This window comes from Lipophrys pholis, assembly GCF_963383615.2.
Source record: "Lipophrys pholis genome assembly, chromosome: 11".
Taxonomy (NCBI): domain Eukaryota; kingdom Metazoa; phylum Chordata; class Actinopteri; order Blenniiformes; family Blenniidae; genus Lipophrys; species Lipophrys pholis.
In genome coordinates this window covers 21441214-21561139 of record NC_137631.1, presented here as the reverse complement: position 1 = coordinate 21561139, position 119926 = coordinate 21441214, and the positions used below count along the sequence as shown (strand labels likewise).

At 40.8% G+C, this 119926-nt stretch overlaps 6 protein-coding genes across 7 annotated transcripts; 2 read left to right on the top strand and 4 right to left on the bottom strand.

Annotated features, from left to right (window-relative positions):
• Positions 1-3157: 3157 nt before the first annotated feature.
• ano3 (anoctamin 3) lies at positions 3158-29011 on the bottom strand (the record flags this gene model as incomplete). The annotated part of the gene is made up of 24 exons (XM_080475935.1): positions 3158-7075; positions 7584-7773; positions 7859-8009; positions 8870-9022; positions 9145-9299; positions 9559-9656; positions 9958-10015; positions 10251-10362; positions 10453-10489; positions 10648-10812; positions 11177-11317; positions 11464-11546; positions 13758-13818; positions 14445-14541; positions 14678-14812; positions 16427-16548; positions 16688-16743; positions 19658-19764; positions 20351-20485; positions 24369-24413; positions 24520-24620; positions 24720-24875; positions 25027-25157; positions 28807-29011. The coding sequence occupies 24 exons, from the start codon at positions 29009-29011 to the stop codon at positions 6893-6895; spliced, it is 2877 nt and encodes a 958-aa protein (XP_080332061.1). The 3' UTR covers positions 3158-6892.
• A 20538-nt stretch (positions 29012-49549) lies between these two features.
• svip (small VCP interacting protein) lies at positions 49550-55142 on the top strand. The gene is made up of 4 exons (XM_080475934.1): positions 49550-49997; positions 50249-50299; positions 52717-52830; positions 53659-55142. Exons 1-4 carry the CDS (start codon positions 49935-49937, stop codon positions 53671-53673), a joined length of 243 nt encoding a protein of 80 aa, XP_080332060.1. The 5' UTR covers positions 49550-49934; the 3' UTR covers positions 53674-55142.
• A 551-nt stretch (positions 55143-55693) lies between these two features.
• On the bottom strand, positions 55694-75817 carry gas2a (growth arrest-specific 2a). Its single transcript, XM_080475933.1, has 8 exons — positions 75701-75817; positions 71243-71404; positions 68403-68533; positions 63770-63914; positions 62594-62657; positions 61831-62041; positions 61630-61737; positions 55694-57383 (listed from the first exon to the last, which is right to left on the bottom strand). The coding sequence occupies exons 2-8, from the start codon at positions 71385-71387 to the stop codon at positions 57174-57176; spliced, it is 1014 nt and encodes a 337-aa protein (XP_080332059.1). The 5' UTR covers positions 71388-71404; positions 75701-75817; the 3' UTR covers positions 55694-57173.
• Positions 75818-76684: 867 nt separating this feature from the next.
• Positions 76685-79371, top strand: fancf (FA complementation group F). 2 transcript variants are annotated; one of them, XM_080475931.1, is made up of 2 exons: positions 76685-76757; positions 76853-79371. In XM_080475931.1, exon 2 carries the CDS (start codon positions 77025-77027, stop codon positions 78054-78056), a length of 1032 nt encoding a protein of 343 aa, XP_080332057.1. In that variant the 5' UTR covers positions 76685-76757; positions 76853-77024; the 3' UTR covers positions 78057-79371. The 2 variants fall into 2 exon arrangements, with proteins under 2 accessions (XP_080332057.1, XP_080332058.1); XM_080475932.1 differs by having other exon boundaries at positions 76963-79349.
• A 7693-nt stretch (positions 79372-87064) lies between these two features.
• LOC308117208 (vesicular glutamate transporter 2.1-like) lies at positions 87065-96615 on the bottom strand (the record flags this gene model as incomplete). The annotated part of the gene is made up of 12 exons (XM_080475930.1): positions 87065-87394; positions 88147-88274; positions 88369-88479; positions 88565-88697; positions 89991-90140; positions 90233-90375; positions 91421-91507; positions 91638-91725; positions 92754-92868; positions 93798-93916; positions 95019-95274; positions 96530-96615. 12 exons carry the CDS (start codon positions 96613-96615, stop codon positions 87065-87067), a joined length of 1746 nt encoding a protein of 581 aa, XP_080332056.1.
• A 2457-nt stretch (positions 96616-99072) lies between these two features.
• ano5a (anoctamin 5a) lies at positions 99073-116683 on the bottom strand. Its single transcript, XM_080475929.1, has 20 exons — positions 116507-116683; positions 113315-113382; positions 109389-109496; positions 107592-107660; positions 107224-107508; positions 106929-107048; positions 106630-106745; positions 106402-106536; positions 106217-106322; positions 106069-106129; positions 105703-105854; positions 104864-104938; positions 104128-104356; positions 103850-104022; positions 103647-103744; positions 102715-102845; positions 102215-102420; positions 101932-102131; positions 101223-101328; positions 99073-101050 (listed from the first exon to the last, which is right to left on the bottom strand). The coding sequence occupies exons 1-20, from the start codon at positions 116574-116576 to the stop codon at positions 100820-100822; spliced, it is 2739 nt and encodes a 912-aa protein (XP_080332055.1). The 5' UTR covers positions 116577-116683; the 3' UTR covers positions 99073-100819.
• Positions 116684-119926: the final 3243 nt, after the last annotated feature.

The window sequence follows — 119926 nt, the reverse complement described above, 5'->3', positions numbered from 1 at the left end:
TCTACAATTAAAGAAGTGTTGGAACACATTCTGTTACCAAACACTTGGGAGCATCAGTTGAATACTATTGTACTGCAGAAAGTAATGAATCTCCATAAAGATGTTGAGAAAAAGGCAATTGACAATGTAAGAGAGACAGATCATTACAACACGTTGTATTCTACAATGTTTGTATTTCCTACAAAGAAATTGTAAATTAAGTCACGATGTCAGTGAGAAGAGTTTCCTTCACCGTCAAATGGCTCTCAGAAACTGAAAGTCTGACCATAGAGGTCTGGCAGACCCAAAGCCACAACAGAATTCTGACAGTGAACTGCTGGCATTGCTTTGATGAGTCAAAAGTTTATAATGCATTTTGGTTCATAAAATGATGGCCTTACATATTTTATAAGTACTCAAATTGTTAATTTGTTCTATGCTTTTATTTCAGAGTGCAATGAGACATTAAAACGAATAATTGTCAATTAAATAAACTGGGGGACAAATGGTTGAAACTCTGTCAAACTGACAAATCACCCTGTTGGCGCCAAAGTAAATGTGTTTTATTTGTAAGGAAAGGTCTTTTCCAACAAATCCCATTCAATACACATGATGGGGCTCAAGCGTGGGCAACAATTCCCTGTGTGTGCATGGCTGCTCTCTGGATCTGTGGGCAGTGGTGTTGTGACTCCTTTGTCCCCCACTGGCCATCCTTGGGCTCTGTGTTCTGTTTACACATCAGTGCTGTTGGATTTATGGCCAGTCTCAGCAGACACACTGATTACCTTCCTAAGCTGCACAGTAAATCTGTGCTGCATGAATAACAGTCACATGGAGGTGCTTGCAGAGAGACTCAGGGCTACTGTCTGCGGTCTGTACCTATAGGAAGGTGGTTAAAGTCTCTGATATACGAGGCTGTGCTTGGACTTATGTCCGATCTGTAAAACCGCTCTGCAAAGAATGTGGACGGCCCTGCTTCTGTTTCAGTGGTTGTCAAACCCAGAGGGTTTACTTTACTACCCCTGCAGAATACCACCTACTGGCGCTGCTACATGGAGCTGAGCAGGAGGATAAATTGTGTGTTGAACCTGAGCTTCTAGCTTGGAGCAGATATGTAAAAACACTTCTCCGCCCATCCCCCTCTGGTTAACATTCTGCTCCCCCTTCCCCGTTAACATGGAGAGTGCTGCGAAAGAGCTTTTTTTTTTTTTCAACTTTATTTTGTTCGCCTGGTCTTCCTGAATCCCCTAGAATCTGAGGGGAGCCCTTTCTGAATACTGATAAATCACACTGTATTGATTGGTTGCTCCTACAGAATCCCACTCTTAAAGGGTAGCACATCTTAAAAAGGAACTAATCACCTACAAGCCACATTAGCATGTCATGTCACATCTTTGCAGGGTGTGATCCGTGAAGAAAGTGGAGTTAAAAACATATCTACAGATTATTGAATTATATTTTTAAAAACAAATGTCACGATTGACGTTGTTAAAACTACTAATTAAGCTATAAAGCAAAACATGAGTCGAACAGGTGTGACAGATGCAAATAAATCTATAGGGATCGACCGACTTGGCACAGTTTTAAAGGAAAAGCCTCTAATATTGCTTTTCTTTGCAGCATTGAACAAAATAATCTTTAATGTGGGATTAATTATTGTGTCATACATCAACCAAAATTAGTAGCTTAATATGAGACAAAGCTTGTGCTCCATGTGGTCTTAGTTAATCACAAGACTCTCACACTGTTCTTAACCATTTTAGCAATTTTATTTCAGTTTCACTGTCCCATCTCTTTGACTTAACAATAAAAATGAAATCAACCACGTGCAGTCTTGATGCTATCCCTGAACATTTCTAAAAGATGTCTTTAACTCGGTTGGGCCCAGTATTTTACTAATTAATCAAATGCTCACTTTGCACTGGTCATTTTCCCTCTGCTTTTAAACATACTATGATCCAACCTCTTTTAGACCGATTTCCAAACTTCCAGTTTGATCTAAATATTTAGAAAATGTGGCTTCAAATCAGATTTTAGCTTTTATGTGTTAACATAACATCTTTGAGAAATTCCAGTCTGGTGTGAGAGCTCTACATAGCACAGAAACTATTTCTATTTATTCAATCCCTTTCGGTTCTTTAATTTGACAACATGATGTGAGTGAATAACCGGACAGAAGAAAGTGTTTGCTGCAGCAAATGCCTTCCTTTTGATAAATTACACAATGTAAAGTGTCCCATGTGCAACACAATATCATACACTGGTCATATGATTCAATATGATATATATGACCAGTGTATGATAGTGTTGCACATGGGACAATGTAAAGTGTCCCATGTGCAACACAATATCATACACTAGTCATATATATCATATTGAATCATATAAAAAATAACATAACATTATCATGTTTTTATCTCAACAGAATCAGTCCAATTGGATGCTCTTATGAAACTTTTGATGCTATTTTGCAAACAAACCTGTATTTCAGCTATTTAGCTTTATTGTAAAACTGCATCTATCACACCATATGGCGAGGACAAGCACTGTATGATGGAAAACGAAGCGAAATCCACTCCCGAGATCCTATTTTCTTAATTAGACTGAATACTGGTGAGAACGTGAAACCGCAAGTTTTTATGCTGGTATGTGACGTCTGAGACGTGAAAGGAAATATCCATGTGGGTGTCAGGACAGAACAGAGGAAATGATTAAAGTATAGAACATCTGTCATCAGCATAAACCAAACCTTTGCATTCCTCTTCTCAAGTGTTTGGACTTCACCGTAAAAAATGAAGGTTTAAGTCAACCAACCTGACATTAATGGAAAAGTGGTTAGCAGTGAGAGCAGAGCAGCAGCGGCACCAAACAGCAACAATATGGTGGGAAAATCCTGCATGCTCAAATAGCAGGTCTGCTATAGAAACACGGCCTCTTTAACAATGTGTTATGTGAACACTTTCTGGCAAGAAGATTTGTGGTTTCTAATAATACCGAGGGAGAAAATAAAGAAAACAGTCTCGGAGTTGGAGCGAGCTCCAGTCTGTTCCGTAAGCAGATTTAAAGCGCTTAAATGTGAAGACTTGGTGAAGATGACATCAACGCGGCTCAGAGGCCTCATTTCTCCGCTGGCGTACTGTGCAAGGGAGAGCAAAACGAAGAGGGCAGGTTTGATTTAAAAGATACAATCCATGATTTATTACAGAAAAGAGTGATATCCAAATTATTTTATGTTACATCATTTTTATACAGTTCAGTATGTTTTTACATGTAAACAGGAACGAAGTAAACAATGCTATTGGTACACTCCATGTCACGACTGATATCATCGTATTGTACAGGTAAATCTATGAGCTAACGTCACTGTGCTTCCACGTCAAGTACATCATTGCTCAAGCACATTCCTACTGAGAAGCATAGCACAGAACAGAAAGCTTAATCCCCTTTTTCTACTGCAATTTTTTTTTTCAAAGATGTGCAAGGTCACGCCATTATTACTCATTATACAATACCTATATTGTGCTATTGCCAACGGTTTGAAGGCATGAGACACACACACACACACACACACCTCCCCACCGCTGTGCAGCATTGTATCAGTGAGAAGGTGAACGAATGAGGAGCTGTTCAGAAATGATTAGTAGCTGGGCGAGTGAAACGTCCAAGATCACACGGTTATTCATCCATAAAATTACTCCTCCCTCCTAAGGTTCAACACCTCAGCTGTCAAGGGTGAAACATAATTGTGACACCCAACTGAGTGCTCTCTGGAGATTCACGTTGTTATCGGGCTCTCCATTAATCACACTGTGTTAATCTGTCTGGAGTTCAACGCTCTTGTTTTGAAAATACGCTCTCTGCATAAAGCTCCTGCCACACATATCCTCAACCAGGGGTTTCCAAAGTGTGGGGGAGGATTCTCAAACACGTTGTCCCTATTTTGACTCACACTAATCAGTATTTTTGGTTGAGTACTAGACTGTTAATCCTTTATCACACGGTATTATTGTTAACTGCTGCTTGGATCCAATAAAAAACCTTTAGAAAAGTAGAAACTTTCTTTCTACGTACGGTAGATGTTTTTTTTAATTGAAATATATTTCTATATAGAGACTGCAGCTGTTGCAACTGTTACATTTACCTTGCTTTATCATTTTAAGTAACTTAAGTTACACACACACTTAAGTATGTTAGAACTCTACACTTTGTCAGGATTTTTTAGTTTTGAGAATAAATCCTGACAGAGGAATGGCGTCCCCATGAACCCCACATTTTTTTTTCCCTGCACCGTACCCCTCCCAAAGTTCTTCAGTGTCTCTCTGGCGGTAGGCCCCACACTTTGAAGACCACTCCCCTAAGCATACAGTAGGCCGTGCCTGGTCAACACACACAAAAAGGGGATGTGATATGTTTAAGACGCTGTTAACAACTTTGCAGAAGTCAGCACAACTCAATGCACGTGTCAAGTCATGCATACTCCACAGTACAGTACATTTATGTCTGCATCTGTTTAAATTAAAGTAGTACTCAAAGATACTAACATGCATAGATTTTCAGTGTTCACATAGCAGGGAAGATAGTCTGAAAACCTGGACTAGTTCTCTAAGTACTGATTCTCTCCCTCTTTCTTTCTTTCTCAAGCTCTCTGTCATTACACAGTATGTCTCACTAACGACACTTGGGGATGCATGATTTGTTTGATACTTCACCATTGATTATTCAAAACGAAACCAAACAAAAACACAACAAAGTGCACATTTTCCGCTGTGGATGTGCAGGACAGTCAAGCAAAACACTGCAGTGCAAAAACATCTGTCTAAAACAGCAGGACATCTTTGACCACGTCTTAGAAAATATAATAAAAAGTTGATCGTCTGCAAACATTCAGAGGACACCTGAGAAATGTGGACATAGATTTGTCTGTGGGAGGATGAGAGCGGGTGAGCTGATGATGTGAAATAAAGTATAAAAATGCATTAAGTGTTGAAATGTATGTACAAAAGTAGCAAAAGAACAAATAGATGAGAGCAAATAATGTACAAATCCTGGAAAATGTTTTTTTTTTCTTTCTGTGGTGCAATGCATTCAGGGTAGGATGTAGTGTCCTGCTGCATAATATGTTTACATTTACCTTCCTTTGATCAATATGACCTGTACTGAAGTGTTTATGAGTCTCCATTACCCGCCAAGCCATAAGCTGCCACATCACGGCTTATCCATGCGCTCCAGAACCATTCATCTCGGCATGAATGAAACAGGAAAAAAATCCTGATTCTGACTCAGCCTCACAGATGGATGCATCAGTCATAGTGCCTATTTTCCTGAGTTCATCGGGCAAAAAACATGCTGCTCTAATCCACCACATCAGAAATGACCACAACAAAAAGGCAATGCCATGAGTGAGCATCGGACAAATCCCAACTTCTCAGTTTCCCCTTGAGAAGGTCAGAAAGGAGCTAAAACTTCGTCTGACCGTGTGTTTATTGAAAGACTGGAACAGAAGCAGGGATGTGTTGTGAACGAGGAACAGTGGATGGATGTTCTTGCAAGCTGAGCATCCAAGCCACAGCTATTTCTAAGTGATCCAAGTTTCAACCACGCTTTAGGGCTTCCAACAGCAAATGAAAAACAGACCGCAAGGGCAGAACGGAAGAGCAGATTTGTGGATCCTGCATGCGAGTATATACATTGTTCATGACTGGAGTCTCATTCCAACGTCCACCGTCGATGTTTGCCGAGACCTGGGTAGGGTCTGTGGTTGGGACTCGTATCCAAAACAAATCCTTGCAAGAGCGTTCAGAAGGTTTGCAGTAAGTCAGACAATAAAAACAGGGAGAAAGAATATTCCTTGCATTTCAAATAGAAAGCACGTGCTGCACAAACAGGCACACGTGATGTTGGTGAAACAATTGTGGTGCGTAATCGTATTGTTACACTGTAGGCACAGTCAAATTGCACTAAGTTCACATTTCCTCAACTCAGGACAGTCAAGCTCAGCAGTAGCACAGAGATCAACACACAGCTCACACTGAGTACAGACACACGTGAACCAGGCATCAAGACAGGGACTTGGTCTATCAAAAGGTACAAAACAGTATTATCATGCACTTTATATGACTTTAGAGAGGATTCCTCACCATGGTTGGATGCTCACATCCTCCATGTTTGTTGTTTTAATAATCTTTTTTGTTTTTAGTTCATGAAATGTCTGCAGATATTATTCAGCATGCTTCAACAGCAATATACAGTCACTTTGCAGGGACAGTGTCCACAGATTTTATTTGGTAGCCACATCACCAGAATCACTATTGCAACGAGAAAAAAATCGAAATGAAAGGTGAGGTGCCACTGCAGCTCCATCACTTGGACAGAAGAGGTTCGCTGATGCTCGTGGACAGAAACAACATGGTCATGCTGCCAGCTGCACCCGACTGCAGAGTCAAAGCGACGTTCTAGCTGCCACACAGAGAGAAGATTGCAGGATGGGTGCTGGAAAAGTGAACAGTGGTGATCTGCAGCCCTTGATCTGCATAGTAAACATTACAATTGCAAAGGTTTTCCCACTGAAGCCATGACACAGCACAAGGGCGAGCTGCTGGATGACACCAGGTGAGGGAGGGAGGGAGGATTTAGGGTGGGGCAGGAAGGGTTTGGGGCCAAAACCCAGGGCGTGTAGCAGATGGTGTGGAAGGGGCTGTGGTCAGAAGCTTGGGCTGAAGCCAGGAAGGTTTTAGGTCAATAGGGAAGAGCATAAGAGGGTGTCTTTGGTGTACAGAATTAGTCGAGTGAGGATAGACTCCCAAAGCTAAAACACATCAACAAGCAGGCAGACGAGGTTGTGCCTGTGAGCTGAGGGCTGCGCGGCGTGTAGTGGAGACACGGGGAGGTATGGGAGGGTGGTGAAGTGGTGAAGCTAAGGCCATTCGTGGTGATATCGCCTTCCATTCTTCTTTCTTTCCTTCTGTAGGTGTTCCAGTTCTGCTTCGTACATCATCTCCTGCATCAGGTACTTCTCCCTCCTCATGCGATCACAGAGATCCTTCGGCATGTCCGGTATGAGGTACGCTATAAAGGACTTGATCCCAAACACCAGGTGCTGGAGGAAGCGTGAATCTTTCATCAGTTATCATTCAGAGAACTTGCATGCTTTAGCTGCCAGTATGTGCTGAATAATTCATCGTGCATGCAAAGGAAAATATACAGACAGCAGTACAACAAACTTTGTATGGCCCATATCGTTTTCTATGCTCAGTCTGTTTCTATCTATCCACATGGCAGAGTTGGGAGGAAAATCCTTGCTAAGAAATAAGAAAATTCTGTGTTTGTTGGTGCAAGTCATTTACATTTAAAATCTTTGTTGTTTAAAAAGTCTGAATTTCTCAGGTTTATTTTTTAAAAACATGATTTAATTAAACCGCTACATAGCAGGCTGTCAGACTTATATTTTTAGCACATGACAGCACAGGAATTATTAAAACGGGAAAAACACAAAGTGTCAAATAATATTGAGACTGACTTAAAGTGGAAAAACTGTAAGTGGATTAAGTTTGAGCTGCTTGCTATGCTTGTAAACACAGAGAAAGAAGTGGGGAGTGAAGACAGACCTCAAACACGATGATGAATGCCAGCCTGGCAGCCAGGACGTGCCAGAACTGCAGAGTGAACTCGTACGGCACCGAACTCCACGGCGGCGCTCTGTAGTCTCTGTACCTGCAGTATCTGGACAGGCTGCTGTTCACCAGCTCACCCATGTCGAACACGGACAGGCTGCTGTTCATGTAACCTCGCAAACACCTGATAACAAAGGCGAGGCCGTCACACAACGAGCGACCAACCCAACGCAATCATTTAAAGCTTCCACATTATTTTTGATGCTCACTCATCCGCATGGTGGTGTCCTTTGTCCACACAGGGGCCGTATTTGAAGGCGTAAACGAAGCGAGGGATGTAGTCTGAGGTTATGGCGATGACGAAGGCATTGGTGATGACTGCCAGCACTCCGATGCCTTCGAGAATCCCATGCCAGATACCTGTAATCCAGGAAATCCACAGGAAAGTGAGACAGTTTAGAAAGTGTCCGTTTCATTGTTAAAAGCCACTTGTTTTTAATGACAATGCATGCTTAAGCTCTATAACCCTCCACTAATTAAGAGATGTATCTGTTCTAAGCAAAATTTTAGTTGACAACAATAATTTACGGCCCTTTCATACATTTTTAGTGTCCAAAAGCTGATTTGTGCTGCTTAGCACATCTCAGGACTCACTTTGGGATCAATATTTGTAATTTAGGCTTGTGAATAGAGTAGTTCTCCCTGTTCTCCCTCACTGTGCTCCATTTACTTCTTTCCAGTAAATTATTTACCAGAATAAGACATAACAGCATTGGTAAAAAGGACTAAAAGCTTTAGCATGCACATAAATAGCCATGCAAGGAGGTAGTGTGTGAACTTAGCACATAACATCTTTGTTGCCAGCATTAAGAATATCTATGTAGAAAAGTCATCCTTTTCGGTAATCTCTTTTACTTGTAATTGTTTTGAAAATTCCATCTTAAACCAACAAAGAATCTTTGCCCTTTGATTCTGTTAAACTGACACCAAATGTGTTCATTTCAGCTGAAGCGTTTCAGGATGAATTCTTCCTTTAATTACAGGGGAATGAGCCACATGAAGCATTTGGGCATACATCACATGGCAACTTGGTGTTTGTGATCATATGGGAAGGAGGGCTGGTCGGGGAAGCACAACATATGGCAGTACAGAAGGGTTGGATATGCCAACATATACATCTCCGCAGGATGAGCTTAGCGACATGTTACTGCTAGAAAAAAGTGTCCCTGATCTAAAAATAAAAGTGACAGTGTGTGAGTTACACAGTGTGACACAGAGACCTATATCGGTGGCTCGGGCGGGCATGGGTCTCCTCCACTGAGTGACAAACTTGTAGGCATCAAGACGAATCTCAATGATGTTGTTGAGCAGAGCGAGGAGGGGGGCGAGTGGGAACGCTGCTACAAAGATGGTGGTGAAGCCAAACTGGAGAACTGCAAAGTAAAATACAGTGTGGACCTCAACACGGGTAAAAACACAACCACAAACTCGCATGAATAATTCCCTTCTTTGGAAAGGATCAAAAACAGCACTTGAAAGCAGTGTGAAGATTTACCCATTTCAAGGTATTCGTCCACCAGTCCGTGAGCGTTCATCGGCTGTAGATTCCAGTCTTTGTCCCACTGTGGAAGCTGGGTTTTATTCTCTACGTTCTGTCCTCCGCCACCGCTCTTCTTCATCTTCCTACGAGACCACCAGTTCTGCAGCAAGCTGAAAATTTTAAAAGAGGACTGTCAACTCAAGGCAATTATTTTTGACAATGCAATGAGCCCTGTAGGAAGTCAGGAAGATGATTGGGTGTGTTTTTGCAAGAGAAAAGTCTTTTCATATGCAGATGAGCTACGAAACTATAGAAAGAAACTGCTCACGGTATGTAAAATGCCAGTCACTCCAATCCAAAGCATTAGGAATTAAAAAAGTTAAAAAAAATTAAGAAAGAACCGCATGATTATCATAACCTATTACGTACGGATAACCGAGCTCCATGAAGTTGTTCCAAATCTGTTTGAAGAACATGATGACCCCCATTTGCAGGCAGAGATCAATCAAACAGCCGCTTGGGTGACACTGGAAAAAACAATCAAAACAACAGTAAATGAAACACCAGTGTAACATTAATATTTAACGCCTGCTCATTTGAAGCTAAGATAAAGCCAAATGTGATTCCATTCTGTTATTTGTTCATGAAAATCCGAAAATCCCAGTAATTATGAAGGAGATTAATGGTTCACACGCTAACATACACACGCACATCAATAGAAAAATTAATTACGTGAAATTTGTAAATATATCCTCAAGCACAAAGCAGTAATGAGCCCAATCATTGCTACAATAATCATCTGCTACATTGACAGCTAATTGAACTCACCTCTTCCAGCCTCCATCGATTAAACAGTTTATTATATTTTCCAGGCCTGCCAGCAAACCTGAACCAATTGAGAATGGAAACATTAGTCGCGAAATTCAATCAGAGAAATACTAATAAACTCAAAGCAGGACAAAAAAGGTGCTTAAACTGCGGCTTCATGACACTTCTATATGAAATAATATTTTGCAAGTGGAAAGGAAGGGGACCACATTCTTGACAGGAGAGCTTTAAACACGGTCCCTCATTAGATTACTTGCAAACAGGAACAACAAAGTTTCTGGAAGCCGGCATACCTTCCAAGGAAGAAAGCGATGTAAAAAGTGGAACTGTTTAGATTAACAAACTGGAAGAGGAACATCTTCAGAGCGAAGCTGTTTTCCCACTCTGACTCTGTCCGCGGGTGCTCTAAAGGAGGAGGGGAAAGGGCGAGAAAGTAAATGCAGAGGAATCATTTGGGAATCAAGACATAAAAACAGAAACGCATGTGACACTCACCTAAATTTGTGAGCAAATAGGCCACCTTTTCATACACCTGACAGAAGGAAACAGAGGGTAACGATCACGAGAAAGAGGTGTAAAAAAGACACACAACTCTGTGCGTGGTATAAATAAATTTTAAATAACTGATTCTGGAAACATTTGTTGGACATTAATGTGAAAGGGCCAGATGATACTTGTTCAGACACCTACCACGTTGAGGGACATGATGATCATAAAGTTGATGCAGACGCCCGTGCCAGAGGTGGCGAACTGCCAGTTCTTCTTCACAAAATGCCAGTTGAAGGAAGCAAACTTTTCCATCGCAATGAGACGGAACACCACAACGGCAAACACGGCCGTCAGAACGAGGGAAATCTGACAGGGGATAAAGGAAGCAGGAAAGATATGAAAATGAATTTACAAGTCTTCTGCTCAGTAACAGATAAACACTTCAGTTTCAACAGAAATGATTGTATTTTTAACCAATAATTATCGAGCAGCAAAATTGTTAAACTTATAGATTATGGTATCATGAAACATAAGGGGAAAACTGTTTATGTATATTATATGTGAGCCAGAGTGATTGGGCCATCAGATGGATAAAACCCGTCATTTACATTCATTGTCCAGTAGAGGGCAGTGTTACACCGCTGCTAACACATCTTGACGCTACAAAGGTGACCATTCTGTGATTCTGGTTCCCAAAGGGGCAGCTTATTCAACGATGAAAGGGGTTTACCATGAAGAAGATTCCGGACACAGACACCATGAGCCGGCTCAGTTTGTCTGAGAAGGGCTGGAAAGGCTCGGGCTTGCCAGAGATGGGGTTGACCCTCTCCACACGAGAGTACTTGGCTTCAAACTGCGGCCTCAGCTCCTCCTGGTCAACAACACAGATTCCAGTATGAGCCATTAAACTGAAGCCGATGAAGTAGTGTCAGATACAGAGGGGCGGCTGCACGAACAACATGAAACTGTGGGTTAATCAAATGATATGACAGCCATTTGAGGATATTGCTGACGTACCTCTTCCTCCTCCCAATCGATGAGATCCCAGTCATAAGTCAGCTCTGCTCGTCTCCTTTTCCAGAACTCCAGGAATACTGTGGCTGCAGAGGAATCAGGGATCAATCATGTTATTGATCAACTTTGATATGTCCCACGCCGTTTGAGCGACTGCACAGGGAGCGGCTCAGTGGAGTGAACAAACCTCACGGTCAGATATGCTGTGTGAAACATAGGTGGCAGGGATTTTCAACGACCATTAGAGAAAATGATTACAGCTATCAGTCCACACACTTCACTGCTTTCAAGGCAAAGGTAAAGAAAAGTGGCACCAGAAGAGAGATTTTACACGTATAATGCTCATTCTGCAATGGCGCAATGGAGTGTAATGAGCATTGAGTAATGTGTCTGTGCACTGTGCGGGCGCGTCTATTGACTGACATTAAGTTCTGATTAAGCTATGTCAGCAAAAATCAAATTTTGGCTGTTTGATTTAATAAGTCATTATCAAAATTGAATACTTCGCAGCACGTGCTCCTTATAGGAGGGACACTGTTGTCGACAGTTATTGAAGAAAATGCAATGAGAAGATGAAACAGCTGCAATAAACTACTGATGTGCAGTTTGTTCTCATGAAGGTCATCTAGTGTTTATTGAGCGGCTGCAAATACATCTTTGGCATAACAGTAAGTAGGTAAGAGTAACATATTACTTCAATTGTGTTATCATTGAAATTATAGATAAGGCTTTTACAAAGGTTGTGGTACACACACATTCGCAAGCAATGTTTGTGTTGTAGAATGTGTGAAAGAAAGTGTCACTGAAAGCTACTTATAAATACTGTGTGTAATCATGTACAATCTGCCATGGACAGAACTAAATAACCTTATAATACTGATTCAGTCTGACAGTCTGATTTTTTTTTTTTAGGCATACACATCATGCATCTTGTTCTTCAGCTGGAAACACTTGAAAATTCACATGAGTATTTAGAGCTGTGCAGCCTCATAATAGATCAGATTTGAAGGTTTTCCACATATGAACACGTTTAAGTAAACAATTCTTTGGATTACTTCGAGAGAATGTTTGCCAACTATTTCAATAACAGAGTCATTTTCCAGAAAAAAATAAAAAAAATATGAGGCTGTTCCAATAATTTGTTATAGGCAAAGTAATTGTCTCTCTTCATGATATTTGTTTAAAAAATTTCACATTTTAGGATTTTGGACAGTTGGTCAGACAAAACCAGGCAGATCCAAGACATCATCTCAGGCTGTCAGGAATTGTAACAAACAATTTCACAGTTTTCTGGCAACGTTTAAGACCAAATGTTTAATCACGTATATTATCTGCAGCTGAATAATAGATGAATGAATCCTTTGTTGGGCTGGTCCTGTGATGTTTTGTGATCTAACTGAAGGCAGACAGAGGCAATAGAGAGACACTCAGGATGCACAAAGGAGCGGTGTCCTTAAAAAGCAGAACAAAACCGACTCGTCACTCAGAACAACTTTGACTACTGTTAAAAATGTGAACATTTTATTATAGCTTGACCCACTTTTGTTGAAATGCAGCTTTTTCAGATGCCTACATTCATTCCCCTGGGCCAACCAATTTTCTATGTCTATCTCACACTCACACGAGACCTCAAGTGCACTCGCTCAGTGGTGCAGTGCTCCTACTTTGTCCCACATTGCCAAAAGCCCTCACGCAGGATTCAGAGCTTCAAACCTCAGTCAGTGGAGCTGGCTGGACCTTCTTTGGCTTTCTCGCGTCTCTTGGCCTTCATTTAGCCCAAACCCAGCGCACAGTGTGCCAAGTGCTCCCTCTGGCACAGGTGATTATTTCTCATGCTGGCAGTGAGATGGATCCGAGCCAAAACGCTGCACAGTGATGTTCACTCTCTACATTACAAGGATATTATTGCTGTGGGAGCCATAGCTGTAATATACCAATATCATGGTGCAATTCCACGAACCTGACAGCCGCATGATAACTCCCCTTTTGGGGAAAAGCTTAATTATCTGGCTAATTACTTCAGGACCGCACGGGAAGTGTGAGTGCAGATGTTCAATCAGGGAGAGGTGACCATGATTTACAAAGTACACTAGACTGCAGAGTGAAGACCTGTGTAACTTGCACTGCGGACTGTTTACTGCTCTAAATTCCCCATTGAAAAGCCTAATATGTTCAGGCGAGAGAGAATTGAAGCTTGAAACTGTTGCACCGAGTCATATTCCGGGAGTGTTTGCACTGAGCAGAGAACAAATCTTACACTATCAGACAAGGTCCACAAAGAAAGATGTCGTGCCTACCCCAGATAGCCATGAAGATTGCAAAGAAGACCGTGCCGCCGTTGTCAAACAGATGGGTCACCTATAGATACAAACACACGAGATTAGGACTTTATTCAACTGGCAGTTTCAGCAGCTGGAATTAAAACATGTCGGAGCTCCGTGACGATCAACAGGTCTTCACAGGTAACCGCTCATAAAATGGCAGCTGGAAATGTAATAAAACATCCAGCAGGAGTGAGATAACAACATTGATGCACCTGTTCAGAAATCATGAGCTGCAGACATCTGCTGAGTAGTTTAGTTGAGGAGAAGTTGGAAGCAGGTGGGTTAGAGGCTGGTTCTGTTTACTGGTGACAAATATGTCAAAAACCCACAAAACTCATATATTTACTTTATTGAGCACACTGTATGTAAAAATCCAAAAAATACAGATTTTGTACAGATATATTTCTGAAAAGATCAGGACGATGTGTAAGGTGTCAATTACAACTTGATGCACATTTTTGATGCTCTCAAAAGAAAAAGGATCTTATAAACAATATACCACAACATTAACATTAAAGAGAAGACTCATTTTCTTACTACATTTGAATCTTGTGGAACAAAACTCATCAAAATAGAACTTTCTTAATTCTGTAACTTTAACAAGGCTGCAGCATAACTTCAAGTTAGAAGCAGTTGAACGAGCCCGAGAGCCACACTGACCTTAGCGTAAACACAGCTGTCACTCAGTGTCCACGGCTCACAGGTCTCCTCACACATTGGACACATGATGGTGGTGTTGGCTTCACAAATCTCTTTACTAGTGAGACAAAACATCAGAAGGTCACACTAACAATCAATAACACAAGATCATTTTAAATCACTCTCTCTGCACTCCCACAGCCAGCATATCAAAGAAAATACACCGCTCAATCCCTTTGTTAGTGCGAGCTGACCTGACTTGACTGGAGTCCATAGTGAAGAGACCATAGAGGAAGACAAACACACCGACCAGAGCAGCGGGGATCAGCATGCCAGTGTACCAGCCCAGCCACGCAAAGTAAAGACCGATTTTCTCACCAAAGTATCGCCTGAGAGAGACAAAGAGACAAGGCGGTAAAAATTCACCAATAAACTGTGTTGACAGTAATTATAGGTCCAGAGCACAGTGAGGTGGTCATGGAGGCCGGATAGATTGGAAAGCCGCTGGATTTAAAGGTCACGCAGTTTAATGCCGCGGTCGCAAATCAATCTATAACTGTCTTTCTCTGAAACCACAGCTGTCAAGCTGCCCCGTTGAGCAAAACACTTGTTTCAAAGCTGTTCTAGTGAAGCTGCTCTGTTTCAGGTGAGGCGCTGGTGTGTTAAGAAATATCTAAGTAATAAGCCTGGTTTATAAAAAACTGGATAATGACTAATACACATCAAGACATTCCATTACACGGTTAGTAATTTTCTGCGGCGAGGGATCGCACACAGCCCAAATCATCTCATACTGGTACAGTAAAGTGAGTCCACAAATACAGCAAGTACAAAAACAACTGCAGTGCTTTTTTTCCTTCAGAGACACAAAGGTCCAATTAAATTATTATTTTTTTAACATTCTGGTTTTGACAACCATATCTGAATTTCACTTAACAGTATTCGTAATTAGCCTCCTGGTATTGCACTTTCATAATTTTTAGCCGACAATTTATGTATCTTTACTGTTTAGGAAGAAATGTTGTCATCCTAAATAATGGATACATATTCTATTCAAAGATATATTTAAATATTTAAACCACAATTCCAAAAGTCCATCTATTCATACAGAAAACTGAAAATCCATCAGGATAACATTGTATGCTGGTAGATGGAAATAAACTTCTATTATATCCCTTCTACTGTATTTCATACAATGAACAATAGCAGAGGTGGTGTGAAGTGAGAGGACAGAATCTCTTGGTGGGTTTTACGGTTGTTGTCTTGTGTTATCATCATATCACACACCTAACAACACTACAACTGCCTGCTCGGCCATGAATATACTGACGGGGATCACGTGCATATCAGGTCAGTCATGTCTGAGTGAGGAGCTTTTGAGACACGATTTACAATAAGTAGGAGTAGAAGGGTTTCACTGTGACAAGTCTGATACGTTACATGAAGTCCTGGGTCAGTTGAACCTTTTTTCATTTGAATCTATTTTTTATCCCTCCTGGTGGTGGATTGGATGAAGAGCTAAAGACACAGCAAGAAGGGCATCCAATATATGATTAGCCCAGAATAGAGTGAACTAACATGAATGGCTGCGGCTACCAAAGTCAAAATATTTCAACAAAACCTTGAACAAAATCTTTTACCTCACATTTGTGAAATGAGGGGAAAGAGAAGTGTGACAGAAACAGAAATACGGAGGTACCAAAGCAGCAGCACACTAAAGTGAGTTCAGTCTCAGCTCCTAAAATAGCTCAATCAGTTCAGAAATAACAGATGCAGTCAGTGGGGAGCTGAGAAGTGATAGACGAGCCAGCTTCTCATCAGAGGCCGGCAATCACGAAGCGCATGCAGCCACAGAAATAACTGGGTTACTCTGTGCTCCATTTAAACAAACCTCACAATTATAATTAAAGCAAGAATCAGGATCATAATCAGGACACAGTGTTGTATGAATGTTAATAAAAACCAGCTTGTGAGATTATAAAACAGGCTTCAAAGCTGATTACCTGATGAGGTCCAGAGGCTGATATTTGTACCAGATCCCCCAGCGGGCCCAGCGCTCATACAGAAGATGCCTGTGGTTCTGGGCACCGTGCGTCTTAATAGGATGCCTGCTTTTGTAACCACCCTGATCACACAAAAGACTCATCAAGCTCACATTATAAGAGACATTTGCAGATGTTGTTGCTCTTGAAAAGCATTTTATGAATAATTTAAATCTGCGCAGCTTCTCAGCACATTTACAAAAAGAATTTAAGAAATCTCACCTCGTGTGGAGGAAAGGCAGCCTCATATGTGTTGTTGCCCAATAACCGGTTGATACCTGCCGCAGAACAAAACAGGTCACATTAGAAGACGAACACATAAAACAGCCCAGACACATTAAAAATTCAGTCGCGTCGTCATTGACAGTAATTCAAAGAGAGCACGGTGGGGCAGCAGGTCGCACCTGGTTTAACCATGTGGGTGCTTTTCTGTGTGGCGTTTGCATTTTCCCCCCTGTGCGGGTATTTGCTGGTACTCCTTTCCTAACTCAATCCAGAGAGATGATCGTGAGCTGAACTGGTGAGTCAGATTGTCTCTCTGTGCTGTCTGTGATGGAGCAGCTGCTTGTCCAGAGCGTCTCTTCATTCCAGCCCTCTGTGACCCTTGTCTGGATAAAGTGGGCGGTGAAAATGTGCGAATGGATGGATGGATGGAACCGACAAGCTTAAAACACTCAGGGTAAGACTTCAAATAGCGACAAGGACTTGAAAATACTTTTTTTTTTTAATTTAAAAGGACCATATCAGCATTAAACTGGTTTTCAAAACTTGTCCCAGTGAACATAAATGGAGTGAATTGGCTGTAATTACTATGTAGTGTGGGATTCGCCATGATTAACCCTCTGGTCCTCGTATCACTACAGGGGATAAAATCCCTCCTCCTTCCACAGTGATTAAAGTGTCTTCACCAGCAGACCCGAAGAGATACATCACATAAAATATTCTGATCCATGCCAAACATCCAAAGGATTTTCACATTGAAACATTTTGTTGTGAACAGCTGTTGGGAATCACAGGTAATAAAAAGAATGGTTTTTACTTCATAGGAAACTAAGGTCCCCACATAAACCTGCAACTGTCATAACTTTTATCCCCAGGATTTCTTCGTCACAGCTTATTTTATTATTTGTATTTGTCTTCAGTATATTTACATTAAATTTACATTTCATAATGTGTGTCTTTAAATTCAATATTAATTCACATTTTAGCATTCTTTCTTGTAAAAATTAACAAGTAAAGGAGCATGTTAGAAAAGCAACCATCGTAAAAGCCCCCAATCTAGATGTTTCCTAAACTGCAGCCTGGGCACTGGAGAGTGAACATGACAATTATCATTTCCACTCCCTATAAATTCAGTTTACATCAGTTTAATTTAAATAATCTATAAAGCATACTTTGTATCATATATTCATCTTCTGAGACCTAACTATCTCAAAAAGGTAGAAGAGACCCCCCCACCCCCCCAAACAACAAAAAGAGTATTGAACAAGCATAAAATACAAGAACACAGTCAAGAAACAATCACCTGTATTACTTTTGTCTTTCTCAGCACAATAACCAGTTTATAACCTGGTGTCATTTGCCTGTTTGAGCCCATGGGGCAAGAAACCGCTTTACTTTATTGGCATTTCCTATTATTTTCACCTTCACTCCTCATTCAGAACGAGGTATTATTGTCACAGGTTTAATCTGAATCTCTCAATTACCTTACCACACTGTAGGAAAACTGCATGATAACAGTGCAGTCTTGTACTTAGTCATCCTTTCACTGAAACTGTAGATAGGGAGAGCTGGAGCCAGAAAAAGATGGATTTGGAAAGGATTTTTCCTCTCTTGTGACTGAGCTGATCTTATTTGTTGGAAAGCAAAATGGTCAACAGTATTAAAATATTAATACGGAATCCGATCCAGCACTTCCAGCCCAAACTTCAACCAGCAAAACATGTTGGCAGCAGTCAGACGAGACAGCAGAGTGGGAGTGAATGGATGGTTTAGCGACACTGACGATACGACAAACAGAACAAAATAACATCGCCCATAAGGAGAGGAAAGGTCAACCTCGGGTTGGACAATAGCAGCCACTCGGTGGCAGTTCATGTTTTAATCATAGCACAGACAACCATCAAACATTATTCCTCCCACCATCCTGCCACCACTCTGGTTTCTAATTCAATAAAAAATAAAATATGAAGGACTTCGAGTTCAGCTGTCAACTCTGCAGCTTTCTCACTGATTACATTCTCCTAAACTCCATCCACCTACTTTCCTTAATGCTTTATCAAACCAAAGCTTCCAAAAGAAGCGATCTCAGTTCACTCGGGGTGAAAGTCGTGTTTCACTCTAGACAAGAAGTGCTGGGAATAACACCTTATAGGCACTTCATTATTGTCACAAATGGGCAAGAATGCAATAGTAACTCAACACCTTTATGAAATAAGGTGGTTCGGCTTGTTACTTGTTCCTTTTAAAGTTATAAACAGAGAACAGGTGTTCTGCTGAAACGTGATATCTCCTTCGCCTGAGCAGGTGTAGCAGAGCGCTTGTGGTTGAAAACACTGGACTTGAACAACAACTGATTATTAGTGGCTGGAAATAGTGAGTGAATCATTAAAGGGCAGACAGCTCGGTGAATTTGTAACAGCAATATGTGCAGACTATTAAGACATTCTAAGTAACTGAAAAACAGTAAAACACACGTCACTTTCTCAAGTAACTATTTTTTTTTATGTCTCTTCTAAAGTAACCCCGGTTTTCAGTGAGGAACACTGCCTGTAGCCGAGAGATCAGTGATGCAGCAGTGACCGCTTGAAATAGCTTTAGCATGGAAGTGACATCGTGAGGGGAGTTTGTGGAAACATGCATGGTAAAGTCCGCAGTCACTGTGTTACAAGTAAGATTTCAAATTGTGATTTTTACCTTCAGATAATTTCAGCTTGTTAAGATTTAGTTAAAAAAAAAAAAAAGAAAAAAGGCTTCAAATGTGATTATTTCTAGATGCTCTTGTAATTTATTGCAAGAACATTTAGAGTAAACTTTGTTGTTATCTGTATTCATAAGTTGTTATGCTGTCATTCTACTAATGTGAGTTTGACACATGCATCATAAGAAATACCATCACTGATGTGATGCTGCTGGAAATCTCGTTCAGTATGTGAGGAATGAGGAGAGGAGGAATCAAACACGGCGCTTTACCCATCTTTGACTTTCCGTCCTCGTACTTGGTCCGCTGCAGGACGTGATGGACTATTCTGCTTCTGGTGGAGTTGGAAAAGAACGTCTCTCGGTTGTTGATCGTGAAACTGAGAGAAAAAAAAAACCCCAAAACAAAATCCTTTAGTTATTCTACAATAACATGACTGTCATCCAGTCAGGGTGTGCAATGAGATCTGAATCAATAACAATGGCAAGTTCATTAAAACCCAATTCACTGCGTTAAGTTTGTGTTTATCCCAGCATCATTATATTCTCTAAAGCTGTCCAGGCTGAGACGAGAAGGACGAGGGAAAATGATTCACTGACAATTGAGATTAAGGTGATGCCTTTTATCACACAGAAGCACAAAAAATGGACAAGAATGAGAAGGAAGTCAATTATTTCATGCGCTATTTTTATATCTTATTTATGACAAAATCGTCTTCATTATTCTGCTGCGTGAGTTCAGGCTTCGAGCCATAAAATATACAAAACCTCACGTCACAAAATCCATCTCCCTGTTTCTACACTGAAGGGCTCTAGACAAGAATGGATGTCGTGGATGAAAGGCGAACTAGGAATACGGATCAGGACACATATCACTAACACTGCTGGTGCAGACATCTTTATTATGCAACACTACATTCATGGTTTCTGTCACATCACGCTTGAGTGTGCACCGAGCCGTCTTACTGATGCATGCGAGCTCTGCTGAAAGGGGCCGTGTAGCAGTCGCTTTCCTCCAAGTCGGGCAGGGCCTCTTTGTCCAGCTTCATGGGATTTCTGGGAAGCCAGCTTTTTATCTGGCGACATCTCAGATGAAACCTGCTGCACAGGCGCACAGAGAGACGGGATTAACGCTACAGATTAACATGAAGATTGTTTTCCTTATGTGAGACGGTGGATTTCAACCTTTTGTCCCCTCTAGCATAACCATGATGGAGGCAAACCACCAGTGAAAGCACGTCTACACATGCACACATCGTTTCTTATTTTCATGCTTATGAGTCATAAACCTCAGATTAAGTGATCCTATTTAAAAGCTCATGTCAAATCTCATCTGATTAATGATTTGGGATATTCTAATTTGTGTTGCCTTTGAAATTACAAAACTAAAACCCATTTAAACAACCCTGATAGCCTTGGCGAGGCTGTGTGAAGTCACAGCTGTGCTTCGACTTTAACAATAACACCCAAGTGTCAGGGGCAATATACTACCAGATTACTATTCTTGCCATCTTCATTTGTTTTCATACATCCTAATTTCAGACACCAAACGTTTCTGAATTGCCTTCGAATTTGGATGAAATGTTGAAGGAAATAAGCAACATTATGTCTGCGACTCTGCGAACACATTTCTCATGTGGTGTCTGATAACTGTGGGCGAGGTTAATGTGGAAGATTGAACACATACACTCATTCTTCCATCACCTTCCAGGAGGTTTGCACTTGAATTTATGGTGAAGTATCAAATGACCTGAGCAGAACTAACTTTGTTCTTGTCACCTTGAGAGAACAAACAAATCAAGTCTGTTTCCATCCTGAATATTTATCCACTTTTATGGTGGCAGCGTGTTAGGATTCATAGACAGCTTTAACAAATTCACAGTGGTAAGAGGTTTTTAATTTGAAGTGCATGGAGGCTCCACATCAATTGTAAAAGCTCTTACAACCATGTTTTATAAATGTCTCTATTGTTTCCCTGATTGTTAAATGTCTCCTATCCAATTTCGGTATGAATCTTTCATGAGTTGGCTAAAAACCATGGACCCAGTTTCTGAACAGCTCCAACCACTGATAAAAACAGATACGGTATTAAAATGAGCTTGAGCACTAACTTCTGTGTGACTCATCCTCTAAGGACCTTGAATCTTTGAAAAGAAAAATGTCATGGCTATCCGTTCGATGTTTATTGAGCTATTTTTTTTATCTGGATACATATTTGATCAGATAACAAGCGGTCACTCCTTTCTCAGATCTATATCACTAAATGAAGAAGTGGAATTGGCAATGCATGCTCTGCTTCTGCTGAATGTCTGAAGGGGCCTCAGACTAATACGTGGGGCTGTGGCTCTGATGTGGACTGAACAAATATAAATAGGGCTTTTGGGGGGAATGGTATTGTTTTCAGGGAGCATTGAATGAATGTTGTTATGAAGAAGCACAGGTACCGCATGGAAAGAAATGACATCGGAGCAGTGTGCTGTCACAAACCTGCGCACGGCTCATTTGTTCAGCTCTGGGGGAATGGCAGTTAGTGACAAACTATTAGTAAACACATAAAGCCTATTTACTGGTCTGATATATTTTTCATTTAAGAACAACAGCTTGATGAAATACTGCTCTGCAGAAAAGATAATGGTTCTCCTTCACAGTGATTCAGATCATTCTCACACATGATTTAGAAGTGCTGTGAAGTGCTTTGTTCTTTGCCGGACAGGTGGGCGAGCGGTTGTGTCTGTCTGTGGGGTTTTGTACTACATGCGCTGTGTGTTACAGTGTGGTTATTATTACGCATTATTACGAGTATCTAGGTGTGAAATAATGCAATAAGTTTTTACTTTCCTCTACTTCAATTCTTGAAATATTTTACTTACTACAATGTGTCCTCCCACCTATGACTGAATGTTCATTAATCTGGATGCTGAAAGACCAAAAACATTTTTCCAGCAGTTTGTGTATCAGACACATTTTATCCAATTTGACTTTGTCAATATACTCTGATAAAAATACGACCTGATCGTCGCACATCTGGATAGATGGCATACATTAGGTATCAAGTGAACTTTCAGTCCTGTGTTGAGCAGAAAATGTGGCAAATTGTGTTGGCAAGACAAATGGGTCTGATAATCTTTAAAACTGGAGCCTGTGGTGGAGTATTTCTTGTTTGTATTGACCAGTATTTATCAGAGTGGTTTAATGAAAGAAGAGGAGCAAAGGTGGCCAAGGCTCATTCATGCACATGTGCAGTGGAAGCCGTCCAACAGCTGAAACTGATGCAGCACGAACAGTGGTATTGGTGGAAATGTCACAGAATACAAAGTAAATCACAGTTTGTTACATATTGGCCTGATAAATCTGCACCTGCACAATGTTATAGAGGTGGCCTTCATTTTATGACTGGGTCTGATACTCGGCAGTGAGACTCACAACATGCTTGCAGTTCAATAGATAAAAGCTAAATGATTATCATAACGGACAATGAGATAGTGTAGATGCTGCTGTTATATGTAAAGCTGAAAAGAAGTCCATTCAAAGCCAAAAAAACCCTGCTGACCTCTATCATTTTCGCTGATGTTTAAATGTCCCATCATGAATTTGCAGGCTTAAGGTCCCTGACTCTCGAGGTTATGATTTGTATGTAGTTCTCCATAAAAGAAGTGAAAATATATGACTGCCTAAAAATGCAACTAATTCAAAAGCGTGTGAATGCCGACTTCTCAAATCCAGTCCAATCCGCTTTAAACCAATGTCCAAGTGAAATTACAAATGCAGCAAATTCTTATGGGAAATATATATCTGGCTCACAGACGTCATGTGAACATGTGGTTGTTAAAGCTTAAGTTGTTGTGCTTAAGCATAAAAGAAATTACATTTCTATACAAATGAAGTGGAGGAAGAGAGGCAGTGTTGCAGGATGATAATGCCACCAGTGATTACAGTGAGGTTTGTCCAGGCGGGTCGAAACAGCCATGATCTACATGTGCATGCATGCCTTGGTTTTTTCCCCAGGATAAAAAAGATTTGTTTCTGTGTCATCTGTGATTGGCTCCTGCCCCTGTTACTCTAACTTGATTAAAGCAGGTAAACAAGAGGCATGACTGGATTAACTGAAGGAACATGTACACTTTGAAAGCAGCATAATTACACACAGATTGTGGTTTCCAATATTTAATGAGGAAACGCGATTTCCTACCCTGAGTGATTTACATTTGATCAAAACAGATGCTTGCAAACCCGAATCTGATTACCATCCACTCAAAAACCCCTTCTGCCAAGGCTAAAGCAGTCATATGCAGTGGCTCAGTAAATAAATAAAAAATAAACACGCCTCAGAGCATAATCCAGCTGCCGTTTCACCTTAACATAATTGGCAAAACAATTTAGGTTGCACGGGAAAATAATTTAGTGAAAACAAGATTTATTCTTTGGAGCAAATAAAGACGCTTTAGTCTTTGAAAATGTTGGTGTGACTTTTTGACAGACTCTTTCTATTTGCATTTCCAGTGAGATGAAGAAATAATTTGATTTGGAGTCCTGCACGGGGCCTGGACAACACTTCAACATCACATCAAAGAAAAGTGCGTCGCTCTAAAAATAGTATGCAAATAAGCCTGTGCAGCACCACTTATTAGAGTTTATTGAAACGCAAAATGAACGGAACGGTAGAATCATATTTCAGGGAAGTTGTGTGACGTGATTTCTTCGCAATTGAGAATATAATTCAAGTTTACGTTTCCTCATTGATTTTGAAATAGTTAAATCGCATTGTGTTGTATCGAGACTGTGCAGAGGCCAATAATGGGTTGTCTAAGGCTTCCCCTTTGTCTCTTTTTCTCGCTGAAGTGACTGATAACTTCAATTATAAAACACCATCAACATCTCTCCTGCTGCTGGGCCCCCATTGTTTTGCTCACAAATTTAGTTAGAGACACTGAAACATCGTACTTCACCAGCAAAATAAGTAATCCTAAACCTTAAATCCGCTTACCTGCCCAAGGTTTTGCTCTTCCAGTCTGTGAAGTAGCATTTTTTTCTGAAATAAAGAAGAAGAAAAAAAACGAGGATGTTGGAGAGGCTGACTGACTTTATTAGCAACACACTTTATTGAAGTTTGTATTTTTCTCTAACTGCTGTTTTACCTGAAAGGCATCCGGATGTTCATCTGCTCAGCGCATTTGCAGAGTGATTCCCAGGGAGCGTGGACCTTCACAAACATGATGTCATTGTTTGTCAGAGAGGGCTTTTAAGTAAAAGAGAAAACCGAATGTTAAGTTCGTAGGAAAAGTTAGGAATTGAACAAAACTGAAAGTCTCTATGCTTTCACACCAAACATTTTTACCTCCTTCTCCAGCATCAGGCCCTCAGCTCGTAGATTCTTCTCAAACGTGCACCTTTTCTCCACCTGTGGACTGGATTTCTTATACACCAGGATGTAGTCGATACGCTTCTTCCCATCTCGGAAAAACAGTCCTGATGGATTGACTGGATTCTTCCCCTGCAGCAACAATGAGTGAACTCTGCATTTAAAATGAAGTGGAGCTGAACAACCCAGTGCTAAGTTCTATTTCCCCCCAAACCCCAAAGCCTCTTTCAAATAAAAAATTAAGGGGGTGATCTGAGATCTGTTATTACTGTGAGTCTAGTACCTGAAGTGAATCTGTGCGTGCCTCTAATTTAGCACGGGTGACAGGCTTCTGCAGCAGAAAAGGCTCATCTGTTTGTGTTTCACACGTGCTCACTTCAGTCTCCTCCACGTAGTGATCCTTGCTATCCTCTGCTGAACACAGACACAAGAGCGATCAGTGACTTAGTTATCGGACTGGGGAGCAACCACTCAAAGTATTCTATCTGCATCATGTCCCAGTTGTTATTTTCCTTACCTCACTGCCAGCCATGAAAGCAGACCTGAGCTGAGTAAAAACTAAAGTCATTCAAAAGTAGGTGCCAGCTTCAGACATCATTTACCAGCGTTGTGTTGAAAGAGTGAGACTTTCTCTGTCTTCCTTTCTCAATCAGAACTTCTCCACTTGATGTGCACAAACAAAAATTGTGTGAGGAAAAACAAACAGCCGACCAGGAAGTCATTTTTTCCTGACAGTGTTGTGAAAGATCAAACTTCAGATATGAGTGTGCCCCTGACAAACAATGACTCCTTCACGACACAACATTTGAAAGCTTTTGCCATTTTTCAGTGACGTGTGGAGTTTCTTGTTTTTAAAAGAGGAAAATGAGAATTATGGTGTAAAACAATGAATCTGTGGGGCCAGAAGACGACTTATTATGACATCCTCTTAGTCCCATTCTGCACTCTAATTACATGACATGGGTTTTCTCAGTGCAGCACAAATTACATCCACTCCGGGATACGTGGGGCAAATTAGCTAATTTCTGCACTCAGATGTGTCATACGTCACCACCATAAGAGCTCCATGTAACTCGAGACTGAACTTTCAATACTGCTGTGCTGAAAGAAGGCGTAAGAGGTTAAAATTAGATTGCCTCAACATTAGCTGTGATGCAGTTGCAGCACCTACATAAACATCAACATGCCTTACAAAAAACAAAAAAAATACTCCATTTAATCTCAGTTGTGTTGCTGCTAGTTCTTCTAAATCAAATTTGTTTATCAGTCAGCTCCTCTTAAGAAAATGAAAAGCACTTCAAAATACCAGACTTTAATGATGAATAATTTACTCAAATATACCAAAATAAAATATGTGTGTCACAATCTGACTTCCAATGAACTGATGTAATATCAGCTGAACTTAAGTGATTCCGTCATTGAACTGACCACCACAGCTAACAACTCAGCCACAGCAATGCAACGGCACGTATAAAAAATATTAAGACATTATAGATAAGAGACAATTAAAAGTAAAGTAACTACAGCATTTTTACAGTTACAAAGTATACATTCTTTTTGTAATTTGTACAGTGCTCATTGCAAACTTTACTGTTTCTATCATCAAACTTTGGCCACAGATATTGTTTTCAAAAGTAGATAAAAAAAAAAGAAAAAAGCAAGAGTGTGTTGATTAATATTTGCTATCCAAACATAGATGGCATGATAACATCAGGAGTAATAGAGATCACAAAAAGACACTCAGCTCTGACAATTCAAAAACAATGAAACAACACTGAACCACATTAAAGTGTTGAGTTTAGTGCTCCAACCACTAGTTCACAAATCTAATCCGGCCAGTCTAGGAAAACGTATGGAATTGATGTTAGTGATACATCTTCTTTACAAACATCAGTGTGAATTTTCTCTACACAGAAAGTCAATATAGCCCCTTTTGAGTTGGAGATAAAAGTGTCAACTGTGCTGAAGAATGAGTCAGAAGTCTGAGCAACATGTGGTGCTGAAACATCTCCAAAGAGACTGCGTGTCAGATCACGCTGTGTTTTTGCTCAGAGACACACTTACAACTCACAGAGGAAACAAGGCACTGAAAAATCTAAAATAATTGAAATGATTTCAAATGTTCGAAATGAACGTATCAACTGTACTGTACCTAGGAAAGTCTACACGAGTTACAGGGAGTGGATAATGAGGAAACATCTATATCATGATTAGAACGTCAGAGAGTGCAGAGAGATTTTATGCAAATGCTCACAATGTCATATCAGATTATCCTAATTTACCTATTTATGGATTATCAGGTTACAGAGCAGCGCTTTCTCATCAATCAAATGCTTTGTTTGTGAAAATTGATGGGTTGTTTTTTTTTAATGCATAATTCACACATTCAGCACAGCTAATATCTGTTGAAAGATGCTACACAATCTATATAACAATGATAAAACACAGACATCTGTTACATTTGGTTGCTTTTCATCCGCCCTGGCAAACACACCTGTGGTGGAAAACTCCTGCTGGGTCGTCCTACTTCCTATATTAGCAACTCCTGCTAGATGTTTTATCCTCACTTTCTCCTCTTGTCTGCTTCCGCCTCGGGCAAGAAAAGAGCACTGCCTGTGCTGTGTCATTTGCATGAAAATCCCATATGTATATTTCTGTTCCCCATTTTGTACTCGACAACAAAAGAAAAGGATCGAAGGGTATTTGAAGTTCAGAAAGGCGGCAAAACATAAAAGTGCTGCTGCATAAAAGTGTTAAGTGATGAGACCAAAAGGAAGCTTTTATTGTGATAAACCCCTGATTGCCTTTGATGATACAATAATTCTGAATAATCTCTCGCTTTTAAAAAGCCTCTTTATGTCCCTACGGTGTTGTTTTTTTTACTCTTTCAGCAGGTCTGAGCCTCTAAAAGTGCAACAGACAGGTGTGACTTTACACGTCGTCTTCTAAGTCAAACACAATCTGCTCAATCAATATTAGACTCGGGCCTTAAATTTCAGCAGGATTAGGACAATCTGTGCAGGAATGAGCTTTGCTTCTGCAAAAACAAACACTTAATAATTATTACAACGTGTGAGCAAGATAATTATATGCATGATTAAGGCAGTGGTTTAAAACTCTATTTGGGTCAAAAGTGCAACGTATTCTTGATAAAATGTCAACATAATAGATGATCTCTGTCGTGTAAAAAGGTTCCTCCTCTGTTTCGAGAAGAATTTGAATATTTTGAATACATGGTGGAAAGAAATCTAAAAATGTCCCACACCATCACAAGGAATCACACAAAGTAATTTGTTATGAATGTTTAGAGTTTTGTTGACAGAGTCTGTGCTGTTCTGTACATAAATATACTAAAATTAGCAGGCTAACCAGCCATCCTTCAATCTTATAAACTCAGTATCCCATCTGTCTTCAGTCCTATAAAAAAAATGGCAGATGAAATGATAAACCGAACAGAAGCTGGAGATATTGGATATTGGAGATATTCTTCAAAAAGAATGCCACAAATCATCTTTTGATCAAAAGAGATGTAAAAAAAACTAAAAATAGCCAACAATATAATTATGATTTTAAGTGTCCTTTATTGTTGAAATGACCTTATTTGACCATGGTAATATATATTTTTTTGCGCTGGAGAAGAGGAGCCAGTGAAAACGAGGCCACTGCGTGACACGTGGGCCTTACAATTCTCAAACAGCATTATGTTTTCCCTCTATGTCTTTTTAAAATAAGATTCTTCCATCCAGTGTACCTGACTAAAACATTTAACTTCAACGCACGTAGAGTAAAAAACCAAGTCGTACTTACTCTAGATGGATTGTTCTTGTTCAGCTGTTTCATGAAACTCGTGCAGACAGAGTACGCACAATTTTAAACATATTCCCAGTGCAGCTGCCAAATAGATTTAAAATTACACAGAAATCCAGAGACAATGTGTCCTTTTAAGAACTGTCTAAAGCCATAAAACTTGCATATCTTTGGTATTAAGGTGAACATCCGAAGTGAAGCGTCTGAGCCACTGATGGATACAGAAAGTCCTCCAAGTCTGTACCAGAGGACTCACCTGAATGTGGAGGGAGGAGGCTGCAGGACGTGCTGATGCTCTGACTCAGACCCTCCACCTCTGGTTTGGGCTCTGGGCTCAGAGGCACAGAGAGGAAGTGGTTGAGGTTGATTGGATGAGTCTGACTCTGGGCCAGGCAGGGCAGGCTGCGGCGAGACGGCTTCAGGCTCTTCTCCTTCAGGATCTCGCTGATGCTGGTGTGCATGCCTGAAAAAAACAAAAGCATCTCATTTGACTTAAAATAGACTGAGCTTTATCCATCCATCCATCAATTTAAAGGGATACGGCACAACACACGGTGAGCAATGCTCAGTTTAGTGAGCGGTATGATGCAGCGCTGTGGCTGTGAAAAAAACCCCACCAACCCTGATAATCTTGTTTAGGTTAATGCAGCTTGAAGTAGAACTTTACATAAGAAAAAATAAACAAAACTACTGCAAATGAGACCACTGTGAGTTAATAATCCTGCACAAAAAAAAACCATAATTTAAATGATCTTATCTGTTTGGTATATGATGAATACCTGAAAATAAACGTCTAGTCAGAGCATGTCCGTCTCCTCTACACTGGTTCTGATGACTTGATTTTATATCTAACGTTTGTCATTCACCCAATGTTCTGGACGTTGAGAAAATAAATCACTGACCTCGCCCTTGAAGAAAACGTTATTGTACGAATGAAAATGCGATTTCAGCACTTTTGTGCAACACTTGATTATTCAGTAGCTTTATCATATTATATATTTGTAGAAAAACACATTCAAGCAACAGGACTGGGATGTCACCGCAATAACCACACACAAAAAACATCCATAACTGTGGATCTCTTTCTTTTGGTAATAGTCACATTTGGGCTTTATAAGATTGGCTTGAGGTGATAATGTAGCAGCGTGTTTATACAAAACAATTTATTTTTTATTGTCTGTTTGGTCATCTCTGTCGGCTCTTTGATGACATTTCTTTTGCATCTCATTGTCTCCATATTGCAAACCAACGCATACTGCAAATGAAAGTCACGATTTGAAAATATCATGAATATGTAATGAAAATGAGAGAATGCACGCAAAAAGGGGGGAAATAAACCCGATAAACCCGTTTCCAGAACCAATCCATTCCAAGTGTAGGTGGAAGACAGCGAGGGAGAAATCCCTTCAATCATCAACAAGCCGATCCAGTTACAGGCTACAGTGCTGGTGATAATATCTGTCCTTCGTAGAGGAGTGCATTAAAACCACCAGCACTCCCACTTCATCACATTACAGTCCCCTCAAGGCGTGCAGCACGATGGTGCATCACACAATTACACTGCACACATGCACTGGATAGCTCTACCACCAATATCACCAAGATGCACGCTCATTAGCATGTCAGTTTTTATTAATGCTATTAGAGGTCGTTTTAAGGTTCTTACACATGAGAGAGATGACAGATAATGGGAACAATACTGGGATGATGAGCTGTAAAGAGGGTCTCAGAGGTTAATCACGATGATGAACATCCGGCAGTCATAGCGGGACGTCGTCCCTGACCTTCAGACCAGGCAGCTGCTTCACTGCCGCAGCATCTTCTGACATATTTATTCGTAAAATGGAGACGCTCCCCTTTAAATGGGAACGTGACTTACTTTCTTCTCCACCGAGGAATTCTCTCAGTGACCTTCCTGAAACATTGGGATCAAACATGAATTGATAATTCACTCGGCCCCCCCGAGGTCCCCCGCACTGCCAGCCAAGCAATAACTCATTTTTCTGACATTGATCTCAGCGGGTTTTCCCACTGCTGTTGGGTGAGAATTGAGCCACTTGAAGAGCCGGGCTTCAAGAACCAAGGGAACCACCAAGCATTCTATTTATTTCCTGTATTACCCCACAAGTATGAAATGAATGAAGCTGTGAGATTCTGCTCGCATAAGTCATAAATATTCGTGAGCACAAAAAAAAAATCTGTAGGATTTGATGTGTATTATTTATAAGCCTGAAGATCAAATTGTCTCTTCGGAGACAAATGTCTTCACATAAAATTCTTTCACATATGACGATCTGGTTAGTCAGCAGTTTGAACAACATGAGCAAAGTGTAAATAGATCTAGTTATTTATGTCCTCTATTTTTTTCCCCCCAGTGCTTTAACACAACACAAATATTCATTCACTCCTCGTTTCTTAAATTTCAATAAATCCAATAATTCATATGAGCGATGAGCTGCAGGTTGTTTTACTTTGAAAAAAATATTGCGCTTGTTACATCTGCAATGGCATTTCAGACAACACAAATTTTATGGTCCACCGAGCAAGAGGGTTTGTTTCTCTCAGCTTTGAAATGAAGCCTCGGCAACATGCTTTGCTTTATGACTGAGTAAATCAGTGTGAGCTGGGAGCTGCCACTAAAGTGGCCAGAGGCCCTAAAGTGCCATCATTTCATAGTCTCTGTGGATTAACCTAAAAAGCCAAAGAAGCCAAAGAAGCCTTGATGCATGCTTATCTAATACAACCATCCAGTAAGAAAAACTCAACCCTTGTCTCTGTTATATTTATCGATGCACAGAGAATGTCTCCTGACATATATTTGATCAAAAAAAGCACATTTAATGCTCCAGATATTCTCAGCAGATGTTGGCAAATCTCAACATGCCTGATATGATACATAGGAGGTCTACTGGGACGCTGCGTGGTGTTCCCAAAGGACTCAGCGGTTAAGATAAAGCCACACGTTGGGAGACGTATGTAGATGCTGTGTGAAAAACACTTAAATGAAAATGTTTTCAAACATGCAGACGGAAAGAAATTTTATTTTTTCCAAGTATCACAGACTTTCTGGATACCAGCGACATGATAACAGTTATCTGACGATCACAGGCCTGCTTCTAAGTGTCCTGGCCTCATTCTCCCAGGCAGGCAGGCAGGCTCATTGAACCGTGTCCCAGTGCCGGAGCAGTGGTGCGGGTACCTCCTGAAGACGATGCATTGTGTAAGTCTATATAAATATATAAAGGGTTTCTCTAATGTCAAATCCCTTGTTTAATCCCGCTGTGTACTGGCTAAAACTGGTTTATGAGGAGAAAGTTAATCCTGTGTGTGTGCCTGTGCTGCATGTGCATGTGTGCAAGTCAGTATAGGAGTCACTGTGTATCCACGGAGAGGTGTGAGGCGATGCTGTTAAAAACACCTTCAAACTTTCCTCTGCACCAGCGTGGCGCAGAGCTGTGATGACGATCCTGCGTGAGCGCTCACTAACACCCACTCGTGTGACGCGGTGCTGGACGAGTTTCAGGGAAGGTCGTGATCTGGGATTTGGATTTCTCCTGTGCAGCCTGTCCATGACGTTCGACCGATGCTGGATTAATGGATTTTTGTTGGTCTGTGCATGTGTGTGGGTATGATAATGTACACACTGTTGGGATTGTACACTGTGTACTTTATTCCCGCCTGCAAATATTTGTCGAACAAATCAAGAATGGAGGTGGTTCATCAGTTTGTCATGCTTCTCCTGATTATTTCAGTCCTTATGTGATTCGTCTGGCGTATTTGCTGGCAGAGCCACGGCTCCATCACTCTGTGTGAAATCGACTTGGAGCCAGCTGGAAGAACAAACATTTAATTCTATAATTGCCATGGGTTTTAAAATATAATCACTTCTAAAGCTGTCAGATATCTGAAAAAGTACAGCAGCATGGCTGAATAGAGCCGCAACTATCGATGGTGTGTCATATATCATTTTGGGTCAAATTTGTCCACAAACACAGTGAAAGACCTGAAGTATACAGAGTTTTCTGCAAAGATGTTGCGCAAAGAGAATTCAGGTCAGTGGGTTGTTTCCCATCAAGACTCCATGTTTCCCCATTCTAAAACTTCAATTATTCATCCATGTTCAGCACATAGCACTTCGATTATCACAGCTTTCAGCTGAGGAGCCTTCTGCTTGGAGTCATTTTTAAACACGGTACACATTATTATTTTCATCTTCAGGTAGAAACCATTTGAGGGAAGCGCACTGCAGTCTCAGGGAAGCACGCCTGCAACACCGCTATGGTACATTCATAAAAATTATTGCACAAAGACAGAAAGGATGGTTCGTGCAAGACCTACTTATTCAGGAATGCGGCTATTAATAAAATATACTAAATTATACTAAAATATTAGGCTTAGAGTCAATCCATCGTCTATAAGTATATCATCCAAATTGGGATCGCAGTGACAATGGATGAGAAGCAGAGTACACGCACTTTAAGTCAAGACATATAACCACACAGCCACACTAGAGTCACTAACCTTACGAGAGTCTTTGGACTGTTACTGTAAGCCAAAGCAACCGGAGAAATCCATGAATATACAGGTGGAACATGCAAACCGCACACAGAAAGACCACAACCCAAAACACAAAGTCTTCCTGCATTGAGGCCAGAGTGCTAAATGCTGCACTGCCATGTGGCCATTATTTTAAAAAAATAAAAAAAAATAAAAAATTGTTAGTTAATATGAATATTGTTTAAAAGTCTGTATTATATCTGAATCTGCATTGCAGTGAAATTTTATGTTACAATATTGAAGTTTGCCTTTATTTCAGATTTCAGTTTTTTTTTTTGCAACTATAGCAACAAACAGCAATCTTCAATGTTCCTCCTCTTTATTGATGTTGTGTTTCTTTACTTCAGCCTCACTTCAGGCGATATTGCCACCAACAGACGGGATGCTGCCTGGACACATTGTTCTCCCTGCACCTTATCCCGCAGAGTGAAGCCATTAGACTCAAGGGGCAAAACTTTAAACAGGGGCCCTCTCTGTAGTTTTCTGGTTTGTCTGTTCTGATAGAAACCCTATTGTATAAAAACAAACCCTGATTAGAGTTTTCTGTGAAAGGTGCTGATGCTCAGTGTTTTATTTTTCTTGCAGAAGGCTCTTGGCTCATGCATCATCAGATTTGACATTTGCTGTTAAATGCTTCAGAGGCAAAATGGGAATGAAGAGCTACACCTCCTCCAGGGAGCAACACAGAGAGTGAAAATCTGCAGTTTCACAACAAGTATTACCAAGCTGGTCAAATGAAAGTACATTCACTCCATGATGAGGAGCTTTGATAATGTCAGAGAGAGGGTGGAGTTCAGAGAGTCCTTAAGACCAGGTTTCAAGGGAAATCATGTCCGTCGACACGGCTTTTGAGTATTTACTCAGAATCTGAAACATCCTGTACATGTTCACCTAAAAGCCAAGGAGTTTGTGCTGAGAGTCCAGTGGGCTTCACTCAAGCGTTTGTTCAAAAAGTGCCTGACAAAGCATCGTGCCACCGCCGAGCTCATCCTGAAATCCTTTCAGTGTCATGATGTGTTGAAAGCCAAGCATCACTGCCAGAGAGAAAAAAAACAAAACACCTAGGGACAGAAATATATAGTCTCATGAGAACAACATCTAAGCCCAGCTTTAGATATCCATTTTTAAATCAGATATTGAAGTAAAGATACCAAACTGAGCCTTCAAACGCCTGCCCTCGCTTTGAACATTGCACATTCAATCTCTACACACGAAAGACGGCTCAAAGAGAAGTCAGAGCAGACGGAGGACACCGAAGGACTCCAGAGAAGGTGAAAGTGTTCTGAAAACAAACACCTGGACCAAAAAACCAAATCCATTGCCTAACTCGACCTGTCCGGGGGTAAAGTTTCCATGGTGGCACAGGCACCTGCTGCCCCCTTTAATCTGATCGACCCCCAAATGTCATTGAGTCGAAGTCATGTCATTCATTTTATAAAGCTGCTACACATCTTTGTATTATAAAAACAACAGAAAACTCAAACGTAGAAGTAACTCCAATTATTTCATTTTACAGTGGAGTGCCTCATTGTTAGTCTGTACCGGGGGCAGAGGGGCAAACAGACTGAAATCACACAGCATATATCAAATGTACTGCCACGCCACCTCCCTCCCAGACACACTTGCAGATTGAGAAAAATGGAAGTTTAAAGCGCTCCTCATTATTCCTCAGTGTTTAATGTTGCCCTAACCTGAGGGCTCTTCGCATAATGTGAGCAGTCGCTTTCTACTTCACAGAGCACTGAAAAAATAAGTCAGTGTTACACCCTCCAAAAGCTCATTCAGATGGACTTTAAGAATGACCAAAATAATAGAAATATACAAGAAAAAGACAGTCAGCAGAGTTTATTCACTGCAACAGCTTCCAGTTCACTAAGTTCATACTAATTTCTGTCCTCTTTAGTTGTATCCCTGAACACTTTACAGCTTCTAGATGGTTAAACGTAGTGCTGTGGTTTGTTTGAATGAATACTTCTACCGATACCCAGCAACAGATCCTGTAAGCCTCATTAGATGCATAACACTGGACCCAGGGCTTTTTAGTACAACATTGCAATTTGAACAAAGTTGTTATTCTCTAACTTTTGTACAGTGTGTGTATGAACTCATACCCAAGTACAACTACTGTTACATTGCATTTCTTAGATGATTAAGTATATGAAATTACACATTGGCAGTTTCTCAATTAAACAAATGTAGACATAAGGCAGGAATTTTCCAGTCTCTCGCTTTGGAAACAAATTAAACAATTTGTTTTTAACTGCTATTTGACATAGTGGGCATTATTATTGGCCAATTTTTATTTAATAGTAGGAATATAGAATACATGTTATAAATCATAAAAATACAGAGACAAAAAGTTCTCAAGAAAGCACCCAAAAATATGATTTCTTGGCAGTAATTTGAGTATTTTAGTCAATTCCACCCCAGGTAAGCTTCAACTAAAGAAAAGTACAAGAATTCATCATGCATTCATTCCGATTGCCACAATTATAATGATGTTAAGTCAGTTGACAAAGATTATACTTATTAAGTTGTATTTTCATTACAGTGTCACTACAGTTTTGAAGCAACAAAACAGCAAACTGATGTTGCGTTAATGAGAAAATAAAAATATTGAGATTTCAAATGCGTGACTTAGAAAATAGAAATCTGTGCTGATTAGGTTCTTCGTTCCTGTGGACAACACAACAGCAGGACGGAGGAGATGCCTCTCCTGTAGAAACAGTTTCCAGGCACTCCGAGCGTGTCTCATCCTCCGCCTGGCAGCATATCAAACAACATTTACACATTGCCGAGTTCACATGGAGTATAAAGAACGGTATTTAGCAAGCACTGAAGAAGCAGCTCCGATGGCGAGCACTTGAGATGCACCGGTAACAAAACTGCAGTGTTTTGTAGGGACCGCATGAGCAAGCTGCAGAAAATGTCTGGATTGTTGCTTTCTTTCATTCATCTGAAATTTTGTGTTGGGTTCATGTGACTGAATCGAACTCAGACGCCAAGCTGACACATAATGCACATTTAAAATGTTGCCGGCTTCCCAGAAACTAATTAAATTTTATTTATTTTTACAGAAGAGAGGAATTCTTAAACTACAGGGGCTAACAATAAAAACAAAAATCATAGGAAGAGTGAATATAGTCACTCATCCCATGACCACAGGTTTCAGCTTTAATTTATTCTAAAGAAAATTTAGAGGATTTGATGATTTATAACTGAGGAAAAATGAAGCGCTGCTGCTCCTGAGATTGGTCCTACATTGTTCCCACAGTACCTTCAAATAAAAAACATCACATTATAGTTGAAAAGTTCAGATTTTTAAATGACCACTTGTCATATAAAAGGAAACTGTCAGAGGGGCACATCAGAATGAGAATATTTTAATAATCCCAGGAGAGAATAAAGCACAGCTGATGGCCGCATATAAAGTCACCTTAGATTGTTTGTTTTCCACATCAATCTCTAAATAACATTGGTAAACTAAATTAGTCATTATTAATCAATATGCATTTTAATGAGTGAAAACATACTGTATGTAATATATGTTAATGTGATTATGTGATCATTTTAATTGTGACATGGTAATCAGTGGTAATTCAGTTCATTCAGTGAGAATAAATAAGAGTATGTTTTAAAGTGTGACATTTTCTATTGATTTTTTTATGACAGAGCAAAGTGGAAAATGTAATCATTTATATATATAAGTGAAAGTGCTGTTGTTAAAAGATATTCAAGTAACGATGCAAAACACCCTTCTGAAAAACTACTCAAAGTTATAGTTATTCTTTATAACATATAAAGCTATATTAAGGAATAAACTCTGTTTAAGTGTAATAAATGTTTAGCGAGCAGTACGCATATTAAGCCAATAAAATTACACTGTTGTCATTTGTTTTGTATAGAAATATAAATCATTGCAAGAATTTTCTCATTTAAAAGAATCAACTTATTCCCAACCCAAAATAAACAGGTAAGAAATGCACCAATATGAAACACAAAAACATCTCAAAAGTGAGCAGCTTCACGCTCGTGTGCCACGTGCAGCTGAGCCGGACGGTCTGTCCGTGAACACACCGCAGGGCAGATGGCACTTTTTACCCGCGGTTCAGGGCGACTACTATTCAATCCTGGCGCAACCGCTGGGGTTGCGTCATTTGAGGAGATTAAGCATCTTACTCCGTTTTAAATCTGTATATTCCGCCGTTGTTGTAACGCCACACTATCTTCTTATGTGCACTGATTGTGTTTGTGTTTTGTGCGACGCCACAGGATTTTCTGCAAAGCCTGAGCTGCATCGATGCTTGCCCACCTCGTGAGGCGAGGCCTACGGACAGCGCTGTGCTCAGTGTGCAGAGCAAACTTCAGAGAGGCTTTCGTACAATATCAACAGGCGATGTGGTAAAAGTGATTAAATATCTCCGAGCTTCAGGAGAGCTGCTTGCATTGTTCATATAGCCTAGCAAACAAAGCAACCACAGACTATTTAAAGACTGTAAGTGTGTAAAAGCTGAGGACTGCCAGACTTTACTCACACCTGCAGAACAAAGGAGGCTGTTTGGTCATTTTCTAAACAAGTTCTCTCATAAGGCCACCTTCTAAACGTCACGATAAACTCGATCTGATGTCAGCCTCAAATCCTACAAGCGGCCTGTTTAGATGCCTGATATGTGGACTGCACTGTATGTCTGTTCTCTCCAAATCGGTCCCAAAATTAATGTCTGTATCTATAAAACCATCTGCCTGCTTGCATAAGAGGACAGGTGGCCTGCCGCGGACTGTGCAAGCAAAAGGTTCACACACACAAGCACGCACGCACGCATGCATGCACACACACACACACACACACACAGCAGTCGAACAGAGGATAGTCTCAGCCCTGCAGAAGCCACCCACCAACAAGCACAGAAACATCTAAAGGCGCTTGTTTCTGAGCTACTGAGGGATACAGAGTTTAAAAAAACTAACAAAAATAAATAAATCACTAAATCCACAGGGAGGATCAGCTTAACATAAAATATCGACTCCCCGAAAAACTATAACACGGGTTGTTTTGACTAAATGGTGCACAACAAAGTACATAATAACATCTGTAAAAGCACACGGCTTTGCTGAAGGCTGCAAAAGTGGGTTACATACACATTGAAAACGTGTCACGCTTGGCGTAAACTTTCTGCAGAGCATTCAGTGTCAATAGGTTTCAACAACATGTAGCGTCATTAAACTGAGTTTATGATCCGTCTGCCAGAGAACATTTGAGATTCACTAAAAGCTCAGGAACTATTATTTTTTGGGGGTTTTAAATTCCAAGTGTAGCGGCATGTTGCTGCTTCTGACAACTGGTGGTGAATTATTTTAAGACAAAGGAGGGAGCAAAATGATTTTCACCACCATCTTATGTTCAGTCTCAAAATCTGCCCATTTTCTGAGTCTCTTTGTTCTGTTAAGTAAGAAAGTTGAGAGAAAGCTGCAGTTCAACCATTTAGAAAAACTTACATTAAAAGATTTATCTATAAAATATCTTCTGATTGGCTTCACGTTGCTAATGGCTTGGAGACGCCAGACACAAATCTCTATCGCTCTCAAATGGCGAAACAAGCATTTCCAGCTCAAAGTCATTAAATACTGGTTGTGTTTGAGAAAGTGCTGCATAACATCTGAATTTTTTGTTTGCTTCAGCAGGACTTTAAGAGCCAGAACTCACCCCACTTTTCTTTTTTTCAATTTAACGCTGCACTTAGCACTCACTAAAATATGAAGTAGGCCCTCAAGCTTGTTGTTGTATAAATCAGACATCGTCTTCTGCTGCACACATCCAATTGACTGAAATGAAGTGGTTTATCTTTGAGTTATTCTGATTTATGAAATCAAAAGGTATGTGCATTTTAGGATGATTGTGAGAATTTAATGTGGGTTCATATGAATGTGGGTCAAAGCAGAAGATTGAGAATTATCTTTTTAAACAGATTTTTATTTGTTTCTATGCTCAAATGGAAGTGCACGGTCAAAGCCACAGATAAGCTCAGAACCTCCTCCTGAGTCTTTTGAGCGGCTCAGTTCAGCATCCTCTCATCAGAAGCCAGAGGATAGACCTTCTCTCTCCCCTCCTCCAAGTACCTGAACACAAAGAGGTGACTGCTCCCTGTTTATGAGTCTGAGTCAGTCTGAAAAACAACACCTTCCTTCACCAGGCTTCTAAATTTAGACCACCAGAAACACAAAGGATGAAAGAGAGACTAATTTTCTCTGAGGAGCCCCGCCTCGGCTCCAAAATAAACGCTGGCCAGACAGTGGAGTGTCACACCACTTTGAAACAGTCGATTTGTTTGAAGTTGTGAATAAATACAGGTGAAGAGGCAGACTACTTTTAAAAGTACCCCCTACCCTACGCACACGCACACACACACACACACACACACACACACACACACACACACACACACACACACACACACACACACACACACACACACACACACACACACACACACACACACACACACACACACACGATGTAAGGTGGATGCTGATCAAGACTTTTGCAATATGCCGCAGAGAGGAAAGGTATTTTCCATTTCACTGCTTTACAGGAACTTTTAACAGGCTCAGATCATTTATTTATTTTCTGTTACAGTCAGGACCTTAAAGGCTGAGTGCTGCTGTCCCTGACAGGTTGCAGAGCAGGGAGAAGCGACTTTACCTTCAGCACAAACTGTTTCACATCGTGCCGCTGACAGCTTTGTATGGAGCAGCTTGTTTCCCCCCTCAAAGCACAACATAATGCCAATGATCTCAGCCTCTTTAAGCAGATCGTTGAAAGCTCATGCACAGAGGCAATGCAACTTCAAACACTTCTCTGTAGCTTTGCTTTACATGCAAAGACAGATAATGCTTCCTCCTCTGTGCACCATTAGATTTCCACTTTGGTAAATCATTTTAAAAGAGCTTGTGGTTTTTTAATTTTTTAGATTTAAGCGATTTGTGATGATTAGAATTAGAAAACAGCCCATGCACCTTGGATTATACACGCTACTTTGGTTTAATTGGACCTTAATTGCAACATAAAGTAGCAAATCCTTGCGGACAAGGTTCACATTCAGTCTCCATCCCAGGAGGCTGCGAAGCCCCCAACTCTGCGTCACACCACGTCCGCGGAGCTTCACCTTCAACACGCAAACTCCTCCACAAGACACCGAGAAGTCCCCACACACGTCCCCGGCCACAACAAACCACCGCCGGCGGCTGAACCTCCACCAACCTTTCTGCTGCTTGAAGGACTGGATGGAGCCCGAGTGGTGCACCATGGCGGCGGTTGGTCGGTTCCGAGCTGGTTCTGGTTTAAATCCCCGGTTCGGAGGAGCAGAGTGGGACAGGACGGGGGGAAGTGTGGTGGGCTTGTGTCGGCGCTCCCTCTGCTCCCATCCTGCCAGGCGAACTGACGGGCGCTGCGCAAACACCAGCAGCAACACCTGTCTCAGCTCCGCATGCCCCCCCTCCTCCTCCCCCCTCCGCCATCCACGGCTGTTGTCATGGTGACGGACGGGAGGGGAGGTCCGGAGATGGACACGTCCTCCTCCGTCCTTATTTACTGGCTCCAAATAAGCTGTGGGAAATCACCCGGGCTGTGGACCGACAAGGACGCACGCGGAACCGGCCGTCAGTCCCCACAGTGTGTGCGTGTGTGTGTGTGTGTGTGTTGGGGGGCAATAAGCAAGAGGAGGGGTTTAGATAATGTAACTTAAAATTATTATTTTTTTTACATTTTATCAATTTATTCCACTTGTTTTGCTTATGTTGTTTCATTAGATCAGGGATATGAAACATAAGGCCCGAGGACCAAAACCAGCTCACAAAAGGCTCCAATCCGGTCTGCCACACCAAATGTTTTCTTTTCTGAACAAATTCAACAAAAGAGGAGCAGACACAACACAACACTGAGACCCGAGCTTTTACCTTTTACTATGTTTTTGTATTGTTTGTGTTTTTCTTATGTATTCTACATCTTTTGCCTATTTTGCCATTTTTGTCATGTTCATAGAGTCTGGTGGACAGTCGCTGTATTACATTGCCATACTTGTATGTGACAAATAAAAAATATAATCTAATGTATCATTGAAATTTTCTTCATGGTGAAATTGCAGTAATTTTTGGCAATAATTGTTTGGTTTTGCAAAAGTACAGACATTTTCGTATACTCTGCGCCACCACAAAGAAAAACCTTAAAGTTTAAATTAAAAGGTTATTATAGCACTATTTTACAGGTCCGGCCCACTCAAGATGAAATCGTGAGAGAGAGAGAGAGACCCCGAGGTAATCTCATGTCAAACTGTTTGAAATGTATCATGACCAAAGCTTGATTCACTGACTGATTAAATTCTTTAAATGAAGCCGTTAACACAGCTGATCTCTCAATGTAAAGCTGCACCAGTGAGGATGTTAGTTTTGAAAAAAGTACAATAACCAAAAAGCAACTTGTATCCCTGTTTAAGCCGTTACACACTTAGTTTTGAATTTGAGATTGAAAATCATTCCAAAAGTCAGACAGAGACTTGATGTTTCCAGTCTTCCCCTCTTAATCTCAATATTAATTGCTGTAATTACTACAGCTAACAGAAGCTATCAGTCTGACCTAAGTTTCACATTCACATGCTAAAATAATATTAATCACAAATAACTATGGACTAAAATGCCAATATAAGTATAATGGTTCACGTGACTTGTTCTGGGTGGAACCGTTGGCTTTGGCAGGCGTGTTAATACTGTGAGCTCGTGAGGAAAACTCCAAACAATCAATACTATCACTCACTACTACAGAACTCACAGCACAGCTGCTGACACAGTGCTGCTGGAGAAGCACAGGGATGCCTTGTTTGACAGGAAGGGTTATATCAGTCCTGAAAACACAAGCTGAGCAGGACGGGGAAATTACTGCTGTCATTAACACTAGTTGACTATTTGTCAAGAAGACATTAATGCAGCAAATGTGTTTGGTTGTAGTCGATTTAGAGAAAGAAAAATGCTGAATCCAAACAGTTTTATGAGAAAATAAATACACTTCTCTCTCTGGTTTACCACTTTGCTTTCTTATAACCCACATGTTTTATGGTTTCTTTATTTTTAGTTATTTAATGCTTGGCCAGGCATTCACCAGCACATTTCATTGCAGGTTTTTTTTTGTTTGTTTTTTGACAGGGTGTAACATTTATTTGTGACCTGGAAAGGAATTAAACATGGTGCACGGTGTTGTTAAAGTCACAGAAGAGACATGTTTATGAAAGAGATAAACCTGCATCGTTCTTATGTCCCCAGTTGCACACAGTATTAACCAAGCGGAGAGCTTATGGTGGTTTATCTGCAAGGTCGCTGATCTTGTGTCAATGTCAACCACACAGTGCAGCAAACCTCTAATCAGGAGATCAAACCAATGAAAGAGAAAGCTCGCTTTCCCTCGCTCTTTTTAAAAAAAAAATTTAAGCAGAGAGACCAAGCAGACCACTCATCTGGTCAGTCTTCATCACAGCACAATAACACAGTTTGCTCCATGGCGTCCAGTTTTCTATATCATTCACTGTCTGTGTGGGTACTCTGAGAAGCTGTCTGGCATCTGTCAGAGATGCAAATACCATCTGCTTTCTTTCAGCTCAGCACGCCTCATCCCCTCCCACTGTTGGAGTGTTTACTGAGGACTGGTATTAGGCCTGTGAGTGCAGGTCTCCATAATACGTCAGTGAACTCAGAGAATCCGTTTTTCCTCAACTGAGCTGGCTAATAAATAAATTAGGAGCTCTGATAAGGTCAGTTCCTTTTAGGAATGCTCCTCATCCTTTGAAGGAAGAAAAAATAAATAAATAAATGAAATGAAATGAAATTACACCTCTTCCTTCCCTGCCTGCTAGTTTAGAGATGTAGGTCAGAAAGCTGAGCAGCAAAGGAGTTTTAAGATAAATAAACTACTGCCACCTTGTGGAAGTACCGAGCTGCACCTCACCCGTCCATCCATCCTGTGAAGGCAGGGTACGCCTGCCCATCACAGGACAACAACCACACGCATTCACACACAGAATCCCCAATCGATCTCAAACACATGTCGATTGGCTGAGCGAGCAAACTCATAGAATTATACACGCGCATGAAGAAAAAACAGAAAGGCTCCAAGTTTCACATTGGACTCGAACTGGGGATACTCTCATTGTGCATTGAGAGTGCTAACCACTGTCTCCACACAGCCTCACTGCCCCTCACCCTTTGCAGTAAAATGTCACTGTATCAATAATAATGACAACTGCTGCTGCATGATGCATTCTAGCAAGCAAACTCAAGTATTTGCACCCGAGCAGCAACAGCTAATTATCCATTAAAAATAATGCAGGAATCAAGAGTCACATATCCCAGTCAAGAGAAAGGTCAAAAGCAAGCATGGAGAGCTTTACTCACATGCAGAGACAATCAAAGTCACCTTCTCGAATATTCAGCACAGCTCCTGCTGCATAAACAGGCTCTGTATTTGGAGGCTGGTCAAACAATCAAGGAAGTTGCTCCTGAACGACAAAACACCCGATGTCAACTACATGAAATGTTTTTAAAAGTTTAACCGAAGGTCCAAACTTTACTATACTTTACTTTACAATTACTTTACAATTCAAACACTCCGTAATTTGTTGCTAAGCATCAAATTAATGGCTTCTTAGTGTATAAGTTTAGTTTACATTTAATGTAAAAACAGACAACAAAATGGACAAAACATGAAAAAGTGAAATATAAAAGAGAAATTTAAATGTCGCTAAAGGTTTGTGAGGTAACCCCTGCTATTAAAACATTAAGCAACAGAAAAGAAAACCCAAAGTACTCAGCAAGGCAATAATAATTACCGTATAAAATAATGAAGAAAGAAAAGAAAGAAATAATCTCCAGATGGCATGTTTTATTCAAAGAAGAAAGTTTGCGGGGTATTCAAATATTGTCAACCCAGCAGTAAAGATGACATTTGATGAGTAGTGTTAAGAGAAATATCTTTAAAATGGCGGCTGTTGTCAGTTCATGTTGATGATATCTAACTTCCTGCATGACGTCATGGCTTTACTGTGTCTGCATGATGAGGAACACAGTCATCAAGTCCTAATTATTATTATCAGAACAACAAAAATAGTTTGAAATGTCACAGAAACACCTATTAATATCGTTCTGAGAATGAGGGCAAAACCTATTCTTCAATCACTCCGGGCTCGGGCCCCACAAGAATAAACATGTGGGCTGAACTCACCCGACTGCCGGTCGCTGTCTGTGACTCCAGAGTGGGAACTGTTGGCGAGTGACGAGCCCCATGATGCTGAGTGACTGATGGTGGGATTGATGGAAGCAACATTGGCTCCGGAGGAGTTGGAGGCCTGATTCTCCAGCAGGGGCAACGACAAAGAGTTGTCCTGATGACATGATCCTGCAAAACACACACACACAAACACCGGAGAGCAGAGTCTTTCATGTGTTGAACCAAGTGTTGGCTCTGTTTGCATATGACCTCAGTCTAGATATAATTAAAATAAATGCTAACATGTAAAAACTAAAAGCATAATCGACTAATTGATATACAGTAAAACAGTAAATATAATGTGGAGGATGTTTCGTGGCTGAGACCAGTTGCAGGAACTTGTCAGTGAGTAAATGTAGTTGTATGTTCAGATCAGTACATTTTGAGGGTGATCACAGCAGACCAGGCTGCTACTGATCCTCTCGTCTTACTGCACTCATGCATTTTTAACTCCTCTTTCAAATTCCTTTTTGTCCCCGGCACTTGACACCAATGAGGACCAGTAAAGCCCGTGGCTTTTCCAAACCCAGCCGTGCATCACTTACTCTCACAGACGCAGCAACAGCACTTGACAATAACAAGGGACATCAGTTTGCAAGAGGAATAATATTGACCTATTTCTAAGTTGTCTCGTGGAAAGTAGCAATTCTTGAGTTGAGAGTGAAAAGGAAATACACATTTGCAAAATACACTCCCACCCTCCAACCGTTCCTGCTCCTTCTCTCTCCTTTATGCCTCCCTGACGCACCTCTAGGAAGATCTATAGTCCAAATTATAACTCTATAAACTCAGAACAAGAGGTTAACAACTTTGATATCAACAGTAAAATGGTTAGTAAACACTTTACTGATCATAAATACAAACGTGCTTTGAACGTAAAGACCTTTTCAGGCACCTTGTTGATGTTACAGACTTTATTAATAATAGATCTATTCTTGACGTGATCTCTAAACAGGAGCAACTGTTAGAACATTTTAGTGCGCTGGATCATGTGACCATGTGGCTGTTTAGAACAAGAATGCTGAGCACATTTTGAGTCTAAATAGCTAAAGGCACGTCATAATTTTAATTCATAAATATTTACCCATTTTGCATGCGAGTTGTAGTAATTGCATGGTTATGTAATGCTGCAGCCGCCATCCTGAACCCTGTACAAGTCACTGCCGGGGTTAAACAAGTCAGTGAACAATAATGTGTGGAATAGGAAAACATCACATCCACAGCCTGAGATTTTTTACTGAGCGTATGCTGATGTGTACACCCTTTGCCTCATGTGTGCATTCACCCTCGTTAAAACCAAGAGGAAGAGCCACAGGCCAGCGCTCAGAGTCCAAACAAGATGAGTCGCCAGCGTTCAGAGTTTAATCTCACAGACGATTCTCCACAGGTTCATGAGCAACATTCCCCCCGTAGCGTCTCTGCTCAACACGGCTCACGAAAAAAAAAGCTTACTGTGTTTATTTTATTTTTCTGAATTCCAAAATTGCCTTCAGGCAAATACATATATAGGTTGTCTGTGATGGATAAAAATTTTAAAAGGAAATTTGAGGTTGTGTGAATGTTGCAAAAAAAACAACAACCACCCATTTGAGAAGGGAAAGTGATACCTGAAAGACTGATGCCTTTCAATGTGTGAATTCACTTGTTTTTACATTTGTATGTAAGTGATGTGCCACTTTTTCTGCCTTTCATCGAGTTTTATAATTATTGTCTTGGCGCCACTGTACACTGCGTGTGTGGTGTCTGTGTGAGGGTTCTAATAAAAGCTATTATTTTGGAATTTGGGATTTCCTTTATGTCTTCATATCTTGTCATTTCAGTGTGTTAAAGGCTCCTTAATTCCTCCCGGCAGGTAAATGCAACCAAACTAATTGAAACAGAGACGAGTAGAAATCTGATCTTCTTCCTGAGTATGTTTAATATATCTGGTGAATCTTTAGTATATGTGATGTTAAATATTAATAAATGTTTAGTAACTCTGGTGGACACTTTTGGCTTTTAATGCGAAGTTCTTCGGTGGCTTTCTTCTGTGTGGAGTTTGCATGATCTCCTTGTGCTTGCGTGGGTTTTTGTCCAGTTACTCTGATTTCCTTTAAGTTCAAATCCATTTGAGCCTAAATAGCTACTCTGAATTTGCATGAAAGTGCGTGTTTGTCCGACTCTCCATGTTCTGGGTGTATCTGGTTGTGACCCATAGTCAGCTGTGGCTGGTGACGACTCTAAGTTGAATAGTGATATAGATGATGGATGAATGGATGGATGTACAACTGGTCAGGGGAGAAAAATGAAAAAAACATAAACTGAAATGTACCTGTGTCCATTAAAGCTATGCAGGCTAAGTGCAGTAATTTGCTGTCCAGGAGACTCCCAAACTATGTAGACATTAGTGTAGATCGATTGATGAGCAGGTACTTCCTGATTGAACTTCCTGGAACATTGATTACTTATTTAAACAAATACATTTCAGAGCCTGGGGTCACTAAATTCCATTTTCAAGTAGCCATACATCTAAGTTGAGATGTCAAGGGAAGTGTGACTCCATTAACCAAATAAAAATATAATTCATATGAACTTAAATGCGCCACAGACAGTCTGTCTGGTGAATAGTGCTACCACGGCTAAATTACTACTTTGCATCAAATGTCAAAAGTTTTAAAAAGCTTTAGGGATGGTGTAATATAATCAGCGTCGGAGCTGAATGTTTGGGACACTTAAATGTCAGCAGCTGATAATTCACAAGCAAATTTGCTTGAGTGCAGGCAGTGTACATCTTCTCCAGTTGTTAACCGAATAAAAAGGACGTGAGTGTTTATCACCTGAACATACGTAAGCTATAAAGGGAGTGTAGAGGGCATTTCTGGCGCAGTGTTTCCATTCCATGATGACTACTCTGAGCTAGGGGGTGTGCCTGATATGTCTTAAACAGCTTACATTAGTGAGCACAGATCACTTAAGGCTACATAAATGTTTGTATCAAGTCACAGCGCTCCCTCTCTCCGGTGAGAGCAGACAAACACTTTCATCTTTAGAAAAGGTAAAAAAAAAAAACAACAACAACTCAGTAAGTAATGAAAATTGTAATTCTTAAACACCATCTTGGTGTAAATCAGCAAACATATTTTCAACAATTTTATTTCTATAAAAAGTGTGATTTGGACTCCCTGCACATTGCTTTAGTTTCTTCTTTCCAAACAGAGGATTCAAAGTGAAGCCCTCAGTAAACAAAATAAATGCAGAGTTGTGGCCACTTAATGCCACTTCTGGCAGAGCCACCACGTCACTGTTTGCCCCTGTGGCTCCTCTCTCACCATCTCTGTACACCACTGAATATTATCCACATCACTCAACTCAGATGGAAACACTGTCCTATTAGCCATCAGAAAAATAACCATTTTCATCTGCGCCTGAGGCGGAGATGACTTAGAGCAGCTAATAAAGCCACGACATTCATGCATTAGCTACTTCATTAATCTGAATGACGCTGGACATGTTGGATTTCCCTATAAAACAATCACGTTCTCCATCCTTCAATCTGCGGCCGATCACTGATGGTTCAAAGAGTTTTCCTGAGTACTGTGCAAACATGACAGTAAGAACAGCCTGACAGATTTAAAGAAAGTGTTCCATATAATCGGTATCATTGCTATTATACAGGCCTGAGCACACAGTCTGTTATATATTTACAGAAGCAGTCATCAGTACTCTCCATAGATGACGGCTAATGTGGCTTCCCCAACATGTGTCTGCATTCATTCACTTTGTATTGACCGTCATTAATAAATGAATCCTGAAGGGTCAGTTTTCATTAAGGAGACAGGGAGTGTGGTCCAAACGTACTGAAGCTGTCTGCAGTAATCAGTCATAGACAGCCTTAATAGTGTTTTACATTTTTATAGTTTTTCATCCTGCCCACAAGTGCTTCACCCTTATATAGAATGCATAATTACTTTTTTGAAAGTGGTTTAATAAAAGTCTAAGAGGCAGCATATCAAATGATTATTTCACAACTTATCAGTGACATAATAATCAATATCAATAATAATTATTTCACAACAGCTTATAAAGATATGAGGACCACATTCAGGCACAATACATTAGGAGGAATGATTCTGCAGACAAAATCAAGTATACAAAAAATATGGAACATTTTGTTTAGCAACTAGCAGCAGCATCACTATCACACCAGCTCCATGTGCTTTCTTCAAGAGTGAGTAAAACGTACCTGAGGAGGTCCCGAGACCTTGTGACACAGTGACTTCCATGGGATGCACAAGGCTCACACCTTCAGCATGAATCCTCCCATCAATAAGCTTCCTAACGATCATATGTTGTACAACAGCAAAAGCTGTGCACTCTCATGGACCTGTCATCCCCACAGTGCAGCACTTTTCACACAGCTGTGAAATAGCCCGGGCGCTGCAGCCAAGATGAATGGGTGGAGTTTGAAGTGTTGTCAGGCGAAGAAGGGCCACAACATTAAACTCTTAGAATATTGATTGTAGGGTATTGATTAGAGGGAAATGCTGTGTGGAACATCACTCATTTCATGTGCCGGGGTTCCTCATTAGGCTGACATCAAATTGCAAGAGGAAATAGGCTATAAAATATCTTAAAAGTAGAGCTGATTTGATCTGGTATCATGGAGGTTAATCACACTTGTGAGCCATGTGGTTAATCAATGTTTTACTAAGTTGACTATATGCATATTTCCACATTGTGCTTTCTATTGGCATGTTTTAATAAACGCACATCGTGCCCTGCATAGAAATACACGTTTGATTTGTGTCAACTGATATCAGTGTAGCCGTAAAAAAGCATATAGTGACAGCAGTCATCAATGTATTATATTGTTGCCATAGCAATCTTCAATTGATACCGTCTTTGGCCGCAGGGTGGCAATGTTGCACCAACAATAAGGAACCAGGCACGACATGCGTCCATCCCTTCTCAGCGAGTTACGTTCAAAGGCCCAGTTCACAAACGTTTCTGCGATTGATGGAAAAAAAGAGAAAAGACTTACACGGCAGCATCTGTGTTTTCAGTAATAAAAATTTCAAATTTATGAGGATTTCACACAGTAAATACGTATTTATGCGTGAAGATGGAGACTTATTTCGCGTCAGCAGCGTTTATGAACGTCGCGCTCTTGAACACGCCCTTAGCCAGCGCTGTCAGCCCAGCTGTACTCCGACCAAAACAAACTAATCTACTCTCTTTCACACTGCTGTTTCCCCAAATGCCTCGCCGTTTGAACAAGAGGTGTGAGGACAACTATGTTATTCTGTGGCTTAGAGGAGCGGCCAGGCTTGTAGTGCTTGTTTAAAACAGCCCTTAGTTGCGCTTGCTCGTGTCTTCGTCGCTAGCCGGAGCCGCTACCAGCTAAAGGTTATGTCCGATGAGCTAGTAGCAGCCTGTGGGAGTAGAAAACATCGAAACATCAGCCCAGCATCTGCAGACGAACCCGAGAGCCCGATAACTTATTTTCTGCGTTGCCCTTTGCCGCCCGGACGGAAACCTTCAGTATGGGGATGTGCTTACCGTGCTTTGGCGGAGCCGCGGACGACGTGGTGGTCACTCCAGACCCCGTGAGTCCATTTCACTGCAACTTTTACAAACAGCTGTGTCACTGCACTAATCATGGATTCACTTGTTGTCCAACTTAAACTTAAAAAAAAAAAAAAAAAAGAAGAAGAAAAACATGATGTTGTTTTGGACCGTACTGGGTGATGTAGGGTGGGTGAACGTGTCAGCTGTGCTGCAGGCCCAACATGGTCCTCCAGCCAAAGACAGATGATCAGTTTTCAGCTCACATCTCTTTTTATTTTAATATTTTCAGGACACAAGACGGCGACAGTTAGCTGAAGCCGCCGAGAAACGGCAAAAGGAGGTGAGTTAACAGTGGCTGCGCCTTATGGCTCGTCCCTGTGTTGATCACATGTGGCCGATTATTATCAGATTATTATCAGACACGTCAGTAGAACTGCTGCGGGACCGTGTTTGACCCGGAGCGTAGAGCAGGGAAGCAGTCTGCTGTACAGTCAGTGGCGTTTCTATAATGTAAATACTTGGTGGGGCAAGTTTTTTTTTAATTTCAGGTCCAGTGACAGCAGAGGTCAACACCACTAAATGCCACAGTGAAGCGCGTGTTCATCTTTATAGCGACAACATTGTGAGAATTATAGGAACCGATCCTGTGAACAAGTTGGAAACTCGGGAGTAGCAGATAAAAAAGATAAAATAATAATAACTTGAGTCCCTGTCACTTCCATTTCATTCTGGATTTCCCAAGTCGACCTGTCTGCAGTACCTCCTCTGTCAGGCTTTTATAGGAATGTGACAAAATTTACTCATCATGGAGAGAGTAACTGAAAGCACAAGTCATTTTAAAGGTTGACGTTGGACAAGGACAAAAAAGGCAAACGCGGGAATCGAACCTGCATCTGCTGTTTTGAAGATGAAAACTCAACCACTAGACAAAAGGCACAGTTACATAACCATGATGTATTATTAAATAAAAACATGAATAACATAGACGTGGCCCTCACAACGATAACAATACCAGTACACACAATAAATAGACTAAAATCTGATAAAATATCATAAAAAATCGGATAAAAGAAAGAAGGAACATTAAAAAAGAAATGGCAGAATGTTAAAGAGGAATGCGAGTCACGACACGGCACTTGAAGTTCAATGAGAGTTTGTGGTTCTCAGAGAAAAGTCAGCCATGCAGGCAGATGATCGTCACGGCTCGGAGCTCCAGGCCAGGAACTCTCTTACTGCGGGGCGTCGTGGTTAACTAGTGCCTCTTTAATAACATCCACCTGAAACTTTAAGTCATTACAGGGGAGGAAATGTTAACACTGATTTAATCTCATAGGCCAATTCGTTAGGTACACTTGTGAGCCAGGGACATTAAGGATATTACAGCCACCCCCATTAACATACACAAAGAGGTCAGGAGTAGAAACCTGTCAGTACAATGTTGACCAGCCCAACCCGGTGGTGAACTACACTCAAAAATCAACATCAAATTCAAGCTTTAAAGCTGTCAGACAAAACTCATTATTATTCAATTTGCTGAACTTATTGTTCCCGTTTAGTTAGATCTTATTAGATTGTACCAAATTAAGTTGCTGGTCAGGTTTTATTTAACATTTACTTGATAATCATATGAATATTTGGTCTACTTAAAGTATATTGATGTAAAAGTAAGTAGAATTCTCAGAATATGTACCTTTTTTCCACTACATGGAAATTTTCAAAACAGCAATCAACAAACTTACTACCAACTCAGTGACATGAGGCATCGGCACTTTGCCGAGTGATTATTGATCTGCCCTGAATGTTAATGCTAAGAGACGTTCTTAACAGTTTACTTGCTTTCATTGGAAACACCTCATATGAGTTCAAAAGCATTAAAAATCACCTCCAGAGCAGCATGGGGGGGTTTAAAGAAAAACCCAAACACACTTGTGCTGCACACAATAAACTGATTTTCAATTTATGTTTTGTCTAAAGTTTCAATGTATTCACTTAGATTTTTTATATTTTTCTTTAAGAAATAGAAGGAATTGTGAAAAAATATGGGGAATAGAAATGTAAATTGTGATTTTTAAAATGTGTATTCATTTTGTGTTAAGAACACGAAACGTTAAATCCTTTAAAAAAAGGAAAAGAAAATAAAAACCCTCCCCCGTTTGTTTGTTTTATCTTCTGCTTCTAAAGCTTTAGATTGTAATCTGGCTGCTCAATCTAGTTCCTCCGATGTTTTCACCTCATTAAAGGCCAGACAGATTTTGACATTGTGGTGAGTTGGTCTTTGTGTCGCACAGAAAAGACACGTGCGCACCCGTAAGAGCCGTGCCAACGTTGCGTTCAGGTAAGTAGACCTGGACCAAGGATCAAAACCTGTCCAGGTTTATTCTTTGTAATGTGACTCCTACTTTAACTACCACAATGTCCTGCTTTCTGCCACCGTGTTCATCAAATCCCCGACGATCTCTGAGTCGCACTCTTCCCACCGCTGGAGAAACGAGCACCGAGCACCGAGCTGTAACCCACCGCCAGGTTTCCGTACGCAGCACAGCAACACTGCAAGAGGCTGACTTTGTTGGCTGAACATCACTAGTTACTAGTTACTAGTCGTGACTCAACATGTCTGATGGTTGTGCTGAAGTGATGAATGTTTGCATGCTTTTTAAAGGATTTGTTAATATTCTGTAAATCAAATAAACATTTGAGACACAAGCCACCGCCTGATCCGGTCCCTCTGTGTTTTGTTTATTTGTTTGTTTCCCCCAGACCGCGTACCGGGGCGTTAAAAATCCAGACGCAGTCGAGAGGAAAAGGAAAAAACAAGAGGAGGTTGAAAAACAGGCGATGACCACTTCCGTTTCTGGTGGCGGTGGATTGAAGGTTAGTTTTTAATTTATCTGGATACGTTGATATGCAATGGTTCTGAATATATACTCCACGCTGACGTATTAATGTTGAGGGGTCAAGAACGCCTCATTTACTTTACAAGGACGGTGTCGCATGGCGAAGAAGATCATTTCCTCAGTGGTGAACGTGGACGTGAGCTCATGCGGCAGCTCTTTACCGTCCCGTCTTTATTTATAAAGCATTTTTACACAACCATGGTTGAGACAAAGCGCCGTGCGAGAGAAAGGCCATTTAAAACAAAACAAAATAGGAAAAGCTTCAAGGCCAACTCCTTTAACTTTCTGACCCGAGGCTCTAAACTCTGGCCTCTACTTATGAACTGAGGTGCTGCAGCGTTTATTGACGAGTCAGAACCACATTAACACCCACTTTACATCTCTCGCGGCACACTTTAAGCTTGCCGCTGCACTCTCACACGTCCAGTGAAGCAAATGCACACCGCACAGCGTCACCCCGTTGGCATTCGCTATTAACATCAATACAAAAGTTGTCAGCGCTTAAATAATTCAATTACTTTCCTCTACCAAAGGCAGCACAGTAATATTTCTTCTGTAACTTCAGGGGAAGTTCTCCACTTTATTTATGCTTCAGTGGCACAGGAAGGTGCGCTAATGGCGCCACCTGGAGTTTAGAACTGTGTTGACCATCCGTCCTTCTCTAGAACACCTTTTTTAGTTGTGGAGCTGCTGACTGGTGAAGGGATGCAGATCTCATCATTCAACAGAAAATGAAAATGTACATTATTGTGAAAGGACAAAATGTTTCAGAGTGACCATGCTTGTGTTTGTGTTGCTTCTACAGTGGCAGGTCGGCTGAAGCTCCTGCCGGGGACCTCTGCTCGCCTCTGGAACCACATGAAGAGTTGCTGCGTCATGACTTTAAAGACGTCGGACCGTTTGTCCGTTTTAATTTCCCCTCTTGCCTGTTTTCACGGTGTTACACGTCGAGCCGCTTCAGTCCTCTGACTTCATGTAATTCATGATTTCAGACCGTTTACTTCTGACAAAACACAGCAGTACTTGCCAAGTTTCTCACGTCAGTCCAGACGTTTGGACGGATCGAGGACGACTCGATAACATGCATTGTACTGTTTTAGTTCCAGTAGTCGACAGTTGTGCAGTGACTGACATTAGACTGTCGGGAAGAACGTTTTTAGTTTGAGCTCTTCACTTCAGTATTCCGTTATTATTATTATTATTAGAATTTTTTTTCTGTTGATGTCCACAATACATTTCGTGGGACTCCTTCAAATACCCGTTACTTATGAAGCATCACGTTAACACTGCTTTCCTTTTCCGAGGGCTTTGTCTTTTTTTGTAACGCAAAGATGAGTGCAAATGGAGCATAACGGGTTTTTTTCTTTTTGCAGTCAGCGTAGTGAGCTAATTGATTTAATCTGGGGATATTAGTTGGAACACGTGCATTTTTTTAACCATACAGGAAAGCACACACATCTTTCCACTCAGAAGAGCTCAAGGTTTGTATGTTTCATATGCGATTGTACCCGTGTCACTTCAGCTCAGAAGCTCCGTGCTACAAGACGTCCATGATGGGATGACAGCGCTTTGGTCTGGCTCTGGTATTTGATCTGGTCTCACACCCTCAGTCTTAAACCTGGTCCTGGTCTTTGGTACAACACGGCCTCTTAATTGACTTCATGACCACAAACTCTGCGTTCAGGAGGTACTTCAGTGGCCCTGCCATGAAGCAGACACACACTCGATACAGTAATAAGCAGATCAGGAGCCTCAGTAAACTGCTGATTATTAGATTTGAACTCTCGATGCTTTACAACGGTCAGCGGCCAAGAGGAGGCGTGGTCACCATGTTCATACAGTCTTTGGCACTTGACACTCATCTTGGTCTTGCTTCAGGGCCCTTTTGTTTTATTTTTTTAATGCACAACTTCAGTTTGCTGCTTTGGTTTACAACGTATGAAGGACACACACTTCATGGCTGCTTAATTTAAATGAGATTAAAAAGTGTGTTTGTCAAATGCCACAGTATGAAGTGAAGCTGAAGTTAAGTCACCTCTTTGCACACAGACTTTTTGCTGAACTTGCTCGCTTGCACTGTGGTGTTGGGTGAGTCATTTCAGCGGTAGAGTTTACAGTGAAGGACTGGAGGAAAATGAAGGAACTCGTGTTGGAGAAGATTTACTTGCTATTGGAGTGTGTTTCTCAAAGCCTTCTCTTGATCCTTAAATGAATCCGGTGCTCTCGCTTTTTTTGTAGGACAGAAATCTCGCCAACAGTATTTGCTACAATAAATCACATTTCTGCTACGCTTGTGTGGATGTCGTGTTTGGAATTAATCTAGTGAATATTCAGTACAGTTAATACTTCAATTTGAGTGAAACTAACAGTGGTAGAATTTGCAGGACATCTTTGAGATACTTAAGCTTAATGAAACTTCCATCCGTTTTAGATTTGTTAAATAAAATGGCAAATCTTGCTGAGTTTTTTTAAAATCTTTTTATTTGCTTCTGGTCATAAAAGTAAAAAATTCTGTCTCAAAGTATTTCTGATATGATTTGTTCTGATTTGTTTATTGGCTTTAATCCTAACGATTAGTTTTTCTAAAAATAAAAAAACCAAAACGTTTTTAATTTATAAGTTTTCTTTGTTTATTTTAACCTTTTTCTAAACAGTTAATCTATTTGAGGCAAATGTTCCCTGGACTTACCTGAATAAAACAATTTCAATAATATTTATTTTTGTTCAAGATATAAATCCCACTATACACTCATTTAAGGTGCAATAGTTTGGTCATGAAACTAGTTCTGCTTAAAACATTTAAAAGGACAGTTGATATTTACAAATAAAATGTCAAATGTCACATTTTGAGAATTTATTAAAAAAAAAAAGCATCTCAAAAGAGTAATTGGATCCATTTACTCCACAAACAAGCTTATTGGTTGCTTGACACATTTACAAATCAGAGTATTATTAATCTGTGTATAAAGTTGCACTTTAAAAAAGTAATCTTACATGAATCAACAAAACTAGAGACTTTTTTTTTTATCACGTTTAAATGATTTCACAGCCTCTAGAACTCAGTCAGATACAACAAACTGCTGAACAACAGAGCCTCAGATCTACTGTAGGCGGAACAATGAGAAGTCTTAATATGTGTGGTTATCTCTGCTCTCACAGCAGAATTATAAACACATGAGCTATTCTAATAATGTTATTGAATAATATGAATAATAGTATAGAAGATGCATTGCATAGAATTAAAAATCAATACATAAGCAATGACAGTTCATTTGGTAGCTCGCTAAGAAATGACTGAAAAAGAAAAGGCCCCATGTTCTCAATAAAGTGAGTTTTCACTATAATGTTTGTACAAACAGTATAATGGAACTTGGTTTTCTGATTATTCCCAGGTTGAGGGGGCGCCCTCTGGTGGACACCATGCAACAAGGCATGAGTATTAAGTACATTAAAAAAAGGGGAATGTTTATTAAAAAAATTTTTTTTTTGATGTACATACATTTATTGTTCAAAAACTCCCTTCATAAAAGGTGCTGTACTCTCAACAACTTGCTTATTTTCATTAAAAACGTGTTTTCAACATGTACAAATGCATACTGCACGCCTGTATGAGTTACAACGTCGGAGAAGAAAGAAATAAGCTGAGTGAAAGAATACTTGATAAGAAAATCTACATCATCCGACTCACATTGTAAAGATCTGTACACATTTTCCAAATGTTTATAGTTGTATCAAACTAAATATGTCTCAATATTAAGGGCATATCGGTGTGAGTCCAGCCTCATACTTTAACAAAAGAAACAAAATCATTGATGTTGCACAGCTGTGCCCCCATGAATGCTTGATTGTTGTAAATTAAGGCTTTTCAAAGTGTAGGAAGATGAACTACATTGTGCCTCTTCCATCAGGTAACAATGTTGACAATACTTAGGCAATAGAAAAAACCTTTGTACATAGTCTGAAAGTGTACTTTTTGCACTAAAACGGATCATTATTAATTTACACTGATCATTTTAAATCACCCGGATTGCTTAAAATGTATTTAATTCTAGAAATGTGTGTTTGATAAGATGATTAATAGTTTTACCTATTTTTTGGTTTTGTTTTTAATCATAATTTCTTGGAAATAAAAATGTCTGGAAAAGGCAACCGACTTTTACTTTCTTCTTCATCCACCTGAATCTCTCAGAGGTAGGTTTTGAAACCTAATGATCTAAAGTACCAGGGCATGCAAGACAGCCACTTCCTCCTGCTTTGGTAAGTAGCCTGTATGTCATCCTCTGTGTGTTTATGTCAATGGCACTTCTAATTCTCACGTCTTCATTTCTTGCCGCGGCAGTGAGCTGCCACCACCAGGTAGCTGTCAGGGGTGAGGTCCTTGATGTTGGGGCATTTGCTGCCTATGGGCGACATCTTGCCTTCCACCCGGGATATTTGGAGCATGCGGCACGGGTCGTGTTTCAGCAGGTAGCTCTCGAAGGTCTCCCATCCTCCGCCGACTCGCACCATCACGTGCTTGTTGTGCAGCATCTGCAGAAGGAAACAGCATTACAGTATCAGCTGTGCAGAGCTTTGATAGCTGCTTCAGCGCCGTTCTAGAGGACCAATGTCATTTCACTGATTGAGGCTTTCAGGTGAAGTTGAATGAACAATTAAGAGCGGCTTTGATGTGAGAGCTCGCCGACTGATGTGAGGGCCTCTCAGTGGAGGACGTCCCTGGAGAGGAGCTTTCTCCGTCCAGCACCATCATGCAGTTTTGAGTGGCTGCTGACAAAAGTGTTGTCAGTTCACTGCTTACAAACCTTATTGGAAAATGTACTATTTCTGAATAACTTCATGAGGGACACAAATGATTGACACGACAAGACATTCCTAAGCCCACCATTGTGTTATAGGTGATTTCACAGGGTGTGTATTGTGCGCCAACAGCAGCATTGGGTTTTTAAATCAATTCAAACTCACATCTATAAGCCACTTGGCTTGTCAATCAAATGTGAGACACGCTATTCTCAAGTTTTCTTACAGAACATAGAGCTGAATGACCTTGATCCTTTAATGAACCCAGCAGCCAATTCTACATGGTGCCATCAGAACCATGGGTCCCTGTCCTTTACATAAAAACAACTTCACTGTTGGACTGAAGAGGTGGAGAAATCATCTCAGGCTATTTCATCACTAAAACGCACAAATAAGAAATCCTGGTTAACTAATGAATAAAATGCAGTCTGTGTGTGTGTGTGTGTCTTCTTGATATATTACCATCAAATAATTCCACCGGCCACAACAGGGCACATTCTCAAGGCTGGCTACTATGGCAACAACATTACCCATTATAGGAAAGAAAGGAATGAGAAGGATATATTGAATGATCAGACACTTTCATTCCTAAGACGCCATGCCGCGAAACGTCTGCATCACTATGAAGCCTCCTCTTATCAGCATTTTACTTCATTATAGCTCTGTGGAAATATGTTCCCCTTTCAATCAAAACAGTCACAGTTATTTATTTTCTATATTATGAATCATGACAAACAAAGTAGAATGACACTAAACTCGATGGTTTGATAAAAGGGTTAAACTCTCTGAGGAGATTGTCGCCTTAGTATGGTCAGTTATGAGGCCTCCTCCCTTTGGGCATTATAACATACAACATTTATAAGCCTCTTAAAAGAATCAATGCAGGGGGCAGTGGCAGGGCAGCGCCTCCAATCAGCAGCACCAGGCCTCAGGCTTTGTGACCGTGGATTTAATGGACCTGTGTGCTGCAGAGGGGTTTCAATCACACTGCTTTGGGACGAGACCCTGGCGGGACTTGAAGTCCTTCCTCAGCAGCCCAGACAAGGGCAGAGGCCCGAGGCCGAGCTGGGACAGCACCCCTCGTAGACCCTCTGATGTTTGTCTGCCCCTGTCGCTGAAGCTACAAGCAGCTCATTTATTCCAGGAGCTGAGAAGGTCAGTCCTCTCCGGTATTACAGCTGATTGTGAAGTGAGACTTCTATCAGCTGCACATCATTGTTGTCCTCGCTTACAGCAGCTGCTTGCAGACAGTGGGCGACCTTACTGTATTCATGCCTGCTCAGTAGAAGCAGCTGCTGGAGAGCAAAACCATGTGAGGAATTTTAATTAAAGCATCTAAACTGTGAAGGGAGCTGGCTCGGAGACAGAGGAGAGGAGGTTTAACACTGGCTTTGTTTGGCCGGATCAGAAGCTGATTCTCACATGCCGTTATTCAACTATATCCAAGATGACACGAGGCAATACATGTGCATATCTATGTAAATTCATATTTATTAAAGGTGTGTACTCTGGCTATACATGGAGATAAATGTAATGACATGATTGGTCAAGGGTTTCTCAACTTGACCACAACTAGACTGTGGTGGTCTAAAGCTTGATAGAATAACACATCTCTCATTTGATCTTAATTTGTTCTATCGGCCTTATGGACACTAAACTATAATTGTATTGGCACGTGTGACGCACATTTACGTAGATGGATCGCAGTGAACCAACACTTCTCACCATTTGTCCTTGGTTGCTCAGCAACACAACAAAGACTTTAACATTCAGCTGAGGGAAATGCATTAGAGGATGGAAAATATTCAGAAATCTCACTGAAAATGCTGTCAAGTTAGAAATGCGAGTCTTGGTGTCTGTGGTGAGCAGCTTTGTTAATCTTTATTCGCCTCCCAATGACTGACATCTGATTCAGATTAGACTCACTGGATGCAGTACGGAGTGCTGACGGCAGAGGACATCCAAGAGTAAACTCTGCCGTGTGCTCTGCACATCCTAAACATACCATCAGCATGAATCACATTCTTGGAGGTGTGAATTCTGGTTGTGGGTTGCCAAGTAACCAGCATCCCGAGGGAACCGATGCTCCTTCTCTAATCTGTTAGCCTCCATTTATGCTTCTCCAATGCCTTCCACTCAAAGAAAGTGGAGTCACATTTCCTGTCCTGACAGATTTAATGTGATTGCGAGGTACAGATCATGCAAAATGCTGTTTGTTGTAAAATTAGAATACATTTCGGTGTAATATAATAGCCATCAAATATGTGAATGTTTATTCTCTGTTTCTGTCTGGGTGAAAATGGAACAACATTAGAGTACTATGACCTGTAAATGAGACCTCACAGCGAACACGGGCTCTGCAGAAAAAATGAATGACTTTAATCCTGAAGCCAGCCTCGAGTATCTGCATAATGCTGTTTACTGTTTGCTTGGCCTCACAATGTGAGACTGATAATTACAAACCATAAAGTGGATAACTTCAATTCTGGAAAGGTTTGGACAATATGAGTAATATGATGCAAAACATTTTAATGTAGTCATATTTTATTCACAATGCACCAAATCAGATAGAGCAGAAAGTTTACCATTCATGAAAAAAGAAATTCTCCTAATTTTGAATTTGTTGGTGAAAACACACTAAGAACAAACTGCTGGAGGAGCATTTTTCAACCAATTGTGTTAGTTACAGGTCATTAGCATGACTATGTTGTGAAAAGAAAGCTTTAGAGAGAATCAACCTATCAATCAATCAATGGAAACCATAAACCTGTGTTGTGTGGACTAACTCCTGTTAATTATCAACTCAAAGTTAGAAAGGCAAGTAGCCCTGGTAGTGTGAAGTTGGAAGCTGATGTCTTATAAAGTAGTACAAATGTTTAGAAACTTCTATATTTTGTTTGAGACAATGCTGGAACACATCCTGCACTCATCAAAACAGTATGGCCTCATGGTAGAAGAGTCTAGAATCTCTTACCAGACTTTCCCAAAACAACACAAACCAGTCCACACACTTCCGGGCACAGCATTTCATACTTATTTCAGTTGAGGGAGCACATTCCAATTGTTCCCTGTGATTTTAGTTCAAAGAGCCATGACTGCATTCTAAACAAAGCTAGTAGATAATAAGAATATCTTTAAAAAGCCTGAACTTGAAAACTTTAAAGGAAAATAAATATTGGAATTTGAAGATGATGTTATCTCTAAATATAAATAATTCATATTTTACATATTGTCCCAAAGGCTTTGGAATTCATGTGGTAAAAAAAAGAAAATATAAAAGCTCTGGTGGTTTCTGTAAAGTTTAGCAGAGATCCCTTTGTAAGGATCTAAAATCCCTTTGCTGAAAAGCATAATCTAATTCAACATGGACATCTTTTCATTTCCACCCACACAGTGCAGATCAGTACATGTTATTGAGTACACTCCACCACAGTGCACAGGGACACACAGTTTGGTATAAGAGGATGGGTTCAGAACAACATTTGCCTGCAGACTGTACTGAACTATAAGTAATATATAATAAAGGTTATCATGTAAGCCACCTAAGAAATGAGCTCCAGAACAGAATCTGGGTTGAATATAGTATGTCGGAGAAACATTTACAAATAAAACTGCTTTGATAATAAACATCCAGACGAGGACAGACTCAAAATAATCATTAAATTAGTTACAGTCTTTAACATTCCATTCCACTGTCAGTTGTGTTTATCACCTTTCACAACCAAATCATTTAGAATCATATGATGTTTACTCCATCAGACACAAATGTCATGCAATCTAAAAGAACCCGTTCAGTTTGACACTATCCAATACACTCTGATGTTATATGATACCATCTCATGTGGCACAATCTGATACAATAAGATAATATACGATTGAACACAATACGATACCGTACAACACGATACGCAACGACGCAATGTGATGAAATGCATTCCAATATGATGCTGTATGACACGATTCAATATTACATACTCACCCGAATAAAGAGCATCTTCTCCCCGACACGGTATCGACCCTGTGACTGTCTCTCCACACAGAATTTATTCAAACACCGGCAGGGTGGGTCATCGGCGATGTGTCGAACCTGTAAACACATTGAAGAATTAACATCTCACAGACGATTGCTCTCTTATAACCAAAAGTACATTCGAACGAGAGTCGAGCACTTTTCACTTACTGCATCATCCAGCAGCTTCCCTGTGCTTTTTTTACAGGAAGTGACTTTGGTGGGAGTCGGGGATGGGGAAGGAGACGGAGACGGAGATGAAGAGGGAGACGTGGGGGTGGGCTGAGCTGGGGATACAGGTGAGGGAGGAGGTGGAGGAGCCTTCTCCTCTTGTTCAATCTCCTTCTCCAATTTTATCAGGCCGGGAGGCTCCACATTGTGGCTGGAAAAGGAAGAGAAAGGTCATTCATGAGTGTGAATTCAAGAAAGTAATTACAAAACAAGACAAAGAAGTACAGTGCTGCAGTACAAAATTTCTTCCGTAGGTTCAGAGTTTTATATTTCTCTTTTATCAAATAACAAAGTCAAGAGAAGGACAATAAGCAGTGTTTGGTGACTCGTTGCCTTCCAAACACGTTTATGTCTCCTCAGTTTTTGCAGGTATTCTGTAGTGGAGTTCTTCCAAACATAGACAATAAACCACAGGTCTCCTGTGGATTCGTGCTTTATAAAGTCACTCTGTCTCTTTGTGCGACTCCAGACCGACTCCACCTTGTATGAAAGACAGGGAGCCATACTGTCACTTTTATGACTGGTCTTCTTCACTGTAATTATAGTTCCTGATGACACTGGTTGTGTGTTCAGTGTTTAGCCTAACAGATGAATTACTGGTCATTTTTCCTAAAGGCTAAGTGACATATATATATATATATATAAATATATATTTAAATCCCGTACCTGCATGGAAGACAAAATATAAAAAGCAAACGCGTACCGTGACGCTATACGACCCAGCTCTAAAAGACAGAGGCACACTTCTCGAGGCTGCTTGTGAAGAACTGCAAGAAGAGATGAAGAGCCAGCAATGAGTGGTTGCAGTAAGACATCACATTTGTAACAGGATGATGAGAGCAGATGAGTGGCCACGTGATGGTGAGATGGAGATTTTAAAAGCCCGGTTGTGAACTTCATGCATTCACACATTCTTGCGCTCTCCAATCCTCTCCATCCCAAGTTCAATGGAAATGAGTGTGAGCATCGTTCAGACATGGGATGTTGTAACTTGGCGAACATCAGACTGGAGAGAAGAAAATGTGGACGAGATGTATGACAAATGTGACAGAGCACAACATGCATTAAAAGAGAGGAGATTCACTGCATGATAGCAAACCTGGTGTTGTTACATCTACTGCTGAACTGACATATCTACTCAGAGAAAGACAGAAAGAAAGAAAGAAAAGACATTCATCAACTGTTTCACAGCAATCATTTTTTTTTTATTATAGTCCCATGTCTGAACGCCATTTCTTCAGTGTTGATATCCGACTTGGCCTTCAGAAATGATTAGCATACTTTCAGTTGTTAAGTCAGAAATCACAGGCATGTGGAGTCATTGAGGTATTTTATTTACCCACACGGTCACATACAGTACATGACAGTGTAAGGATGAGTGTTGTAGCGCCACAGCTAATTCATTGAAATACCATGCTGGAAATATTTGAAACAGATTAGAGAAACGTGAACAGTTAATGAGGAAGAGAGAATCATTCCAAATGAGTCAAGGAAGACATTTGCATAACACTGGCCTACTTTCTTCTATCTGTGCTCCCTTTTGTTTTACTGAAGATATTTTGTGTTGGAGCACGAGATGTGCTTCCTGTCAGAAGGAGCAGCTCCCAACAGACTGCTGTCCTCAGGAGCTTTGTGCAGATATGAAAGCAGGGCCTGGAGATTTGGGTGAACCTCTGAGTTCAGGAGAAGGAAGCAGCCCGACCTGTGTGATACTGTACCTGCACAATCAGTCCATTCATAGGCGATAGAAATCTGAGTCCACTGCCCCGGCAGTGCCACGGACAGCCCGAGGCCGACGGGGCTGTATCTCTGTGGGGAAACTGATGCCTGCTAGAGGTTCGGCTTGTCCTACATTTTGATATTCTTGCTACAGACTCACCTAAACCCTCTGATTCAAACAGACACGTTTCTCCAACTCCAGCCTCACGGCACCAGGCCAGGAAGTTGGCTGTGTTGTCTCGTGCAAAGAAGGAGCCAGACGGAGCGCTCCGCCGACATGGTATCCTCCGATAGGGAATGCTCTGCTACAGACAGACAAAAAGTTAGCTGACAAAAGTTTTCTTCAGATGGAAAAAAAATAAAAAATAAATCCCTACTTTGCATTTAAGCAAGACTTGAACCATGGACACAAACTCTGGAGGGTCAGGATAGTCAGAATCATAGAAAGTAGTTGGGACAATTATGTTTTGCAAAACAATGAAAAATATGTATTTAAGACAATAAGAGCCATCCTCCTGCACCGGCTTCATAATGTTTTGGTCTGTTCATATGCTCTCAGCACGTTCAGTGGGTTGGAGATGAGCACATTTTCTGTGTGAACTCAGTAAATATGAAAACAGTGTTCGTGCAAGAGAAACATTGTTTCTGCCCCCAAATACTTTTTTGGTGGTATTTCATATGTAACACCAACTTAAGCAATTTTATTAAGTTTATGATGTGAAGGGTCTTTTCATCTGCTTCCTTTTTACAGGGGTCACCACAGCAAGTCACTGCAACTTGCCCTTGGCTAGTTTTAATGCCAGATGCCTAACATGGTGCAAATCAACGTTGAAACCCGGCTTTCCAAGACTCAAGGTCAAGACTTAACACGCTGTGCCAAAAAGAGAGAACAATTAAGTCCTTGTACCTTAAATTAAAAAACTCGAGTCTGAAATCGCCTTTTTTGGAAAAATTGTCAACTCCATTATATATTTTGAAAAACTTTAAATCCTGAAAGCACTTAGGTTCATAAAATATAAAAGGTTATGCTAATTGTAAAGCTATAAAGTTATATGACTCAAGCCTGCGTCGTCATCTATTCATGGACCCCACTCGAACTATGGCGTAACATTTTTGCTTATGAATCCAGTATAATGAAATGGGATTTCGGAACTTGGCTTCAACATTGTTGTAAACTTATTCTTGAGGAAACTGAACAAATGTCAACCAGAGTGACTTTTTCAGCCATCAGACTTTCCACCAAAACACTGAGCCACAACCATTTATCAACACCAACGTCTGGTCCATCTGCCAGGGCTCTGGTTTCAGTGGAGAATCAGGAACATTTTCCACGCAGATCAATATGCGAGGTGACGCGCGGGAAAACTGGGGCTTCTTTACCAGGCTTTCCATGATTTGGGATCAGATGACATGCTTATGGGCTTCGGCCCCCACACAGTCTTTTTTGGGGGGAGATTTATGCGCCTTGCTGTGGTTTTATACAGGATATGTGCGTCTGTGCTTTGAGAAAGGTGCAATGAGCTCATGCTGGAACTATGCAACCCTTTGTGGGTATTTTCCTTTTCGGTCCAGGCTCTCATTTTTTACGTTTTTTTTTTCAGGGCTCATTTGTGTCCCTGAATTACTTTGCATTCCTAGTGAAATTACATTGGCGACTGTGCCTGAACTGCTTGATACTACAGTTACTGTGTCTCTTGCAGCTTTGACAGGACTTTCGTGGGTTTAACGAATGCAAAACAGGGGCATTACCTTTTGGAAACATTATCTTTGAATCATTATCGATTCCTGTCATCATATTATCTTATTTTATTTTATTTTTGTTATTTTTGGGGTGTTTTCTTTTGAGAAAGGCATTTTTTGTCTCCATCCTCCGTATATATCTGCTGGATATAGGACATCTGTTCAAAGTTACACTCTCAGCAGCAGCAAATTTTGCATGAAGGCTTAAATCAGATAAAAAAAAACCATCTGACTGTTTTTACAGTCTCCCAGTAATCCTCTTGATTGTCAGGTATGCACCAAAGTGTCAACAACTGTCATTTCCACACCATGGGTTAAGTATAACCTTTTCAATATGCGAGCTATGCAGATTTATCTCACTCTGAAGAGAACTTCTGGCTCTAAGTTCTGATTCCTCCAAAGTGGTGGTGAGGTTGTTTCCTGTTGAGACCCTACATTGGCCCATTGTTGGCTGATTGGCTCCAGGAACCAGCCGCCTTGATGTGTATAAAGCTGTTTAAAAGATGGATGATCTTTGGTTAAAGTTGACCACAAAACACCGACTCTCTGATTATCTGTCTGATTTTGTTTCTAATGGGAGACAAACGACTGTTTGGGGTTCCCAATGTTGATGAAAGGACTGCAATAAAACCACATTTTGTATTCACATTTAACTGCTGAGCAGGGGAAGCAGTAGAAAGAACACATAGTTTAGATAATGCCTAATTTGTCTATTCTATGTATTTCTTATTAAAATGTAATTTAAAAATAGGCCTTCATCATTTTTAAATTTGCTGGATCTTCTCATGGCAGTAAGCCAAAAAAACAAATCTCTAGAAGTGAGATTTATTGATTCTAAACGCTCACATTACAGTAATTATGCAGTTTGCTTTAAAAAGTAATTTGACCAATATTTAAATACAATTTACACCATGTAACCTTCATACTTCATAAGTTACTACAGAGTACGCCGACACTTTCAATTAGAATTCACACCTTTTAAACTCCATTTTTGCAGCTAATGAGTTTAGGCATTAAACTGAGAAACAAGTCCTGCTATGATTGTTGCATTGTTTGTCTCAGTCTTATTATAAAATAAAGAACACTGCTTGTAAATATACAGTTATTGAAAAGTACTTTGTGGTTACTGTATGCTTAAGTATTTTAGAGTAGCACTTTTGTTGGTAATTGGGCACAAGTCGAGTAATGCACCAATTGAAGTAGTTGAGTACAAATTTTCTACAATATTTCAACTTTTTCTTTATAATTTTAGTGATGAATGGCAGTTGCTGAGATCATTGCATTGAACTGAATAGAGGACAGTGTTATGACAATCAAAGACAGATGATCTTCACTGACCTGTCATTGATAATGACTGATGTTAACACAAACAGGAAGATGTTAAGTCGACAGCAACTTTAGTGTGATTTATCGGTTTTCTCTGGTGCGATCAGTTTCAGTATAGTCTCACCAGACGCCACATCGACTTATCACGATGCCTCACCACAAACACCAAGTTCCCCTTTCAAGTGGTAAAATGTTACAGTAAACAACCAAAACCTTCAAAGTGTCATGCTAATCTGAGGGAGTTATGAAATGAAAATCAGTATGTCAGTTATGGAAAACAGGATTAATTCATATTTCACAGCTCATTAAACTGAACGGGTTGAAAATTTGTATAAAACAGCAATAGATTATGATTACTTCACAGCATCACGATGCATCTTAGTTGGACATCAAGGCTGGAAGTGTTTAACTGCCTCTGCACTCCTCCGCACACTCGCTCTCTCTGTGTTAGTCCACACAATCAATAGGCTATTCTATTTCAGGAGCTCCTGTGCTGTCCCACGGTCATTGACCTCAAGTATTTCCTCACATCTGTGCTGCTGCTTTGCTCATACTGAGATCAGGAGACCCTCCGTCGTCAGCACAGTGATGCCTCAGTGCAAATATCAACAACCCTCACTGACGGACCAACAAAAGAGTCTTTCGCTTCCCAACAGAAACCTGGCCGAGTCAGAGGAACCATATCATCCTACTGAATCCCTGACGTCAGGAAGTGTTTGTGGGCTTTTACAGGTTCATCTTATGCAGTAATACAAGAAAGACATTGTTTATTTTTCTTTTAATATGACTGAAGAAAACAAACCAGTCCAAGATTAGCACTGATATATAAACAAAACCAGATGGATTTGCACTCAGTTGCTTTGTTTTCTCAATCACAGGCCCAGAAAACATACATTTGAATTGAGTCACATTACAGATAATTGCTTCAAAGGTTTCATAAAGTAATTATACTTATTGGTACTCCTACCAATTCTCACAGGGATGTGGGGCCCCATCAGTTGATTTGTCCTTGCTGGCCTTATTCTTTCTTTCTTTCCTTCCCACTGGAGGCTGCAGGATCCCATCCCCCTCCCCACTCTTTGTGCAATCCTTTTTTTTTTTTTTTAAATTGTGGAGGTCTTGGTAAAGTGTGAACTCATGGGTGCTGCTCATCCCACAAAACCAATCATCAAGTCAGGATGGAAGTTTGACACATGCAGTTTACCTTTTTTTAAGTTTCCAGAATGTCTCCCAAACTCTCAATTACTTTCCAAATGTCATGATATCAAGATATGTTTCAGTTGTTTCAATAGAAACTGTGCTAATGTGTTATTATTGATCCGCTTACAGGGAAACATAATATCACGGTGGAGCTGTTTCTGGTCTCAGTGAGAATCAATCAAGGCTCGATAGTGTTTTCATGAAGCCACTCGGTCTCAAAAGATGACAGAAAAACACTTACGTGTTTAAACGGTGACATATGCAGCAGTGAATAAAAATGATTTCAAACATGAATTTGAGCAGGGGACCTGCTAAAGTAGTTGAGTCCGAAATGATTGTCAGTCAATCAGATCTAATAAGTCACAGCCCAAATGACGTTTTCCCGCTCAGAAACAATCCCCTGTGAAATCATTCAAGCTGAAAGTTAGTCTGGGAACACTTTCAGCCAGGGTTTAGCTTCCAGATTAATGTTTTCACTGTAACCTGTATCATGCCAGACTACCGCAATCGTCCCAATTCCTCTGTACCTTGCTGCTGCCAGGGGCAGGCAGGTCTCCATTGCTTTGCCTGAACTTCTCCTGCAGTGTCTCAGCCAGCTGGCACAACAGGAAGCCATTGTCTAACCGATCCATGAAGCTCTCAGCAGTGATTTCCAGACCTGAGCAGGGGACACATAAAGACAGGAGACAGCCCACGACATAAATCCATCATAAAATGCTCATTAAAAAATATATAACATATAGGGGAATAAAACTTTATCCTCAGTCTACTTCCAGTTGAGACTGCAATGTTGTTACCTCTCAGAAACCATTTTTTATGACCGAGCCTTGACTCCACTGTTCGGTTTGGGCAACTCTGTGGTAGCCAACTGAGGAAAAGTTACAGCAGGATTTGTGGGGGGATTTCCTGGTGGTGCAGCACAGGATGGCAGTGACAGGGACACATGGAAGTGGGGACACAGCGTCTGAGCATGATAAGGCCTCTTTGCCCTGCACCGCTGCAGAGATACGCTGGTGATCAACATGTGGTGTTCAGTTGACTGGCTTCCAGTGGACCATTCTTTCATAGTTAGATCATTGTGAAATAGGAGGTGGTGGCAGGGGGGTGTCTGTGGAAAGAAACTGCAGAATTTTTTTTTTCATCTCTTTTCTGTGTCTTATAGGAGGAGGGGTTTGGGGGTTCAATGTTTAATGAGTTCCAAATGTTGCATTTAAGCCCAGAAAAGAGAGATTGAAATCTTGAGAAATACTTAAGAGTTTCTCGTTTTACGCTCACAGTCTACCCTGCGACCCTTGCCTTGCTCCGTGTGGATAAAATACATTCCACAGGGCTCTAATAGACATATTCAAACTATCAGTCCCTCAATCCCTTCAGCCTCATGTCTCAACTGTATTGTTACTCACCAGTGTGCACTGAAATACCATGTTCCAGTCCATCAGTGAACCACACCATTCCTCCCACCTGAAGCTGTCATTAAACACTTCAGCACCTTCTTTCTATCTTTTAAACGCACTCGGCAAACAGAACTAAAACCAGTTTAGCACAGCCTCGGAGGTTTTCATATCCTGGATCAGCCACCACAGAAAACCAGAGGTTTCCAGAGCAAACACACAGCCCGCAGGGATAACAGGGAGGATACCGGTGTTGTTTTAAGAGGTCTACACACAAATAGGAGTCAGTTTCAGTAGCTTAAGTGGCTTCCAGTTGGTTTTAAATGAACATCAGACTGTAACCTGAATAAACACCCCTTCTTGAATGCAAATATACATGAATCCAAGGCACAATTTCAAGAAATGTCACCCGCTCTTCCTAATGTGTATAATCTTTAACAAACCTTGAACTATAGTGTTTTTAATAACACAATAAAAAGCTACATGCAACTGAAACACTGTTACTTTTGGCAGTAATTCCTTGCTGACTAATTACTATTATAAACTTTACAGCAAAAAAAACAAACAAACAATGTAATGAAACAATAAAAGCAGTTGTAGAGTTGCAGTGCTGTTGTCTCTCTCTGTCCTGCTGACTGAACCAACTGTTATCTTTAGCATGAGCATTATTTCAGGCTGCTGTGTTCAGTGAATGAACAGCTCCTGGTGCATTCATATGTGAAGCTGAAAACTGAAATTGAACCTTAAATATGGGTCACATGACTGCAAGAAATTAGCTAAAAGTCAGCTTCACAAAATCTGCAGATAATGACAAAACCATATTCTCATCACCTTTATACGTCAACAGATGAAATCTTTGAAACTTCCCTTTTTTCTCATTTGAAGCTCCCAGACAGTCAGATGTAATTCCCCTGACAAGTGGGAACTTTCTCATTTCCGAGTTCCTCACAAAAACATCATCTGTTAAGATTTAATGGAAGTTACAAGACTCAGAAGACGTCAGAATATATTTTACATGAACTTCTTTCCACGGTGCCTGGGAGTGTATTAACATAACTGTTAGCTCATAACATTACTGCTGGTAAGTCATTTCTCTGTTTTTGAGTTTCTTCTCATTATAGAAGTTAAAACATTATTACATTTGGTGGAAAAATTGTTTGCTACTGATTTATGCAAGGCTCCTTTGTAAATATCCATCAGCAAATATATCTGGCGAAAGAAATAAGTGTAAAAAAATAAATAAAAAAACAGTATTCCCAGTTGGCCTTGAATAGCTCCTCTTTGATATAGTCACTTCAGATCAGAGCACTTCTCACATGAGCTTTTGTTGAAGAAGCACATGGCTCAGTTTGATTTATTTTGCAACTGCATCCAGCACAGTGCTGATGCTGCGTCGCTGCTTATTCTCCACCACTGGCTCTGCATTATTCAAGGCTAATGATGGTCATTATTCATTTAAGGTAAGTCCATGGGAGAATGTGGAAACACTGAAACTGTTTCACACACTCTGGTAACTTTAAAATGCTTTGTAATGAGATTCAGATTGATTTCAGTCATCTGCAGAAGTGTTCGGATCAGCATTACCACTTCAAATTAATGATCAACGCAAGACAAGGAAATCTTCTGTTTTAAAGGTAAGTGTGTCAGCATCTGCATTTTGTATACTGAGAGTTCCCCTCACCATAAGATAGCACACCTCTGAGAAATGAATCATTAATAACACCGGCTCCCAACCTCGACTCCAGGTCTCCCTTGGAGGTGCAGAGATCACACAGGGTGCCCGAGGCTTTGGCTGCTTTCATGTTGTGAGAATTTGATTTGCACATGTCAATAAAAACCATATTAAGACTCTTCATTGAATCTAGTGCAGACTCAGAGAACAACCATTTGCGTTTACTTTTAAAAATCCGTGGCTTTTGCATATTGGTGAAAGTGCGTGTGTGTCCGTCTGTCTGTGTTGTTTGACTATGGCATACCGAGCATATTATTGAGCCACAGGGCAAGGTCTTCCTTCATTGGCAGCAGGCTGGCTTCATGTCGACTGGAGAGCCACTGGTGGTACTGCTGCATGTCCGTCAGACCGGGGCCGCTCAGGTGTTTGGGGCTCAGAGCACTGCACATGGTCCCTTATTGATGGCCTAGAGGTAGAAAAACAAGCAAACAAACATAATTCTACAAACATGCACCATCTGAATGTGGATTAATAATCAAGTTGTGTCGCTAATGCAACACAACTGATTGTGTTAACAAGTCAGTATAGAGACATTTTCCTTTATTACTTTATATAGACCTTAAAATTCATATTCTCTAATAACTAGTCAAATATTGCAATAGGCTGTTTTGTGTATAGGTTTATGTGTGGGAATACCTGTATGTGTTTAGTGTATACCTGCATTAAATGCATATGTCACAATATTACATTATATCTGTAGTGCCTAGAAAATTGGGACAACAACTGGGTTTTTATCAATTTATCTGGTTATCTGTATTTTGTGAAAAGTTCAGAAACATTTCATTTATATGCTTCAGATAATCTTTTGACTCAGTCTTATACAGAAATATATTCAGGTGACAATCAAGTAAAACAAAGAAAAGTTTTTGATCTTCATATATAATTGTCTTAAACCAGATACATTTTCTCTTGAAAGATGAAAAATTATCAATTGATCACAATATGACACATTAGTACTGATATGGACTTTAGGGTGATTGGGTAGAAATCATTGCAGCTCAATCTGAAGAAGACCTATGAAGTATAAATTTATAAGTGTAAATCTTTCAAGAAAATAACAATACCTTTATAAACATTCATATCATACAGATTTATGACTTAAACTGATGCACATGATGATGTTGTTGAGTGGCAGTTGAGATTTAGGTTCCATATTATCAATAGTGTCTATAGGAGAGAATCAAACTAATTCAGATGAGAAATGAGATGATGTCTTTGTCCTCTTCCTGGTGTGGATTACAACCCACCTGATGACATTAGACAGCACCAGTTGTGTCCACTTCTCCAGGGGACAACAGACACTGTTATATACTAGGCAGACTCATACAGTGGGACTATTATTCAACAAACACCGGCCATAAACAAAGAGCTCCTTCAGATCACTCTGCCCACCACAGTGCAGTCTATTAGTCTATAACAATCCACAGTGCAGCAGGCTTTACATTACAGCCTGATGGATCGATTGCATTCGACATCAACATTCAAAGTGATATTTAACAGCCGTGTACTTCCTGCAAAGTGAAGTCATTGAGTAAAGGAGACATTTCTCACAGCGTTTTCCAATATCGGGCTACGTCGTGCCAAGCATTCACTCATTGAGTTATAATTCCGAAATCTTTTTAATATTTCAGTCCACTGTCACTCCATTAATGGATTTGCTGCGGAGAGGAGTGAGTGATCGACAAACCAACTGGGCACCAGATGTAAGACCTGAGCCGAGTAACAACACAGCACCAAGAGCTCTGTAACTAATATCCACTTTTCAAAGTATACGCTGTGGTTCCATGGCCTTGGTGAGATTATATGATGAAGACAGTCAGGGTATGACTGCAGAGAGAAGAGATGGTGGCATCACAAGGACAGACATTATTTTATTTAATAACAGGCTGACTGAAAAGGCTGGTGTACTCGTTGTACAAAATGTACAAAGTTGTTCTTAAGATAAAGCGTAAGCTGACTTGTATACCGAGTTAGGCAAATACAGACATGTTAGCCTGTGGATTTCACTTTTAAACTGTTTTAGTTGCAAGAGCATAAAAATGAGACAAAAGTAACGAAGTGCAGATCATGTTGAATCACTTCAGCAGATTACTTTTTTTTAAGGAATATTTCATTTTAGCAGAAGTTTCATTTAAGTTTATATTTCATGTACACTCCACTATTGAGACAAGACCAGAGTTATAGTTAGTACAACTAAATCTTTTTAAAGTGTAGCTCACAAATAATTACACTGACATAATACAACAGACTAAATCCCTTTCAGTACACTGCTTATGATGTACTGAATAGCAGCAAATAGGAAAAACCCAACCTATATTTTGTAATGAGACGGACTCAAAGACCCTGTGAACAATTTTGGAGGGATATTTGATTCCATATGTTTACATATTTCTGGTGAGAACTCTCTAAAGTATAGTAGACATGTTCCTGATTTGATCAAGACTTTCAGTAACCGAATACTCTCGATGTGCTTTTCACAATTTCACGTGTCCAAACCAATATGTGATGCCTATGCCAATGTTGGCTCAGGGCAAATCAACATGCAAAGCTACATGCATTTCTGTTGTATGCAAGATTTTGAAACCTCTTCAAAGGCAGATATTTAAAACCGTTTCACAAGAAAAAAATCTTAGGAAATTTGATGTGAAAATATTGCCATACTGAATATATGAGATAATTATTTGGCACATATCAAGAGAACATTAACAAAGGCACAAGATATAAACTGTGGAACTTTTTTTCATGGAGGTTTTTCTGCCCGGCACACTCAGGGACGCCTCAGTTTGAACAGCAGGCAACCAGCACCAGGATATTTGATGCAAATTGCAAGAAAAGCTTATTCAAACAAGCTACTGAGCAATGGCTGAATATTTCCTCCGAAAACTGAGGAATCTGGCTATTGAAGGGTTGTAACATTACAAGGTCTCAGCCGCGTCGGCCATGTAACAGAATCACACTGCGCTGCAAAAATCCAAATATCGGGACCTTTATGTCCACCAAGGTCGTCTTATCTTCATGAAAGACAGGTATGTGCAATGTGTACACACACACACACACACACACACACACACACACACACACACACACACACACACACACACACACACACACACACACACACACACACACACACACACACACACACACACAATAAACTCTGGAGCTCAGCAATAACACAGAGGTGCTACATTCACACATCCACAGTGGGGACGAGTGACGGACAGAACAAGGGCACTAAGACAATGTCTCACCCTCTCATACAAGCTTTTTCAGTGGCGCGATGCAAACACGGGTTTTTGACCCCAAAAATGTACAGTTGAACTCTCTCTGCTTTACATCTTATTTATTCCCTTTTCATTGTTGCTAAATGCGACAAAACACAAATCTCTGTTTGAAGGGATCAGGTAAGTCAGGAATAAACATCTTGTTGAGTTTCCGTCCCTTTTTCTCAGGAAACATCCAGCTGTAGTTAAACATACCTGCTCCCTCTCACCACACTGTAGCCTGACCTCTTCAACTTCAGGCGCAAACTCGGCCAACATCTTTCTGCTCGGCTGTATATACAGTAAGTGTAAAAGTCATTTTGTGAATCAAGTTGAGGATCTGCTCATAACATCCAGGAATCAAACCGAGATAGCTTTTCTAGCCTCAAGGTATTCAAATAATCAGTGCTATAAATATACATTTTCTCAGTCTGACGGGCCTCATGACTGCAGTAAAGCATCCTAACATGCCACGGCTGGCTGCAGATTGCTCCAGAAAACAAGTATGGATGGGAACTTGACTGCTGAATCCCATCAATTACAAAACACAAGAGTGGCTCTGTGCTGCAAGCCGTCGCCTTTGTGCCTTTCTCCTCCACAAAAGTGAACTCATCTCGGAACGTTTTCTAACACATAAAATTACTGTTGCGCTGTGGATGAGAGTTGTGCTCAGGTATCACAGTGTATCAACAGCAGCTGCTGTCAGCAAAGTACAAAGTCCACAGCCGTAAATAAAGAAAAATATATATCACATGACCAAACACAAAAACAGCTCCTTTGCATAATTATAACATCAACTCACATCATTAGACATCATGTGGTGTGCATAAATGTAGTCCAGTATAAGTGACTTTATAATCTTATGGGTTATACTCAGGTCTACATGTGCTGTACATATTCCCACTATTTCAGGAATAACAACATGTAATGAAAACAGACACACGCGTGTTCATCTGAATGTAGTACATCAACATTGTGGTGGGTTGTTTTATTAAACTAAGAAAACACTTTGCAGCATATTTTCATTTGCAAGATAATTTAAAGATTTCTTCCTTGCAGCTAAATAAACAAACAATTTAACACAAACAGAATCAGGAGAAGCTGCCTGATGAGTTGATTGAAATCCAGCTGAGTACCCATTGATTCAAACCAGAGCTGCTACTGAGGCAAAGATGTCATATCTGAGTGAGTGAAAAAAAAACTAACAAATGCTATTATGAAATGTCAATGACATCCAGTTTAGATAAACTGAAGAATAAACCTTTTCTGCAAAGCACACACACACTCTGCAGCAGCGAGACGAGCAATGAACTTTAAAAAGTCCCTTCATCTGCAGAAGACAACCAAAAAGCTCAACATGCATGGCACTCCTAAGAAAGCCAGACACCAGCGAAAATGTCTTGACTGAGTCGTAAGAAAAGCTTGGGATGTGTGCTCACCCTGAGGGTTCAGCTCGTTCCTGCGCACCTTCCTCTCACTCGTCCTGAGAGCTGCAGGCTCCCGGTTTTCATGCTTCTCTCCGGCGCACCGACACACAGGTTAGACTCCCAAACACTGAAACCAAAGCAGCAAGGACCGAGGAGGTGTTTCCCTCAGCGAGAGATCTGACTGCACACACACACACACACACACACACACACACACACACACACACACACACACACACACACACACACACACACACACACACACACACACACACACACACACACACACACACACACACACACACACACACACACACACACACACACACAGCATGCCGCTGCAACTGAAGAAGTAGATTATGATCCTGATGGTGATGGTGGTAGGACAGAAGCTTGAGTTTCACTCCTTTCAGTGTTAATCAAATTTTATGTTTCTTACCTGGCCAAGAAAGGATGTGCTCTCAAATGCTTTATTGTAAGTATGTTTAAAAAACCAAACGAAACTAAAAACGATCAGTGTGCTTATGTAATGTGATCCTACTGAACAGCTCATACCCTTCTATACATTGCTGCGTCCACTCATTCTTTTTTTTTTAAGTGAATTCAATGTGAATATGGCATCATCGGTTGTTATAATTCAAATCTTAGAAGTTTTACCATTTTATTCCCCAAAAAATGAAGGTTAAAGGTTTAACTTCCGAAAAAGTTCTATGTTTTATCTCTGAAAATGCCTCTTGATTTACATATGTGGTATGAGAAGATGGACACTTTTTATTTGGGTGCCGATGTGTTGGATTTCACACCATGTAAAGAATTAAAATTAAAAGCTGTTTTATCAGCAGAAAACAAGTCGAGCAAGACTTAATGAAGTATCCATTGATTGTGCAGAATCCCAGAGAGGTAAAAAAAAACAAAAAACATCAGGAGAAAGTTATGCTCACGTGCTCTCCCTGCTCTGAATCATGCGTCACTGTTGTGGGTGGAGGAACAAACTGCGCGTGCGCAGTGCGTAGCGTCAACAGCGGGGGGACGCTGGGAAACAGGAAACTATAGAAACTGCTGAAAACAAGTGAGTTTACTCAACAAGAGTGACTGTATATGTGGTAATGTGATGTTATCCGCTTGTTCACGTTAAGTTACTTCCAACATTGTGTGTGTTAAAAGGATATTAGGTATAAACACGCCACCGGAAGCCCGGTTTTTCCCGGGACTTTGCCGTTATGCGTCGGGATGCCTCTCTGACCTGGACCCCTGGACTCTCCTGATGTTTACAGCGGTTCTCCTGCAGCAGAGGGTGGGCTTGTGTGTGTGTGTGTGTTGAGTGGGTGTGTGCTACATGGAAGCGGTGCTGAAGAATCTGGCTCACACGGCGGAGCTGCTGGCCGTGGCGGCTCACAGCGAGGTGGTGCAGCAGTGGGACCAGCTGACTCTGTCCAGGGCTTTTCACTGGGCCCGCTACTGCGAGCTCCTCTTCTCCAGGTTCCACACCAACGCTGCCATCAGGAGGGTGATGGAGCAGCAGCTGCAGCTCACCGGGGAGAGTCTGCGAGCTGCCATCCCGGCTCACACCGAGCTCTCCTTCCTCGACCTGCCGCGCTGCCAGAACCTGCTGCTCATCGGACTGCTGAACAATCCCGAGCTGCCCTGCTCCATCATGAAGGTGCTGTTTGACCCTGCAGGTCCTGCACACACCGCGCACGGTGAGTATGGGGATGTCACCGGCCTCTGCAGCCACATCATTCAGTGCAGATCTGCCTGTAAAGTCCTGAGTCCTCTCACCGGCCGGTCCACTGTTGGTGCTGATGCTGAGGTGCAGGGCGGGATGCTGATGGAGAGGCTGGACGCTCTGCTGAGCCGAGGCAGCGACAGCCGCAGAGCGGAGCAGTTTTTAGGCTCCGTCCATCGGGGATTTGAAGCAGCAGAGCAACATTTCTGTCTGGTCATCGCTGCGGCTCTGCTGACGAGGACAAACTCAGCTGCACAAACTGCTTCTCAGGTTTTTCTCTTGGACTGGCTGCAGAGTGAACACAGTGTGCTGCAGCACATGTGTTCGTCTCTGCCTGCCGCGCTGCTTGCAGACCTGGCGAAAGAACACCACAAGTTTAGCGATGCATACTACAATGTCCTAAAAACGTGGGCCTCGGGCTTGGAGTACGACGTAAATGATGGCGACTGGGTTCAAACCAGCACAAACTGCACAGTGACGTTTCAGGAGCTGACTGGACGCTTCCTGGCCCTGTTCGAGTCCTCTCCTTCTGTGAAGGCGAAGACAGAACACCAGCTGCACGCTTTGAAGGTTTCTGATGGAGACTTTGATGACAGAGGTCTCAGTGTGTGGGGAGACCTCCTGTTGGCAATAAACAAGTGACTGTCAAAGTTTGAATACTGATATTTTGTTTTATAGCTAAACTCAGTATGTAGAGAAAAGGACAGCTGTGAATGATGCTCACAGTCAGGTTGGGTTCACTTCTATTTAGACAGTTGCACTTTTCTTTCTGCCAGGTACACGTTTTATTGAGGTCTTTACATTGCTGGCATACATACATACATATATAAGAACTTAATACAACTTTCAAAAGATATATGTATAGTGAGGACAGTATCAAAGTTTTGTCTTGGTGTTGAAATCAAACCTGGTTTCATATTCGGCATTAACAACAGTCCCTGCAGTATCTTTTGTTGTGGAAAGTTCAGTCTTAAAAAAAACTTTCAGTAAAATGTGCAGTTTTTATTTGAGGTATACACAAGCACTGCAGGTGAGAGAAAGAATTGTATTGAACTACAGCGTTTAACGCTTGATTCATGTGCAGGCGCATCTAAAAAAAAAGTTAATTGTCTTGTCATTTATTTGGAAACATTAAATAAACTAAAAAGCTTCAATTCTATACATAATTATGGTCAAAGCAGCGGTGCAGTGGCGAAGAGTCTGCTCCGTTCGAGTGTGAGGAGCATTTGTGTGTGGAATTTTCATGTTCTTGAAAAGGCTTCAAAAAGTAATAAATGCAACTTGACGGGGAAGTTTCACTGGAAAAAAGAATTGCAATTGTATTTATTTATTTATTTATTTTATTGAGGTGGACTTGAATCCACAATGATCCAAAACATTAAATCACACTGATGTCAGATATACAAGATATAGGAGCATTCCTCTCAGCAGTAATAACATTGTGGTACAATGGAACATGGCATATGCTCTATTTGCTCCAACTTCTGTTTCCTTGTAAGAACATTTAATACCAAAGAGGTGAACATTGCGAACTTTGTGAACAGACTGAATGAATTTGCAGTAGTGGTGATATTTCGCAGGGATGGATTTTTATCATATTCACATCAATGTTTGAAGCTTGAATGTTTTTGTTTTGCACACGGAAGTCTGCTCTATTGTAATATATTTATTCATTTTATTTCAACAAGAACTTCCCCCCCTGCAAGACAAATAAGTGTTCATTATTGTGGCTGTTAGAATAAAAATCTGTTGCAGCAGACTTATTCTTTCACACTGTTAAAACTTTGCGAGACATTTGCTGTGTGATGTTGGAATGAGTTGATTTTGAGTCAGTAAAGTTGGATATTTATTGAAGAGCACATCTTGCTGGGTTTGGACAGATGGCCACCTCACATGCTGCGTGTAGGCAGCAGCAGCACATGATCGCACTGAAATAAACTGAAAAAAGAAAATTGTCAGACAGTGAATAGTTTATTCTATCAATGGGTCTCTGGTGATTTGGGTTTTATTTGTCATTGGTTTCATTCTCCTCACAACATAATAGAAGTGTGTTGCTTAAAATGGACACTTACGAGGACCTGTTTTAAACAGCTTTACAGAATAAAGACATTTGATTGCTAAAGGTGGCAGTATAAGTATAATAGATAAAATCTTTTTTTTTAACCAAACAACTAAAATGATTTTGCAGTTTCTCTCACACCATCTGTCACTGAAGCCTCCTGTAGCCCTTCGTCCAAACCTATAAATTTTGATTGGCTCAATGCCAGACATGCGACTCCACTGCCAATTCTCGCATCTCCGGCTTCGCCCATGTGTCGGAGCACCTCTGCGGCGAGGGATCAATTAGTCAGATGGGGGTGTCTTCAATCGGGTCCTCCACAATAGGTGCCGTGTGACATAAGTCTGTCAGACAGCGGATTAGGGACCGGCCGTCATGTGCAGGGGAACACCAACACAGCCACGGCTCGTTTAACACACCACGAAAGCAATTCACGTAGGGACAGATAAGGGTCACTGAGTAAAGGGCAGCATGTACACAACCAATTTATTCCCCGTCGATGAAGAACATACGCGCCAGACTGGATGGAAACCAACAATGAGCGACCTGATCCAGTGTGATGAATACATTTGAATAACTGGTGGCTGATTAATTTCAAACATATATGCAGTTGTATTTGAGTTGTGTTCAACGAATAAATAAAAAATATTGCCCTCGGTGAGCAAGGAAAGAGCACTTCCGTTTGTATAGATCCTCTGGGAGTTACCACAAACAGATTTTCTTTTATAGATTCAGTGGTTCTCACTCTTGTTCAGTCTTACACATCACTGACAGGAGGGAGAGCCGTGCTGATGATTCAGATGTGTTACTGTGTGACTCCAAGAAGCCCACGAGATTTTATTCTGTATTCTCTTTATTTAGAAAGACTCATGACTAGCTCTTTTTTTTTTTCGTAAGACACCATGTTTTTTGTAGAAATGATAAGCAACAGTCACTTTTCTTTGACATGAAATTCCTTCATTTATCCTGCTTCTATCATTTCTGGGTCACAGGGCCCTGGAGCCTTTCCCAGCACACGCTGGACAGGTCAACAGTCCTCCACAGGGCAAACACAGATGGACTATCACACAAAGATGAAGAGTGGCCAATTCATCTAAAGCACATTTTTGTGAACTGTGGGAGAAGATGCTGACCAAACCTAGAAAGGCTCTTAAACATGGATAATCTTTTGATGAGGAAAGACTGCAAATCACTATGCTACCGTGAAGCCTGACAAGAAATGATTAAAATCTTAATGTACATTTTCAATTTAAAGACGGTCTTCAATGTTTAAAACCAGTGGAAAATAGTCAGCTACTCTCTGTTCTCACCTACTGGGTAAAAGTTATTCTTTCATTGTATAGAAAGCAGAAGCTACAAAGTGACGTAGGATTCTCATTATGAAGTGCTGATGTGACAAAATTCAGACAACATGATGGTTTCAAAGGGTGAATTTTGTGTGTTTTGTGTCTTGAATCAAGTATATTTCATCAGTAAAGTAACAGCAGGTTTGAATGTTTATTTACAGCAGAACCGACTGTATTGGCTCCTCTCACATCTCATACCTTCTTTCTTTCTTATTCCATCCGGCGTCATATTGTTCTCAGCCAGTGTGTGGTAACAAACTGCAGTGAGACGTGCTGAGGGGGCTGCTGCTGCTCCACGCCTTCTAAAGGGTCATGAAGGATAACATTCATTAAAACTCAGAGCCAGCCACCATCTGGTGGTGTGAATAGGGAGGCCTTTGAGGAGGAGGGTGCAAGAGGGGTAGATCCCTCCCTCGACACGTGCCTAAGCCGCTAGAGCTTGGCTCTTGTGCGTGTGGGCCCCGGTGACGGATCACAGAGGCAGGGGCACCCCCTCTCTGCACACCTGAGTCCCACTCGGAGGAGGCTGATGATCATTGGACGAAATCATCAGACGAGCAACGAGCCACACAGACCTGTTTGGGTTTGTTTCAGTGAAGCTCTGAATGACAGATTGCTATAAATACGTGTATTTACTATACGATGCTGAGTATTGTAAATACCAAAGAACCCCAAACAAAGAATCTGCAGTGTCAGATGCTCCGGGGGGGTTTATCCTGTAACGACATGTTTTGAATAAGAAAAGTAGAGTTGCATTAATAAACACATTAACTTTCACTCAGGGAACACACTTTAATTCACTTTGTTTCAAGAAAAAAAGCTTCTTTTAGATTTTTACCTGTGTAGGGATAGATAGAAGTGGCTTTTTTTGAATAAGATTTAAAGTAGTAACTCAAAATTGATCCTTTCTCTCCAACAGGTGAAATAGAAACACGAAGCATAAAGGCCATAAAGGTGAAAACAATATCCTCACAATCTGCAAACGTTATGCTGATTTTCATCTCCGTTCCTGTCAGATCTGAGCTTATATTTGCCCGCGCTGAGAGCATAGTGGGATTTCTTATCATCCTTTGTCTGTGTGTGTGATACTCCACCAGCATGTATGAAGATGTCACTCTAATCTGATATGGGGGAGGGGAAGTGGAGGCACTTGTGATAGATCATCTCAGACGAAACAGCAGGAAACTGGTTCTGTGCTGGAAAAACCAATTGAAACTAGCCTGCTCTTTCTTCTGATTCAGCTCTCATCACAGATATACGACATGTCTGACAACATCGCCCCTTTACGACCTCACACTGTTTCCCAGGAGGTACAAGTTCCCGTTTGGTGTTAATAAATGTGTGATTGGCACTGGGGAATAAGTACAGATGAACGTGGTGATAGCACACATCTCGTTCGCCAATCATAAAGGAATTCCTTCATGCTGACTGGAACACTCGTCAAGGCAGAGGTTGGCAAGTTGATTTGGAAATACTGCAATCATCCTGAAAGAAGTAATTTCAGGGTGTGTTGCAATGGAGGATGAAGGATAACTTGTAATTCAGTGCAAAACCAATTTGGTTGTGGCAGGCTCTCCATTAATAAAGCAATTAACAGGGGAGAAGAAGGAGGTGTGTGTAAATTCAATTGCCCCCAGGCGGGGTAATGTCATGCTGAAGGGTGTCATAAAACAGTAATTACTGCAACACTGCTTTGAAATTTTGGGCTGTAATTACTTGATCTTTGAGCGTATGAGGGAGTTGAATTTCACATGGTGAATTAAAGAACACTGAGCCGGCGGTGTGGAAATATTGCTGTTGATATTTCAGTCTGTGGACGAGACGGAGGAGGAGGCATCAGGAGGATAATTGCATGCAGGCAGAGTCCCAGGAGAGGCGTGCAACCCCGTCATCAAACACTCATTCGGGCTGGGCCTCATCCCATTACAGTCCCCCAGGAGCCAAACTGCACCTGCCCCACAGACTGACAACTACTCGGTCCGGGCTCACTCGCTCTCAGGATTACACAACCACACAAACATCACAGTGACGAAGCTCGAGATGCCGCAAACATATAAAAAGGGTTGATGGCGGCCGCACGTGACTGCTGGGAGGTTTTCCACCAATGAACGAATTGTAGACACTATGATTTCGCCCAATTACTCTGCATCCTGTGAGAGGCACGTCCCCGGTGTAACAGCCGTGACCACTCCGGCTGGTTAGGCATGAGAAAACATGTTCCACGTGAGTGGTGACACAATTGTGTTTTCTGTCAAATTAACATGAGCACCGGGTGGCAGGCAGTGGTGAGCGTTAATGGTTTGTCCTCCTCAGCTGGGCAGATAATCAGCGGTAGAAACTGAGATTTATTGTAAGTGCTACCTCTGCTGCTGCTGCGGGGGAGGATGCAGACATGGAGCTGCTTTCTGTGATCGAACCATCAGTCAACACAGTGAAAGACTACTGTAGTCAGACTGTCCATCATGTACATTAAATCCAGCAGTCAACACCTTAACACCCACCCCCACCAACTCCACCCAGACCTGTCCATCATTCCTTCATTCAGATGGGAGGGCAGTTAAAAATCTGGGTGCAGTTTCTTTCAGCAGTGATTCGCCTTGCACTGCAGTCAAAGCACAGTGGGGGGAAAAAACATCTATTCTAATGGGCTACCAGCTGATCACATTGACACCAGTGTAATGATGGAGCTCAAGATGCTGGTCAGACTTCTAATGATGGACACACACGTTTCTCCCATGTTCTGTATCTTCCCTTCATGACTCATTCCCACCTGCAGAGGCTGAAAGACTGAGAGAGAATCACAAGCTTTGATGTATCCAGTCTTACTCACAGCCGGGCTTTCGGGAAAATGCTCATAAGGGATGTGTGTGTGTGTGGATGGATGCCATTTTTATCTGAATTATTTAACGCCGTAGTGATGGGCAGCAGTTTGTCGAGCTCCAGAATGATGTGTTGGACATGTTGCAGGGAGTCAGCCACAGACTGTGGTCTCATATCTCTGGTTCCCCCTTTGAACCTCAAACTTCAGTGTTACCATGCTGCCACTGGAACCTGTGCGCTTGAATATGGAGTATGGCAGAGAGAAATAACATCTGATGATTATTTTCCTCAATAGAAAAAACTCAAACTTATTCATGTCTTTATGTGGGATTGTATCAGTTAAATTCATCAACATATACTGCAATATTCTGTCTAGAAATTTGGATTGGTTTCGTCCACAGACACCTTCATTTCTTTCATTATATGTTAACTACTTCAACTTAAATTCAAATTTTTATTTTTAACCATTTTTGCTAGTATAATTGACATGGTTTGTATTAACCAGGGCCTCACAGCACAGTTGTCTCTGGTGAGAATCCAGGCATAGGGGCCTTTCTGCACAGTGTTTGCTTGTTTTACCTGGATACACCGGTTTACATGCATCTAAAGTTAACTGAAGACTTTGAATTGTCCATAGGTGGAAATGTGGGCGGTTGTCTCTCACTGTTAGCCCTGTGATGGACTGATGACCTGTCTGTCGCCTATATTTTCAGCTCAACATTCAATTGATGCAATAAACTTGTAGTTTGTTCACCTTAAAGCATCGTCACATGGACAAGAGGGTTGTGTTGCTGGATATTAGCACAGCTGTGATTCCACCAGAGAAGATAATAACTCAACAGCACAACTTTGAGTGCGATATTGCTTTGACACAACAGTTTTAATAAAAGTATTTCTTGGTTGACAGCAAAAACAATACAACTATGATTTATTTATTCAATAACTTGTTTTGTCTCCAACAACAAAAATAGAAGCGACACTACACCATGTCAGTGTAGATTTCACGGTTTTCAACATATTTAAACATGCTGTAGCTCTCCAATGTCCATTGAGTGAAAAAAAGAAATACTTACTATGGTTATGCTGCATTATGTATAATACTATTAGATTTATGACAGGAAGCTTTTTAAACATTTTAAAGAGGTTTAAGGTCGAGTGATACAGCTGTGAACTGTGTTGTGTAAAAGATTATGATGCATATTCTTTCTCATTGCTCTTCAGCAATATTAATCACTGACAAATAAAAAGCATCATAGGAACTGAAACAGTCCAGTCATCAGCCTCTTCAACCTGAAGCTAAACTTACAGGTGGAGCAATTCTTTTTTAAAACGCTAATGGATTCTGGAGTTAAACATTATTGATTTGCATCCTGGTGAAACTTAACAAAGGAGCCAGGTCAATAGCTGAATTTGTTACATACACCGCTGTCAACCTGGGGAAGGGAAAACAAGAGCGTGTGTTTCAGATGTTTCACATTCTCACAGTGTTTCTTTTTACAGCAAAAGTGCCCAATCTTTCATTTTCTTGCAGGGAAAAAAAAAAAAAAAGCGTTGCTGAGAGCTTTAATAGAGTCCTCACAATTTTATACAGCTACATGGCACCTCAGCAGCCTTTTCACTACGTATTAAAGTCACAATTCTTTGTGAGACAGACAGCGGCTCTGGTTTGTAGCCATATAAACTCCTGTAATAGCATTAACATTACTGCTCCTTCCTTCTTTTACCAATTACCGGGCTACAGGGTGTAGCACGTCCCCTGGACTCCAGAGACCTCTGCCATTGATTTACTAATGAGAACCATAGAAACAATAGGAGATGCTTGGCAGTGATTGGAGAAGGTGTTTAACTGGTATGTGGTCTGTCTCCAGTCAGTGAGAGCTGCAGTAAATCACATCAGCAGACCAGATAAAGATGACAAAAATCACACTTCTTTTTATAAAATGATATGAGTATTTTTATAACACTTTTTTTGACATCAACATAGCTCTTCATTAAACACAATATTTGAAGCCATAAAATCACATTTATCAGTTTACATAAACTTCAGGCACAGAGCCATAGTAGCATCTTTTGGTCATCTTAAACATTCTTAAATATTCATATATTTTTAAACATCCTTGCAGATTTCATACAGCAAATAAAGAAAAATGTTTAAATAGCAAATAAAGTCAAGTGGAGGAACTGGAATAGTCCACGTGGTCCACTCAAATGCAACAATATCGATGTGGCAATAAACTTTTGCAACTTTTGGTGACAATGACGACAACCAAGGAACACCAGGAGATCACAAAACTTGGTTGTTCACACAGAGTACTGCATTCCTCGCCGTCAAAATGCAACAACATCTCCTGCATCATGAGCACTAAAGCTGGATTCTCCAGACACTAGTAATTTGTTAAAACACACACCTCAATGTTGATCATCACATGACTTCAAAACAATTACAGTTAGATACAGCAAGCCAGTGTTACGTTACAAAACAGGATGTGATGGGTGGCGGCTGGGACACAGAATTTATTGCAGTGCACACCAAACATCAATAAACAATGTCTTCAGAGCAGTTGCCTTCCAAACTTTTTTGATTTGTCTCACATCACGACCAGAACCTGATTATCAGAGTAAATTTCATTATTATTATTGTTATCATAATTATTATTATTATTGTTATTCATACTGGCAGAAGACATTTATCTAAGAACAAAGCAGTAGGCCGAATGAGGACTATCAGTGACTGTGAGGCGGCTGCATTGGAAACATTGATCTGAGCAAATTCATGCAACAAACACACACTAAAACGCTACGGTTCAATTTCACTCACGCTATTTTTGTCTTATAGTGTATTACAGGTCTTGCTTGAGAAGAGGACCTTTTTTGCAAGCAGACATCTCCCTGAAGAGGTACTGTCCATGAAAAATATGGCCTTTTATATTAATGTTAACACAGATCAACGACCCAAAATCCACAATAGTCTCACAGAAACAGTATACAGGTATATACAGTACATAAAACACATTTGAGAAACAGAATATAATCTTGTTTGTAGAATACTTTTAGTCTCAGTGCAATCAGAGTGGTGTTTCAGTGAAAGACCCTACGTGATGGTCAACTGCAGTGTCATCTGGCTCATGTTGTTCAAGTAGGTTGATGAGGTCCTGGTGCCTAAATTGTACAACATATAGATCTGCAGTCTGCTTTGCAGCCGCTGCCTGCGAGATGACGTCCTACAGTGTGTGGATGTGACGAGAGATGCGAGGAGGATCTAATGAGGATTGTTCTGCATTGCAATCAACTATTTCTTTACATTGGCTTTTTGATAGTTTCACTTGAACACACAGAATGGACTAACCTATCTAATATAATGCTTATTTGTGCAATCCATGATGGAGAGCCTGTTTTAGTAGACAAACTCACCACAACTGTCTGGTTTAAGAGTAGCCACGCTCAGAGTACATCTTTCCTGCTGGCTCCTGTACGTATTCCTCCGTCTTATCCCAGTCCTGCACCCAGCCTCCGTTCAGCTGCGCCGTGGCCCCGTAGGTTTTCGCAGGGCCCCCCATTGCACCGTAACCCTGCGTGATGTCACCCGTCTCCTCAGCCAGCTCATCCTCATCTATAAAGCCGCACTTCTCTTCGCTGGTCTCCTCAGGGTCGGCCCACGGCTGTTTCTCCCCAGATGCAAAGAGCCCATAAAATATGACGCCTCCGTAATGCACGAGGGAAGCAATGAGGAAGACGTACTGCCACTCCTCCCGGGTCTAGGAACAGAAGAGAGTCGACATCAGCGTGACTCCCAATGTAAAGGCCATGAATTATAATCTCAGTCAGCCTCTGGTACATGACCCACTGTACGAAGATGTTTAAAATACAAAAAATCTATAATGTAGATATAATAGAAATAGTCTTCAGTGTGACTTTTTTGTAATTTAGTTTTTGCCTTTAACTTTATTCAGCTGATTTTCTGTTTTCGTTCACTCCCTTTCTATCAGTCATACTGGACCTGGTGTGATGTAAAGCTCTCCTGTGTGGATTTAATAACTTTATTTGATCTCATCTCATCTCATCTCATCTCATCTCATCTCATCTCATCTCATCTCATCTCATCTCAGATAGTAGCAGGATATAAAAGAGCAACATCACATGAATTGCATTTAAATTCATCTTGATAGAAGTGGTATCTGATCCAAGTGATCTGTTTATATTATTTGTAACACTTACACAAGCAGTTAACTTTAGGAATTACTCATGCTTTAATGACAAATCACGAGTTGCTTCAATTAACTTGACAGATGACAGTCTCACATGCTGATATTTTATATCTGCCTCAACCTCCTCCCTAGACTTTAGTTTTCTTGGATTTAGGACTTGAACAAATGTCATTTATAGTCACTTCCTGTTCCAAAAACTTAGAATTTACCAGTAAAGACCATTTGGCATTAGAAATAATTCCCATGCCACATTTCAGGGACTTGTGAATCTGAATTATACTTTCATCCATATCAGACCTTACCTTGTTCTTTGTCATTGTTCCCACAATAAGAGGACACACCATCCCTGACAGGGTTCCCACTCCGTTGGATATGCCCATGAGGATGCTAGCATACCGGGGAGCGATGTCTAGATGGTTCACATTGAAACCTACAGCAAAAAACATGAAAATTTAGTTTATTTTTGTGCCTCACTGAATTAAGACGTCACAAAAGAAACAGATGCTCACTAGGTTGGAACTTACCCGATATTGCAAAACCACTAAAACCCACAGCCAGGACTAGGAAAGAGATGGCCACCCCTTTACTGTGAGAGTAACCAACAACTAATAAGAGCGTAGCCTCCATACCAAACCCTGAAAACACACAGGACAAGATCAAACTTATTTGGAGAATTTGCGCCACAAGTAAAAATCAGAAACGTGATGATTGTGTCCTCACCTCCACAGTTCATGATTTTGCGAACGGTGGTGGTGGACATGATGTTGTGGGTCCGCAGGTAGTCCGCTAACTGGCCTCCTAAAGGCACGATGATGGTCATGACCAAATGAGGAAGAGCCGACAGTATTCCAACCTGAGAAACCATCAGATACTTTTCTGAAGCAAATGTGACAGCTACAAAAAAAACAACCTGTCATAACAAAAGTGATTCTGTCAGCCTTCAAACAAACATCCCTCTCCGCTTCAACCTCTGACTCTAGTACGACATGTGAGCAATAATTCACCGGAGTAATAACACAAACTCATCCCACTGCTGGATTACACCTGTCACACCGGCTTGAGTCATGTTTTACACTCTCACTGGAGAGCAATGGGAGAGTCTGTCACTAACCTGACTCTGTTTGGATTGGATGCCACATTTTATGTACAAAATAAAATCAGCTTAGCAATCTACAGTGCTTTGAAAAGCAAAACACCACAAATCTTATTTGGTGAATAATTTAGTGTCATCACCAATATATCAACCTGTTCTCTTTTTAAGAATATCAATATTCTTTATTGTGCAGTCCATAAAAGGTAGCCAGAAATCACATCGATTTTTATTTTAATATTTTATAAGATAACAATATTCATTAATCGAGCCATCTTTTGTTCTGCTTTAATCAAATAAGGGCTCTTCAGGGACTGGACTGATCCAACCACACATTCTACACCCTGAACCAGTCCATCACAGGGCAAACACAAAGCAACACAACTGCCTGGATTAGCTCAGGGTTGAATGAAGGGTGTATAAAAGTTACCCAGTCATGCACAATCACAGCAGGGACAAGTGATGCACATCTATACCAAACAACCCCAGTGACCCATTATATACTGTCATAACTAATTATGGTGACACCAACAACATTCATAACAAACTGAACCCACAAAGCAGAAACTTTGTTTAACTGCAAGTAGAAACGTGGAGTCGTCACAACATTACATCTAAAATGTTTTGTGACAAAAACTACAATTCGTTTGAAGTTGTGTTCATTCTCTGTTTTGGCCACACATTGTGACATCAATGTCTGTCTCTTCAGCTGTTCATTGCTTCACCAGTCAGCCTCTAACTGCCATTTAGTGCTGAGCTTGTGTTATGTAAAACCTGTTTGGATACTCCAATTTGAGGAATGAATAAATAGTTTATTAGACTGTTGGCATCAGAGTAAGGATTCAATTTCAAACTGGACTGTCACAGTATATAATGTAAAAAAAAAAAATCTCACAGTTCTCAAAACTCTTGAAATGCTGAACAAAACTGAATGTGAGTGATTCAACTGGAAGAAATTGATCCTGACATCAGACTGCATGTTTATTCCATATCTTTCAATCTAATATTAGGCACTGCAGAGTATAGTTGTTGGTTGGTTTTGTTTTTCAGTTTTACCTTGCTGATCTCAAAACCAAACACTTCTTCAAAGTACGCCGGCTGGCTGATGAGGAGCAGATAGAAAGTCCAGCTCCTGCAGAAGTTTGCCACAATGATTGCATAGACAGGCATGGAGGTGAAGAATTTCCTCCAGGGGGTCTTGTATTTCTAATAAAACACGTTGAAAACACGGAATCACTTGGTGTTCACCACCTGTTGTGCTCTGACACTGTGCTCTAAAACACAAGCCAAGGACTCGCCTCCATTGCACCCGTCAGCTGGGCGCTCTCTCCAATGCTCTCCTCGATATAACGACGCTCCTCATCGGTGATGGTCGGGTGTTCTGCTGGGCTCTCGTAGGACACCAGAACCCAGAACATGTACCAAATTATCCCAACGCACCCTGAACAGATAATAACAATAAACCAGTCACTACAATGTTGGGGAGGAAACCAAGCCACTGAAACAAAAAAAATCAGTTTATATTAGTTTTGATGATGACAAATACATTGTTTTGGGGGAAACAAATGCAAAGAGTATGGAATGAAAAACATCAGCAATCATTAATTTAAAGGTCTACTGTAACTATTGTGCCTGGGTTTTCAATAATTCAGTATAAGCAGGATATTCCAGCCTTGTTGAAAGGTTGGAAGAAATCAATACAGAATAGAGTCTAACAAAACACATTACACTAAACAAACATGTTTTTTTTTTATAGAACGATCCGTAAGATGAATAAAAGTGTGTACACATAGCCAAACACTTAAACAGTATCTACAATTAATGATTATATGACAACAGTGAACATTGAAAGATATTAAAATGTTATAGATACAACACATTGCACATTAATATCCTTCAAACATCTGGCTGGCTGGATAGGATTAACCCATTAAAAACTGAAGGTGATGAAGAAAATGGGTTGAGATGAGATGGAATAGATAATCATTTAAATATAATTAGTAATATATATGCCCACTAAGCATCACATTATGATGAGCAGATACAATGCAATGATGAAGCCTAAAACTAGACAATTGCAGCAAAATACTGCAGTGAAAGCAGGCTACCCTAGAGCAGACTAAATTCAACCCATGTACACTGTGGGGTTCAGATTGTGAAAACATGCACTAAACACAACATTTCATGTTGCTCAATGTAGGTTCTGTGAAATGTTTGTTTAATGCCAATATTTTCAGAAAGCTGCCATACTTTTTCTGTACTAAAACAGAGGGAAAACGTGGATTTGCTGTTATTTACAGTTTTGCATGCTGTGATTTTACTGGCCTGGACCAGTTGATATCAGAGTGGGCTGTTGGTACCTGCTGAATTTAAAACAATATTATTTATGACATTTCATTATCGATCATTTGCTGAAAAGAGGTTGCGTTACTTTTCTGTCTTTCTTCTATATATCAACAAGAAAACCCTGTAAAAATGTCACTCACCATACACATAGAAGACAGAGGACCATCCTGTGTACTGGACCAGGATCCCGGCCAGAGGCATGGCGATCACCGCTCCAGCATATGATCCTGGACGGGACAAATATTGATGACCAAGTAGAATGTGATCGAGGCTGATTTATTCACAACAAATTGTTGTCCCTCTGTGTTTGGTTACATATGTGTTCTGTACATGTTCACAGATTGTCGTATTTTGTACCACAGAAGGAGATGGTTGCCAGACGACTTCTTTCCAGTGGTGGAGCCCATTTACTCCAGATCCCATGGCAAGCTGGATAAGTCACTCCCTGCACATGCAACAAACAAGATTACGGTAAAAGTGTAATCTACCAGCATCGTTTTCCATCAACTTTGATATATTTGTTTTGTATGTGTTGAGGATGCTTCATTTGCTCATCTCATCACCACCCACATTTATTTAGACATTTCCACTACGTGGGATTTACCTAATGAAAATATACTCGGCATGATTGACATCGTCACTTCTTATTTGCTGAAGACTTGCGGGACAAATTGCCATTAATAACAAACAAACTGACATCCACGGTAGCTGACCTTTCTAATAGAGACTAATGACTTAGTTGTGAGTCACAGCAAATTCAAGCCAACTACCCTCCTCATTGAAAAAAAATACCTGAGCTGCTCCCATTAAATCTTCATTACGCACTAAGTGGCAAACAATCAACTATTGATAGACACAAATTGCTGGGGCTTGCAATGGGAGACACACAGAAATGCTAATGTTTAATTTGTTGCAATAAGTTTGTGGCGCTGAAATCAGGCGAGACGATCTCTCTCGGTGGTCACGAGCAGCTATTGAAACAGCAGAATGCAGCGAAACAAAACAACAAAAGAGGATGACCTTCAGTCTGGTAATAGCATTTCTCTCTCTTTCTCTGAAATGATGTCCCATGTTCATTGGGATCCGCCCTCATCAAGTGTTTTTTTTTTTTTTTTTTTCAAATCTCTTTTGTTCAATGTGTTGCTGAGTGAACATGGAGCCATTTCAGCCAGTCAAAGACATACACAGAAGCCCTTCTATTCAGGGGTGTATGTTGTGTCCTGATTGTCTACTAATCTGTGTGCAGTATATTGAAAGGAGGTTCATCATTGTCCTGGTCCTGGTTTCCAGCACAAATCCAAACAGAAAGCAGGAGGGTTTACTATGAGCTGAAGGTTTCTGTAAAACACGCCTGAATACAGAATGTCAGGACAATTTCATTAGGGATCAGGTTTGGCTCTCAGCTTGATAATGAAGCATCGATTTTGAGTGTTTTAAAGGGCAAAATCTGACAGGCAAACCATGCAACAGTACCTCCACCAGCCCTTGTAATATCCTCACAAAGATGACAAATCCAAAGTGCACCCGGGCAGCAGAGGGAATGAACATGTTCAGGGTGGATGTCAGCACGATGGCAGCACCAAAAACTCTGCATAAACAGTGTGTGGGAATCATTTGTCAAATTATCGTCAAAACACAGTCATCTTCTCATTCAGAATTAAACATGGCTATAATCACGGGCACAACAAAGACATTGAACCACTGAAATGTTAGCATCAGGTTAGTGTGATTCTTTTGCACAAGCTGTAAAAATGAACCTTGATAATGAACAGAAACTAGCACTAATTGGATGCCAGACACAGAGCACATGCAGTTTTTCAATTTCTAGGGGAGTGAGGAGAGGAGGTGTTTGCAGCAGAAGGCGTCAGTGGGCTCAGCTGACTTGGCAGGTTCAGACTCTTCAAAGATTTGCATCTTATGTAGACTCCTTTCCCCCCATAAAAATAAATAAATCACTCTTAACAAGCCTGTGATGTTCATAATATAAGAACTGAGGCTATGATATTATTCTAAGGAATCCCTCCTTCTGTGGACTTATATTCATTATTTTCAGACAATTGTATTGTTATTTTTAAATTGTTATGGTTTTTCCACAGATTTATACTGATGATCTTTTCTTATTTGGAATCACTCTTTGTTTAATTGTACCCGACTAATCAGCAGTCATAATAATGATGCGCCATGGAGGATGCACGGTCATTGAAGTCATACTACAAAACATATTACATGACTTGGAAGCACATTTCACACCGGGCTTTGGCTGGTGTGGTTGCCATGCCTCTAAACATAAAGGATTAGACATGGTCCTCCCCTGGGAGCTCATTAACATGAGGAGGCACGCCTGCCGGGCACCAGCCAAATCCCCCCAGTTTATTCAAACCCAACAGATGAGCAGAAATATCACACCTCCATCAAAAAAAATTAAAGAGGAAAGCTATAAATACTCTTCAAACTATGCTCCCTCACTTAATTGCTTTATTTAAAAAAAAAAATTGATAAATAAATAATTTGTTTTACCTGTTTGCAGCAAGTCTTGAGGAGATGTACCCTCCTGGAATTTGTGTGACTATATATCCCCAGAAGAAGGAGCCGTGGATCATCCCCACAGTCTCCGGTCCCCAGTTGAATTTCGCTTTCTTCCAGACACAAAAGAATAAACACAATAACCTTTCAGTTCAGGTGGTTTATACGATAGTTGTCGGTATTCATTTTTTACATATTGCAGTGGTCAGTTCAACTTAATTCACCCAATAAAAAACAACAAAATTGCCATTGAAAAAAACCCAATTAACATGTTTAGGTTCTATTTGGGCAACTTAATAAACGTGAAATTCAAACTTAAATCCACGTGTATGCAGGGGCGGATCTTTATCGTGACAGTTGGAGGAAGGAGGCATTCTTCTGATTGGTCGGCCTGTGTGACGTCTCACTATACACATCCTACAGAAGCAACTAAAACACAATTCCAATTTCAACAACAAATACAAAATGGGGGGGAAAAATCTAGATTTATATGCTTTCTTTCTGTATTTTTTTTTTTGTACCTCTAAAATTCCTATTGTCAATTCCCAGCTTCCCAATCATACCAATACACCAGAGGCATCAGACAAAAACCTTCATGTAAAAAGCAAATACAGTAGCAGCGTAGTGGAGGTCATCCATGAAACATAACCGACGGTGTTACTTGCCTGGGCAGACAGAAAGTTTTGGCTTGAAAAACTGTGGGAAGATTTTACCTTTCACCAAAAAAATTCAAGTATTTCGTGCCACACTATGCATTGGTGGCTGAGCCAATGTTAAGGTTATTTTTAGGGTTATATATTTGAATACACAATTTGAGACACCTTGAAAAAACCCCACCATAAAAAAAAACGAACTGATAAATAAACGTGAGTTTGTTGTGAACACATAATGTTAGTCTTTATTAATTCATTCATCAGTTTGAAATGTGAAAAAAAAATGGTGCTTTTCGTTTCAAATACAGAATTAAGTGTTATTGCAATTATTTATTCTAAAGAGCATTTATGTTCATGATTTTAGGTTCCCTATAAAAAATTATATATGGATCCGCCTGTTTCAATATAATCACAATTAAATACATCACGAAATAAATCCTGAAGAGAAACTAACATGCGGTCTCATTTGCGTGTGGATGATGTTGTGAGGTGTCTAACGCATGCCGTGGCCCGGTCCCCGGGGGTCCCTCGTGCCGCGTAAGTAGGCGGAGTCTGCAAGCACCTCTTTGATGATGATCTTGCCGTTTTCATGAATTGTGCTGTTGTTGACCATGCTGACGATAGCCACACCCAGGTTACACCGGATCCCGAAAGAGATGCAGAAGCCGAGCCCGCTCAGCATGGCGATGATGTATCTGCGCGGGAGCCCGAAGCACGTGCAGTCACAGAGGGGCGGCTTCCGCTCCTGGTCCTCGCGGGGTCTCCCATCCTCCGTCAACTCGATGGCCTCACCTGTTTGCTGCCGCTTTTCAAGCCTCCTGCACGACAAGCCCATTCAAAAACACCCACTTTTTACACTTTGGATTGGATGAAATCAGAATACAGGACCTGGGTTTTGTTGGATTATATCAAAAAAATAACCTCCACCTCATACTTATATAATGTGCCTTTTTGAACATGCACAGTATCTAACGCTATATAGAGAGGATTGTAGTTCATTTTATATTTAGCCTGTTAAAATCACGCCTCTCCAAGTTCTATTATTTTAATCTGGCACGGGGCCTTGAAAGCTCGCAGGATTCATACATGTTTAGTCTTTTCTCAGGTAAAGAAAAGACTTCATGGGAACCAGCGAGAAAACGACCTTCATACCGCATTGCAGCACTGTCAGCACCACCACTGTTAACAGTTAATATTTCCATTTTTGTGTCTTGTATTGTAGACATCATGAATGTGGCGCAGGAATTCTGCTTTGCTTCACACTCCGAATTTTTCTGAATTCTCCCCAGAATTTGAAGGTTAATTTCTAAACTGACATGCAAAGGCCTCATCCAGTGGTTTAACAGGCCCGCAACATCTCAAAGTGCAACCTACAGATTTTTTCCCCCATGGCTTCCAGTCACGTTTTCAGTGTTGCAGCATGAAATTCAACAACTGAAAATCTTTTCTAGGCCGTAAATCTGAACGCAAACGACGTGCGCCCCGTCGGAAGGTCACTTCAGACATGGAAATGAAAAGTCTAAATTTTCCAGTTATTTTAATAAAATTCGTTTTGCTGTTCAATTATCATCATTTATGTGCTTTTGTACTCAGTGTAATCCCTGTAAAACGGGTCTAAATTCAAACTGGTGCTCTGTTGGCGTTGTGGTTATTCGTTGTGGACCATATAGAGGTATTTGTGAAAATATATAATATACGAATTAATATGAATGTTCATCGATCTTGCATTAATCCAGACGGATTACCTAGGTAATAGATATTCTCCGACCTTGTGTCACGACTCGCTCTGTTTCATTAATTATTAAAAAACACCCACAGCTGCTGGTGGAGGGGACTGTCCTCAAGGGAAATATCCCATCCTTAAATATTCCGGCCACACGACTCTGCTGTCAGGATCCCGACCGTGATTTCAACAGATCACATTTCTTATTTGGTTGTAATGGACGAACTCGTTTAAAGCCAACGCACATTTTGTACTTTTTGATTAAACAGGCTAGCATTTTCTATCTATTATTGATTATAATTTAATCCTGACATGAAAAATATATATACATATATACATTCTTCTCTTACCTGTATAGACCCCCGAGGGCCTTTCCTGCCAGTTGTTTTAGCCCCTCTTTAGGGGTGGGGAGAGCCTTCTCCATGCCTGGCTCCATATTCAAATTCTCGTTAAGAAAATAAATAAAAATCTATGATACTATAACAAATGAAAGTGCAGCAATAAAGAGCATATTGTAGAGATAATAATCCAAATGGTAAAGGCCCCTTTCCTTTAAGTAGAAAATGCCTTGATGTTCAGAAAGAGACGAGCCCGAAAATGGAGATATTGGGGAACACGTTCAGTCAGAAAGGGCTGGTTTCACAGTCACAAAATAGCAGCCAAATAAGTCCGCTTTTGCCTTGCGCAATGTTAATCCATGCAGAGCCATTTTAAGATCCAGCGCGCGATAAGAAAAAAACCCAACACAGAAGATGAGATGTTGGAGGTTTTCTTAAGAAATTATGTGTAGAAATCGAGGTGTGGAGGCTGGAGCCGGTGTAGGGTGGCGGAGCTCCGGTTTAATCTGAGGTGAGGATCTCCGGTGTGGCGGCAGGCGGAGGAGGGTTCAGCACCGCGGACAGCGCGCAGCTCATCTACCTGTCAGCGGCTCCGCGCAGCGCCCCTCCTCCCCGCGCTCCTCTCCTCTAATTCAATTACAACCTCAGACCTGTCACCCGACATAATCGCCACTTGTATCCCGCACATCCCCACAACTAATTTCTGTTTGAGATGGAAAGTATTTCACCGTGATGCCCGGACAGTTTCTTATCACTTGCTGCTGCGGACACAAAGCGGCGACTCCCCCGGTGCACGCCCTTCTCGTTCAGGTTATTTCTCCTACTATAATCTGAGACACGAATGGAACGGAATCTGCTTAAAAAGCCAAAATTCTCATGATAATTAACAAACTGGATTCATGTTGGATCTGTTTTCATTGATAAAAAGAGACTTGCTTTGTGGACGCATCATGTGCGAGCAGACTGTAAAGTACAGTACTCAGTCAACCGCGCAGAGGCGGTGTTGTGTCAGGAAGTTCAACCTCAGCTGATGAGAAACGAGATAGAGGAAACTGGAAACCTTTGTTCCATAGTTCATTCATCAAATTTCAAGCAATCTTTAAAATAAAATCAAACAGCTAATCAGGTGTACCTATATGCTTAAAGCAATCAGTCCATGCTAAAGGACTAGATTTAATTCAAGCAGAGTTTTCTGAATTCAATATTTTGAGTCTAAATGAGGGGCTTCAAACATAAGGCTCGTGGGCCAAAACCGGCACGCAACAGGCTTTTGACATTTCGTTGTATATTGCACCAGAAAGAATCATTAAAATTGTCTTTATGTTGAAATAGAAGCAATTTCTGTTTGAAAAAATCCCTGAAGTACAAATTTGAAGGTTCTTAAGGCAATATTTTAAAGGTTCGGCCCACAACATGAAACTGGGCTCCAGCACCCAACCCATAACTGGATATAGCAGTATGGGAGGTCAATGCATATAGTCTACAATTAAAACAACTGCATCTAAATTGCATGATGTAACACTGTGAATAATAAGAGATTAAATACGCAGTTTTAATGGGTTTCAAGAGGCCAAAAGTAGTCAAGCATTATAGAGTGTGAGATGGAAGTTAAGTGGCCCTTGATTCACCAGTTTAATAATTAAAGAAGGATGAAGAAACTAAAATATCCAAAAACTCTTCCTCACATTAACTTGTCACTAACTGAGGAGTCGGTATGACAGCAGGAGTCACCTGCCAGTTTCTCACCACCATCTGGGCGCGCTTAGCGCAGCATGCAGGGACACATTACAGCCAAAGTGTGGTAAAACTCCCTGCTGAACTGCTGATCCAGGAAACAGCTGAGCGGCGGGTTAACACAGCTAATGAGGCTGCAGAGGCACATCTCCAGAGAGAAGGCCAGGTTCGTATGACGCCAGGACGCGGGCCTGTTCGGGTACATTGCGCTCGTTGCAATGGCGGCGGTTCGGCTCCTGCGGTCCAGCAGCACTGGGGAGCGCAGCAGGTACCTGCCATGATGGTCAGGATCAGCAGCACAGTCAGGAAGAAGGAGGGGGCAACGTAGAGCTGGATCACAGGGAAAGCTTGATGTGCGTCCAGGTCGCAGTGGGCTTCTTCTGGGGTCTGAATGATCAGAAGTGCAGCTCTGACTCACGCAGTGTCGTTCAAAGATGGTCTGATTTTACTTGTCAACCTAATGTGCCGAGCAGCCCCCAAAAGGAGACGTAAGTTTATAACCCAACCTTTGCTACCTCAGCTCAGTTCAAACACCTTTTCTTAACCCATGATTAAAACGCCATAACCAGATGTATTTAACGTTACAGTAAATTCAACCTACCTGTGCCTGAGTGTTGTCCATGTCTCTATAATGCTGGCAGCAGCTCAGGGCTGAGTGCAAAAGCCCTGCCAGCATAGTTTGGTGTGAAACACACCTACCATTGAAGAAACACTGAATAGTTATCAGTGGTCTGTCCCACCATCTGTTCTGTGAACAACTTTCATGTCCTGAAGGGGGGGGGGGGGGGGGGGGGGGGCAGGACGACAATCACACACATGCTCAAGTTGAACAGGTAATTTATTAAGGAGATTTTTCTTTATTACATTGTGATACAGGACAATTACAAAAATGAAAACAATGATAGTAACAACATAAGAACTCAACGCATATAGTAAACAGGTTCAATTTCCCCCCAGAATTTCTAGGATATTGTAACCAAAGTATAACTGAAGAGAACATACAGAGGGGATTTTGGAAAAAAAGCTCAAGGAAATAAAATGGCAAATACAAGCGATCATATGTATTAAGGCATCGACAGGCAGTTACTTTGGCTGAAGGCAAACTGGAGTAGGGAGGTGCATTTAAATATGGATATCTAAATAAATCTTGAACAGATTTTGTAACAACTAGTCAGCTACTTAAAAAAAACTTAAATGAAATACACTTCTCACATATTTCTATGCATTCTAATAAATGTGAAATGTCCTTCATATAATCCTAAAACAAATACACTACATCTTGACATTTAAATTGATCCTAAACATAAAAATGCGAAGTGGGAGCTCCTTCTTACCAGAAGTATCTCAGTCTCATTCTCTTTAAACGAACAAAGATTCTCACGCAATGCTGCTTCCAAACACTGATTACGAATACATAGTATCGCGACAACAATTGGATTGACAGGTTTCCATCTTGGTAGTCATTTCTCATCAAGGGCTTTGTGCAAAATCTAAAAAAAAGAAGAGAAAACCCAGACTGTGTATCTTTCCTTTTCTGCACCCAGGCGCAGCTGAGGAAACCAGAAGCACGCTCACGAGGTGATGGCTGACGGGCTTTGCGTAATGGAGAAAACATCGTTCAGTGGGTGGGGAGCAGCCTTTCATTAGCTCTGATGTGTTGGTAAACATAGGCACATTAAAAAGGGATCTTTTCACTCTCTTTCTCCTCTCAGCTGCAGGAAAAGGAGATGCTGTCAACGGTCAAAATGCAGCAGCTGCTGCTGCTTCTGAACAACTGGCCATAGCAGGACACAAGTCTGCCCTTACAGTATAAACAGCAGCAAAGATTTTTTCTTCATATTTAAAACGCTACTTCACATGCCAAGCTTTGGCTTGGGGAAACTGTTGGGATTATAAAGGGGCAACAGCAAAATGTGTACATTTAGGTGAGGGAGAAGAAGAATTTGGTAAAAATTGTGTTAAATCTCTGCTGTGAAATCAATGCTGAGAAAGAACTAAAGGAAACAAAGCTCAGATGTGCTACAGTAACTCTCAAGCCATTAACAAATGTATTGAACTTCATTAGGCTTTATATGACCCAGCAAAGCTTCATGTATCTGCATATATTGTACAAATGTCAGTCTCTACATTGGAACTATTGCCATGTCACTGGCAAAATGAATGACAACTGTGTGATATATTAAGGCGTCCCGTCTTTGGTTACTCATAGTGGCACTTCAAATAAATAGTGTTGCATTAAAACGAGTGTAAGCCATCTCGCCTAGACACAGCGTGTAAGATATTCTCTTTACAGCATTTTGTGATAATCTTCAGCACAATAACCACAACGCAGAAAGCGAGGAGCCATAAATAGGACAGAGTGATTGGAATTCAAGTGCGTCAAAGCTTCAGCATGCATGAAGACTTGGTCTTGGAACTTCCACTGAGTAAACCTTTAGCTCAGGTCATGTGTGTGTGTCATGTTCTAATCCACACAGAAAATACAGTAAATTGGTGGTCAGAATCAGAATATACAAGCGAGGAAAGCTACATCACCGAGTCAGGATGATTGACCAGCAGCTTGTTGGGCTAGAGGCACTCTGACAGCACATCATGCTTGGATAAAGACGGGTAAATCATGGGCGAGCAGGAACACTCCTCCTTGTTTTGTGTGCTGAGTTGGTTCTTTAGCTTCTCCACCTCATAGTTGTGGAGATATTCCTGGACCAGGTAACGTTCTCTCTTCACCCGAGACCTCACATCAGAAGGAACGTCAGGAATCATCCAGGCCACGAAGAACTTAACCAGGAACACAACATGCTGTGAGGGAAAACAACAGATTATTATCAGCCACAGTTACTGAAACACAACTGAAAAACATCTGATGTGAAATCTGTGCATTTGTGTGAGAACACCAGGCTCTGGTAATACAATAATAAGCCAAGGAACCAAAAATAACTAAAATGATGGGAGAACTGAAGGCTGATTTTACCTCCATGATTATAATGAAAGCCAGTTTGGCAGCCAAGATGTGCCAGAACTGCATGGTGTGGGAGTACTCCCTCTCATGTCCTGAAGGATAGCGGTAATCACGATACCTACAAACACAGAACTTACCAGATCAATTGGCTTCATGCAGGCTTTTCACAGATTCACACTGAAAGCTCAACATCATTTAGAGTCACGTTAAAGTCCTACTGTACACAGAATTAGGAAATCATATTTACTGTGCTGCATATTTACATGCTTACCCCTCATATAAGAATTATTTATTGATCATTTTGCCAAGCGAAGCCGCACTGTACAACGCAGGGGCTTTATAACAGACTCCTAAATCTCAGTTTTATCTTTTCACACACCTTTCATAGTTAACTATGTTTAAATATGCAAAAGCTAAGTGCATGAGCGGGCTAAAGAGAGAGACAAAACTGATTTTTATAAAAGAGTTTTAGTTTTAAATATTTTTTTGGCATGGTTTTTGTAAAATTGCAAAGATTCTTTTAAAAAGAATTTCCTTAAAAAAAAAGAAAAACGAATGGCGTTGTCCATGCATCAATAAATGTATTAGTCCTCTACTGGGGTCTAAATTCAGACAGTATTGAAGGGTAACGTTTGTATGAAGGTTTAGAGGTGAAAAACAGGTGTGATTGATGTTTGGACTGACCCTAGATGGGAAAACACACAGTCTTATGAGCACACACCTGCAGGAGGTAATGGAGCTGTTGAACCAGAATGGATTCTCCTCATCATCTGGTCTGTTCTCAAATGGGATCTGTGTGATGTTGAACACAGACAGGCTATTGTTTATATAGCCTTTCATGGTTATCTCGCCCCGAGGCTGGTAGGCGTACATGTACACTAGACGAGGCATCATATCAGACGTGAAGGCCACGATGAATGCCTACAATGAAAAAAAAAAAAAGAATCAGCTTATTTGAAATATGTTTCTGTTTTACAGTATTGATAGCAAAGAAAAGTACTCACATTTGTGACAACAGAGAGCACAGCCATCCCATTGAGAATTTCCTCCCAGGCTCCAATACTATGAGCTTTGGCTGCCACGGGACGTCTGAACTGAGTGGTGAGTTTCCAGGAGTCCACTCTGACTTCTATGATGTTGTTGATGAGTGCCAGTAGAGGAGCCAAGGGGAACGAGGCCACGAACAGTGTGATGAAACCAAACTGGATTACTGGAGCACAGAGAGAGAAAATGTTGAAAAAGAGCAGTAAAAAGACAAACGGCACCATCTGCAGGATGATAGATCTCAGTATTTCTAGCTGGCCTTGTTTTCAATGATTTAAACTGCGTTGGTGCTCTTATCTATGTCTGTTTTCATTCACCTATCTCATCACTCTCGCCATCCGTACATGTGTGTTAATGTAAAGCACTTAGATTTACCTTGTTACTGAAATGTGCAATGCAAATACACTTCATTTGATCTATCTATCTATCTATCTATCTAGAGTGAGCCTAGCAACTTTACCCATTTCCAAATATTCGTAGAAGAGACCCAGCTGTCCAAAGCCCTGCAGGTCGTGGTCCTGCTCCCAGCGGCTGTACAGACTCTCTGGGTGACTTCGTGACTTTCTACTGCTCCACCAGTTCCTCATCCACCTGAAGCACACAAGGGGGCGACAAAGAGCAGGTTTTATTCTAATCTGTTGTCCCATTGTGTCAGGCCAATGACTCAGTCTCTAACTTTTTTTTTTTTTCCCCAGGCAGTGAATGTTGTAATCTTTGATAACCATTGCCTAAAATTATGGGTACTCAGCTCTGCATAATTATATTGCAAGCTATCTCTGATTAGCAGTACTTATTTATGATTTCTCCGATTTTTAGTTATGGAACGATTATACAGACCATACATAAAATTAGGAGTCATTAATTTTCACATGTATGTATGTATGTATGTATGTATGTATGTATGTATGTATGTATGTATGTATGTATGTATGTATGTATGTATGTATGTTCTTTCTGTGGGAGATCATGTGCCGGCTTTCCTTAAATCACATTAATTCATGACATATTTTTTGTTGTTGTTCCTGATTGTTTTTTTATTTTGCCGTTTTAGGGATAAATGACATTCAAATGAGGAACTGGATTACAAGTAAAGCTTAGTTAATTCCTAATTATATTTCTTTACAAAATTAAAGGTCACATTTGAAATAAAATAAAAAGGAACCACTTCATGCTGGAATAAATGAAGAAAACCCTACAAAGTAGAATTCTCAATTTCAAATGAGAATCAGGAATCATGCTATCATTTAAATTGTTTTCATAAAGAAAGAACTAAATTGCATGGTGACAAAAAGCTTTGTTCCTCGAGTAGGACCTGGGTGATTGGGAAGCCTGCTTTAAAACATGTGAACTTCACATCTGTACTTAGATAGACTGTGATGGGTGAGTACTCACGGGAGCAGAGCCTCCTGGATATTGCCCCAAACCTGTTTACCAGTCATCACTATCACCAGCTGAGTGGTCAACTCAATCAGACAGCCACCGGGATCACACTGAAGGGACAGGTAGGGACAAAGATGGTAGTGGAAAGAGACAATCATAAATTCAAATTCAAGCTGGTGCTGAATCACAAGTATGCGTAGAGTCAGACCCTGTACCTCTTCATTCCTCAGCTTGCTTCCAAACATATAAGCATAATTTCCAGGATAGCCAACAAACTTGCCCTTGAAGAAAGCCACATAGAAGCAGGAGGAGTAATAATTGACAAACTGGAAGAGGAACATCTTCACTGTCAGTTTGTTTTCATACTCCAGGTGGGTCTTGGGAATTTCTGCCAGACAGAAAAACATAACAGCAGAAAGATTTTAAACACGTTTTCAAAGTTTTAGGACCTAAAACACAAAGGCTGGATTCAGTATATTGCTCTGGGCCTCACCCATATCAGTGATCCAAACAGCAACTCGTTCATACATGAGGTTGAGGATCATGATGATTATAAAGTTGATACAAGAGGCAGTAACAGAAGTGGCGAGCTGCGGTGTGATGTAGGGGCCGACCACCTCCAGTTGGGTGGTGGGATTGTCCTTCATGATGCTAGCAAAGGCCGCATATACCGCCAAGCGGTAGGCTATGACCCCAATGATGCAGGCAATGATCAATGAGATCTTCAGGACAGAGAAAACAGTGACAACATGAAAGAAAAACCACATGGCACAAAGACACCAGGAGACAGAAATACACAATGGAGACTCCGAACAAACAGCGCAAGTAGATGTGTGCAAAAGGCAAGCCACGTATTTATGAAGTAGGAGACGTTAAAAGGAAATGTCATGCTCAAGTGTGCACACATGCTCAATTAAAAACAACAAAACAAAACATGTGCTGCGTGTTTGTTTAATCTCAGTCACATGATGAAACAGTAATACATTTGTAGCTTGTATGTAATGAACTAAGTAAATAAGATTATTTTGAAACCGTATTATATTCTGGAAACAGAAAGTTTGTCTTCTTTCCATCTCTTTTAGTTTTGTACATACAAGGCCCAGTCTTACAGTATTACTGACCATCATGGAGAGTATAATGAAATTCAAACAAATGGCACAGGGTGAACGGATACACAGAAGATGAAACTACTTTAAACTTATCAAGTGTAACAAAGATACAATGCTCACCCACAACAGGACGGTGGCTCCAGACAGACATGTGCGTGCACACTGGCTTGTTACGGGTAAGTAAGGCTCCATTTCCTAAATCATGAGCAAGCAAAGCATGGACACAGGAGTCAGTCACCCTTTGTTACATCCTGAAAAGAGAGCTCTATAAGGCCAGCTTCCTTTAATCACCTCTAGTCCCATCTGAGGTGGAGCTAATAAGCCAAATTGGAACTCTTACTGAGCATTTGTGTCATTCTAAGTCCAATTATTTCATATATTGGTCTCCTGATTTAACACACGCTTTACCTGAAACCCTCTGCAAAATTGTAACCCACCACGGGAGAAGGAAACTCATGCCTCCGAGCCTTTCCAGAAATGTCTTGTCAACACAAACTGCACCACACAAAAGTTCTGTCCTCACCAAACGGGCATTCCACATTGAGTGCCACCCTTACCCAGAGAAGCACGGTGACCCAGCACACAAACCATTTCCCCAATAGATCTGTAGCAGTCCTGTCAAGGACCAACTCTGCTTCCTAAAGATGGGTGGGATGTGGTCATGGCAAATTACAGCATTCGGTTACCGTTCATTTAACGTCTGTGTCTTTCAAAAACTTTTTTACAGCCAATGTAATGAGCAATACGGCCTGGATCAAAGAGTCTTAATTCAAACCAGCTTGTCAGGAAATGGCCTGATGAATGAGTTCAACCAACCACATGAGTACAAGAGAAACTATAATCTGTGATGCAGTCCTATCATTCAGTGGCGTTGCCCTGTATGGGAGCTACAAGGACCCTGAGCTGTATATTAGAGCAGTATCATACAGTATATTATTATTTCATGAGCACACAAACACCTGAGTGATTCGGTTCAGCTTGCGGTTGGTGCACTTGGTCTCGTACTCTGGCCGTAGCTGAAGCTGCTGTTGCTCCTCCTCAAAGTCGACCAGATCCCACTCGTACTCCAGACGGGCCTGCCGCCTCTTCCATAACTCCAGAAACAGCGTCACTGCAGAGAATAGAACCAGTTTGAAAGGGATATATGCTTTCGATACAGTTCATACCAACATTCCAGCCTGAAAGCGCCAGGAAATTAAATATGTAAAAAATAATAGTACTTCTTTGGGTAAGGTGTTGACTAATGGGCCCAGTAGAGGGTGCACTGGTTTAAAAAAAATAAAATAAAAAAAAAGTAAATAGCCAGAGCAGAAGTCTTTCCTTACCCCAGATTCCCATGAAAATGGCGAAAAACACTGTAGCTACATTGTCAAATAGATGTGATTGCTGGAAAAAGAACATATAAAGAAATAGTGAGATCAGTGATCACTCCTTACACCCCACACTTGGTGGGCACTATCTAAAATGACTCACCCACGACGAGTTGCATGTTGTGTTGAGTTTCCAGAAGCCACATTTCTTGTCACAAAGTGGGCACATGACAATATTACCTCCGATTTCATCACTGCAAATTTCTTTGCTGTAAGAGAAAACAAAAGTCATCTTCAATAAAAAATTAACAAAGACAAAAACAGGCTACTGTTGTTAATAAAACTCACCTCCACTGGTTGTCATCGTACGTGAGAAATCCATAGATAAAACAAATTGTCCCCACTACTGCTGCAAACAACAGCATCTCAGTGTAGAAGCCCAGCCATGCAAAATAAATGCCTATCTTCTCTCCGTAATATTTCCTGTTGAAGGAAAAGCAGAAAAAATTCTGGCTGTTATTTCTGCTGACGAGATTAAACACAGAGCAGATAATAGGGCTTGTCCTGAGGACTCACCGTATGAGGTTGAGGGGCTGCTCTTTGAAAAAACAGAAAAATCTGGCCCAGTGTTTGTAGAGGTTGTATCTCTCACTATCACAGTTTACATCTCTTGATCTTGTCCAATATCGAGACTGCGAGAACACAGAAAACAGGATTCGTTACCACAGTGTAATAATCGTTGTAGTGATTCACACTCTGCAATTTGCTATCTCCAACAGGATGTTTCTGTTCGGGTGTATAAACACACTTTCCACTAAAGACAGTCTTTTGTCCAGTGATAAAAACAGGCCGAAAGTTGAACATGAGAGGCTCACATCATGCAAGGGGAAGGCAGCGGTGTAGGTCCCATTGTTGAGTAACCTTTTGATTCCCTTCTTCTCTCGGTCTCCACAGTCTTCCCTTATGTATGAACAGCGGGACAAGATGTAGTAGACCTGGTCAAAGCGAAAGACATAAGATCACATGTTCAGCTTTGGAGCTTACCACACTTTACCAATAATGGATTTTCACTTCTTTTTTTAAGTTGCCTTGCCTAACTTAGGAACTTATGTCAAGGGAACTTCGGAATTTCAAGGTCCCAAACAAGAAAAAACAACCAAGTATGCTTACTATCCTGTTGCGAGTAGAAGGAGGGAAGAACGTGTCTTTGTTGTCGATGAGGAAGAAGTCAGACTTGCTCTTGTCAAAGGGAGCAGTGAAGTAGTCGGGCTCAGGGTGCATGATGTGCTCCGGCAGACGAAAAGGCGTGGAAAGCCAGTTCATGGGCATCTCGCTGTTGTCTGGGATGTCATTGACCTTGAAAGGAACTTTGATCTTCAGCACGTCCGCATAGGTGGCCAATACCTCCCACGGAGCGTGGACCTTCACAAAATATGTCTTTCCATACTCGGACTCCTAATAATGAAATGATTTTTACACAGAGATCTTTGTTTAACATCTTCTTGAATATAATCAATTTAGAGGAAAGGATCTCCTACTATTTTGTCTTCTGTCTCCAGCTCCAGGCCGACTTTCTCTAAATTGGCCTCGTACACCTTCCTCCGCTCCTGAAGCAAAAGAACAAAAACTAAATATCACAGAAAAGATAGAATACTTGCACTTCATGAGAGGTACCCACATATAATACTGTGTTTGGCACTCATGATGGGACAAAAAGAGTTTGCACATCTATGCATTGAATGTTCACACGCACACTTCATGGAAAAGTTTCTTTCAGGTGAGAGAGATTTATAGAGAGATAATTTATGTGAAAAGAGCATATTTACTCAAACTCAAATAATAGGAGTTACAGTTGGGAAAAGCCTGAGTGAAAAAGTCCCTCAAAATCAACTACAATAGTACCCAGGTATGGATTCCATTCAGAGATTCATTAGGAGCTGTCATGAAAGTGCAAATAGTTGGTGAAAGTAGTTTTGCAGCAAAGCAGTATGACAATAGTTTTCATGACTTATTGAGATTTTGTGTTTTCCACTACAGTATAGGCATTATTAAGTGACTTGTATGTGGCATTACAGTCATTACAAAATGACAAAAGAGAGCCGGCCTCCTTGTTAGACCAATGATTTAGTACCATTTTTAGCGACACACAGGAAGTGGCCTCTGGTTTGCCCTCCCTCAGACGGTGGAAAAAATGAGTGAGCTTGTGACCGTGCCGGAGGTCTGGGTGTTGACTCACTGACAGACACCGTGGGCAAAATGTGAGTCGGCTGTGTTGTCATTGCCGAGGTAACACTCACGTGTGAAAGCTAACGGCCCAGTATAAAACACATAAAGTCTCTCAGCGCTCAGTGGTGGACAGAAAAGAGACGAGCTGCAAAAAGAAATATTTCCACCGACTGTGTGGCTCTTCACATGGATGTGACCTTCTCAGTAAAGACTTTAGAGGATTACCGACTAAAGCTGACAATACAACTTTATCTCACTTTATCAGTGCTGAGGTATTTTGGGTATGCTGCAGACTTACAGTGAACTTTGAGGATATCCTGCATGAGTCTGTTCTTGTAAAAATCAAGACGTAGAAATAATGTCAGCTTTCCTTTGTGGAATAGTTACAGATTTCAACATGATTTACTTAGCCAGTAAAAATACGATTTAGTTCAGCTCTGCTTTACAACATACAACAGCAACATACTCAATACTGACATTTAAATGTAGATTAAAAAAAAACAATTTAAAGATTGCTGTTACATCAATGCCATCAGTGTGCACAGCTTACACATCTGGTAAGACACCACCAATGCTGCAAAGTGCATTAAGGCTTCAGAGCAGCACATACTCCCATCATCCAGACCTGTCTTTTAGAGCCGACGGTTTTGTAGTAGAAGAGTCTGAGCATTGAACTGACCTGACTGCTGTCCAGACCTTTCACAAACAGAAAATCTGAAGTGCATCATGAAACAAAAGACCCAACAGTGATACCCCAAGACTTTTGAACAACTAAAATCCTACATCAGAAAAAAAGAAATGGGACAAAGTTCCTCCCCCACTCCAGAAAGTAATCTCATCACTTCCCAGACAGCACAAATAATCATTACAAACAGAGGGGATGTTGCACAATGGTAAACATAGGTTGTTACAACTGTTTGAGGTGTGTTGCCGCTTCTCTATTGGGAATTAAATACGGGTTTATAAGATTTGCAAATCATTGCACTAGTTTTTTTTCTTTTTATTATTTACATTTGACACAGTGTTCCAACTGTTTGGAAACTGGGATTGCAAAAGCGGAAAGTTGAAAAAAACAAAATCAGGAAACATACATCGAAAAGACTGCTTACCTGTTTTCTCTCCCCATCTTTATCGTCAACATAGGACAGGACAAAATCGATCCGGCGCAACCCATCGCGGAAGAAGACAGAGTCTTTACTGTGCTGTTGCTTGTCGATCTATAACGAGACAGCACAGAGATTGAAACTGTTAGACAGACAGGTGAACACATACAACATCAACAACTCTATGGATGCATTCAGCACAGCATGACACTCAAACTGCTGAAAGCGTCTTGGGGGAAAAAACAAACAACATATCTACTGCCACAACACACTCCACTGTCTAAAACAGAAATGATGAATGTCAAGAATTCACTCCAAACAGCATGCTAGATTAATATAATCTCCTCCAACGAATGTGTTTCAATACTGATGTCCACTGATAAGATTTAATGAAGAAGATGTGAATAAATGTGCTGCATCTGCGACTCAAACCAAGGAAGTTTATAGTGACAAGAGCTAAATGGTTGGTGGCTAAATAGAATTCCAAGTATGAGTGTATCCATGGATGTTAGCCCTGCAGCACCGACAGAGCTGACAAAGATGGAGAGAACAGGAATGTTTAAAGAGGAGGACGAGAAGACATGGCTGCGCGTTGTCAGAGCTGCTTCAGCTGTTCAGAAAGCTAAAAATAACCCTGCACAATGCACTTCCTTTCACCTTGTTACAGTAGCTGCCCACACAAGACTGCAGACAATAAAGTGAAATCATTTATCACAACAAACACTGAATCCTCCTCCTCAGCCACATGTACACGTACTGTACTGTCATTGTCCCGTCCAGAGATTTCTGCGTCCATCAGCCCAGCGCTGTCTGGGAAGGGAGGAGAGGAAGTGCACTTTACCTCCATGTCCCACTCCCTTTATGGTTATGATGCATCAGCGGAAAGGCCGGCTGCCCAATAGAGCAAAACTGCCTTTCTCCTGGGAATGGAGTCTGGCCTTGAAAGTAGCGCTTTCTCCCTCCTCTGATCTCGTCCAAATGAGCTCCAACCAGTCCACTCACCTCCCGGGATAAGCACTGACTTGCTCAGTCATGCATAACATAGGAAAGAGGAGTAACAGGAGGAGGGATACCAGCAGTGAGGCAGAGGAGAATCCTGGAGATTACATCAGCACGAGGGGTTTATAGCTGCTGCCAGCAAGCTAATCTAATAAGTGCACAGCATCAGGAAAGGGGGAGGCGACACCACTGTATTGTTCAACCCTCATATTTTAGATAAAACCTTTGAAATGATCACATCAAGAAATCTCTTCAAAGACCAGGAAGTGTCAACTAAGCAAAGTCAAAACTGTTAACAGCACATAATCTTTCAAACTCCACTGGACTCTCCGAAACTAATCAATTGAACAAGCCGACAGCCTGAACACATCAAAAACACATGTGCAGAGTTTCAAACATGTTACACGAATCAGCGTTCTCACCAACGTCATCGACTACCATGGCAGCGACTGTACCAACTAAAAGTAGTAAATGTGGAAAGTGAGTGTGTTTTCAACATTTTATGGTTTACTTGCTCTAAATTCTGAGAACATGGTAAATACGGGTCTGCATCACCTCCCAGACCAGATCGGACCGTGCTGGTCATGGCAGGGTGGATTCTCTCTTTTTGCTGCCGGGAGTCTCTAATTTGTGGTAATTACAGATCTGCCATATGGAATCAGTGCATCTGCTGAGACCTGCCTCTGGTCAGGGAAACTGCTAGCAGCCACAGGTTTCTATACATTTACTAACTAACCCCTAACTGCAGGGTGTTTCAACATGTGTTTGGTTAAGGAGGGTGAATGTAGAACATGATGATAGACAATGTGTTTCAAATATTACCCTTCGTTTTGGAACCAACTGATTTTTGACACACTTTCTCATTTGAAGGTTACAGTTTTAATATACCGCTGACGCCACATTTTCTGATGATGTACTGACGGTGTTCCTATACAAGATAATTGGGAAAAAAAGCAGACTTTGCTAATGCTTAGACGTTACCACCACATAAATAACCATTCAAGATGTTTATGCATTTATCTTGGTAATAAATAAAATGATATCATCTCTTTTTGTTTTGTTTCAAAAGGTAGGTAAATAAATGTCTATATCAGTATTACTGCACAATGTCTTCAATACAATCACTGTTACTATGATTTTCCTTACTCATATTTTTTTCCCAAAAGAAACCAATTTGGAAAAAACAACAACGATATAAATAAATTCTTCAAAGTTTTATCTTTAAATGTGTATAAGTAAAGGACAACGGCAGAAGAGACATTAACTGATGTTACACGTGCATGTACTTCAAACTGCCTGATGTAACCTTACTCTTGGCTGAAACATAACATTTGCAATTCCTTTTGCCATGAATAGAAGCTTCTAAGTAAAGAAAGGTCTTGATTATACACTTGCCATTAAAATGGGTCACACATTGTGTAAACAAGACCACATTTAAGAAAAGTCAAAAGAAGAAGTCTAGCACACAGCATATAGTTATACACAGTCCTGTCATGAGTGAAGGGTTGGGCTGTGATTACCGAATATACTGTGTATATCCAAAGCAGACACACGGACTCAGATGAACACACCAAATCAGCTAGGCAAAAGACAAACACGGTGTGTGCGTGTGCGTGTGTCTTCTCATTATGCTGTAACACCACCAGGCCGTTGCTTTCTCCTCAGTGAAGCTGATAATAATCACAGGTGAGAATAAAGCAAGTGAAGAGGCCTGTTCCATTTTTAATGATCCTTCGAGATAAAATAAACATGTAGCTCATGTCAGTATCTTTCCATTCCTCTCCAAATGAACAAAAAACATGCTGATCAAAGGCCAACAACCGGCTCTCAATTTAAAAATGTGTATTGATTTGCCTGTTGTTTGCTCTCTAGGTATCTAAGGTTGATGGAAGGACTCCACACTGAGCAGATGAAAGCTGCCAAGCAGGCAAACATAAGCACAAGGCTGCATCACATCACAAGCCTGTTTTACCATGCCATACCCTGGAACGAAACGTCAGGAATAGTGCCCGCTTTCTCGAAAACTGTGGAAGAACCGAGTGGACAGTGAGAGGAGCCCAACAGCAGGACAAAGTCAACAGCAAACGGCTAAAACTGTTACCTCAGAGAGGAGATCAAAAAGGATTAAAAAATTCCCATTAACTTTGGGTTAAGTCACACACCTTTCCAGGTTAAATATCAAATCCAAAAACACCACACAGCAGTCAGGCATGAGCACGGACATCCCAGGGGTGATTTGAGATGACACAAACACAATGACACTGAGATAGCAGCATGCATCTGCTCCTTTGGCTGGTGTCTTACCCCAGTCAAAGCATTGATTCTCTCTAAGGTCTGAGCCTCAAAATGTGGACTGTCGCTGTGACCGGAGGGGGCCAGGGAGGCCAGGCTCGAGTTGAGAGACCCACAGGTCTCTCGACACACATCAGGTGTTAAAAGAGACTTTAGGCGAATTGTAGGAGAGGGAGAATACATGAGCATTAGACGCATCTCTAACTCATACATAATATCTAAATGGATAAGCAAAGACTGAGAGGAGACGGTGTGGTTGGTACGATTCACTAGCCTGCCGTGCTTTATCGAGTGAGTATGAAAAATAGGTGGGGAAGACATTTTAAATAAAACTTCACTGACTCATTGCTCCAATGTTTACAGATTGTAAGGAAGAGACGAGGATACAATAATGTCAACAAGTAATCCGTCTACAATAGTTAAACATTAACGTGTATGAGGAACTTTTCCATATATTTGAATATTATATTGATAATAATAATTCTGTAAACTTAGCAAAAGTATGGACAAGAATGAGAAATAAGATATAAAAATAAAATGTAATACCAAACCATCCTTCCAATTGACAACAACAAAGAGAGAAGCAGTGTTTTTCTACAGGGATGGTGAATGAGTCATCATGTGGTGAGTGAGGTGTTTACCGCTGATTGTCCCGGCTGCAGCGATCCTGTGCTGGATGACCCGTGTTGATGATAACCATTTATATCATCTGCAAGACAATGAGACACAACATTTTTTGATTAAAAACTAAATTGACATCCTTGTGCTGCCACTGCTGAAGAATAACTAGAACGGGCACCCGGTAGAGCTCATACTTTTATCAACGCCACATTTGTCACCATGGAAACCAATGGATTTACAAAGTTATTTGATCCACCACACCAAAACTTCCATCATTTGTCGTTTGAATTGCTTCATTTTATTACTCTTTGACACAGATGTACACACATTTTACAATCTCTGTGTGACCCCCCAACTTCATGTGGCATATCAATCAAGTTGGCTGATAGCCATTAGCTCATATTGATCAGTTTTTGGGGGGATTTGTTCAGTCTGGGATTGAAGATAGCTTCAGATAAAATCCTTGTCGTATTTGAACCCTGCTGAGACGATAATGTTTGTGTGCGTGACTTGTCCCTATGGAAACGGTTCAGCTACCAGGTTACGGAGATGCTGCAAGGCTTTCTGGGAGATGTATTACTAGAAAATTTCTAAATAAATTCAGTGTGATAAGATGGAAGGGGATGAAATAGACATTTTTTTGCTGTTTCATAGTTGTTGTTGTTTTTTTTTTCATAAACGGTGAACCATTAACATCACAAAATCTAATCGATTGGTCCTCGGACGAAAACAAATCAGACATTTTCATGAAATTCGGTTGAATAGTTTTTGTGAAAAGTTGGCAAAATACATCCAAACCAATTAATAAATACATGCAGAAGGACACATAACCTTCTCGCCCCACTTTCGCCGGTGAAACAGCACAGAATTGTGGCTGTAAAATTTCAAGTATATGAACAGCTGCCTTAGCAAAGAGGGGAGCACTGACAGGCAGCCAAAGTTGTGGTCTATATTTGTCCCACATTTTGTGGCGGCAGTCCCACAGAGCCAACAGGGTGACTTCACAGGGAAAGAAGAAGTCACAGTAAAAGAACATGCGCAGCCATGTTGCCGCGTTTCCTTGCTGACATGAACGGCAGAAGGAAGCAAGACAGAGAAGTTTGGTAACTCCCACAAATATGTATGAAACTGAAACCGGGACAATAATTATGGTGTAATTTCACTTTTACTTGTCACCCCATGCCAGTCAAAGACATTTCTGACCTTTAGAGCATGCCTTGTGCAAAGGTTTTACATAAACAAATGGCAAGACTGATGGAAATGTAAGACAAGTAACCTTGGTACTGCCACTGCTAAAAAAAATGAAAAAAATAGAAGGAAAATTTCCACCCCTGTGTCTGTGTTTTGAAATAGAAATGCAACAGGCCTAATTGATGGTCTCTCTGAGGTTATATTTAGTCTGGACACGGCACTAAAAATGTGCTTCTACAGGCCTGAATCAAGCATGCAAAACCTTTTGTCCACACTGAGTTAACCTTGTGTTTACGGGGGAAAAAGTCAAAGACGTTTATTATATAAGCTGCTCTGCAGAGCTCAAATTGTTGTTTTTTTCCCCCTACTACAGAGCTTTTTCTTTCATTTTATTTTGTTGTACAGCCATTCTTTCAATAGTTGCAATGTGGCATGATTATATTGCTTTGATTTAGGATGTGGAAGTTTAGAGGGGATTATCCCTCACCAGTGAAGAACCAAATGAGAAATCAGAGCACAGTTTACGACAGATCTGGAATGGAAGTTAAAATGTTCGGGCAACCTTTGCGTGTTTTCATATTCTTTTAAAAACAAGTTATTGTTTAATCATCACATTATCACAGCTCTCAAACAGCTGAGCATATTTCTGCACAGTTGGAAGTTTGTCACACCAACAGTTCTTCCTCACTAAGTAGCCTCCACAGTCAAGGCTTTGTTCAAGAGTGAGCAGCTGATCACAGTGGAAATGCCACAAGGCTGATTTTTTTCTTTCTTCACCACAGCAACCCAACACACATCTATTATTAATGTAAAAACCTAAGATTTACAAATGAGCTGTACTGATACTAGCTGGCAAACCCTGCAGAGTACTTCAACAGAACGAAGTAGTTACCTTTTGAAAACAGCAGATCTTTCTTGTGTGGCCACCGTGTAGTTCTTTGAAAAACCTTTCTTTTATACTTAAACACATGGGCGAGTTGTTCTGTTTTCCTGTCACAGGAAGCAGGTGTTCTACTGTTGCAGAGCAGCAAGTTTCAGGTACATGTACACCTGCAAGTTTACTCACATCTGACGTGAAGGTTGGATAAATGTTCAGTATTGTCTCAAAGTACTTAATTCATCTACAAACACTTACGTAGTCTTCAAGCAGTCCGTCATCAAACTGTAGACGTGATGTGCACCTCTACATTAGGATGAATATTATTTAGAGTATGAAGTTATGTTGTCGTGCGAGGAAAACACGGCTCCAACTGTTATCACAATGCACAACAAAGCTCACGATCTTCACCTTTCTCTCTCAGCTAGAGTGCCTTAATGTGAAACTCTTGGCTCTGCAGATGAAACACTAAACTTCCACATCGATTGGTGCTGGTAAAGGCTACTGGAGAGCATTCAGGGTGATTCAGATTTCATTCAGCAACACACATTTTTCAGCCATAGATGGTTGAATAAACTCAGGCCCGTGTGGTGGTGTTTGTTTGGGACCTGAGAGGGATTGAGGGTTTGTGCTGGGGGATGAAGTGGCTGCTGTCTGTGAGTGACTGGGAGTTTCCAGTAAACAGGCCAGCTGCCTGTGCAGTAAGTCACTGCTGACTGCCTGAGAGGAAAACCAGACTAAAAACAATTATCAGTGCTTTTTAAAAAATAAGTCTCTTCATCATGGGAGATACAGTTAAGATGTGATTTGTACAAATGAGTTACATAAAGCTTAATATTATAAGCATACAATATTGCTTGTCCTGTTTAACTTGATTTTTTTGTTGTTGTTGAGGATTGCAAGGTTATGGCATTTTCAAGCACATACTCATAATGAAAGTATAAATGAAATAGAAATACTAAAAGATTTAAAAAGCTCTTTATTTAAAGGCCCCAGGGATTGTAAATTACCATGATTTAGTCCTGGGTGGTTTTCTTGAGTCTTAATAGAACTTCTGCTGTAAAATTAGTCCAGTTTCTACATTTTTTAATGTACTTTTTTTTTTTTGCAGTGTTCGGTCTGTTTCTGGCTCTCAGATACTCACCGTTGAAGGAATCTGTCGGGCTCATCTCTATCAAACTGTCGTCCCCGTTTCTCCCCGTTATTCGGTGCATGCTGAGGCAGCCACGCCGTGTATTCTCCCTCCGGGCCGGGCTCTCTGTGCTCGGTGTGCTCCTCCTCCGTCAGTCGAGCTGAGAATCCCCCAGTGCGCTCCTTCGCCGACACCGCGGGCAACTCTCTGCGGCATCACTGCAGCCCGGAGGGGGGCGGTGCGCGAGGGGAGTGTCTCCGCCCCGCCAGCCAATGGTCCGGGCTGAACGGGTGACAGGCAGCAATCATCCGCCATCAAGCTGCACTCTGAAGGAAACATGCACACAAAGTCAAAAGGCAAACATTTCTACAAGTTTTTAATATTAAAAATCTGACAAATGGGGATACCGCAGCTCATGAAGTTCACTGTCCACTTGTACTATACAGAAACAGCATCTTAGGTTGCAATAATTAAGTTTAACTACTATTTTTTCTTAGCATTTCACTTTTTTAGTTTTAGAAAAGTACATTGTCTTTAGTGAGTTGACACTTTTAATTTACATTTTTTGTTTCTTAACCGTTTTAGCCTTAGTCTTTTATGCCTATCGCAGTTTAGGGAGAGTTATAAGTTGTTTAAACAATGTAGATGTCGGTTAAGCCCCCATGCTCTTATTGTTGTTGTTTTTTAAACTTTCTTCGATTTGTAAGATTACTCTTTTACTTCATAACCTGTGTTTCATCCAGAACTTTTTTTTTTTTACAGAGAGACTCACAATGAGGTCTGTTTATCACTGCGGCCAAGGTTGATATGACTTTGGGATATGACTTTCCATTGGGATACCTGTAAGGACAAGTGGTGACTTTCAACCCCTCATAGAAAATTATAGACACACTGGGTTTGTGATTACATTTACACTCTGGAACTCTCTCTCTCTCTCTCTCTCTCTCTCTCTCTCTCTCTCTCTCTCTCTCTCTCTCTCTCTCTCTCACACACACACACACTTTTTTATTGGTGATTGGTTGATTGTGAATACTAACCAACTCTAAAAATTGACTGATAAAAAGAGTGTAACAGTAAAGGAGACGACATGAATCTGTTGTTGAAGTAAAACAATTTGTTTATTTGGATTCAGCAATGAAGGAGTGACACTAAGAGAACAAGGATAGGATGTCCCGTGTCTCAATCTGCCCTCATAGCGTGTGCTTCCCTTGGTATTTAATTTGGTTAATTTGTTTGGCAAAATACAAATGTTAAACATTAAAGAGCACACACCAGGAAGTAAGGAGCCATTTAACTAATTCATTTCCAGGTTTGTATTACACTAGTGAGGCCTTTTAAAATTTAAGCGCCCTTAACATGCATCAACACAAGCTATAATTTTCAAATTAAAAATGCCTCTTTGCTTGAGGTCTACTTTTCCTGGGCTTTAAACTGTATAGTCAATCTTTCAGCAGTCATTGTGATGTTTAGTTTATTCTAGTGTTTTCTTTGGACCAGTCCTTTGTTTGGCTTCTGTTCTTAGTATCACAGGGCTGCATGTTCCTCAACGACAGGGAGTTCAGGGAAGAGTCTCTGTGTTGCTTCTTGTGGCTCCTCCCAGCCTCTCAGCAGTGCTTCATCTCTGGTCAAATTTAGCAGCAGGGCCCCCCTCTGATGCCCTTCTAGTGGTTTACACAGTCCTATGTGGGTGTAATTATGTTATCCTCCTCTGTGGGGTGTGGCCGTGTACAGAAATATAGCCACTCATTTCCGCGACCACTTTTTCTCCAGCCTTATATCGCCTCTTCTCCCTGAGACGTGGGTCTTCTTGGGTGAGCACGGCAGTTAACGTTTCCAAGGCTAATGGTAAAAATCATCTTTAATAACAAGGCAGAGGGGGCCAGCCGTTTTGACGTGTTAGGCTACTCTCCCTTTTCTTTCAGTAAAGAAAAATAAGATGGAAAACAGAAATATCTTCTGGACTCTGCAGTGGGAATCACATGTATGACATTTAAAAAATGTTTTTTTAAAAAAACCTTACGCCCATCAGCTTACTGGAAGAACCTCTGTGCCTGAACCTGCTGGCAGAGGGTCATACATACTTTGTAGATATCATGTGTGTGCTCTGTGTCCTGTGAATTATTGTCTCTTTTTGGCCCGTGATGAACTGGTTATGTGTCCAGGATGTGCCTTGTCCCTGGTGTTGGCTCCATTCCCATATGACCCAACTCACAAAAAAGATGAAAAAAAGAAAAAAGAAGTTTTCCATATGTACACTTGATCAGCTTATATACTGTGTTATAAAAGTGTTTAAGGTATTTAATTATCTACTTACTCCATTGATTGAATAGGCCTTTTTGCTTACCAACAGTTTGTCAGTTCTCTTCTTTTAAACCTGGTTATGTTTTTAGTCTGTTCTTCTTTTTGGCTCTGTTTGTATGTATATCGACGGTGTGTTAATCAAATTAACATATTCTGTGTGTGTGTGTGTGTGCGTGCGCGCGCACGTGCAATGACTGCTGCTACTAGTATACTAGCGAAGCACAATATGTTAACTAGTAGAATTTTATAGTGTAACCGGTAGATTGACTTGCACACAATTGTCAACTAGTGCACAGTTTTGCCTCACGAGTAAGATGGATTTGTCCCACTAGTATGCCAAAGTTGTCCTACAAGTGTGCAGAAATATCTTATTAGTTTGTGTAGTAGCACACAAGTAATGTGTAATTGTATACTAATAATGTGCCAGTTGTAGTGCAATTACATACTAGTACAACCAAACTCTATACATGTTAGGTTCAGAGGCTCACTAGTAAGACAAAGGTTCTTCTACCGGTTACACTAGTAAGAACAACAACATGGTTTTTGATGTCACTACTACTACTAGTAAGTTGTAAGAATCCCCTTCTTGTGCTACTAGTAGATATTTTGCCACTTACTAGTGCTTTTCAAACAGATTTTGACACTTACTGGTAGTACTAATGAGATCAAAAACACCTTAGTAGTAATACTAGTGTTTTGTTTATGACCTCATTAGTACTGCTAGTAAGGCCCAAACGTAGTACTAGTGGACATTTTGGGCCTTGCAAGTAGTACTAGCGGGCATCTTTGCTGTTACCAGTACTACCAGTAAGACAAAGCATACTCTACAGGTGCCCCTAGTGGACATTTTGAACCATAGATGGTTGAATAAACTCATCTGTTCATTGAAGTAATTAAAGTAGTCATTGACCAAACAATTTTCTTTATCTTTTAAATGGTTTCTTTTTAATTTATTGTTAAGTATTAAATGGCCTTCACAAATGAGGAATGCAGTTTTGAAAGCATTGTATAAAAATGTATCACAATTACATAACAGGGTAAAAAAACAAAAAAACAATGACTATTGTTGTAGTAAACACTGGTTGAAATTAAAAATACTTGAGCTCGGCATCCATCTATGATGCAAAACAG

Excerpts from the sequence above, each read along its gene's own strand:
- svip (XM_080475934.1), top strand. The coding sequence starts at position 49,935 with ATGGGGATGTGCTTACCGTGCTTTGGCGGAGCCGCGGACGACGTGGTG. Across the intron at positions 49,998-50,248 it reads TGGTGGTCACTCCAGACCCC|GACACAAGACGGCGACAGTT; the intron begins GTGAGTCCATTT and ends TAATATTTTCAG. Across the intron at positions 50,300-52,716 it reads CCGAGAAACGGCAAAAGGAG|ACCGCGTACCGGGGCGTTAA; the intron begins GTGAGTTAACAG and ends TGTTTCCCCCAG.
- gas2a (XM_080475933.1), bottom strand. The coding sequence starts at position 71,387 with ATGTGCAGTGCTCTGAGCCCCAAACACCTGAGCGGCCCCGGTCTGACG. Across the intron at positions 68,534-71,242 it reads GTGGCTCAATAATATGCTCG|GTCTGGAAATCACTGCTGAG; the intron begins GTATGCCATAGT and ends TCCCCTGCTCAG. Across the intron at positions 62,042-62,593 it reads CTGGGTCGTATAGCGTCACG|CCACAATGTGGAGCCTCCCG; the intron begins GTACGCGTTTGC and ends TTCCTTTTCCAG.
- fancf (XM_080475931.1), top strand. The coding sequence starts at position 77,025 with ATGGAAGCGGTGCTGAAGAATCTGGCTCACACGGCGGAGCTGCTGGCC.
- ano5a (XM_080475929.1), bottom strand. The coding sequence starts at position 116,576 with ATGCACCGAATAACGGGGAGAAACGGGGACGACAGTTTGATAGAGATG. Across the intron at positions 113,383-116,506 it reads CCCGACAGATTCCTTCAACG|ATGATATAAATGGTTATCAT; the intron begins GTGAGTATCTGA and ends ATTGTCTTGCAG. Across the intron at positions 105,855-106,068 it reads CATTTTCATGGGAATCTGGG|TGACGCTGTTTCTGGAGTTA; the intron begins GTAAGGAAAGAC and ends TATTCTCTGCAG.